This window comes from Carettochelys insculpta, chromosome 2 (genome assembly GCF_033958435.1).
Source record: "Carettochelys insculpta isolate YL-2023 chromosome 2, ASM3395843v1, whole genome shotgun sequence".
NCBI lineage: Eukaryota > Metazoa > Chordata > Testudines > Carettochelyidae > Carettochelys > Carettochelys insculpta.
The window spans coordinates 275,098,414-275,208,196 of record NC_134138.1 but is presented as its reverse complement, the minus strand read 5'-3'; the positions used below and the strand labels follow the sequence as shown (position 1 = coordinate 275,208,196).

The following is a 109,783-nucleotide window of genomic DNA, read 5'->3' as shown; positions in this document are numbered from 1 at the left end:
ATAAATCTATGGTACGCCCACAGCTTGAATACTGTGTACAGATGTGGTCTCCTCACTCAAAAAAAGATATCCTGGCACTGGAAAAGGTTCAGAAAAGGGCAACTAAAATGATTGGGGGCTTTGTGCAGGTCCTGTATGAGGAGAGGCTAAAAAGATTGGGACTTTTCAGTTTAGAAAAGAGGAGGCTGAGGGGGGACGTTATAGAGGGATATAAAATTATGACCTGTGTGGAGAGGGTGAATAAGGAGGAGTTATTTACTTGTGCCCATCATACAAGAACTAGGAGACACCAAATGAAATTAATGGGTAGCAGGTTTAAAACTAATAAAAGAAAGTTCTTCACTCACCGCATAGTTAACCTGTGGAACTCCTTGCCAGAGGAGACTGTGAAGGCTAGGACTATAACAGAATTTAAGAAACAGCTAGATAAGTTCATGGAGGTTAGGTCCATAAAAGGCTATTAGCCAGGGGGTAGGAATGGTGTCCCTGGCCTCTGATTGTCAGAGGCTGGAGATGGTTGGCAGGAGACAAATCGCTTGATCATTGTCATCGGTCCACCCCCTCTGGGGCACCTGGCACTGGCCACTGTCAGCAGACGGGATGCAGGGCTGTATGGACCTTTGGTCTGACCCAGTATGGCCATTCTTATGTTCTTATATAAGTACCAGATGCTCTGTCACAGTAATTTGACACACTGTTTGCATGCTGCTGGTTTCCTCTGTTGTCATTGCGCATTTGATTATTTTTGTAGTAGTAGCAACCTATGATACAAATACAGATTGGGGCTCCTTTAATATTGGAAGGTTTTTCAGGGCATTGGTGAAAGAGCTAAATCAGGGCAAATTGCTTAAAACAGGGCTACATACAGCCCAAGACTAGGGGGTCCTCTGCTAGAAGGCACCAAACCAGTCACAAAGGGAACTTCCGTCGCCAAACTGACAAGCAAGAAGTCACACAAGCAATTCCCTTGCATCTTCCAGCTTCCTCTGTGCCACACCTACTATCCTTCCTTTCACAGATGAGAGGTTATGTCAACCAATCTGACGAAATCCTTACAGGTTCTTTCAGTCCCAAAGGACCAGCTGGAGTTACCATATTTGAACTTGTACTTGTTTTGAAGTGATATTAGCTCTTGGCAAATAAGGCACAATATCCCACCAAAATATTCAAGGACAAAAGTCATCTTTCCAAGAAGTTATGAAAAGTCAACCTTTGGTGTCAGTTGTTTTTTTTAATAACGCTCACAGATGCTGCCATTTTCTCTATTTACTTTACAAAATTTAAATTCACCCAACCGTCCGTCTAAAAAGCTAAGAACAGACCATGCACCCGGCTCCCATGCAGCTGGAAGTGGACGTGGGGCCTCAGAAGCAGGCCAAGAGCAGAGCTCCTAGGTCAGCCGTAGGACCTGAGCAGCAGCGGAGCCTCCAAAGCTGGTGGACTGGACCCCGGGGACGGCAGGAGGCCAGGTCAGGATATCACTGGGGCCAGCGGGTGTAAAAAGCATATGAGCGTCCAAGTATGTAGACGGCATTACCTTCTCTTCCAGACGTTCTGCAGCTTGGTGAGGTGATGTACAAAGTGACCAGAAGGCCCCTTCTGTCCCAGCTGTGCTGCTGCAGCTTTACTAGCATGAACAAACCTCTCTGGAGCGCCAGCATGCTGTAGGCCTGAATGCCACTTCTAATCAGGCAGGTGCCTCCAGGGGAGTGCCCTCTTAGCTCACCCAGGCTGCGTCTACATGAGAGCGCTACTCTGAAGTAGCGTATTTTGAAGTAGCGACGTCAAAATATGCCATTTCAACAGACAGTGTGTACACATGTGCCGGGACTGCGCTGTCGACGTGCAACGTCGAAATACCAAAGCGGCACGTCGAAAGGATGTCAAACGAGAGCGTCGACACACACAAGCGGCCCCTTTCGAAGTGAGAGGCCATGAAAGACTGTGGACGGGATCACAGGATGAAGAAGCACATCCGGGCCAACAGCAAGCGGCTCCTTTAAAAGGCTCCTCCCAAACACACACTGTCTGCACAGCATGAGGCCTGTGGAGCTGCCACAAGCCCTGCAGACAGAGTGCCTGCAGACATGGACCCAGAGCAGCAGCTCAACGTCCTGCATGCTGCCACCAGTGGAGCAGACGCCCTGCTAGGTGCTGCACAGGTGGCCACGCAGCAGCGTCTGGCAGGGGAGCACTCCCCAGGGGCAGAAGGGGATGCCCCAGACCACCAGGCCCTCCTGCCTTCCCCACAGCCGGGTGCTCCTCTGGCTCTGGAACCACCCCACCAGTTCCGAATGGTGGGAGCACCTAGTCCTGGGGGAATGGGACAACAACATGAAGCTCCAGAATTTCAGGATGTGCCAACAGACATTCCTGGAGCTCCGCCAATGGCTGACCACTGCCCTGAGGCACCAGGATACCCAGATATGGCGCGCCTTCCTGCTGAGAAGAGGATTGCGATAGCTGTCTGGAAGCTGAGATCCCACTGGGGGACACCACTGTGCCCCTATGCCTGGTGGCAGATGCAGAATACCCACTCCAGCCCTGGCTCACACACCCCTTCACAGGCCACCTCACCGCCAGCCAGGAGCACTTTAATGCCCAGCTGAACCATGCCTGGCAGGTGGTTGACCAGATCTCTGCGCGGCTCAAGGCCCAGTGGCGCTGCCTCCTGACCTGCCTGGACTTGGGCGCACTCAATGTCCTCCAGCAACATTGTGGAGAGTAAGGGGGAGGCCTTCGCACAGTGGGAGGCAGTCGAGACTGGCATGGGCTATGCCCAGCCAGCTGCCACCCCTAGTCGCCAGGCCTACAAGGAGGGGGTCTGGGTCCAGGAGGCCCTGTGGCGATATTTTGACGAGGATCCCCAATGAGCGTCGCCCCAGCCACTCTCCTACATGCTGCCCCCACCACCTGCACACTGCCTCCCCAGCAAGCACATATTACACAGGGGTTTGGGAAAAATAAAACAGGAAATATATTGTAAACTACTGAAACTGTGCATAGTACGTATATAATACCCAGAGGCACTGAGACCTCATACCAGGGTGATTGAAGTCTCTGCTCTAAAGCCTTGGCTGCGAGGCAGTGGGCTTTTAGCTCATGCGGTAGAGCACAGGACTTTAGCCCCTACGATCACAGGTTCAATCGCTGGTGCCAGTGACCCGGGTCTGTTGGCATTACAACTGGGGGCTCGTCCAGGATCCTAGGCCAGTACCCCTCGCAAGCACATGTTGAGGAAATAATTGTGTTTTGTAATTTGAGGAAGTCACTGTTTGTATCGTGGCTAATCCATTGGTCTATTGGGCCTTGGCTCAGAAGCCTCTGGTGGCAGCCTCAGGTGATGCCTGGGCAAAAGCCCTGGGGCAGACATTGGAAAAGTGTGTGCTATGGCAAGCTGCTATGGTAAGCTAAGATTATTTCCTGAGGAAGAGGAGTTTGAACCCTGGCTAAAACACACCACTGAAATGCTACAGAAGTGGGCTGTATCAGAGAGAAGCGAAGATGCTTAATAGAGAGTCTCAGAAGCACAGTATTAGATGTGATTCGCACCTTGAAGCTCACTAAGCCTGAGATCAGCGTAAACGACTGCCTAGAAGCCCCCACTCATGCCTTTGGGAGCGTAGAGAGCCCTGAAGATAGTTACTTTAACTTCCTTAATGCTAAGCAGCACCAGGGAGAGAAGGTTTCAGCCTATATACACAGGCTGGAGAGAATGCTACAGAAAGCTGTCATTTGGGGAGCAGTTACTGTGGAGCAGATGGACCAGGCCAGATTGGCTCAACAGTAAGAGGAACTCATTATTACAACCCAATTCTACTTCATCTCCAGTTATGAGAATGACAAGAACACCTACCAAGCTACTCCCAGCTGATTAAAGAGGTCAGAGAGGAGGAAGCGAGGGAGGCTGCCAGTAAGTTTTGGGAAGCTCAGATGCCTGAGCCAGCCAGAACAGCACCCCAACAACCAACCAGTGTACTGATGATAACACCAGAGAAGACCTTGCTCAACAAATTCAGGTCCTGACAGGACAGATGGCTGAGTTGCAAAGTGTCATTGACCAAGCTAGGATTTGCAGGGATTAGGAGCCTCAGGCTGTGGTGATGGAGGCATCAGCATCTGGAGCCACCACCTACCCAGGTGGAGGAGGAGAGGACAGTTCTGCTACCGGTGTGGTCAAGATGGGCACAGTGCTACCAATTGCCAAAATGAGGAAAATCTTGGTTTAGTTTATGGAAAGCTGAGGATTAGTTGGGAAAAAGTTGGGAAATGGAGACAGTTTGGGAATGGAGCTGCCTAAGCTCCCAGGAACTGAAGGCTCCCCTAGAAGGGCCAAACCCACTGCAATCCCACAAGGACTGACAGGGCCACAAGCGGAGGTCACTGTGAAGGTAGAAGGGATGGAATGTAGAGCTGTGCTGGATACAGGATATCAAGTGACTATTATATTCCAGTCATTCTACCAACGAATGCTTGGGCACCTGCCTATTCAACCACTGATGGGTCTTGGTCTGTGTGGACTCAGCATGAATGAATACCCCTACGCGGGATATATCATAGTACACCTAGAGTTCCCGGAAGAAGTGGCGGGGTGAGAGAGGAGGTAGACACAGCCACCTTAATATGCCCTGACCCTAAGGGGATCTCTGATGTGTCTGTACTAATAGGGACCAACTCCAGTCTGTTCAAGGTACTGGTGGACTACTGCAGACGACAGGCTGGGGACCAATACCTGACCACCCTGATTGATGATTCATACGCTTTGTGCTGAAACCTACAAGAAAATTGAGGATGCTAAAACAGGAGTCACCTGAACTGCCAATGGGTGCTCTGCGGTATGTGGGCACAACTCCCTTAGTAGTGCCTGCAAGGACGGAGCAAGAGGTGCTTGCCAGGAGTACCTGACTAGAGAGCATTGGAGGAGCTCTAGCTATGGTAGAGGAGCCAGCTGAAGGAAGTCTCGCTGAAGGAATGCTGGTTCCCAGTGGAGTCATAGTCTTACCTGCTGAAGCCCAGGAAAAGGTGACTATACTTATTGCTAATGAAATGACTCATGATGTTGTGACGTGAGGGCAAAAGATAGCAGGCCTTTTGGAGCCCGAATCAGTGGTAAGGCCTCAGTGTGGCACTCAGGCCCCAACGATAGATCCAGGAAGATTTGACTTTGGAGATTCACCACTGTCCGATGAGTGTAAGACGCAGCTAAGGAAGAAGCTTTGCGAGAGATTGAAGGTATTCTCACAGCACGAGTGGGATGTGGGATGTACAAAAGGGGTCGAGCACAACATCAGACTGCATGATTCTCGATCTTTCCGGGAGAGATCTTTAAAGATCGCTCTATCCAAGAAGGAAGATGTGTGACAGCATCTTCAAGAGCTGGCTGCATCATGACAGAATCCCACAGCCCATATGCTTCATCCATTGTGGTGGTCTGTGATCTGTAAAAAGAATGGGAAAATGCAGATGTGTAGTGACTACCACAGTGGTCAACCAGTACACTATGCCTCGGACTCAAGATGCCTTAGACTGCCTGCTGGGAAGCCAGAGGTTTTCACTTTTAGACCTTCAAAGTGGATATTATCAGATTCCTCTGGGAGCAGAAGATAAGGAGAAGACAGCCTTCATTGGCCCATTAGGGTTCTACCAGCTTGAACGCATGCCTCAGTTTCTGGGGCACCAGCCACATTCCAGTGTCTTATGGAGAAAGTTGGGGGAGACATGAACTTACTGCAAGTCTTGGTTTATTTGGATGACCTGATCGTATTTGGAAGAACACTGGAGGAGCATGAAGAAAGACTTCTTAAGGTCCTCGACCGGTTGGAGGCCTATGGGCTGAAGCTTCTTCTCAACAAGTGCCAATTCTGCAGAACATCAGTGAAATATGTGGGTCACATTGTGTCCCAGGAAGGTGTAAGTACTAACCCAGATAAAACAGAGGCACTTATCACATGGCGACGTCCCAACAATTACACGGTGCTTAAAACCTTTCTAGGATTTAGTGTATACTGCCATAGATTTGTGGAGAATTATGCTACCATTGTCAACCCTTTGAATGACCTCACCCACTCAGCAAGACTAAGACCAGGGGTGAGTGGAAGCCTCTGAGGCTTCCAGAGCAGAAGCACCATGGTCCTCTAGAGCCTTTTGGATCACAATGGGATGGGAGGTATGAGAGACCTTTTTGAGAGATCATTAACTGCCTAACTCATGCTCCAGTCCTAGTGTTTGCTGACCCAAACAAAGCCTTTAGTTTACATACTGATGCCAGTTTGGAAGGTTTAGGAGTGGTTTTATACCAAGAAGGGGAGGGCAAACATAGACCTATGGCCTTTGCCAGCCAAGCATTGTCTGACAGTGAGCTCGTTACCCCATCCACAAGCTGGAGTTCTTGGCCTTGAAGTGAGCAATTACTGCAAAGTTTTGTGACTACCTGTATGGTGCTAAGTTCCAAGTATGGACAGACAACAATCCATTGACGTATGTACTGACAAGTGTTAAGCTGGACTCTACTGGGCAGAGATGGGTGGCTGCCTTGGCCAGCTATGAGTTCAGCATACAGTACCAATCTGGGAGAAGCAACATCAATGCAGAAATTGCTGAGATTCCTTTAGATGAGTGAGAGCCATTTGCAATGGAAGTTATCACAAGTCCGAGGTCCCTGAGAGTTGTATTGCTGAAACTGGGTTTATCACCCAATAGCGTGCCATCGGCCTCCGTAAACTGTATTGTGTTGCACCAATCTCCACTGCCCAGACTCAATGCTGTGGACTGGCAAAAAGTCGAACTGCAAGATGCTGACATCTGTGATACCTGACTTGCAAAAAGAGAGGGGCAAAACCCTATGACCATTGTTCCTTCCGCTCCTCAAAGTAAACTACTACTGAGAGAGTGGAACAAACCGAGACTGGTACAAGGCATGTTGCACCGGGTCACACTAGATCCATTGCAAAAATTGACGAACCCAAGTGGTACTACCAACAGAGTACAGGGCTCTGCACAATGATTTTGGGCACTTGGGTGTGGAAAGAACCTGTTAAGGGAAATCGGTTAATTTTATTTCTTTTCTTATTAAGGTTTATGAACAAGATGGCCACCATCTTAAATCCATTTTGTTTTATATGGAGGCCAGAGTGCTGAGTCATAGTTACCTCAGGTTTTTGGCAGAAAAACTTTTGGCGGGAGTTGCCAGGCAACCAAAAGACTATATAAGAAGGTTGCTTAGAACCTTCTGGGTCTGTCTCAGTTGATCCGTCTGTCTTAGTTGAAGCTGGTCACCTGACAGGGAAATTGGACAGTCCATTCAGGCTCTCTTCTAGCCAAAGAGAGACTGAGGATTTTACTATCTTTTGGCACCCTGTCTGGTGGCAAAGCGGAATAGTCTCCCAGAAGATAGTGAGACTCGGGCTTGGTTTTGAAGTTTTGTCATTAGGTTGAATAGTTAGACATACCCGCACGCACACAACATTTTGTTACACGCTGTCAGCACGCAGGACAACAAGATCAAGAATAAAGGATTGGAAGAAAGAAGGTAGAAGAACAAAGAAAGCAGAGGAACAGAATAGCAGAGCAAAGGCGTCGTCTTTACTAAGCAGAAATCCATCTTACCTGACACTCACCTAAATCCATCTGGGTAAGAGAGACTGTGCTAGGGGGAGGTCTTTATAGCTTCCTTTATTTAATTCCTAATGACAACCGGATATTAAGTTTAAGGTCAACAAAGTGTCTTGTTGTTTACCCTATTCTGTGTGACACACGCGATGATAGAAGTGCGTAGGGGGGTCTGAAACTGACCATCAAATTAATAATATATTTCACCCAGTTTTGGTGAACAGAACCCTTGAGCTTATCCGCAGTAGGTTCTACTGACCCTGAATGGCCGAGGACCTACGCAGGAAACGTGACTCATGCTTGATGTGTTCAACAGAAAACACTGTCCACGAGAGCAGCTTATCTGCAGAACATCACAACCAGCAAACCCTTGGAGCTGGTATGCACTGATTTCTCGTCTCTAGAACTGGATAGGAAGAATATTGGAAACATCTTAGTGGTGACTCACCACTATACCCTGTATACTCAGGCCTACGCCATGCTTGACCAGAAAGCCACCACCGTAGAACAAGTATTGTGGGAAAAGTACTTTTCAGTGTTTGAACTCTCAACTTGGATACATTCTGACCAGGGGCGAGACTTTGGCCGTGTCTACACGTGCACGCTACTTCAAAGTAGCGGCGCCAACTTCGAAATAGCGCCCGTCACGGCTACACATGTTGGGCGCTATTTCGAAGTTGAAATCGACGTTAGGCGGCGAGACGTCAAAGTCACTAAGCCCATGAGGGTATGGGAATAGCGCCCTACTTCGAAGTTGAACGTCGAAGTAGGGCACGTGTAGACGATCCGCGTCCCACAACATCAAAATAGCAGGGTCCGCCATAGCGGCCATCAGCTGAGGGGTTGAGAGACGCTCTCTCTCCAGCCCCTGCGGGGCTCTATGGTCACTGTGTGCAGCAGCCCTTAGCCCAGGGCTTCTGGCTGCTGCTGCTGCAGCTGGGGATCCATGCTGCATGCACAGGGTCTGCAACCAGTTGTCAGCTCTGTGGATCTTGTGTTGTTTAGTGCAACTGTGTCTGGGAGGGGCCCTTTAAGGGAGCGGCTTGCTGTTGAGTCCGCCCTGTGACCGTCTGCAGCTGTTCCTGGCACCCTTATTTTGATGTGTGCTACTTTGGCATGTAGATGTTCCCTTGCAGCACCTATTTCGATGTGGTGCTGCCCAATGTCAAAATTGAACGTCAACGTTGCCAGCCCTGGAGGACGTGTAGACGTTATTCATCGAAATAGACTATTTCGATGTTGCTACATCGAAATAAGCTATTTCGATATAGCGTGCACGTGTAGACGTAGCCTTTGAGAGTCACCTCCTGAACAAGGTGCTGAAGATGGCAGGAATAAAAGAGTCCAGGACAGCCCCTTGCCACCCACAAGGTGACCCTCAGCCAGAACGATTTAACCGACCTCTATTGAATATGCTGGGGATTCTGTGATTGCGCCCTCAGCAGAAGGCATCCTGGAGTCAATGGCCGTGTCTACACTAGCCCCAAACTTCAAAATGGCCATGCAAATGGCCATTTCGAAGTTTACTAATGAAGTGCTGAAATACATATTCAGCACTTCATTAGCATGCGGGCGGCCACGGCACTTCGAAATTGACGTGCTGAGCAGATGGGAATAAGGGGACTTCGAAGTAGGCGGGGTCCTTTCAAAAAGGAGCCCCGTCGGGACGAGCCGCGCAGTGGCGAGGCGCGTCAATTTCGAAGTGCCGTGGCCGCCCGCATGCTAATGAAATGCTGAGTATGTATTTCAGCACTTCATTAGTAAACTTCGAAATGGCCATTTGCATGGCCATTTTGAAGTTTGGGGCTAGTGTAGACACGGCCATTGACTCCAGGATGCCTTCTGCTGAGGGCGCAATCACAGAATCCCCAGCATATTCAATAGAGGTCGGTTAAATCGTTCTGGCTGAGGGTCACCTTGTGGGTGGCAAGGGGCTGTCCTGGACTCTTTTATTCCTGCCATCTTCAGCACCTTGTTCAGGAGGTGACTCTCAAAGGCTACGTCTACACGTGCACGCTACATCGAAATAGCTTATTTCGATTTCGATGAATAACGTCTACACGTCCTCCAGGGCTGGCAACGTCAACGTTCAACTTCGACGTTGCGCAGCACCACATCGAAATAGGCTTCTTGTCCTATTCTCAGAGGCCAAGGAGAACAATTTTTCTCCCTCCTCCTTGTAACACTTATGTACTTGAAAACTGCTATCATGTCCCTTCTATGTCTTCTAAGCTAAACAAGCCCATTTCTTTCAGTCTTCCCACATAGCTCGTGTTCTCTAGACCTTTAATTGTTCTTGTTCCTCTTCCCTGGACCTTCTCTAATTTTGCCATATTTTCCATGAAATGGGGTTCCCTAAACTGGACACAGTACTCCAATTGAGGCCTAATCAGTGCAGAGTAGAGTGGAAGAATCACTTCTCGTGTCTTGCTTACAACACTCCCATTAATGCATCTGGAACATTACTGGATTTTTAAACAGACTATGGAAGCCATTTATGTTACCATTGTATGTAAGTGGCACCAAGCCTTTTGCCAGGTGGTGCAAGTGAGGTGTCTAATGAAAGCTGGTAATGCCCTGAGTCTGTTTATGCCACTTGTATGTCTATGCCATGTTTGTATGTGATGTTATAGATATTGGTTCTACAGCTGTATTGGAAATGTTATAGAGCCAAGGGTATAAAAAAGGTGTAATAACCTCCCCCAGCCAGGACGGACCATACTGGTGGTGCGTAACCCATGGGTTGCAACCCCCTTGCAGGTCACGGATGTCTTCCTGGGGGTCACCATAGCAATCGGCCTATTTCAAAAAGGCCGCGGTCACATTAGCTCTGGTTTAGCTGAGTTGACTCTCGATAGTGCATCACCTTTCCAAACAGATTTAAGTGTAAAAAAAGCAAGGCAGATATTCAACAAATATGGCCTCCCATCTCCAGGCCCCTGATTTGTTGTAATATCACACACTCGCGCCCAATAGGGGTCAGCGGAACACAATTAATCAATCAAAATCACAATAAAGTCTTGTACACGTCCACAAATTAGTTGAGATCAAAATTAGGTTTATTTGTGGGAGTTTTGGAAAACCTGAGAGTTTACAGCTGAGTTGGCCTAACCTCAAATTCACAAGCGTCTCAAAATTCAGCTGTGATCATTTTTGTAAAATGAAATTTGTGTAACTGTCAACAAATACTACCAAAAACGCATACACACACATTTGTACGAGTGACTTTATGCGCATGTGCACCCTGTGTTCACGGGTGTAGGAGCAAGCACCGCATGTGGCCTTTGTTGTGTAGTCTGGTGTAGTCAGTCATTCGCAGAAGCGGTAGCGCGTGCGGCATGCCTCTTCAGCCCAACTGTACTTTTTTTGTGGTATGCGAGTTAATAAATTTAAAAAAAAATATTGACAATATGGATAAATGGTTAGTTCTTCAACCTTCAACTGGTGATAGTGCTAACAATGCAAGTCATAGTTAATTTAAAAAAAAAAAGCAGCTGTCAGAAGAATATTTGGAAGCTAATTTGAGCGAGATGCCATCAGGAGAGGTAGCCCCCACCTATTCAAAACAAAGCAAAAAGGAACACAAATACCAAGAGAGATACATCAAATATGGATTTAGTTTCACTGTCATAAATGGTGAGCAACCAGTCAAACGTTTAATTTGTTTAAAAAAAATATTAGCTAAGGAAAGCATGAAACCCACAAAATTAAGGCAACACTTAGAAACTGAACATCTGCAATACCTTAATAAAGATGAAAGTTTTTTTAAGAGGCATGAAAATGAATCTCAGAATCAAAAAACAGCTTTAGGACAGTCTGAAACTCCTACCAAAAGACTCTGGTAAAAAGCAACCACACTCCAACTCCTCTGTGGTCAAAACCCACCGACCCGAGTCAACTGTGAGTGCAAATGCCCATATTCACAAACCCGGAACACACGCTCTAAGGGTTGTGATTAAAAAACCAAGGACGCATAGCTCCTGCTATGCAGGGTTATTGCAACCACACAAACACCTCCAGTTTCTCAGCGGTCAACACCACACTGACCTGAGGCAACTGCAAGTGGAAACACCCACATTCACACTCCCTAGGGGAGGTGAATAAAAAACCAAAGATGGATAGTGCCAAACAAGAAGGGGTTACTCTTCACAAAGAAACTGATTTTTATCATGAATTGGCCTCCGGGCTTCATAAATTTAGCATGATTCATAACCATGAGAATATTTTGAAAAAATATTACGTTTCATATGCGGAGCTGGGGGGGGCCTGTAAGATCAGGGGGTGTAAGAAAATGGCTAGACAATACGTCAAAAGGGCAAAAACTCTTATGATTAACTCGGAAAAAGAAAGCTTTAGATTTCTAGAGGGTAGTTTTAAGCAGGCACAAGTCACAGAAATGGGCATCCTCAAGGGTCCCCAACAGCTAAAATATAAACAAAAGGGGGGAACAGCGTGTGGCAGATAAACGGATGCTGCCAAGAAGTTCCAAGCCAGAATTGCTGCAAAAGTTTTTAAAAAGCTAAAGAGGTAATGAGAAAAAAAGCCCCAAAAGAGATGCCCCTTACTGGAGGCTCTCAGACCGACTTCTCTGAAAACGAGGGGGCAGAATCTGACCTGCGGAGTGGTGACAAGTCGCTCACAGACTTAATTTAAGACTCCATAGATGAGTCCCTGGCTACTCCTGATGATCCCTCTGAGCCTAACTCTCCAACATCTGAAGCAGATGTCAGTAATGGGCCCATAGAGGAACCCTCAAGTAACCCTGAAAACGCAGAGGTGTATATGGAGAGAGTGGGAAGTTGGCAGCATGAACTACCCAGATGTGGACAGGCAACGTATCATGCGGAATTTCATTCTGTTAATCTTGGCCAAATAAATTCAGCTCAGCATGCTGTTGAAGCTGTACACAGGGGGATACAATTAGTTCTCGATGACATTAACAGAAGGGCAAGCCCCGAGGATTTTGTTCATTTACGTTTAATGAGCCTAAATTTAACTAACCCTTTGTGTTCAGTCAGAAGAGCTAAGGATGAGCAGTCTGCAGACGATTTCTTAAAATCAGGCCTCTAAGCTGTTACAGAACAATAAAGAGTCACACCTCCACGGGACATTGCGCCCCATTGCAAGGGTTGTAAAAAACAGGAGTGGGGGTGTTTGTAAAGTTTTAAAGTCTATCCTCAGCAGTCAAATCATCCATGAAGAGAAACATATTTAGTACGCCTGACTTACATTGCTACCAATCTCTGTTTTGCAGGCGGCCTCTTGGCTTTCATGTTTGACCATAAACCTACAACACAAAATTGCTAGTGGAAACAAGACAGTTTCACGTGAAACTGGGGTGGTCAGATCAAAAAAAGGTTATGCTCAATGACATAGCAGCATTTCAACAGCATTTAGGAGTCAGCATACAAGTGGTGCTTTATACGACAAAAGACAGGTAGGGCTTTTTAAAAACAGAGGTCCAGTGTACCCCATGACTTTTTTCATGCTGCTGAACGATGAGCATTATTACAGGGTTTTGGATGTGAAAAAACTATTTGGTGCAAAAAATTATGATAAGTTTTGCCACACTGTGTACCGTCATAACCACTCTTGCAGGTATTGTTGCTGCCTTGGCTCGAGCAGAATGTGTTCTGACAGCATGGGTGTGTAGGTGACGTGTCTTAACTATAGACTCTATTGTTGGTCTAAACAGCACTTAGGCACAAACTTTGCATCAAAAAACCAAATTGAATGCCTGTCTAAATGTCTATGTATTCTGTCAACCTCAAGTGGATAAGTGGCACAGGTGCAAAGGGAGGCACTGTAAGCAACATCAGAGCTTGATCACCATTGATGTAAATAATCACCTGTGTTTTAAGGATAGCATAAGAAAGTCTGAATCATCTGAAAGTATGCATTTTATGAGTCAATGCACTGAGGAGACAAAGTTGGACATTCCCAATTACACTTTTGCTATTTCCTTAAATCCAGAAAAGCCATGGGAATTTAAGGGCGATGAGTGTCCAGGTTTAAGACCTTTACTGGCAAAGAGTTCTGGAACTACCAATTCCTAGCACACAGTTCCAAAGGTTACAATGCATGCTTTGCTGTGAGACAGTTACTGAAGGAAAAGATGTGTGTAGAACTGATTATTTAGGATGGTTAACTAATGAGCATGTAAGTGAAGGCCCTGGATGTTGGTCTTTAAACTTCTTGCCTATGAAGCTTAGCAAGCTCCTAAAAAATGACGACATTTGAAGGGTGCAAAGGGAATTTTACATATTTTTTTAACATCTCAGGAAATCAAAATTACTTGGGACCTCTGCAATGTTTAACTACCCTGACAAGACATTTCCTAATGTCCAACCTAGACCTCCCTTGCTGAAGTTTAAGCCCGTTGCTTCTTGTTCCATTCCTCTGTGGTCAGAAAGAACAATTTTTCTCCCTTTTCCTTATAATAAAGTACTTGAAAAAAAGCTATCATTTCCCCTCAGTTTCTTTTTTTCTAAACTAAACAAGCCCAATTCTTTCAGTCTTCCCTCATAATTCATGTTTGCTAGACCTTTATTATTCTTGTTGACCTTCTCTGGACCTTCCCCAATTTATCCACATTTTCCTTGACACACAGTGCCCAAAACTGGACACACTACTCCAACCTAATCACAGAATCATGTTTGCTTTTTTTGCAACAGTGACTCATATTTAGCTTGTGGTCCTCTATAACACCTAGATCCCTTTCTACAGCACTCCTTGTTACACAGTTGCTTCCTATTCTGTATGTGTAAAACTGATTATTCCTTCCTAAGTGAAATGCTTTGCATTTGTCCTTATTAAGCTTCATCCTATTTACCTCAGATAATTTCTCCAAATCATTCTGAATTCTGACCCTACCCACCAAAGCAGTTGCAACCCCTCTCAGCTTAGTACCCGCTGCAATATTAATATACATATTCTCCATGCTAATGTATAAATAAGATATTGTATAGAATTGGTCCCAAAACAGAACCCTGCAGAACCCCACTTGTTATGCCCTTCCAGCATGATCATGAAGCACTAATAACTATTCTGAGAATGGTTATCCAGCCAGTTATGCACCCACCTTATAGTAGCGCCATGTAAGCTGTATTTGCCTAGTTTATTGATAAGATCATGCAAGGCTGTATCAAATGCCTTACTAAAGTCTACATAAACCATGCCTGGAACTTCTCCCTTATCCACAAGGCTTGGTGAACTGTCAAAGAAAGCTATCAGATTGGTTGGGCATGATTTGTTCTTTACAAATCCATGCTGACTGTTCCCTATCACCTTATATTGTTCCAGGTACTTGCAGATAAATTCCTTAATTACTTGCTCCATTATCTTCCCTGGCACAGAAATTAAACTGACTGATCTGTTATATTTTTATAGATAGGGTAAATACATTTTACACCTTTTTCAGTCTACTAGAATCTCCCCAGATGTCAATGACTTTCCAAAGATGACAGCTAAAGGCTCAAATACCTGCTCTATCAGCTCAAGTATCCTAACATGCATTTCATCAGGCCCTGATGACATACAGACATTTAACTGTCCTAAATAACTTTTAACTTGCCTTTTTTTTTTATTTTATCTTCCAAACCTACCCCTTCCCGCTAGAATTCATTATGTTAGGCGTTCCTTCATTTGACATATTGGTGAACACCAAAACAAAGAAGTCATTAAGCACCTATCATTTCCAAGTTCCCTGATATTCTCTCTCTCCCCTCACTGACCAGTGAGTCTACCCAGTCCTTGGTCTTCTTGTTGCTTCTAACATATTCATAGAATGTCTTGTTACCCTTTATTGCACTAACAGTTTGAGCTCATTTTGCTTTCCTAATTTTGCCCTGGCATGCTTGTATTGTTTGCTTATAGTCAGGCTTTGTAATTTATCCTAGCTTTTGCTTTTCATATTACTTTTCTAATTAGGACATCATGCAAAATCTCCTAGTTAAACCAAGGCAGACATTTGCCATACTTTCTTATCTTTCCAACACAGCAAAATTGATTGCGTTTGTGCCTTAATAAAGTTGCTTTGAAAAACTGCTCTTATGTTGTTTTTCTCCTCTGACTCTTGCTTCCCATGGGACCTCAGCTTCCATAGTTTTTTGAACTTTATTTTTGTGAACCTGCAGTAATTTTTGAATATTTAGAACACCTAAAAGTATTCCTTTCAGCAATTAGTGTCCATTCTAAACGAGCTCTACACAGACATGTCGTTACCTTCCCGCAGCACTCCACCTGAACGCCGGTCTATTCAAACAGAAGCTAGAAATAACATTCTCTCAAGCCTTTGAGCATAAAGAGCTATAACCTGAGCAGATATTCAGACCCGGGGGCAACCTAACCTTAGATGCAAAACTACAAGTTCCTGGGATAGTGTTTCTGTGCTCAGAGTTAATTAAGCATCTCCCCTCCCTCTGATGAGCTACAAGCTCCCACTCCCAAGGCTGGGCACGGGCGCTTTCCACCCACCCTGCAAAACCCCAGCGCTCCGGGTCAGCCACAACTAGGGCTAGTTTACCCCGACCCCCATCACGTCTCTCGACGCTCCCCAGCCACTGCCCATGCAAGAGCAGCCCCGGCCCGCACACGCACTCAGCAGAGGCCACTGCCGCTCGCCCTCAGTCCCTGCGGGGAAGTCCACCCCTGGAGCCCCCGCACAGGGTAAGTGCCCACCGCGCCCGCGCCGCGCCGCGCGCGCTTCCCGCACCCCGACCAAAATGGCGCCCACCCTGCGCGACTCTCGCACGCACAAACGCTAGCCGCCCCTCCCGCCCAGCGGAAATGCTCTCCCCAGCTTCCGGTTCCGCCCCTCTGCCGGAAGCGCCCGAGGAGCAGGCGCGTCTCCCGCCCTTGCCAGCAGCCAATGGGCGCTGCTGGAGCCGCGTCGCGGGGGTAGTGACGCATTCAGCCCGCGCCGCTCCCGCGCATCCTCTCTCTTTCTCTCTCCCCGGCGGCGCGCGGCAGAGGTCAGGTTGGCGGAACCGGCGTTGCTGGGTCGGGTGCGGAGTGACTCTGCCAGTGCTCTGGGCCGCGGAAACCCGCCTTCTGGGGCCCCGCGGGCTACGGAGGGGTGAGGGGTGGCCCTGGCTGCCGGGCGCGGCGGGAGCGGGAGGCCATTCGGCTCCCCGCGTGGGGCACAGCCCCGCCCCGCCCCGCGCTGGTCAACTCCCCGGCTCCCTCCCAACCGGGGCCCGTTCTCTGTAGCGGCTCCCTGACGTGAAGCGGTGTCGGGGGGCGGGTTGTGCCCGACGTCGCTGTGCCAGGAACAGGCCCCAGTGGGGACATCCGCTAGGCGGGGACACGCGGAGTTTCGCCGTTCTGGCGGGGTAGAAGTTGCGTGTAAAAGGCCTCGCGGCCTTCTAGGGCTGGCGGAGCGCTGCGTGTGGCCTCAGCTTATCAGCAGAGCCGGGAAAGCGGGGGGCTGGTCCTGACTTCCTGAAGTCCCTTTCAGCCCTCGCAGTCTGTGGTCCCGGTCCCTCTGAGGCGAGCACAAGGAGCAATGGGCTTCAGCTACAGCAAGGGAGGCTTAGATTAGACATCAGGAATCATTTGCTGACTGTCAGGGTGGTTAAACACGGGAGTAAGTTACTTAGGGAGGGTGTGGAATCTCCGTCGCTGGAGACATTTAAGAGCAGGTTAGACAGCCATCTATCCGGGATGATCTACGTGGTGTTTGGCCCTGCCAAGAGGGAACAGAACTGGACTTGATGACCTCTCGAGGTCCCTTCCCGTTCTTGTGTTCTGTGATTCTAATCCCACCGAAGTGCAGCAGGGGATGAAGGCTGTTAGTCCGTATGCTATGGCTGCCTCAGAGGAGCAGGTGGGGGTGTCGGGCAGATCTGCTAGGGCTGCTCCTAATGACTCCGCAACTAGCTTCAGGAGGACTAGTACCCAGAAATATCACCAGCATTTCTAGACGCCAGTGTGCAAGTGTATCCACCCACAGGCGGACTCAAACCTGGGACCTCTGGCACTTAGAGCGGGAACTTCTACACTTTGAGCAAAAAGCCAGCTTTCTCTCATCTAAAGCTATAGCAGAGTCTCATTCTATCTCTGTGTAAGTGGTCTAGGTGCCACTACATGGCGCAATGAACCACACCTAGGTGGATGGCTTACACAAGTGACAAAACACGGCACTTCCATGAGTATGCTCAGAGCCAAACTGTACAATAGTGCCCCGGCAGTGTTTAGGTACTGCAGCAGTCCATGGGAAATAGGTACAATCCTGAAGTGAATGGCAGTGGTCACAAATGGAAATTTATACCAGCTTTAGATTTTCATTGTAAATGCCAATGGTCAGTTTTAAATTTGCACAGCTTGTGTTTGCAGTTGCTCACAATTTACACTTAGGCTATGTTTATACTTGACCAAGAAAGTCAACCGCAGATATGCGGTTCTAGCTATGCCAGTTGTGTAGCTAAAATCATATCTGCACTCAGCTGACTTGTGTCTCTATGGAGGGGAAGGTTGACCGGAGAGTTTTTCCTGTCAACCTCCCTTATTCTTCACATCTTGCAAGGACTAAAGGGGTCGACTGTGACCCCAAGAGCTCGATTTTGCACATCCAGACTAGGTGCACAAAATCAAACCCTTGAAGATTGACCCTGAGCAGGTTGATCTTTGTGGTAGTGTAGATAAGTCCTTAGCTATTGATAACATGCTGGAGTCTTTGACTGACTGTTATTGATAAATGATAAGAAATTCCTGTTGCATTTTAATGGTTATTTACATGTTTTTTAAATGAGTGAAATAGGAAGGAATATTTCTTGAATGCTGATACCTTAGTAATGCTATATCAAAATCATAAATGAGGCTTAAACTAGCAGCACTGAAATTCATTGACAATTCTCAGCTTGAGATTACACTTTATTTTCTGGAACAGTTGAATGCCCCTATGGCCTCGTCTAAGCTTACGGCACCACGTGTGGTGCTTGTGCCACAGTGACAGACTGCTTCCACGCTGATTGTGAAAGTCTCTGGCAGCAAATATGCTACACTGACTAAAAATAGTGAGTGTGGATGAAGGGCATTGTTTGAGTGCATAGAGAACCGAGTAGGGTACAAACCCTCAGATTCTGGCATACTCTACCTAAGCAGTACTTCACTGTCTTCACTGCTGTTTATACCCATGCTAGTGGGATATATAGTTTCTCTACCCCATGCATCACTATAAATGTATATTTGCCTACGTGACATGATTTTCAGTCACTGTGGGTCAGGGCTAGATTCAGACGAGGTTATTGTTGGAAAACTCCTCACCCCTTTACTGGTGTCCAGAATCATCTGATGTCCTCATCTTTTTAAATTTTTATGTTTCTCTTACACTGTTTTTTTTTCGCTTTGTAGGGCCCCGAAATGTGGAGGTGACCCCAGTTCAGTTTGTCCTCCTCCCCTTCGCTCCCAATACATCTAGCTGCATCATGGCAGCTAGACTGGTGCAACACTGTTGTCGTCGGTTCCTGGGTGCCTCCACTTCTGCTCCCCTGGCAACCCCAGCTTCTCTGCTAGCACCAGCACCCAAGACAGTGATAGCAAGAGCTCTGCCTCAGGCAGCTCTTACTTCTTTACACACTTCAAGCCTTTGCTGGCAAACAGACAAACTCTCGTTCCAGAATAAAGTGCGTAGCAGAGTTCCAAAACAAAGCGAGGTTCGTGAACTCATTGAATCAGCGTCTAGTCCTGAAGATCTCTTGTATGTGAGTCAACAGCGCTCTCTAAATGGGGACCAGGTAGCCACACTGATTATCCAACTCTCCCGACTTGCCGCGGAGAAAAAACTAGAAGTGGAGAGCATCCGGCAGGACAGTCGCTTCCAACAAATGCTTATTGTTCTCGATAGCGAGGTACGTTTCCATGATGTCACAGATGGGTGCCCCTGGAGGGAGGAGTATAATGGGAGAACGAGCAGAGAAAGTGCCCTTTTAGCCACAATTGATGATACACAATTTCCCAAAGATCCCTGGTTGGTGGCCTGTGTAGATTTGGCTGGTCACATGATATTGGTTCTGCAAGCTCCTAGCAAGGAGAGACGAAAGTGATGGACTGCTTTCAGAAAGAGCAGAACGCTTACTGCACTAGAAACAATTAAAACGTGACTTGGATGTTCTGTTTCTCTGTGTACAATGGCTGGGGTGGCCATGGTATTATGCATCCCAGTGGGTGGGTGCAGTCTCAGGCTAGGGTGATAGCCTAGTAGATGCTGCTTGCCCTTGCCTATCACAATTTGCAGTGTCTGTATTGAGATTAAGCTGCAGCCTCCGTGTTGATGGCCTGAGGCAAAGGTGCTTCAGAGAGCCCTGCTATGAATTCTTATGCTCTTACAGGGGCTGTTGTAAACCATAGCACAAGGGTTAATAAAGTTTGAAGTGGACTTATCGTTGACGAATTCTGCTGCCAGCAGCAGCATTGTACCTGTGTTAATAATGTTAATTCCCCGCTTTGGGCACTTCAGTGAATCCCCACTCAGCTCTCAACAGCCAAGTTGAATCCTGAATTAGTCTAATGAAATCTTGGTAAAAGGATGGGGCATCTAAACGAGAGTAAAAGTGGGTTTCACACAGTACAATATGTTCTCCACTACCTTACCTTAAACCACAGCAGCCTTGTCAAATTCAGTGTTGTCTTCCTTTGTGCTCAGCACTGGCCCAGCTGGCTGCTACAGCAGCATCTGTAGTTCATGGGCCCCATGTTTCTATTACTGGATCTTGGGGATAAAAGAATGCTACAGACACCTGGTAGTATAAGTTGTTAGAAATATTCAAAATAATTTATTATTTTGTTATTTTATTTTTAAATTATTTTTATTATTTATTTTATTTAAATTTATGTTTAATTTTAAATTTTAAATTATTTATTTAAATTATTTGTTAGTCTTTAAAGTGCTACTTGACTGCTTTTTTGTTTTGAGAGTATATAAACTAGCACGGCTCCCTCTCTGTTACTAGAAATATTCAAGCATCTCACCCCAAGAGCCTGCCTACCCAGAGTTGGTAAATGGGATTGGTTTGTTTAGACTAAGTATGTCAAATTAATGGAGGCCAGCTCTACAGTTTTTGGGCATCTTTGCAGAATGAACGACGAACGAAAAATCAAGACCCTAGTATTCGGCATAATGGATGGTTCGAATAGGAGAGGCAGACCCCACAGAGAATGGATAGATGATGTAGTAGATTGGTGCGGAGCTATTCTACAGAAACTAAGCCACTCCGCACTGAATAGGGAAAGATGGAAGAAAATAGTGAGAGAGGCATCAGACACCAACGGGCACTGAGCCCACGGTTATTGATGATGATGATGGTGAGGTCTACAGTAGGAATTAAAGTGTACTGTAGGTACAGAATTCTATCTGTGGCACCCTCCCTTACTCCTCATGATATTGAGGAGTACAGTCATGGGCTGGCGACCCCAGATAGTTTGATTTTGCACTTCCCTCCTAGCCACACGAAATCGAGCCCTGGAGGATCAACCCTGACCAAGCAGGGGTGGGCAAACTTTTTACGTCAGGCCCACTTTTCATCCCTGCAATTAGCAGGCACTCACCTCCCCATCCCCCAACCTGTCTAATGTCATCCCAATTGATGGAAATTTCTGTTACGTTCATATGGGGAACCTCTTCAGGCACCTCTAAGAAAAAGTCTGTAGAATGTAAAAACTTTATTAATCGGTATATAAATGTGAATACAGACGGAACAAACAGTTACGTATTTCAGTGTTTTTAATGAGATGGATGAGCGTGAGACCCAGCTATGTCCCATTATGAAATTTCACAGCCTCCTGAAGGGGCCCGCCCCCCATTTTGTGTACCCCTCCCCCCCCAAGGGATAGTCACACCACTTTGTTAATCCCCATTGTGCTGCCCACTACCTGGTTTCAAAAAGTGCCATTCCTGGCTGCCTGCCAGCGTTTAAATGGGGTCTGGTTCCACGGAGCAGTGGAAGATGCACGAACAGATCTGCAGGTGGGTGCACCCAGGTGTGAAGCAGTACTCTCTGGGATGGCAAAAGGATTGTCAGAAGCTGAATAATTAAGAGTTTGTCCACATCAAAATTAGCACCAATAAGGTCACTGCACTGAGAAATTACGCTTCTTCCAAAGAGGACTAATTGCTGTAATATAAGATACCAAATAATTTGCTGTTTTTTTAAAAAAATTGAATGTGGGCACAAGACGTTTCACAAACAAACTAAACTTAATCTGATGTAAGACCCTGTGTAGAAAAGCCCTGAGATCGCAAAGGATGGCAGGTTGGACCCAACCAGCCTCAGTGGGATTCAGTACCAAGATGCTGCTGGAAATGGTTTTAGTGATTTGTATGGAAAGAGTGAATGGGGTAATGAGATAGAATGAGAATATGAAAGTTCTGTTCCTGACTTGGTAATGCCCCATGTGATCTTCAGTAAGTCATGGTATGTTTCTTCAGCTGCTTAATGGGTGATTCTTATTAAAGGAACCTTTGCAAACCACTGTGAGGTCTCTAAGCATTACTGTCTTCCCGTGGTGAGCGTCACCTGGAGGCATTGATTCGGTGTCCAGACGTGGCTCTGAGAGGCTGCTAGGCCTCTGGACATGCCAAGTTTCTGACAAGTCAGAAGACTGAGGCCTTGACTATTAAAATGCCCGTGATACCATTTGCCAGAGCACTAGTAAAGCACCCTGGCCAAATTCTATCTGAGCCTTTGCATTCTGCCTTCCTTGATTCTTTCTGCAGCTACAAGCCAAGAAGTTATGCTCTCCCTTCCTTAAATTGTTTAGTAATGACATTGAATAACAGCCATGTTTCATCCCATAGCTGGCAGCAATTTGGTGATATTTCTTTCATTTTCTGTGTAGCCTGTTGGAGTTCTTCAGCATGGGAAAATGCTTTAGAATCTAGATTACCAGCCATGGAACTTTTGGCTTCTGATTTTTTTCAGCTGCCTATTTGAGAACAACTGAGTAGATCCCATAGTCCAGCACTATAGTCCTATGCTGCCATGTGGATGACCTAGGATATTTGATCTTGCCCCTGTAGTCAAGATCTGGGAGCATAAGAATGACAGTCTTTTGGCCACTTCATCAGTTTCTCCTGAGAGAAGAGCAACAAGTCCCCTGTGCCTTTGGACTCCTGACACAGTTGCAAAATGTACATGGTGGGGTGTTCGGTTTGAGCGTAGGGGAAGACGAGAGAGAAATGTTGACTGAGACTGAAGGTGATGAAGGCTCAGCCCTGAGAAGACTAGAGCCCCAGTGATTTGTCTCCAGACCTGGTCTGGACAGAGCAGCTACTCATGTTGCAGGCCATGGCTGAAGTTAAAGGAGCAGTGAACGTGGAGTGGAGGCAGGAAACTCTAAAACCACTCATGGGCTGGGGCGGGAGGCCTTCCTCTGGAGCATTTGATATTTGTCAATGCTGGTTGAGTGATCCCAGGTCATAAATCCTCTATTCCCTGACTCCACTTCTCACTCTTTTTCAGGCTCCCTTGTGCCTAATGACCTCCCCATATTTTTCTTTGTTGTCCAGCTTTCCCAGGTCTGGAATGGCTCTTTTCTGCCTCTCTTGAAGAGCCTCTCCTTCCTGGGGCTGCATAGGAATGATAAGGTAGTGAGATTGGTGAAGCATGAGCTGCGCTGGAGGTTGAGACGCCTGAACTTCAGACATGTTGCTTCCCTGGCAGAGTTTGTGGCGGTCAGCGAGAAGGAGGAAAAGCAGAATGAGTTGCTGAGCGACTTGGTGAAGCAGTTAGAGCTGCGCTGGACAGAGATTGAGGACACAAAAACTGTGGTGGCACTGATGATGATGGTCGGGCACCTGTCAGAGACCCTGATGGACCGGCTGGAGGATAAGGTATAGGCAACAGCTCAGGCATGCTGGAGTCTCCTAGAGTGAATTGATTGAAGTAAATCCACTTAAGTCTCCAATTTTAATCATGATTTAAATAATCACTTTTAATTGCGCTTTGCATTGGTGCTTTCTAGTTATTTTTCTGAAGAATGATAGATTCTCATTGGCTGGCAGCTGTTAAAATGAGTTCATTTGCAAGAAAATACAGCCTCTGTGCTAAATCTAGTGCTGGTTTTTGTTTAGCAGAAAGGTAGACTGTGTTCATACAAAGGATTTATATCAATTGTATAGCTTAACGTGTATATAGATTCTTAATTTCGTACATTTCTTATACGATGATGATGCATTTCTGCCTTCCTAGATGACCATTTTTTATTCCATTTGTCTCAGGGTGCATTTGGATGGAAATTCAAATTCAGTTACAAATGTAAAAACCAAAACTTTAAGCTACCTTGAATGTGCTGAGTACCTAAGGAAAAAGTTTTTAAAAACATGTTTTGCATTTCAGACTGATTCGCTGAACAAAGGAAATAGCTGTAGTTAGTGAATGGAACTGATATTTTTATGAATAACATGTCGTTTGAGACTTTAGAACTAGTGTATTTGGTTTTTCCATCTAGTATTTGTCATAGTTTGGAAGAGGAAAACAAGCTTTCCTGCTTTTCCAGCTTCCAGTTGTTGGTTTTTTGAATTTTTTTTTTTTTTTTATTCGAATGAACTAGTGCAGGGGTCTCCAACCGAAATAGCGAGAAGAGCCGTTTTTTCAAATTCAGTTACAAAATCAATAATGCAGGAGCCGCAGTGCATGGGAATATGAGGCCGTCCTTAAAAAATAACATCAAACTGTACTTACTGTGACCCCTGTTTTAAGAACAGCAGACACACAACGTTTTATACCAATTAGAAAGTTGTTACCCCCATCTCCAGACGTTACCCATCCCCGCCCCCAAAACCACCCTCCTATCTGCAAGCTTTATGTCCCATCCCCAGGATTAAGCCCTATCAGCCCTACCTCCACATCGCCACTCTTAACCCTTATCAGCCCCACGCCGCCCTGCTCCCCCCCGCCGGTTCCTCCAGGAATTACCTGCCTCAGATGACGAGCTTTGTGCACTGCTCTTCCACGGCCACCACACGCAGACATCCCCAATGGCTCCTTAGTGCAAATCTGGCAGGGGCAGGCTCAGCTGCCTCCGCCCCCAGCTCTCCTGCAGCCTTAGAGTTCTCCCCCATGCAGAGTGCAGGCAGCTCCTTGCCCTGCTGGCTTCCTCTCCTGGGGCTCCCTGCCACCACTGACTCCACTTGCGGCTATGGAGGCTGCCACCACCTAAATAAAAGAACTCAATCCAGTTTTAATGGTGGGCTTTGTTTAAGCAGCAAGGAGGTGCAAGTGGAGTCAGCTGCGGTAGCACTGGGAGCCACAAGTGGCTCCTGAGAGAGCTGCAAGTGGCTCCTGAGCTAAAGGTTGCTGACCCCTGAATTAGTTGTTGACTAAACTTATATGAGGAAGATATTCTGTCCGCACATGCTGAAGAGGCCAGCGCTGTCAAGAGGTGGCTTAGTATTTCAATAACACCTGGTTTCAGGTGCTTACTTAACAACTTTCACCAGTGGTTAGAATTTGTTTAAAATTTGTCTACAGACATGGTCTGATTAATATTAGTTTTGTATTTAAATTTATAAACTAGACCTTAACATAGGCTATCGGTGGCCCACTTAATTTTAAATAGGTTTATTTAAACAAAAAATCTGTGTTTAAATAGAAAAATTGGTTTTGTTTTTAATTCTAAAAAAAATGTATTTTTATCTCCCAGCCTCTTCTGTCCTTCCGTCTCACTAAGATGGCTCATCCCATGCAGCTAGGAGGAGATAAAGGAGGGTCCTTAATGATCTGTATTAGGGACACCACTCCTTTAATTCTACTGGAGGGGTTGCTGGGATGACAAAAGGAGGCCACTCCACAGAGGGTAGGGTGACCATTGCACTAGGGTGTTACTGTGTCTCTTTGCAGGTTCCTATTTAAGAGGCTTCTCACAAATATGTGCACTCATGTAGCAGGTCAGGACTGCATGGCAGTGTATGCCCTCCAGAACCTCCGGGGTCATTTCTGATAAGTAATGTGTTTTCCCGCCCACAACTCTTAGTGGGTGGGTGGGTGGGGTGTTGTTTCAGCAGTGATCCTGGATATGACAAGCCAAAAGAACCACAGCTCCAATCTGAGGTCAGCAAGAGGATTGTTGTGGTTTTCTTTACATTTTATTGAAGTGGTCCTGTGTGAGACTCCATAGAGAGGCTGCCTGACCTCCAGGGCCAGACTTCACTGAGATCTGAGTACAGGATATCAGAATCTGATGACTGGGGGCAGGCTGCCTGGAGACTCCCCCTTTAAATCATCACAGAAGGGAGAGAGCTCTCTTTCCATACCTCCGTCTCCTTCCACTTCAGCAGCCTGGTTCTCAATCGGGTGGCCTGTGAATCAAAACTCTACAGGACTGGGCCTGTGGATTATCTCCTTGCCCCAGTGCTTACTAGACATCCTTCAGGCATGTGATCCAAGCGGAGGAAATGCTCCCCTGTTGAAACCACCAGCAAGGTCTCTAAGTAGTGGTTTCCCTGCAGCTGTGTCAAATTCAGTACTCACCTTCTTCATGGTGGGTACTGGCCCAAAGAGCTGCCACAGAAACATCTGTAGTTCATGGGCCCCATGTGTCTGTCTTTTTGGACCCTGGGGATAAATATTTGCTACAAGACATTGGTACACACTAATAACAATACCACAATTTAGATGGGGTGGGTGGGATCTTGCCAGGTGGCAAACTAAACACAGTGGGGTAAGGTTAGTAATGGACGAGATTCCAAGTGAGACACCAGAGAATGGTGTCAGTTATTCTGTGTCTCTACTCACCTCGGAGGTGCATTGGTTTGGACACTCAGATCCCATGGCATAAACCCGTAGAGCACTCCTGTCTTTGGATGAAATGTAAACTGTGATGCTCAGTGTTTAAGGCCAGAAGGTACCATTAGATCATCTTGTGTCCCCTCCTGCGTAAGACGGGTCACTTAGGGGAGAAGAAAAAAAGGTCTTATGTGTAGAATAAATATAGGCACATAAGCCTAACTTACGTCCCAGGCAAATTGGTTGAAACTGTACTAAAGAAGAGAACTATCATAGAAAATTAGGGTCGGAAGAGATCCGAGTCTTATCCTGCTCAAAGCAGAACCAGTGCCAATTAAATCATTTGTCAAGCTTGGCCATAGGAAGCAGAGGAGATTCCACCGTCTCACTTGGTAACCCATTTCTGTCCTTCGCTACCCTCCTAGTGAAGAACATCTTGAACCTCTCTCATCCGGTACCCTCGGGACCCGTCCGGTGCTGGACGAGAGAATTTGCCAGACCGCGGGAGGTCAATATTGTCTAGCACATTGCCAATACTTCCACTGCTTGCTGGGTTCTTAGAAGACATGTTGGGGTAAATTAGAGCTAAATAACAGCCCAGAACACTGAGAGTCAGGACTGGCGGCTAGAAACAAACTTTATGTAGCCACGCCCATGGCAATGGTCCTCTGGCTAACTAAAATCATGCCAGATTACGGATGTTGCCTGATGAGAGAGTTCCAGGTTAGAGAGGTGCAACCTGTAGTTTTTTCTTCATTTCCAGTCTAGAGCTTCTCCCTAAGCAACCCATTCCAGCGCTTCACCACCCTCCCAGTGAAGTAATTTTTCTTAATATCCAACCTAGACCTCCCCCATTGTAATGTCAATCCATAGATGAATGTGGTTTGCTGGGGAGGAGTCAAAATAGCTTTTGTAAAGGGAAATCATTCCTCACCAATCTACGAGAATTCCTTGAGGGGGTTGACAAGCTTGGACAATGGGGATGCTCTAACTATAGCATACATAGGTTTTCAGAAGGCCTTTGGGAAGGTCCCTCACTAAAGGCTCTTAAGCAAACTAAGTAGTCAGAGGGAAGGTCCTCTCAGGGATCATTAGCTAGTTAAAATACTGAAAACAAAGGGTAAGAATATGTGGTCAGGGTCCCCTGGGGATTAGCCAAGATGGTCAGGGATACAAGCCTATGCCATGGGTGTCCCTAAGCCTCTGCCTGCTGGGACTTGGCGACAGGATGGATCAGTGGATAACACTATCCTTCTGAGGCATCTGGCATTGGCTGCCGTCAGAAGAAAGTAGAAAGTGTTTGGCTAAACGGACCTTTCATCTGATCCATTGTGTCTGATTCTACAGTCTTAAATTTTATCCAGTTACTCCTGTGTTGAGCCCATACTGGCCACTTGCAGTTGTAACCAATCCCATTGTACTTTTTGCTATAGCAAGCAGTGGAGGCTGATGATACCCTGACCAAGTTTCATCAGAAGTAATTACATTCGGTGGTCTTTAATTTGCCCTATTGGGTGCAGTAGTTTTCACATCATGTCACATGTTTATTTCTCTGCTCTGCTTTGTTCTGCCCCAGAGGTGGCCGCATTTCAGGGCTGCAGGTTCTTTGGGAGGGTCTGATTTGTAAGATGCTTTGAATCACACCAGATATGTAAGCGATTAACCACGTAATTTGTGTTAACCCGCCTTTGCTATCTGTGTTTGTTTGTTTGGCAGGCTTTGGAATTAGCTGAGCAATTCAGCATTGAGGACATTCGGAAAGTGGCGTTGGCTTTAGCACTCCAGAACCGGCGCTCTGTCCCCCTCCTCCGGGCCATTTCCTATCACCTGGTTCAGAAGCACTTTGTCCTCACCACTAGCATTCTGGTGGACCTGGCCTTTGCCTATGGTGAGTGAAGCCAGCTGTCCCCTGAACTGCTCAGTCAAGTGGCCCACCAGCAGAATCCAGCGTGGCACAGTCTTTGCATTGAAATAGGACTTTAGCGCAGGGGTGGCCAACCTACAGCTCTTTGAGCCATTAAATGCGGCTCCTCGGAGCCGTGTACGAGGAGTTCTGTCCACCGCTCTGCACACGTAGCCCACCACTTGTTGGGAGAAGCACGCGGCGGTGGTGGCTCTGGTGAGTTGAGTTAGAGTTGTGTGGGGAGGCTGGGGCATTGGGTTATAGCAAGGAGCTGAGGGTGCCTGGCTCTGGGGGAGAGAAGGGGGATTAGGTCAGAGTGAGGGCTGGGGGTGCCTGCTCTGGAGGAGGGCATTAAGCTACATATTATATATTCCTTATTTGTCTGTTTATAGGTATATATCTGTATAGATAGATGATAAATATATAATATGTGGTTCTTTGCATTCTCTCCACATGGCGCTTTGCATCTGTGGCTCTTTGTCCCTTTAGTGCAGTGATGTTGAAAGAAATGCGAAAGATCACCACAGAACGCTGTCTTCCTCCCCGGTCCCTGCCCCCCGCCCCCCAGCCAGGCACGCACGCACGCACCCCAGATTAGTCACCAGAGCCCACTGGGGCGGGGAAGCCGCCGCTGCCGCCACACACTTTTGCCACCATGTGGTGAGGCAAGTGGCCGGAGGGGTGCCCCACATATTTCGCCACACTGCGCTGCCCCATTCGCCAGATGTGGTGAACAGGGAGTGTGTTGGACACCGTGGCTTTAGCGCGTTCCTGCCATGGTGATGCACTCCTGTAGGACCTTGAGTTCTCAGCTCATCCATTCCCATGCAAAGAACTTTCCGCAGTAGGTTGACATCTCTCTTCACCCTGTTTTGAGGAGTTGAGTTATTTAGTAACTGACATGCACCAGCAATAGAACTGTTACAACATGGACCTTACCAGTGCATTCCTGTCCACATCACCCTCGTATTGAAGCGCCTTCCCATAGGGCGTTAAACATCCCTCTCCGAACCTACCACAGATATACAGCTTTCAAGGAAAACTACTTAAACCGCCGTTTGAAAGAGACCTTCTCTGAGTGCACACGGAGGAACCAGAAATTCCTAAATTCTTATCCCAGCTCTGCAGCAGATTCCCTCTGTCACCCTGGGCAACTCTTTTACCTCTTGTGCCTCAGTTTCCCCAGCTGAAAAATATTGGTGTTTCAACAGGTCAGTGCTGTGGTTGTAGGACTGGCATTGAATTGGATTGCCCTCTGGAAATAGGTGCAAAGGGAGGGATGTCACCAAATTTGATCTCTGTCCATCAGATTATGGATTCAGGAATATTTGTTAAGTGATACTATTTTGTTCGGTGGCTAATATACAACACAGCACAGTAGCTCTCTACATGTGTGCTTGGATGTGGAGGGCCAGCGTATTTCAGTCTTAACTTGGATAGGTTTCTGTTTGCAAGCTACAGAGTGAATCAGAGTCTTGATCCATCACAACAACGGACTTGGTTAAACAGGTTGGACATCTCTAAGCTGGCGCTCTCTCATCTGGCAATATCCATAACCTGGCATGATTTTAGTTAGCTGGATGCCCACTTACCAGGGCTGCAGCAAAGTTTCCTGTGGTCCCATAAAGTTTGTTTACAGCCACCAGTCCTGGCTCTCAGTGTTCTGTGCTGTTATTTCGCTGTAATTTACTTTATATATGTTCTCAGAGCAGTGGGAGTGTTGGTAATGCTGCTGCACAGTACTGACCTTCCATGGTTTGGCAAATTCTCTCATTCAGCACCAGTCAGGTCCCAAGGGTGCCGGATGAAAGAGGTTCAGCCTGTAGCATGCGCAGACATAAATAATACTCATTTGAACAGAAATAACACACCCATTGATATAATAATGGCTTTCTGAGCTCTCTGGTCCCTCCTTCCTGGCTAGTGGTTTCTGCATACATTTTTCTTCTTGTCCTCTACCGGATCACCTTTCTTGTTGATAACACTGAATCAGTCTAGACAAATTGGCAGTGTATCCTAGCAGGTAAAACTGATGCAAGCCCCTCTGTAAACAGGCTGGTTCCTACTGAACTGTGTTCTCCCTGTCCTTCACCAGCTGGCTGAACTAAGGCTGACCTATCAAGGTAGCCCTATTATAAAGTGACAGTAGAAAGGGCTTTCAGGACATTCCATGCTTCTCTCGATGAGCCTAGTCATCTCGCCTGTAATTTGGATGATGAGCCATTGGAACGACCTTCCCCAAGGAAGTGGTGGAATCTCCCTCTCTTGTTGCCTTCAGATCTAGACTGGAGGCCTTTCTGGACGATACGTTAGTCCAGCACAGGTTGTTCGGCTCCATACAGGGGAAAGGGGTGAAATTCTCTGGTGGTCAGACTGGGTGATTGAGCAGTCCCTTCTGGCCTCAAATCTGTGAGGAAATGAACAAGTGTGATACCTCTGTTGCTTGCCAGCCCCAGAACGCCGAGAGTCTTAGCATCTTTTTGGGCTCCTGCTGCTTTGTGCGTGACCATGGAAATTTTGCCATTATTAGAACGTAGTCCAATAGCAGTTCTGTTGGCATGAGCCAGAACAGAGTCTGCTCACCATCCTCTAGCTATGATGGGTGTGCAGAGATAACAAACGTGGCTTAAGTATGACTCGAACCCCTCAGTAAGAAGGAGCTGATTTGCCATGGGTTTGACACCCTGACCATAACTGAACTTCTTTACCAAATGCTTTAACTCAGCAGGATTCAGCAATACAATATTGCTCCGATGGACTTGAGTTTTTCTCCTCCCCACTTTTCTCAGGAGTACTCTCCTGGCCCGTCTAACCCTGGTTCACATCCCTTGGGATTGTCTGTTTCTAGGCATTTTTGCCTACCAAACTCACCGAGGATGATGATGCTTTAGTTCCCTGTCTTCTGTAGCATCCATCGCTCTAATACAAGTGCTGATTTTGGTTTTCTGATGACACAGCTTACTGTAAACTTCAGTCTTTCTTCCTTAACTAAGACAAGCAGCTTTGTGTGGTGGAAGTTGTTCGGATGCAACGAAGACTCAAAATGAGTACTGCCCCCGGCATGGTGCTGCAGGGACTTGCACCCACTGGAAGGGAATTATCCCGCACTCTGCATTCTGAAATGGTGCACATGGATTTGTTTATAGGATTAGGAGGGCGAACGAACATGCCAGCACTTCCTTCTCAAATTGTTTTCATCTTGCAGGTGCTTTAAGTACATTGACCAGTGACTCTTCACTACAGCCTTGGGGGAAATAGACTGTTATCTCCATGATGCAGTTTGTGGAACTGAAGCCCAGAAGTTAAGTGAGGTGTCCTGAGGGAAATCAATGAAGCTGAGTTAGCAACTGCAGAGTTTTGGTCCTTTTCTCTAGGCCACACCTTTTCCCACTAGTATTTTCATTTGATTGTGTGTTGGCAGCAGTGTTACAGTGCTGCTTGGTCGTTTGAAACACAAGGGCCCCTTGCGCGATCTGGAATTGTCTGACTCTCCCCTTGTAAGTTTCATCTACTGGGCTGGCACAGTATTAATGTGGGGAACAGAAATGATGAGGGGTTTGAAACGGCTGCCAGAGGAGGAGAGATGAAAAAGCCTGAGACTTTTCAACTAAGAAAAGAGGAGACTCAGGGGAGATAAGATAACAGTCTATAAAATTATGGCTGGTGCGGGGAAAAGTAAATAAGGAAGTTATTTACTTTTTCCCATAACGCAAGACCTAAGGGGAGGGGTCACCAAATGAAATGAATAGGCAGCAAGTTTTAAGCAAACAGAAGGAAGTATTTCTTCACACAAGGCACAGTCAACCTGGGGTACTGCTGGCCAGAGAATGTTGTGAAGACCAGGACTTTAACAGGGTTCAAAAAAGAGCTAAGTAAATTCATGGAGGGCAGGTCAATCAGTGGCTTTTAGCCAGGATGGAAAGGGATATGGGTGGTATCCCTCACCTCTGTTTGACAGAAGCTGGGAACGGGCAATAGGGAAGGATCATTTAATGTTGACCTGTTCTGGTCATTCCCTCTGGGGCACCTGGCATTGACCACTGTCAGAAGGCAGGACACTGGGCTTGATGGACCTTTGGTCTGACCCAGTGTGGCCATTCTTCTGTGGTTATCATGAGTGCCTCTGTGGGAGATAGTCAGCCTGCAGTCAGGCTAGCATCAAGCATGAGCACTCGATAGCCTGTCAGATGCATTGATCTGCTCCTCAGTGATGGCCCAGATAGCTGTACATGGGCCCCACATCTCTCGAAAGATGGGGAATAAAAATCTGCTCACGACACCCACAGCACAGGCCCACTCTTTTAGTCTGCATCCCTTCTCAGCACTGCCTGGTGATGGGCTGCAAGGCAGAGACCTGTCCCAGGTCTCTGGATGGGTGTGGTTACGATCCGATTTGGAGATGGGGAGGCAATCGTGCTCACCCAGAGCCTCTTCCTCTCCAGGAATAGGGCCTGAGGCTTTTGCTTGTTCCCCCCATGCCTTGCCTCCTCCCTCCAGCTGTCCCTCTTTCCCCTTGCACTGCTTGTCCTTGGGCCTGGGCTCCAGGCTGACTCCTAAGTAGCTGCTGATTTTTTCTGCCTCTTTAAGGAAAGCTGAATTTCCACCAGACCCAGGTCTTCCAGAAGATCGCGTCGGACCTGCAGACTGGCATGTCGAAGATGACTTCCGGTGACGTGGTGCGGTGCGTCAAGTCCTTCTCTTACCTCAAGTGGCTCAGCCTGCCTCTCTTTGAGGCCGTCTCGCTGGTGAGGAGGCTTCTGCAGGGGAAACAGCCATTGCTGGTCCCTCCCTGCTTCAGTTTCCCCATTTAGAAGATAGGGGTAACGATATCTAGCAAGGGTGGTAATATAAGCCAGTATCTTGCTCAGTGGCCATGTGGGCAGTGATTTGATGTGGCTAAATGCAAGGCCAATGTTGGTAAAAATGGCTTAAATGTCTCTAGGGGGGCTGCGGTGTGGCTGGCTCCTTAGCTGACTCGCTGCAGAGGACTGCCTGGTGTGGCAGCAGCTAAGGCTGAGAGAGAAGGCATAGGCTGATGATTGTAGGGCCCTGGGCTGCTGGGCAGCCAATCCCAGCTCTGCCTCAAGCCACCAGTCTGCCTGTTTCCTCATCAGACAGCTGGAGCGTTCTGCCGATGTCCCCCGATTTCCCCTCCCAGCCCCTTTGGACTCTTGACTCTAACAATGGACATTAACATAAAACCCTTGCCGGGTTGATAAGGACAGTGTGGTAGCACTGGGGCAGTGCTGTGCTCGGGCTGGATCACATGAGTGTCGGAGTGTACTTTGGAGCAGGTCAGGGCTCTCTGTCTCATTTTCCCTCTCTGGTTTCCAGTACACCCTGGACAACGCTGACAAATTCTCCCTGGTGCAGTTGTGTAACATCATTCTTTCTTTCGCCCGCCTCAACTTCCAGCCCAGCCAAGGCGAGAGCTTCTATAGCATGGTAAGCGTCTCGCCCTTTTCCTCTCCCCCACGTCCACACACTGTGGAACCCACAGCGTGGGCAGACCTGGCTTTGATCTGCTCAGGGCATCAAAGTTTGCCAACTTACGGGTGTCCTGAAGTCTTCAGTTCTGAGTTCTGTAAGGCAGCCGTGCTGCATGCCCACCTCCCAGAACACATGCACGATCTGCAGCCTGTCCAGTCCCCAGAGGGCACCGTAGAGCACCCTGAAGAAGTGACAGCGGTAGCTCTGTGAAGACCTTGGGTTGGAGTTCGTGGGAACAGGAAGCAGGACATTCCCAGCACTGGCTCCCTGCTGCTGCATGTGGCCATGTGCCAGGTCCGGTGCTCTCAGTGCAGCAGAGGCTTGGAGGCCCACACTGAGGATGATGAGATATGGTAAAACAGTTGCCAGGCGGGTTGTCTGTATCCCTTTCCTGTCATACGCCCGGGCCGGGTGAGTTCAAGGAAGGACGTGTCTGTCTGAGGACTGAGAGACGAGGGAAAACCCCAGACCGGCTCCAAGGCCACAGCCCTCTCCTGGCTGTCTCGTCCTGGGAGGGCGAACGGCTCTCCTTGCTGCCTGTGCTGGTGACCGGTGCATGCGACAAAGGCAATAGGCACGTCATCGCTTAATGCCAGGGGGATGTGCCAGCCCTCCGGAGGTGCACGTCTGGGTCGTGGGGAGCTAGAGCCTTTAGTGTCTTCCTACCCTACCGTGCTAAGGAGGGCAAAGACCAGACCCAGTGCCTGTGTGCTCACCTGCCAGTCTCTGGCACGCCACGCCTTGCCTGTTAGACTGCCTGTGCCTCCGAGCCAGGCTGTGGGGGCAGCACAGGACCCAAGCCCCTTTGCTAGCTAGGCATGGATGGTCTTAGTAGCATTCTGAGCAGGAGGTGAAAGCAGCCCAGGGCTAATCTAAACCCAGCCCTCTGGGCCAGTGTAACCCAGGGCTCATCTACACCCAGCTTTCAGATGTGCCATTGATAGCTGCTGGCTGGGCAGAGGTACACGTTATAGCCCACGTGGTCTCTAAGTGGTCACACAGAGCAGGACGAAGCTTGGCTACCTAACGGTCCCATCACCTCTGCAGCAAGCAGCATGACAGGGAGCCTCTAATAGCCGGGCCGAGTTGGCGTTGCTGGGGTTTGAGACTGAGGCTTTAGTAGTCTTGGCATTTCTGACCTGTTGCTTAGATCTTTAAGCCACCTTGGGGCAAAGCTGCTCCTCAGCACAGTCCTTCCTGGCTGGCTGTAGCATTGCAGCCCCTTCGCCTCAGTTTCCCGGACTAGCTTTCAGCCTGCTGTGGCCATAGGGTGTGTTTGTACCCCCTGCTGCGTGGCCCGGTACCAGAGCAACCAGGTCCCTGTATCCTTGGGCGCCAAAGGCAGGGATGCTTTGAGGTCCCTGGGCAGCTTTCCAGAAGTCCATCTCTGCTATGTTCCTGCTCCTCATTCCCTTCCACATTCACTTACCAGCAGGGGAGGCCTCTGCCTTGATCAGGGGTTGCCACTTAGTGGCCATTGTGGCAGGAGCTGCTGTGGAGACGTTTGTCAAGTGCCTTATCAAGGAAGGAGCCACCCCCATAAGTGGCCCTGGGAAGGCAGGTTGGTCCCCATGGGGGTCAATCAGCCTTATGGGTCTCTCTGGGAAGGCAAGGGTGAGGCACAGGGCAGGGCCTTGCCTGGGGCATTTTGCCCTGCCCCCCTGTTGCGTGCATTGACCAAGGGCCCCGGTCTCCAGGGCTGTCACCAGCCGCAGAATTAGAAGCCCTCTGACTCTGGGGGGAAGAGTCTGTTCAGCCATAAAAAGTAGGGCCAAGAGCCAGTCCTGGGACAAGGTGTGGCAGGAGGGGAGCTGGCTCTGTGCCACCAGAAAGGGGCGCGGCAGCACTGCCCTGACTGTGCCAGTGCCCCCTCCCCACCCTCTGAGCTGCATGCCATGGCGTGCCAGCAGCATGTCAGAGGGGCCGGGAATGTGGTGCCCCTTTGAGTCAAAAGGCCCTGGGGCAGCGGCCCCCTTTGCGCTCCCCCTCCCTCCCGTTGTTGGGCCTGGCCATAAGCTGCCAACTTTGGCCTGTTACAGTACATTCTGGTCTGTTATAAAGGGGATGCTGAGCACTGAAGGCAGGACAAGATGTAAAGGGCTTAATCTGTGGCCAGGCAGGGTTATTTCCTAGCTCTAAAGCTGGCGGGTTGAACACTGCACCCAGCCTCCCAGGGCAGTTATGGAGCCCTCGTAACGAGGGGTTCTTTCGACAGGCCGAACAAAGGTGCATTTGCTCCTGTCTCAGCACAGGGGGCTACACCCAGTGGCCCCTCAAGGCCCCTTCCCGCCCGGCATTTCTGCCAGGCTGCGAAAGCCTCTGCCCATCAGACCTCTGTGGGTGGGAAAGAGACCCTGCAGGGTGGAGCTGCCTAGCCGCTTGCTGTGGTTCCCCCATGGGGCAACCCGCTGACAGCACCCAGTAGCCCACTGCAGCGGGGGAGGGCATGCCAGCCCTCTCATTCCTGGGCAAAGACCACATTCATCCCACTTGTGACTGAAAAGCCAACCCGCAGCCCGGGCGCTGTCGGACCGTTAAAAGCAGAGCGAGCCAGCTGTAGTGAGCCTGGGGCCCTTCGGAAAGCACCAAGTATCCGGTGAGTTTGGTGCCTGCTGCCTGTGTAGTAGCAACCCTACAATAACAACCTCGTGAGCAGTAACTGTCCAGAAAGAGTCTAGCTGGGCTACCAGCTTTCACGTTGCTGGAAACCCAACATGGTAAAAATCCCTTGACTGCAAGTAGCCCCTCAGCTGGGAGAAGCGTTTCGCTAGCCAAGATGGCCCATGCTAGCTCTGCTCAGGCCAGGGCCGCTGGGGTTCCATCCCTGGCCGAGCCAGAAAGACCCCTTCAGGAATCCGGCGTGACAGCCTGTGACTTTCCTTCCCCAGGTCCATGAGAAGCTTGGGGGAAAGCTGGACAGCCTGGACCTGCACCTTCTGGTGGACCTGGTGTGGTCCCTGTGTGTGCTGCAGCAGGCGAAGCCGCCCTACCTGCAAAGCGTGCTGGCCCCACAGTTCTGTAGCCATTTTCTAGGTAAATGCAGGTGTGCCGCAGCGTTCCCAGGGGAAAGTGGGGCGTGGAGGTGGGCGCGAGCTTCTGAGAAGTAGGGGGAGCTGACAGCTCAAGGGATTGGAGTGGGGATATTGCACCTCTCACCTTTAGGTTGTGCGGGCCCATCCCCTGCTGGGTGAGATCACTGCACTGTGTGCTGTTACCATTGGGTGCCGTGTCAGAAATCCACCACTGGGCGGCCCCCTTGGAGTGGGAGCTGGAGCCTGAGCACAGCTGGGTAGCACGGAAGAGCCAGGTGGCTGCCCTGCCCTCGCCCGTCCCCCTGCCACCGTGGCACCGAGCCTGCATGAGCAGCAGCCTTGTCAAATTCAGTACTCGCCTTCCCCGTGGCGGGTACTGGCCCAGCTGGCTGCCACAGCAACACCTGTAGTTCATGGGCCCCACGGCCCACTCCCTGGCCCCTGGGGATAAAAGCACGCTACAGACAGCCAGGCTCTGTGAGGTGGGCAGAGCTGCCCTCGTGGGTTCTGCCGGCTCGGTGATTGGAGAAGCCCCAAGCATGTCGCTGGGGGGCTGACAGCAGCCGCTAGTTAGACGAGCCATTTCCTGAGCCTGCCTCAGGGCAAACCTCCAGCAGGGTGACGTCCTTTGTGGCGCTGGCTCCTTTGCTAATGAGAATCGCCGGGCTCGCTCCCTGCAGTGGCCGGGTCCTGCTGTGGAAGTTCCCAGTGCAGGGATGATGCTCGCCCGTCCGGTGCCACTCCAGGCCCCCGGTCCCACACCTCCAGCACTGCTCTGCGGGCAGAACACACGAGCTTTCCTTGTGCTAGTGCAGGGTCTTGAGTCCGTCTCTTGGGCGTGGTGCTGCCAGCGCTGCAGCAGGAGCCAGTCGCTGGAGACTGGCGCTAGGTGCAGCGGGGGTTGGTTCCTGCCACAAGGTGCTGAGGGGTCCTTGCAGTCTGCGGCGGGAGAGCTGTTCTGCACCTACCCGAATCATCCCGACAGGACGTAGGGCGGACGCGCCTGCTGGGGGCAGTCCTGCTGTGGCACGCAAGCCTCGGTGTGTAATCCCACGCGCCGCTGTGGGTCCTGCAGGACTGGCGCCTGAGCGGCAGGTGTGGGGCTGGAGCCAGCGTTCCCTCTGGTTTCCATACGTGGGAGGTTGTTCACAAGCTGCCGGCTGCGGGCGCTCTGCTGATCAGCTGGGTGGTACGTGAATCTCTGCTGAGCCCTGGGCCCGGGCCCCTCCCTTGGGTCAGGTCTTCACTGCTGCCCCTCTTGCCCCACAGGTGACCAGTTGCCCAGAGCACACAACTACAGGCTCAAACTGGTGCATATCAATGCTGCTGCCAGGCTGGAGTGCCCGGGCTACCCGGGGCCCTTTCTTCTCCCAGAGGCCCTGAGTGCCGCAGAGCCGCCAGGCGACCAGAAGGCCACTCCGCTGCAGAGCAGCCTGCAGGAGGCACTGAACGAGGTGGCCGGGGACAAGGCTAACAGGCGGTTCGGCGTGCATACTGTGTATGGCTTGCAGCTGGGTGAGTGTTCCCAGGGACCCGAGCCCAGGGCTGCCCTTTGTCGGCGGCGGTGACTTCCGTGCCTAAGAACTGGGGAGCGGATGCATTGGGTAGAGGACACGGGGCACATAAATTCCTCCCTCCCAATGTTCACCCAGTGCATGGCAGTCATCTGCAGCCCCCCATTAGCCCACAGGTCCATCCCCCGGGTCCCACCGCAGCTGTACTAGGGCACCTCGCTCCTGGAGTGTGCATCAGTCCGAGGTGCCCCTTCAACCCCCATCCTGCCAAGCACCTTCCTCCCGATCCTCAGCAGTCTCTCTCTCTCTCTCTCTAGCTCTCACACACACACACCCACAGAGAGAGAGAGAGAGAGAGCATGAGCACGAGCACGAGCACAGGATTTGTTCTGTCCCCCGGCTGCAGGTGAAAGCCTCTGTCCTGCTCGGGGCTGTGGCTCGTGGGTGGTTGGTTCCCAGGGGCTTCTAGGCAGGCCTCAGGAGGGAAAGCTCACATCCCCCCGCCGCCCCCGCATGAGTGTCACCCTCTCACAGCTCTTGCTTCTGAGCTGATGGGCCTGAGTCAAGGCCACACACCTGTCAGGTCCACCCACAACTCTGCAGCTTCCCCCTCCCTCTGCAGCCATGTCAAATTCGGTACTTGCCTTCTTCCCCATGGCGAGTACTGGCCCAGCCGGCTGCCACAGCAACACCTGTAGTTCATGGGCCCCACAGCCCGTTCGTTGGACCCTGGGGATAAAAGCACGCTACAGACACCTGCCAGGAGTGGGCTCTGCTCTGCGTGCAGCTGCACACAGAGCGGGGGGCGGGGAGCGCCTCTGAGGGTCCAGGGTCACTGACCCACAGGAAAATCAGCCGAGGGCCACACGCCCTGTGGGAAAAGGGGCACCGAAGCTCAGGGCTTCCCCCCACAACAAGGCAGGCCAGTGCTCCAGTCCCATGGGGCACTAGTGTTTGTGGCTTCCCCATAGCAGTGGGGCGAGCCAGTGTTTATTCTCCAGCCCCACGTGGGGGATGGGATGCTGGTGCTCCGAGAGCTCCACCTCACCCTGCTGCATCGGGAAGCCCCAAGCCTGGCCACAGGCTGTAGGTTCCCCACCCCAGCACAGGGCATAAGACACAGTGGAGTGGCCCTGCTTTACCCGCTGCCATTGGCTAGCACATCAAACCGAAATGCAGCCCATCCAGGGGTGGGATGGGAGTAGGGCAGGGGGGCAGTACAGCTGGCTGGCCAGTCAGTGTCACCTCTCGCAAGTGAGCTGATGGGCCTCGGCCAGGCTTTGCATCATCAGCCCTCCCTGGGGAGCGGGCCTGATAGCACCATTGATGTGAGCCAGCAGCCAGCCTGGCCTCAGGAATCCTGTGGTTCCCCTCTCTCCTGTGCAGCTGCTGAGGTGGTGCTGAACAGCGAGGGCCAGCTTCTCCCCATAGAGGACTTCACTGCCCCCTACCTGCTCCAGGCAGAAGGGACAAAGCCCCTGCCACCTGGCAGCTGGAGGTGAGTCTGCCTAGCCATGCTGCTGCCATGGAGGCCAGGACAGAGGGGCCTGGGTCTGTCCCACCCTGGAGGGAGGGGTTTCTCAGCGCTGTGTTTGCAGGCGTGGACGTGAAACTGCTGCATTAACTCCCAGGCAGCTCATCACAGACCCGCAGCCAACAATGGCTGCGTCGTGGCCACTGAAACGCCAGCAAAGGGTGGTGAGTGTTGTGAGCAGAGTCTGGGGTAGGCACAGACTCAGGGAATGGGTAACCTCCAAGCGGCTGGTGCAGAAGGCTCCCTTGGGCAGCTTAGCTCCCCTGAGTACTCTCCAGCCTCCCTGGTGGTCCCCAGCACGGACAGGGTAACCAGCCTCTATCCGAAAGCTCTTCCACCCCAGCACTGGGGAGGAAGTTTCGCTGGGCTGCTGGGAGGACCGATAACCCTTTCCCTGCTCTGGCTGGGCCCACGGCTCACGTCCAGACTCCACCCCGCTAGCCCCCCCTTGCTTGGGAAGAGGGGCAGCGTGGGGAGATGCTGATGCTCCCTGGCCAGCAAGGCCCCTTTCTTCCTCCTCCTTTACACGCTTGGGCCTCTGAGCTTCAGCCACGCTCTTTGCTCAGCAGCCGCTCAGCTGTAACTTACAACGCGCCGCTCTGGTCAGCGCTGACCGACTCGATCACAGGGCGGACTCCGCATCAGTCCGTCGCTGTGAGTGGCCCCTCCTCAGCCGCCGCGGAGTCGTGGGGAGAAACCCGCCCTCCCACTTTGTCGCCGGGCCTGTGCTGTGGTTAAACTCTTCTAGCCCCTTCCCCCGTTTTCCTGGTCTCACCCGGCAGACAAATCCCGGAGCTGAGTGATCTGAACGGAGCGCTCGTGGCTAGCCGTGCTCACAAGACCTGACCTCATCTCTGGGACCCCGGCACTGCTGCTCCTGGCCCCAGCCAGGCAGCACTGCGCAGCTCAGCCAGCTCCCTGGGGTGCTCCTCATACTGCCCGCAGACGCATTAGATATCGGCGGCCTCTCGAGGCAGGATGATGGAGGCCAGCTGATGGGCTGGGGGTCTGTGCAGCATCCCCCGCTGGCTCATGGGGCTGTGCCCTGGCAGCTCCAGAGCAGCCAGCGGTCGCAGCATTAGCAAGTGTAGGTGTTCTTGGAGCTCGGGCAGCCGCCCCGAGCCAGCGGTGTCCTGCCCACAAAGCCCCAGGAGCACCGTGCTCCAGACTGTGGTACACGGGAGTGTGCGCCCGCTCCCGAGTCACGCGGCCCCCCGCCCCTCTGTGTGCCTGTCCCGCAGGATCGCCTTCTTGACGTGGGAGTTCCCAAACTTCAGCAGCAGAAGCAAGGACCTGCTGGGCCGCTTCGCCTTGGCCCGACGACACGTGCAAGCCGCCGGCTTCTTGGTCGTGGACGTGAGTAGCCAGCGAGGGCTAATGCCTTCCGCCCCGCGTCGATGCTAGAGTGAAGGCGGGGGCGTGGCCGTGGCCGTGTCACAGGACAGCTGCCGGGCAGCACAGCACGCTCCTTAGAGGAGCAAGGGCCCAATAAACACAGCCAGCAGGGCTCCCACTAACTTTTACCATCCGTGGGTGGAATAAATTTTATGCGCACGGGGCATGTGCAGATGTGCACCTCCATAGAAACCCAGGCTGCCGGCTGTCAAGGGCTGTGGCTGCTCTGCTAATCAGCTGGGCAGCACCTGAATGTCTCCTGGGTGGCACCCCCGAGCATTCAGCCTACAGGGAGCCCTGAGGGCTGGTAACCCTTCCAGTCGCCCTCCCCTCTTGGGAGGAGACGGGGTCTTGCTCTGGGACCTGCACTCGTTAACCTGTGAGACAGCAGCCGAAGCCATCGCTGGGCATGAAGGACTGATCTGGGGAAGATGGTGAGCTGGATAGGGACGAGGCCTTGCCTCGGAGATGAGTAAGGGGCAGAGGGAGCACAAAAAAGAGGAGAATTATGTGGGGGAAGGGTCAGTCCAGGGCTGCTGGAGAGACCTGGGTTATAGCTTTCCCAGGCAAATAGGGAGGAGCCCCACCGGGAAGCAGCCGAGCCCAGTGACTCGGCTCTAGGGAGTCACCCTGCACATGGTGATTCAGGGGGAGGACGGCTAGATGGCCTATGGGTCTCTTCCTGTCCTGGGTATTGAAGTGGTTCCCAGATCTGCAGCTGGGACTGCCATCCACCTGGGGGAAGCCCCACAGTTTAGCCTTGCTGCGTCTCTGGGCCATGTGGTTTTACAGGGCCCAGTCACGCTTTGCCAAGGTGCTTGGTCAGTTTTCTTCAAATGCCCTGTTCAAGGGGCCTTCTCCCAGGAAGCTCTGAGCCTCTGCTGAATGCAGCCCCTGCACGGAGCTGGCACTGGGCACTCAGAAATCACTGTCCCCTGACAGCTGCCCCCCAGGTCGAAGCTGTAGGTGGTTCTGAGGCTCTGGTTCCTACATGCGAGGGTTGAGGGAGGTGCTTCGGCCAGTGTGAGGGGACAAGCTGTTAAACGGACCCTCTGGGGACCCATGCGGAGGAGCAGCTGGCGCAAGGGTCTGGGTGCGTCCCACGTGCAGGGAGTTCTGCAGCCGCCGTTGGTTAGAACAGACTTCAGTTATCCTAGTCCGGAGAGGAGCTGCCTCTGGCCCCAGCCACTGAGACGACGCCGTTACCTTCCAGAGCAGCGAGCGTGGCCCATGTGTACAGCCTGAACGTAGCCTGCCGTGGCAGCCAGCAGGAGGGGTCACCTGCACAGGGCACACAGCACCCGTCCTGCTCTTGCGTGCACAGAGAGATGGTCAGTGGACATGTGCAGGTTTCCCCGAGATCTGTGCCAGCCCTCTCCAGGCCAGCCTGGTGCTCTAGGCCCCAAAGACGGCGGCGGGAGGGGGAGAGACAACAGTAAAGGGAAAGGTCAGCCTCTGCGCTGAGCCCCCTTGTCCGTGAGGCAGGACCCCTGCCTGTGGAAACCCCCAGCCCACACTGGAGCTGTCGTTAATTGACATCGTGAGGGTAACTGTAGCTCCAGCCAGCCTCAGGTAGGCTGTCAGCACCAGCCGCAGTAGCTGTCTCTTTAGAGGCCAGGCGTCAGCTTCCCACAAGGAGGTTCAGAGCAGAGAGGTGCTGCTCCGTGTGCGAGTGAGGCGACCTGCTGGGGCCGTGGCCTGTGAACTCTGGCAAGCAGGGGGTGCTGTGCACCAGCTGGGGGCCTGCAAGCAGGGAAGCCACTGGATTGGGGCCCAGCGGGGGGAAGGACATCTATTTATTGATTGGGCTCAGCAGGGATCTCCAAGTGCCAGGCACCTTAGCACCGGGGTCCTGGCCCTGGCTAGAAAACCTAGTGTATAAGACAGCAATAAAGTAGCACTTTAACAAAATAATTTAGTAGGTGGTGAGCTTTCGTGGGACTGACCCACTTCAGCCCATCGCCAGACTAGCACAGACTCAATATTTAAGGCGCAGAGAACCAAAATTAGTAATCAAGGTTGACAAATCAGAAGAAAAATGATCAAGGTGAGCAAATCAGGGAGTAGGCGGGGGGGAGTCAAGAATTAGATTAAGCCAACTATGCAAAATGCCCCTATAATGACCCAGGGGCTCTTTTGCATACTTGGCTTAATCTAATTCTTGACCTCCCACCCTTCTACTCCCTGATTTTCTCACCTTGATCATTTCCTTTCTGATTTGTCAACCTTGATTACTAATTTTGGTTCTCTTTGCCTTAACTATTGAGTCTGGTCTGGTCTGGCGATGGGCTGAAGTGGGTCTGTCCCACGAAAGCTCACCAACTAATAAATTATGTTGTTAGTCTTTAAAGTGCTACTTTACTGCTTTTTTGTTTTGATAGTATACAGACTAGCACGGCTTTCTCTCTGTTACTAGTGTATAAGCTACACTTAACTGACAGCCCAGTGAAGTGCTAAACACTGATCATGTCCGGGAGCCAGGAACACTGAGGGTCTAACCCCAGGTCTGACCTTCCCCCCCTCGTGCGGTCAGTCAATGGCTTGTTCTCTCTGCCTCGTCTCCACTGGGGTTTGCAGCTGCCCTACTCATGCAGGCCCCAGTGTAGACAGGGTGCTGCATCTGTTCAAGATGGGTCAGGCATCTGAAGCCCCACCGCCCCCAGGAATTGGCACCCCTGTACAATGGAACTGGCCCTCTCTGCTCAGGCTGTTGTGTGGCTTTGCGAGCGAGGGGTTCGCCACCTCCCACACTCTGAATACAGTGTGTTTCTGGCTGTGGGGGGGGTGGAGGTTAGCCTGTTCCCTCATTCCCTCCTGACACCCCTTCCCCCACCCTGGTTTCTAGGCACAGTGCGGGCACACCTAACAGAGGCACAGGGAGATGCTCACAACCAAACCCCCCTCCCAACGAGTCGCTGTTCTCTTCCTCCTGCCCGCGCCCTATCACTCGGGCCTTGCAAGGGCTTGCCAGCTGTTGGCTGAGCTATATTTAGAGGGGAGTCCTACCACCCTGTACTGTTTTCTCCTGGTTTAAATGACTAGATCCCTTTCCTGGAGGTGGATCTAGGCCACACACTTCCAGTGCAGCTGGAGGGGAAAGCTGCTGAGTCATCGCCAGGGAGAAGATGGGTTTTTAATAGCTTTCTGTCCTGGTGCGTGTCTGGCCCCAGCGCTCTGGTGTCCCAGGGCTTGCAGTCCTTTACCCTCACAGCCCCTATGGGGCAGCCGAGCATCCCCTTGTCTTATAGAGGCAGTGACTTGCCGCCAGAAGGGACTGCTCTGATCGGCGAGTTTCAGCTGCCAGGCCAGGGAGTCTTGCCTCGGTGGGCAGCTGAGGCACGCAGCCTAAGGGACGTGCCCAGGGTTTGCAAAACATGGGTGGCAGAAAGTCTCTGGAGACCCCGTCCAGTGCCCTGCCCACGAGGCTGATCTTCCCCTGCTGCTACTCTGCAGGCCTGCACCTGGGGAAGCAGCAGGCACTGGGAACCTGCACCCTGAGGCTGGTTTGCAACTGCATGGGGACAGTGGCTCCGGGGAGCGAGATGCAGGTCGCCCCTTCTCCGCCCTCCCAGGGCCACTTGCTGCTACAGCCAGTATCTCAGAGCACACCCAGCTTCGTTCCAGTTTGCCCAGTAGCAACAGCCTGAGGCAGCACTTGGCCCTGTTCCGGGAAGCTAGTGCCAAAATCCCCACAGACGGTAGCGCTGGTGCTTTGTGGCCTTGATAGAGCCATAGACGGACAGACATTCTGGTGGTATGCGGGACGTCCACGTGGCCTAGGCACCCCTCTTTTGGCTGTACCTTCCTCCCTCCGCACGGCGGCAAGCTTAAATCTCTCCGTTCAGCAGGCGTCTCCCCTTCATTCCTAAGTCCGTGTTTTGTCTGTCCCCCATACCCTGCCGTGTGAAGCGACGAGGTGAGGAGAAGGAAAGGGAGCATGGGACATTTGAAATGCTGACCTGGTTCAGAGGGGCAGCCATGTTAGTCTGTTTCAGCAAAAGCAGCCAGGAGTCTGGTGCCCCCTTAAAGACCGTTATAACGGAGTTACTGCGGCCCACGCTTGCTGTGCGTCTTGTAAAAATTAAGCTGCTCCGGCCTGTGCTCGTGAAAGCTGCCTTGACTTTCCCTGTAGAGTCAGCCCCTTAGCGCCTCTGCTGTAGCTCGTTGCCTTTCGGAGGCTAATTTGAGTGGCTGGGGGGTAGCAGCCTACTGACGCTGGGCTCCATTTTACCACTGTTGCGTTCCACCCCAGAAGCGGCTGCAGTGATTCCTGTGACGGTTTGCCTGTCCGTTTAATAAGCGTTAGCATTTGGTGGTAGCACTTCGTGCCTCCCAGGCGCTGAAGATTTATAAAGGCCTAATGCAAGTTAACATTCATGTAACTACTTCAGCACCTTCACCAGCCATGACCTTAAGATGCTGCCCCCGCCTGGTGTGGAGAGCTATAGGCAAGGCTCCAGTCTGTCCAAATTGGCAGAGGCTGGCAGCTTTTTAACATGCATCAGAGCTACTGGCAGTTGCCAAGGCCCTCCTACCAAATTACCCCATTGTTATCAGGCAGGCAGCTGCCTGCTTTCTCGGCACGCTTCCTAGGCCTCTCTCCCACCTGTTTGCTTGGACACCAGCTTGCTACAGTGACAGCGGAACATAAAACCTACAGGGGAGTAGCCAGCGAGTCACTTTCAGTTAGGGTGCTCGTCCTGCAGCCTTGTCCAGTTCAATACTCCCCTCCGTCCTGGTGGCTGCTGGTCCGGTCGGCTGCCACAGTAACATCTGTAGTTCATGGGCCCCCGCGTCTCTGCCGCTAGATGCTGCGGATAAAAACGTGCGACAGCCGCCCAGGCATGTGAGGAAGACGGCATTATCTTGCTTTCAAAGAAGGAAAGGTTCCTTCAGGTGCCACTGACCCACGCAGACTAATGGCTGCCTGCATCGTACACAAGCTGTTTCAGCTCTCTGGCGGCCTGCGTAAAAGGAGGTTTGGAGTCTGAGACCCATGTCCCCATCATAGAGACTGCTGGGGCACCAGCGCCCTTGTGGCAGAAGGGCCGAGCTCGCCCAGCGGCCACCTCTGCAGCTCCAGCCAGCACTATTATTTCTGAGCCCTTTTAAATCCCTGTGCTGAATGAACCGTGTGGTGTTGGCGGGTGCTGCTCCCGCACGCTGACGGGGCACTGGGGTGGGTTTATCAGTCTTCCTGCTCTGATTACGTGGATGCTGTTGGGGCAGGAGAGTGCAGAGCTGCTGAGGGCTCTAGCTATCGGCAGCCCAGGCCAGCCACACACAAGGTGGCTCCCAGCGGGAGCTGTGCGGCGAGGCAGCGAGGGAGTTTGCCCTCCCCGCCGCAGGCTGGAGACACTGGCTGGGTGTAACTGCCTCCCCTGGCTAGTTAGGTCCCAGCAGATTCTCCTGAGCTGTTTCTTTGCCCCACGTGGTTCTGGGGGGAGCCTGGTTTCGGGGTGACGGTGCCTCCTGCTGCTCTCCCTTGTGTTATGAGCACTCCCGGGGGAGAGCCAGGCAGCCTCAGGCTGCAGTGCTGTGCTAAGGGCCATTCTGCGTCCCTGGCTATGACTGGAGGGTCCCCTGGCGGTCTTGGGAGACTGACCTCTTTTGTTGCCCCACCACAGCACCTTCTTCCTTTTGGGGGCCTGCTCGGTATCCTCAGACTGATGTGCTGCACCTCTGCCACTCTCCACCAGCACAGAGCAAGCTGCCTCTGCAGTCCCCCTAGAGCAGCCTGGGTGCCCCCGCGCATGTCCTGACCCCCTCCCCTCCATCTTCTTCTGCTGCAGGTTCCCTACTATGAGTTTCTGGAGCTGAAGTCGAGTTGGCAGAGGGCCGCCTACCTCAGGGACAAAATGAACAAAGCTGTGGGGGAAGAGATGGCGAAATAAACCCCCACCCTCTCGCTGGAGCATCGGCGAGGGAGAGGATTGTCTCAGCCGGCTGGAGGGCGCGTGGTGCTGCTGTGAAGGGGCACTGAGCTGCCCAGGGGCGGGAAGGAGGCCGACAGGGTGGGTAGCTTAAGGGCTGTAAATGCGCATTGAAATAAACAGCCTCCTGTGTAGCCCAGCATTACCGCCGTCCCAGCCGGTGGGCTGTTCCCCTGCGTGCTGTGTGCTCCTGCAGGGGGCTGCCCAGTCCCTGCACATCAGCACAGTGGGAGCTCTGGGAAAGCTGTTTGCTGGGCTCTGACCAGAGGGGCCCAGCTCTGTGGGAGCTCATTAAAGTCTGGTGTGGCTGCAGGAGGTGAATGGGGTTGGTGAGATCCAGCCATGGGGAGGGGTGTGTCAGTGAAGAGCCACTCTCTACCTTCTGGCTCTTGATTTCCTGCTCAGCTGGCTGGCAGAGGTGGCCTGGAGCCATCTGCCCTCCCTGGCTGCTCCCTGGGTGGTGGGGAACGCACGGGCTTACGCAGGCTCTCAGCAGAAGTGAACCAGAGGCCATTGAAACGGTGGCCTGTCACCTAAAGGCCGGAGCAATGCCCCCGACTCCCCGCACAGGTTCCAGGAGGGCCATGCTGAATCTGCCTTAACCCTTGTAGCTGCTCAGGAGTAGCAGGACCACAGGGCCTCTTCTTCAGGGGTAGGGCAGCAAGTGGGGGAGGGGGTTACTCTTAGCTAGCGAGAGGGATGGGGAAAGTGCAGGGCCACGCAGTGGGCAAAGGAGCTGATGTGAGTCAGGGACATGGAGCTGCAGCCCCTTCACAGCCTGCCTGACGAGCCAGGGGCTGAGCTCATTGAGCTGCGCTGGATGAAGGAAGGGAGAGGCTAACATGGGTGTGTGTTCCACATGGGGATCCCCGCGAGCCCAGCTAAGGCAGGGGGTGAGATGCAGCAAGGAATCCGCCTCCTTCAAACCAGCCTGGTGCCCCAATTCCCTAGGGCTTCGGCAGGCCTAGGCTTTGGATTGCCACCCACAGAGATCGTCGGTCTGGCCCAGAACTTCCCAGGTGCACGTGACTCCTCTGCTCCGCTCGGTGGAAACCTGGGCCCGGCCTGCTTTGGAAAGCCTACAGGCGCAGGAGTCAACATTCAAACAACCATTTCACTGCCCTGTTTGCCCTCCAAAGAGCGCCGCATCCGCAAAAAAGACCAGGCCGAGGCAAAGCCCGGAGCCAGCCAGCCTGCTGTGTACTCCCCAGCACACTGCAGCACCACCGCCGCGGCAGCAGCGTGACACCAGGGTCACTGGCTGCTGGGCAGTACAGTAATGCCTCAGTTTACACAAAGGTTCCCGTCCTGTGCACGCCCCCAGCCCCACATAACCCGAATGTCGTGTAAGTCACAGGCGGCTTTTTTCCCCAGCAGAACACGTGTTCTGCAGCGGGGGAAGCAGCAGGAGCACCTGGAGCTCCTTTTGGAAGGTAAGTCCTGGGGTTGCGGGGGTGGACAGATGGGGAGGGTTAAGCCTGGGGGGGTGGGTTGAGGGTGGGGGCTGGGGAGGCTAAGCCTGGGGTGGGTTAGGGCTGCAGGGGGGATGCGGGGTGGAGTTGGCTGGGGGCGGGGGGGTTGTTGAAGTGGAGCAGTGAGTGGGAGGTTTGAACCAGGGCAGCGGGTGGTGAGCAGGTCTAGGGGGTTGAGCCAGGCAGGGGTGAGCTGGAGCCAGAGCTGGGCACGGGTGAGGGGGAGCGGGGTCTGATGTGCATTTCAAGTGTTCACTGTATCAGAAAGCTGGGTCCTAGCACTTGTCAGGCAGGGCGAATCCCATCAGCCAGTCGCACTTGGGCCCCAGCCCACGTCAGGGATCCGCTCAGAAGAGCCTTTTACAACTAAAAATGGCCCCGTTGCTTCTGCGAGGAGTCACAGAGGCACTTTGTTACCTGGGAGACAGTGGCGCCAAGCGCTGGTCTGGCACCTGCAGGTACGGCAGGGAACTGGCCGCCTGCTGCACCCGCCTTTTGGCCCCGATCCTGGGCTGTGTGACTGCTAAGGGAGATGATGCACAATGGTGGCTGGCGTGTTGGGGCTCACCAGCTGCGCTCCAGGGACACGCGCTCTGGCCAGCAATGCTGAGGTTGTGCCGTTCCAGCGCGGGTACAAGTCCCTTCACTTCCAAACCGCTGGGGGCTGTAGCCAGCCCTGATGGGTGTCAGCTCCTCAGCTCACTGCCCCCATGTGAAATAGACTCTCTGCTCCCTGCCAAGGCTTACATAGGACAGCTGCTGGCCCAGCTCCACCGGGCCATTTGCACGGTAAAGTTGTAACTGAGTTGCCCACCTGTGCGGCAGTTGGCCCCGCGGTGCATTGGCTTTGACCAAGGAAGGAACAGAGACGTTACAACCTGTCCCTTCAGTGCTCTCTGGCTGAATGCTAAAGAGGCTGTCAGGGCCCAGCTCTGCCTTCCTGCTCTAGGGATAGCTCAGTGGTTTGCACATCAGCCTGGTGAATGTAGGGTTGTGAGCCCAGCCCTTGAGGGGGCTATTTAGGGGTCTGGGGCAAATAGATTTAAAAAAAAGAAAATCTGAGGGATGGTGCTTGGCTCTGCCATGAGCACAGGGGACTGGACTTGATGACCTCCCAAGCTCCTGTCCAGCTCTAGGAGATGTGTGCCTGTGTTTTAGGCCACTGGGGTGTGCAGCCATGGGATGACTCCCAGCTCCAGCCCAGTCTACCCTGCCTCATGAGCGCCCCAGAGTCTGGGACACCAAAGCACCAGGCCCCGTGTGGAGGGTCCAATTTCTGTGCAGCTGCAACCTTGTCACATCCCAGGGGCAGCTCCCAGGCTGGCTGGGAAGGGAGCAGGAGAGGGGAAATCCTGCCTCGTTGCCTCCCTTGGGCAGAGCTTTGGGCTGGGGTCCTGCACAGCGGGTAACTGCACAGAGGCTCTGGGCCTGGCCTTTTGCAGCGGGCATCCCTGAGACAGATCAGCTGCTTTCAAGGTGGTGGGGAAATCCCTACTGCTGCACCAGCCTCCCCTGGGCTCCTGAGCACAAGGCTGATAATTGGGGGGGGGGAGATCCCCCCCATTACCACCCCCATGGTTTGGACACCCCCCCCCAGAGGCGCTTTTGATGGGGGAAGATGGGCCTGTGGGGGAGGGGTGGCAAACCATAAAGATTTTTCATCTGCCCTGGTTGCTATGTTACCGGCCTGTTGGAAGCCTGACTTCCCTCACTGTTGCCATGGAGACGCAGGGAAGGTCTGTTTCTATGGTTACAGGCTGGGCTGTCCCTGGGCCAAGCCGGTTATGTTCCTGCTTGTGGGACACGCCTGCTCCCGGCCGCAAGGAACACCTCGGGGTGGGGTGGGGTGGCGGGGGCTGACCTGCCCGGTGGGTCTCCCAGGGCTGTGCGGTGGCACCAGGGGCCCTCAGGCGCTCACAGCGCACGGCCCAGGCCCTAGAACTAAAGGCGGATCACCACGAGCGGTGCAGGGCCTTGGACACACAGCGGCGCGATCCTAAATCTGTCCCCAGCGGGAAGCAAGGCCTTGCAGGCAGCACCTGCCTGTGTTGCGTCTCCACTGCCCGGCAAGCCCTTTGCTAGTGCAAGAGCAGCTGCCCCACCTCCCACACACACACACAGGCGCCAGCCCCTCCCCCGAGGTGGGAAAGTGCCCCCAAATTTACTTGAGTAAGTGTGCAGCAGCCGTCACGGCTGGGTACTTGAGTGCAATAAAGCTGGAGGTGGGGGGAGTGCTTTGACTCAGGTAGTTTGCCAGTGGGACACCGGTGACTTGTAATTAAGCATCACCCCCCCCCGGCAGCTGTACTTTTACTCAAGGAAATGTTGGGGTACTTGTCCCACCTCTGACCGCCACTCGGACGCACGCCTGGCCCTGCCATGGCAGGCAGCCCGGATGGCGACTGGGAGCAGGTGGTTTTTGTATAATCGGCACCTGAGGCCACCAGGGTTATGGTCCACGAAAGCCACTGAGCTGCTGCTCCCGTAGCGGGCTGGGTGGCAGGGCCCCATGCCGTGGTACCAATCGGTAGAGCGGGCTGCGGCCAGAGCCCCTCTCTTGTCAGCAATCCGGGAGGGGCACCCTGCTTCCCCTGCCGCTCCTTTGCCTTCCCCAGGCCCTGGGCGGCTGCAGGTGGGGTCGAACCAGCCCCTTAGTGCTGACAAGCCGCGTGCTCCCTGCACGCCCCCCTTACCAGTGTGCAGGGCTGGTAGGAGCCAGCAGCCAATGCTCTGCATCCCCCCGGGGCCCATCCCCAAGCATCACTGGACCACAGTCCCGCCCGTAGGCACTGCAAGCTGTCAGCCTGATCCCAGCGCCCAGCTGGCACCACTTTCCTCGTGCGATGCCCCCGGGCGGCAGGCCTCTGCCTCCCTGACCCGGGCTTCTGGGGGGGGTAGAAATGCTTGGCCCCGGGGAAGCAGAGAGGTACCATGGCACAGAGGGGCAGGTTCCCACCCTGGGTGCAATGGCACGTGGCTGGAGCGATTTATAAATAAACCAGGGGGTGGGGCTCCTGCTGCCCCAACAACAGCCCCAAGCACCCCCACCCAGCCGCCCGGGAAGCCAAAAGGAAGTCAGTCACTTCTGTCCCCATGCGCAGCTGGCCTCTGCGTGGTTCACAAACCCCATGCACCTGGTCTTTGCCCACGAAAGCTCATGCTCCAAAATATCTGTTAGTCTATAAGGCGCCCCAGGACTTCTTGTTTTGAAGATACAGATGAACTCAGCCACCGCGCTGATACTTCTCTCCAAGAATGTGGGACAGGCCCAGGGCCGCACCCTTCCCTGATAGTCATAGGGAAAGTGCGAGGTCTGGGATGCAAGCTGGGTGCAGAAACCTAAGCTAACCTGGGTCTGCTGGGCGCCAGGGGGTGGGGCTTCTGCTGCTGCCACTTGGCGAGGTCCATAAAAGGCTATTAGCCAAGGGTAGGCTATTAGCCCTGGCCTCTGATTGTCAGGGGCTGGAGATGGATGGGAGGAGACAAATTGCTTGATCATTGTCTTTGGCCTGCCCTGTCTGGGGCACCTGGCACTGGCCTCTGTTGGCAGACGGGCTACTGGGCTGGATGGACCTTTGGTCTGACCCAGTGTGGCCGTTCTTGTGTTCTAAAAGAGCCGTAAACCCCCCAGTGGGAGCTGAGCTATTTTGCAAGGGCTCAGCAGCAGCCCATGCAGGCTGCCCTGCTTCTGCGCAGAGAACTACAGGGAGCTGCTTAAAGCAGCAGCTGGCTGCTGTGTGCCTGAGGCAGTCCATGGGCCGGATTTTGGCCACCCCTGCCCTGAGCCATGGGGATTTCAGTGCTCGAAGGAGGCACACCCTTGCCAGGAGTAAGGGCTGAATGGAGGAGCTGAACCTACAGCTGCAGCGGCAAACCTGGTGCAGTGTGGGGAGGAGACACTTGGGAAGCTAATAACCTGAGGGAGGGATGCTCTGGGGGTCAGGGACCAGTTATTCCCCAGATGGGAGGTAGAATGAGACCTAACAGGCTTGGCTTGGGCTGCAGGCTCGAGATGACAGAAGACCGTGTGGGCCAGCATGTTGAACCATGGGGCTGTGGGTGCCCAACCAGAACATGGTTCATTAACTTCACAGGTAGTCAGAGGGCGCTGATGGTATTGCTACGCTCTGAGCCAGTCGGTGGCAAGTGTGAAGGAGGAGCTAGTTTGATTGTGGTGGGTGCTGGAGAGCCAGGCCTCTGGGAGAACCAGGTTCAGATCCCAACTCAGGAAAGTCCCTTAGGAGCCTGACTATCTCTGGAGATCTGGGGCTAAGATCTGGTCCCTGTAGCACCTTAGCCCAGAGCAGAGGGTATGAATTCTCTGTTGGACTAACTGGAGTCAGTGTGTGCTAGCAGGCCCCAGCACCTGGTAACATGGAACTAGGACTTCCAGTCCATGCCAGCTGGGACCAGTTGGTGCACCTGAGGATTTACGCTGTCCTGATGCAGACAGTCCCAGGTAGGCAAGTGTTACTTTCTGTACTGCCCATCTGGGGATTCTGCATCCTCTGTCATGGCCCCTGGGACTCTCCCAAGCCAGCAAGCAGCTCCTAACTGAGGGGCATGGGGCGTCTTGTGTGCATTCCCGTCTGGTTCACAGGCTTAGGTGTCCCTCTCACGTTGGGTGCATCTCGTTAGATGGTGACCCACAGCTTTGAAAGGCCGGGGGGGGCCTCAAAGCAGCCAACACACCTGGGACGTGGGGCAGCACTGCCAATGGCTAAGAAGTCCAACTCTCGAGCCGCTCCTGGCTCCCAGTAGACATGTGGATGCCCTGGAGCAGCCCAGCTCTCCGCTGTGGCCCATTCCCAGCCTGCTGGGCCCATGTTGAAATGTCAGAGCCCTCGTGCAAAGGGCCCTGCCCCTCACCCACTGGCCTGCGAGCACGCAGGAGGTCTCCATCCTGGAGAGCCTTTAGAATGCAGCCGCCATCTGCCCAAGGCAAACGACCAAGCCAGCTGGGTGGGGGAGCAGTGACGAGGCTCAGTGACTTTGCGTCCTTGGGTGCTTTGGTGGCAGCGACTTTGTTTACCGCCTTCGGGTTTAGCCTGAGGGGAAGACAGGAGCCGTGGGAGATGTTCAGCCGTCTCCCAGGCCGCCGTCGAGCAGAAGGCTCAGCAGGCTCTGCGGGTCAGCCCGTCGCTGGGCGTTTCCTGGTCTCCCAGACGTGCGGGGTCCGTCGGGAGAAGGTGGGCACTGCCCCGCCCTTGCGAGAATTGAACTCGTCATCTAGAGAGAAGTTATCCAAGAGCAGAACTGGTGCACTCCTCAGTGAGCGGGGTGGGGGTTTGCAGTGCTGCCCAGCCAACCGAGGGAGGGGAACAATTCCCGTGGGCCCCTTTGAAACACTGAGGCAGCACCGTTCCATGCAGCTCTAGAGCTGGGGGAAGGGCCCAGCGCCATGCTCCAGGCAGCGCTAAGGGCTGACTGCCCTTGGCCCCGCCCCTTGCACCCAAGGCTCCGCCCATTCCAGGGACTCGGAGCAGGCCCCGCCCATACCTTGCCCCGGGGGCCCACTGGGTGTAGCCCTGTCACTCCCAGGCCAAGACGTGGGGTGAGCTTGGGCTCTTAGCGCTTCGCAGGGGCTGAAGTTGGCGCTGGCCATCAACCAAGGGGAACATTCCCCAGTGCAACCCCAACCCCACAGTCCCCTGTCCTGCCAGTGGGAGGGGGTGAACCTGCCCGTGAAACTGACTAGGCAGGGACAATGAAAGTGACCCCCTTAGAAAAGTGAAACTGACAAATCTTCACGCTGGCTGAAACTCAGTGTAAAGCTGCAGGGAAACCAGAGCCCAGCCCACACGACTAGCCGGACGAGCTAACACCGGCGAGGGTGCTGGGATGTGTACCATACAGTCACTGCCACTTGGCACGGGCCCTTTCCAGCTAATTCCTCATCCATGTCACTGGACCCAGGACTTCCTGGGTAAGGACAAAACCGGCCCCAGAGAGCTGCTGGCACAGAGGCAGCTGCTCCTCCACCCCAGGGAAATTCTTCCTGAGGCTATTTTTTTCCCTCTGCTGCAGCGGTGGGGAGGCAGCAGAGAGCAAGTCCGCCCCATGGCTACCAGACGGCCTGGGTCGAAAGCACTGCAGTGCATTAGGCCAAAGCCAGGCCCTAGGCTCAGGGGAATAGAGTGCAGAAAAACCCAAGCCGGGCTGGAGAACCTGCAGCGGCTGCAGGGCCTGGCTGATGCAAACGATGAGCGAGCCGATGAAAGAGCAATTCCCAAGCGCTGAGCTGAGGCAGCAGCGTGGAGACAGATGCAGCCAGGGTCATGGTACCAATTAACAGCCCCAGCGACTCTCACCCCAGACACAGCCCAAAGAGGGAAGGTGGGGCCCCTTCCTCCAGCAAAGTTCTGACCCCCCAGCCAGAGCCAACCCAGAGCTGCTGCAGTGCCAGGGTGGGTGTGGGCTCGAGCTTGGAGCGCCTGCTCCAGTGGGCCCCCGGCTTTGGGTCAGGCCTCTAGGGCGGGATGGAGACACCCCTGCTCGTTAAGTGACAGCAATGGAACAGCCTTTACGTGGTAACGCCTGGGCCTGGCTCTTCGGGGCTGGGCTTGACCTGGTGAGCTCCCTGCCTGTCCCATTAAATCCTACTGCGGAGAAGGAGGCCACAGTCTGGAAATGGATCAGAGTCACAGTCCTAGAGGTTACCGCTTCCAGAGCCCTTTCCCTCCCCACATTACTGCAGGCTGGACAGACCAGGGGAGAAGGTTCCAGTCCCTCATGCAAACAGCCCGTGTGATTGTCTGGGGAGAATCTGCCCCACCCACCTCTCCCTCCTCGGTTCCCTGACACCAGGGTAGGGCCTGGCCAGCCCCTGGTCACCCCACGATGGCTGCAGCAGACTCTGCAGGGCCTGGGAGGAGTGAAGGGCCAGTCCCCGCACTGCTGCAGAGCGCCGAGCTTGTGCCCCGTCCACCTGGGGGCCTCGCAGGCGCTCTGGAGCAGGACGGCATCGGGCCTTGTGCAGCTGAGTTGGGCCTTCCTCGGAACAACCAGGGGCCGTGTCTCCCCCAGCTCCTCGCGGCCCAGAGAACAACCGCCAGGCAACGGGCTCGCACCACACCCTCAAGACCTCCTGCAGGCAGGGGGCTGGCAGTGCAGGCAGCATCAAGCCCCGCCAGGGCTGAGCCCCCTGCACAGGGGGGTCTTCTGAGGAGCTGGTTGAAGGCCCCCTCTGCACACCAGAGTGCAAGGAACAGCCCCGGCCTAACGGAGAACCAGCCTCTCCTCCCCCTGCCCTCGGCCTACCCAGAGTCAGCCGCATCTCCGCACCCACAGCTAGAGGGCCTGGTTCTCTGCCGCTGAGCGTAGCCTCCTGCGCTCTCTGCCCCACCTGCATCCCAGTCTCCCCCCACCTCTGCCCTGCTCCTTCATGTCCTCCTCTCGGGGCACTTTCTTAAAGGGACCCCCTCAGCCTCAAACAGCCCCAGCTCTCTGGTTCCAAGCACCGAGAGCTCCCGCGCTCAGAGCAGGGGAGAAGAGCCGGGAGGGGTGATGCATATTTTTTTGGTTGAGCATCTTTACTCTGGCTGGAGTGTCTCTGCCCCCTGCGCAAGCCAGTGGCTTGGCGGGTATTTGATTGTCTTGCACATGGCAACGGGGACGAGGGGACAGTCCAGCCAAACACCACTGTGAAGCCTCAACAATTGGCTGAGCGAAGCCGGGGCCAGGCAGAGGGCTGGCTAACGGGAATTCGTTTTTTAACAAGCTAACGACATTTTTGCAGAGCAGTGCGCAGCAAGGCGGCAGTGCTGCCTACTGGGTAGGGACCCAGGAGAGCTTGGGTCTGTTCTTAGCTCAGCCGTCAGCCTGCTGCGGGAGCCTGGGCAAGTCACGGCAAAGCCCCCTGCCTCAGTTTCCCCAGCTGTGACCACGGGGAGACCCATGCTTTGCAAAGCATTCGGACAGCTGATGCTCAACCGCGCTGCGTAAGAGCTACAGCTCATCCTGTAACCACAGGCAGGCACTGTTCTTACCCTCAGTCTCCCTCCTCTGCTTACCCCCTACCGCTGCCATCTGCTCTCCTCGTGTCCCAGCAGAGGCCCGGAGCCTGCAACAAGATCCATGAGCTCTTGCCTTTCAGGGACGTAGCAGCTGCCAAGTCCGTGGGGCACGGACCAGAATTCCCGCTAATTATTTCCATGGTTGGGAATCAATTTTATTCAGCGCACCAACGTGCGTGCGCATGTGCACCACCGGTCAAAACACAAGCTGCCGGCTGAGGGTGCTCTGCTAATCAGCTGGGCAGCCACCCCCGCGCTCAGCTTCCAGGGAACCCCCAGCAAGGCCGCCGATTTCCTGGGTGGGCTTAAGGCCCTGCCACAGGGCTCCGCTCGGCACCACAAAACCAAACCTTTGCCCCTCACAGGCCTGTGGGCTGGGAAATCAGGGCCCAAACCCGCCACTACCTGCAGTGCTAGACCGGGGCTTGATCGCCTCTGCGGGCGAGGCCTGGCTGCTTTAGTCACCAGTCACCCACAGGAAGCAGAGGACGGCAGAACCTCTCCAGCTCCTAAGACCCTGGTCATCCAGTTAACCCCACAATGCCCAGGCTCCTGCAGCCCCCGTCCTGCTAGTCCTGATCCATGTGACTGGCGCAGGTCAGCTCCTTAATGGGTGTCAATCGGCACAAAAGTCGGTGAAGTGACACCGATTTCCCCCCGCCAGGAGTTTGCCCTGAGACGCTGTTGAAAGGAGGTGAGCGCAGCTTTGCAATGGATTGTGGCAGCCCGAAGTCTCTTTCCAGTTGTGCCACCAACTTACTGTGTGACCCTGGCCCTGTCTCTTTGAGGCCGCGTGCCTCAGTTTCCCCCGGTAACATAAGAACACTGCCCCACCTTCGGGAAGCACTTTGAAAGGTGCCGTATGGCATGAGCGCCGCGTTCCAGAGCTGGTAGCTAGCGGCTTGTCCAAATCGCTACTCCCTTCTGCTCCAGGAGCTTCAGAAACAGCTATTCCACCCTCAGCTGGGCCAGAGAAGGCAGATGCGAACAGGACTACAGAATCCACAGAACTGGCAAGAGCCTCTGACGATTCACAGCCAGGGAGAAGTCCACCTGAAAGAGTACCAGAGTGGCTGAAGCTGCCAGGTGTCATCTGGGATCAGAGGGAGAGCTTTCCCGCCTCACTCTGTGAAAACTACCTGTGCAGAGCCTCACTGCAGGAGTCAACTGCCAGGACATGGGATCTCAAAAGTGTTCAGTTTCATTGCTGAGGAGCAGGATGTGGTTCGTCTGTCCCAGGCGTGACAGGAAAGGCCCTGGACCTCTGCAAAAGCTGCTGTTTGGATTGTTTCTGTCTGCTGCCACCCTCAATCTCCGAGCCATCCCATTTGCCTCGATTGTGTTGACTTGCCTAATTTCTATCATTAATGCTTCATTGTTGGTGCTAATTGCCAAAAAGCAGTGGCTATTGCGCCGTAATTAAGGTACTGGGCTTCTAGCAAAATACCCATGGTATCAATTAGTCTGAAAGTTTTAGGTTAGGGCATGACGTGGAAGAGAGGCTCCTGAATAGTCCTGGCTGGGATGATTTAGTTGGGGTTGGTCCTGCTTTGGGCAGGGGGCTGGACTTGATGACCTCCTGAGGTCCCTTCCAGCCTTCAGATTCTAGGAGGCTGTGATGGTATGATGTGTCTGATAAAGGTGATTTAGCCACCAAGCACGTGCCTTTTGGTGAGGAAGGGCCAATACTGCAAATGAACCACTGGCAGCGTGAAAGAGCCCAAACTGCCACTATGTGCCGGCAGCGGCAGCCCTATCAGTTCAGCTGCTGGCATCACCCCCCGCATGGGGACGGTTCTTGCGTTGCAGCCTCCAGGTGAGCCACAGCAGGGTGGAGCCTGAACAAAGGTACGGCTGCTCCAGCAGAACTGGGTCATAAATCACGCACCGCCCCTTTAGCTGTCCGGCTTCCAGCTCTGGATTGCAGGAGCGGCTGCTGCAGAAGTGGGTAGCTGGGCTGCAGCAGGCGGCTGGGAATTGCAGTGCGAACAGCTTTAGTGAATGCAGCCGGCGGAAACACAGCCCCCGACCCCGCATGCCCGGGGGCGGGGATGTCAGCAGTGGAGACAGAATCTGGGGCCACTGAGCATCCCCAGTCCGGTGGCCCTGTGGGGGTTAGTAGGAATGAAGCCCCGGCAGGGCCTAGCAAAGCGGCCAGAGAACTCACTCCACGAAACCGGTGGGGGATTAACACATGGGCCCAGAGGGTCCTAGCTAATCTGCGGGGTCCTGATGCAGCTTAATCTGCCTCTGTCCAAACCTAGCTGGGGAAGTCGTGGCCCTACTGAAGTCAGTGGGAGTTTCGCTTTTGATTCCAAACGGGGCCAGGACTTCACTTGTACAGGTTGAATCTCTCTCGTCTGGCACCCTTGGGAGCTGACCAGTGCCAAGCGAGAGAATTTTCTGGACCACAGGAGGTCAATATTGTCTAGCTCATCACCAGCACTTTTCCCCTGCTTGCTGAGCTCTGAGAAGATGTTTAGGGGTAAAATACAGCTAAAAAACAGCACAGAACGCGGAGAGCCAGGACTGGTGTCTGGAAACAAACTTTAAGGGACCACAGGAAACTTGGCCACACCCAGGATGAGTGGTCGTCCAGGCTGACTCAAATCATGCTGGACCATGGATGGTGCTGGACAAGAGAGTTCCGGATTAGGGAGGTTCAACCTGTAGCATTTCGCAGTTAGAAATCCCCTTGCTCTGGAGACATGAGGGCTGGCTTGGCCCTTCTCAGTTCAGTTCTATGGGGCCTTTCCATTGAGGCAGGGGGCTAGACATGGGCCCAGTGCCCTCTGGAGAAGCCCATGAGAAGGCTTTGCACCGCCGAAGACAATGAGTTGTTCAAATAACAAGGGGAGTTCACTGGGAACGACAAACCCTTCGCCTGGGGTAAGCTCCTGGGTAAGGAACTGGTGTGGAACACACAAAATCTGGGTTCAGGTCCCTGCTTGGCCACCACTTTTCCTGTGTGACCCTAGACAAGGCTCTGTGCCTCATTCCACACCAGCACAATGGGGCGCAGATGCGATTCAACTCCCCGCAGGAGTGGGTGACAGTCTCCTACAATGGGCTGGATGAGGAGCACAGGGCGAGAGAGGGTGGGAAGCAGGTTGCTGCTGATGATGAGAGCTGGGAAAAGCCATGGAGTAATTAGGCATTTTCAGCGACATGTGACAGCAGGGAAATGGATTATTAACATACAAATTGTCATATGGCTCACACCAAAGGTCCATCGGGCCCAGTGTCCTGTCTTCCAACAGTGGTCAGTGCCAGCTGCCCCCGAGGGAGTGAACCAAACAAGTAATCCCCAAGTGATCCATTCCCAGGCCCAACAAGTAGAATCTAGGGACACCATCCCTACCCATCCTGGCTAACAGCCATATATGGTCCTGTCCTCCATGACTTTACCTAGCTCTTTTCTGAACCCTGTAAATGTTCTGGTCTCCGCAACATCCTCTGGCAAGGAGTTCCACAGGTTAACGGTGCGCCGGGCAAAAGAATCTTTCCCTTTGTTTGCTTTAAACCTGCCGCCTATTCATTTCATCGGGTGACCCCTAGTTGTGCTCTGGGAAGGAGCAAATAAATTTTCCTTAGCTACTTTCTCCACAGCAGTCAGGACTGAATAGGTCTTTGTCCTCTCCCACCTTAGTCGTTTCTCTTCCAAGCCAAAAAGTTCCAGTCTTATTAATCTGTCCCCAGACAGACGCCATTCCAAATGCCCCATCATTTTTGTTCCCCTTTTATGAACTTTCCATTTCAAAGGTATCTTTTTTGAGATGAGGTGCCCACCTCAGCCCTGGCATTCCAGAGGTGGGCGTCCCATGGATTTATATAGAAGCAATATGATATTTTCCCTCTTAGTCTCAATCCCATTCTTAATGATCCCCAACTGTCCGTTTGCTTTTTTTTGACTGGCGCTGCACACGGCACAGCTGTTCTCAGAGAACTATCCACGACTCCAATGAATCTCTTGAGTGGTAACAGCTAATTTAGTCCCTGTCGCTGTAGACATAGAGCTGGGTTTATGTTTCCCGATGTGCCTTACTTTGCCTTTATCAACCTTAAATGTCAAGTGCTATTTTATTGCCCACTCACCCAGTTTTGAGAGATCCTTTTGCGAGCATTGCAGTCGGCCTGGGACTTAACTATCTTGAGCAATTTTGTGTCTGCAAATTTTGTCACCTCGCTGATTACCCCTTTCCCCACATCATTTATTAATAGGTTGAATAGGACTGGTCCTAGTACAGACCCCTGCAAGGCACCGCTAACCTCTCTCCATTCTGAAAACTGACCATTTATTTTTACTCTTTGTTTCCTATCTTTTAACCAGTTATCATGAGAGGACCTTCCATCCTATCCCATGATGGCTTACTTTGCTAAAGAGCCGTTGGGGACGGATCCTGTTAAAGGCTTTCTGAAAATCTAAGTACATTATACCCACTGGATCCTCCCTGTCCACATACTTGTTGACCTCCGTCAAAGAATTCTAGTAGATTAGTGAGGCATGATTTCCCTTTACAAAAAAAAATGTGGATTCCTCCCTATAAGATTATGGATATCTCTGTGGCTGACAGCTCCATTCTTTGCTATATAATTTCAACCACTGTGTATAGTTCAGAAGCATCTGGAGGCCTGTTACACTAGGAATATCCCATGCACCTGCTCAGCTCAGACAGAGCCACCCCAAAGGGCAGCTCACTGGGTCTGAGTCAATGGACAATACTGTAATCCACACTGCAGTGGGTGGGTGGGTTTCCTCACAAAGAGCATACAGAGGGAGAAAAATTATTCTCCTTGACCTCTGAGGGTAGGACAAGAAGCAATGGGCTTAAATTGCGGCAAGGGAGGTTTAGGTTGGACGTTAGGAGAAATTTAATTGTCAGGGTGGTTAAGCATGGGAATAAATTGCCTAGGGAGGTAGGAGATTGGAGATACATAAGGGCAGGTTAGATATATCTACCAGGGATGATGCAGATGGTGCTTGGTCCTGCCATGAGGGCAGGAGACTGGACTTCATGACCTCTTGAGGTCTCTCCCTGTTCTCATGTTCTGTGATTCTGCGATGTTGCAGAGCAGAGGTAGCTGGGGGATCGGAGTCCTGGGGTCAGTCAGCTGCCAAAGACCAGGTTGCGACTTGTGCTGGTGGGCACCCAAACAAGGTCTGCTGGAAGGCAGTGAAAGGGCCCCACCCCTGCTCCTCTACAGTGAAGGCTAGCGGAGCCAGGCACAGCAGATCCTGAATTCCAGGAGAGCCTCTGGACTCATTTGTGCCACCAGAGTCCCACTGCATTCAATGGGGTACACGCAGGGTTTGGTGAGGGGGCGGGGGGAGGTTACGGGGGATGGGCCCCGGCAGAGTGATGGGCTCCAGGGAGGGGCTCAGAACTGCACCAGCAAGGCGGTGTCAGACTGGAGTACCTTGGGGTCACTCTGCTGCAATCAGCAACACAATGTTGATGGACGCCAGAGAAGGATCTGGCCCCACTGGCTTTAGGGGAGCCTTGCTGGCCGACCCCAGCAGAGGATCTGGCCCCACTGTTTGCTCGACTGTGACTGGGCCATTAATGCTGTACAGCCCGTCTGCTGTCAGCTCGCTTCATGGCCGGCTTTTCCTTTTATTCCACTACAGAGGAAGCCGGGCTAGTGACCAGGATTGGCTTATGGCCCCCAGCCCCCAGCGTGTTGGCTGGGCTGGCCGCACACCGGATCCATGCTCGACCTGGGAATGTGCCCCACATGTTACCCCAGCCCTGCCACGAGCTACAGCCCCAGAAACCCCCCAAGAGAGCCAAGGGGAGCCGGGCCTGCCCGGGTAACTCCCCAGCTGATTGCTCCACTTAGCCTCAGCCTGTGATGGGGGTGGGGGGAAGGGGGCTGTAGGTTTGATACCCCACAACCTTACAGCACCCCTCCCCTGCATTTGTCCAGGGGATTTAGCCTCACAGCCAGTGTTATTAGGCCCAGCACACTGACGAGGAAACTGAGGCACAGCCAACCGGCCCATGCACTTGCCAGGCCGTAACCTAACCCTGGAGGCGGGGGCGGGGTGGTGTACAGACAATGGGCCCCAGGCAGGGCCATCAGCTCCAGGGAGGGCCTCTCTGTGGCTGCCACAGGCCCGTCATTCACAACGGCTGGGCCCCCCTTGGAGCGCCCTGCAGGGCTGCCCTGGCCTGGCTGGAGGACGCCCCCCCCCACACACACACACACCCCCAACCTGCTCCTCCTTGCACTTCTGCCGCACGCCTCGGCCCGGGGTGCCCGCGTGCAGGCCTGTGACCAGGCGTGCGTGTCCGAGGGCGTGATGGGGCACCGGTGCCTGCCTACACAGGGCAGCTTCGGGAGCGGCGTGCACAGGGGGCACCTTCCAGCATCTCCCCCCCCCACACACCCCCCCCTTCCACGCAGGCCCCTCGCCTGCACCCGGGCTAGGACGCCTGCCACACCGGGGGCGGGGGAGGGGCGGACGAGCCCCTCCCCCTCCTCCCCATATCAGGGAGCTGCTGTGGTCCAGGCTGATGTAATTACCCGGGAGAAAGGCAGCGGCTTGGCACGGTGCAGCCCGCGCATCCCAGCCGCTCGCTCGCTCTCCTCCGCCCCCCCGCCGGCTCTGCAGTGGCTGGCACACACCCTGCTGTCTCCACCGCGCCGAGAGGGGAAGGGAGCGGGGCTGGGGGGGAGGGGGGGGGATAAAAAAAAAAACACCCGGCTGACATCATCCGGCATGACAGCGCCCTCGGAGCAGCAGCAGCCCCAGGCGCCCCCGCCCGCCCGGCGCTCCGGCACTGCCTCCTGAGCGCGGCCGCGGCGCAGCCTCCGTCCCCAGCGCGGGGCTGCGGGCAGGGGTGGGGGCGCTACCGACGCGCCGGCCTCTCGGATTAGCCCAGGGATTCCTGCGCGGCGCGGGCGGTCCGGGGCCTGGCCGCTGGATGACACGCCATGCCGGGGGAAGCCACCAAGGCGGAGGGGGCCGGGCTGCACCAGGACCCCGGCCGGCTGCGCCCCGCCGAGGCAGGTGAGTGCCCAGGGGAGCCCCTGGCCTCCCTCCGGGAGCTGGCAAAGTTGCCCCCCCCCACACTCCTCCCGCACCCCGAGGGGCTCAGAGGAGCGGGGCTGGGAGGCGGAGGGAGGGGGGCAGAGAGAGAATGGCCCCAGCAGGGCAGTGACAGAGGGGGAGGCGGGGGGGGGCTGTCGCATGGCAGGGACCGGGGGTCTTGAGCTGGCTTGGGGGCGGGGGGCCAGCGGGGCTCGTGTGTGCGGCTGGGGGGGGGTCTGTGGCTCCAGGCTCCAAGGCAGCGGAGGTGGGTGGCAGCCACCAGCCGAGAGCGCGGCCTGTTCCCCTCCCGCTGCCCTTTCTGGCGGGGGGGGGGGCGGCCCTGGGGGAGCTCGCCAGGCGCCCCGCGAAGTCAGACCGCAGCGTGCGCCCAGCTGTTCGGTGTGACTCGCCTCCCCCCCCCACGCCCGGCCCAGCTGCTGGCTGCAGTGACCTTCCTGCCGGGCGAAGAACGTGGGCAGCCGGCTCACGGGGCAGCTCCCCGCTCCGAGCCCTCAGTGGGCCTGGCCTCGTGGCACAGAGAGGGAGACTGAGGCCCGGGGCAATGGCAAGGGCAGGATGGTGACAGGGCTAGGTGGCTCCTGCAGCCCCAGCCCAGTGGATGCCCAGGCGCAGCGTAGGCCTGAGGCCTGCAGGGTGTTTCCTTGTCATGGGGGATTGAGCATTGGTCACCATCGGGCCCCTGGAATACACCCAAGGAATCTCCCAGACCCCCAGGCTGCCTCTGTCCCTACCACCCAGTCCCACCTCATTCGGTAACACACAGGTCTGGCTTCCTGCTGGGGCCAAGCGGCCGCTGAACAGCCAGGGACATTAATTCCCACTGGGGTTTGCTCAGAAACTGGAAGTGTGACTTTTCCTGCATGATCCCTCCCCAGTCCAGTGAGTCTGCAAGTCCCTTCCCGCCCTGCTGACTCAGCTGGTATGTGCAGGGCCCCTTCCATTCACCGATCGCAGAACCCCTCCAGGTGCCTGGGACAGTAGACACAATCACTAGATCCATTTTACAGATAGGAAAACTGAGGCACCAGTGATGCGGTCACATTCAGTGACAAGAGATTCTCTGGATAAGTCTGAGGTCAGTTCTTGAACCACTAGGTGCCACTTCCTCATGACAGGGCAGCCGTCAGGGACACTTACCAGCCCTGCACATGGACCTGGGGTGGGCGGTGCCTTTCCTCACCCCCGGCAAGGCCTCACTGAGCCAAGCCAGGCAGGGGCAGCCCCAGAGACCTGAGCAGTACCTCTCTGCCTGGACCGGGCAGGTCCCTCCCTTCCTGTGCTCTAGGCCTGGCCCAGCCTGGGGTGTCCTGGCTGCCAGGACAGATACTGCAGTGTCAGGGAAGTGGGGCCCAGCCAGATTGGCTTGTCCAGCCCTGGAAGGGTGACATGAGAGGGGCTTTTTCTTTTACCAGGCAGGCAAAGGTCAAAGTGCTGGCTAGAACCTGGCTCCATAGCCCTCAGCACAGCTCTGGGGGGGCTGTGCTCCCCGCTCCCCAATGGGGTGGCTCAGGGACAGTGTGATCTAGTGGTGAAAGCAAAGGATATGGAGTGAGGCGCCGTATGTTCAGCCCAGTGTGGAAGGCAGAGGACCAGACGATCCCTGGCCCCAGGGGAGCTGGGTCTAAACTTGCCAGGCAGAGCCCAAAATCCAGCCCAGACCAAAAGAATCAGACTCCAAAATCCAGCCCAGACCAGGGCTTGCTTTTCCCAGCTCTGGCACCAAGAAGGTGTCCGCCTGCAGACTTGTATTTCCCTGTGCCTCAGTTTCCCCATCTGTTAAAGGGACAGAACTGACCGACTGCAGCACACAGGGATCTGGGTTAACTAATACAGGCTCGTAAAGCACGTTGAGACCCCCAGCAGAAAGGCACTTGAGAGAGGCACTGGGTTATTATTGATAACGTGCAGGCGTGTGCCCCCCCTCTGTGTTGTGGGTATATACAGAACTCTGTGTGTGTGTGCTTCTCTGCTTGTGTGGTGGATGTGTACAGAGCTGTGGGGGTGTGTTGGTCTCTGCCTGGGCAGTGAATGTGTACAGATCTTTATGTGCGTGTAGATTCATAGAATCCTAGAGCTGGAAGGGACCTCAGGAGGTCATCGCGTCCAGCTCCCTGCCTAAATCTGCGTGTGGCTGGGTGTCGCTGTCTCTGCCTGGGTGGTGGGTGGGCATGTGTTTTGTCTCTGTGTGGTAGGTGTGTACAGCTCTCTGGGGGCGTGTTTTTGTCCCTGTATGATGGGTCTGCACAGATCTTTGTGTGTGTCTGCCTGTGTGGTGAGTGTGCACAGATCTGTGTGTTTGTGTCTCTGCCTTTGTGTGTGTGTGTTGCTCTGGTGGGTGTGTACAGATCTCTGTGTGTGTGTGTCTATGTGTTTGCCTGTCTGGGGTGTGGGTGTGGGTGTGGGTGTGGGTGTGCGCGCGTGCTTGCACAGGGGAAATATGTGCACCCCTCTGTTGTGGCCAGGGCTGCTTTGGAGGCACCCATGTGTTTATTTCATTTGTCAGGGTTATCTGACACAGCATTTAAAACGTCCACAAACCCACCACTGCGGAAAGCAGGCAAGCCTCACTATGACCAGGGTGCGCGTGGGGAGGGAGCGCGAGATGGAGAAAAGCGAGGCAGGCAAGCAGCCGCCCAAGAACAAAAGCAGCTCGGAGAGGAGAGCATTAAAAAGCCATTGGCACTGGCCTGAGAAAGCCCATCTCCCTCTGGGACAGCTGCTCCTATGCCCTTTTTTGCCTGCCTTGGTGGGGCACAAGAGAGGCCTTCAGACTTTAAATACCCTCAAGTAAGCCAGCTTACAACTGATGCAGCATCCCTTCCCTCTCCGGGAATCCCTGTCCCAGAGCACTGGGCAGGCAGCCTGCCTCTGGGTACCAGTCCCAGCTTTAAGGCCTGACCTCCCACACCCCCGAAATCAATAGAAAAGGCTGGCTTTGACCTCAGGGGGCTTAAAATCAGGCCCCAAGGAGTTCGTCAGTAACCTGTGCAGGATGAACTGGCACGAGTGCACGGAGCAGCCCTGAGGGGGTTACGTGGCCGACCTCCGGCAGAGGGCTCTGGAGATTGTGGCCCCGGTGTGTCCTGCTCTAAAACGATCCCAGCCGGATGTGGGCAGGGGGTCTCAGGGATCTAGTTGAAAGGGCATCCTCAGGTCTGACCAGGCTCGTGGTGTAGATTAGGACAGCGCTCTGCAGCCTCTCTCACCTCACAACACCCTTCAGCGCATGTTATTTCAGGGCACACCCAATATATATAACCCAATCCCCTCCCCCTCCCCCAGAGCCAGCTCCACACCCCACCCCAGCCGCTACAACCCAGTTCCCCACCCCTCCTCCAGATCCAGGCACCCCAGGCCCTCCACTCTAACTCAATGCTGGCACTCTAAGCACCACTCCGCAGCACACTGGATTAGGGGACAGTTCCCAAGCTGGAGAAAGATCCTGGCTGACAAGCCCAGGAGCTCGGGCTCTGTTTTAGAAGGGGCTGCAGTCTCCTGTTACTTGAAATGTTCCCGCGATTGTTTTTAAAACTAAGATTTCCAGGAACAAAGCAGTAACAGGAGCAGCTGGAACAAACCTCCCGCTAACTAACTGGGACAAGGCACCACTGCAGGAGGATGCAAGAGCCCTGAAGTGAAACTGACAAGAAACACACATGAAACTGACTGGCCTAGTTGTATTGGCCCAGCTGGGAGAAATTCCCTTTTGATTCAACAATCTCATGTTCCCAGATAAAGAAATGGACTTTTAAACTACATAGAGCCTGACGCTGCAGTCTTACCTCACCAGACTAATACCCCCAGCCACAGGAGGGACCTGCCCCTCAGAATTATTTGCAAGAGAAAAGGTTTGCGGGGCCAGGAGTTCTAACCTGGCTGCACCCCTTTAAAAGAGAAGGGGAAAAAAAAGAACCAAAACCCAGACCTGCTGCTTCTGCTGAAAAATAATATCATTTTAAACAGCCAGCAACATAATAGCTTCTATTTTCTGTGCAGCCTAGAGAAAAAAAAGTCGTGTTTTGTTTGCTGGTTTTGCAAAAGCGGCAGCTGAGTAAAATCACAGCACCCATCCAGCCCAAGTCCAACATCAGGCAGCACAACTGGATGCCGCAGAGACAAAGCCTGGCCGTTGCATAGTCACTGCTTTTAAGGCCAGGGAGCTGATTCCAATCATCTGTCCTGATCTTCTGTGTCCTACAGACCTTCACCCCAGTCCTTGGTGTTAGGCTACAGTGTATCTTCAAAGATCCTTGATTTAAAGACCCCTCAACCTTACTGCATGCCAAGATACACACCACATACACACCTGGAAGGGACCCCTCAGGAGGTCATCAAGCCCAATCCCCTGCCCTCTTAACAGAACCAAGCACCATCTCAGTATTTATTTTAAATCTATTTGCCCCAGATCCCTAAATGGCGCCCTCAAGGACTGGGCTCACAAACCAGGGGTTAGCAGGCGAATGCTCAAACCACTGAGCCTTCCCTCCTGAAAGTGGAAAAGGCTTTCCAATCCCCCCAGTTGTGTTCGGATTGAAATGGTCTCACCTCAGGAGCGACCCTTGTCCCACCTTTTCCAGCTCCAACGAGAATAAAAACAGCATTAGACAAAGAATAAAGCGTAACCTACTGGTCAGAGTATGTTACATTTTGCCCACTCTCTGCACAAGCCACCCAGAATGTGAGAACGTTTTTATCTCACAACCCATGGTCCCTAGCTTTGCAGGTCCCCATTTCAACCCCTGAAGGTCACCAGCCTCCAAAATCGGCCTGGTTATGGCTGTCGTCAAGTTTGACAAAAATCCACGGAAGATTTTTCAAAACAAACAGCTTCTAACATTGTCAGTAGTAGTTATCGTTGGTTGTTTTCTCCTTGGCAGAGGAGGCTCAAAAAGCCCAAGGACACTCAGTATAGGTACATGTATCACTCTTCATTCCCTGCTATATTACAGGCAACAGATAGAATAGGCTGCAATTCTTTCACACCTCACTGAGATGCAGCCACCTCTGGGGTGGTGCAGACCATTCAGAACAGTATTTGCATCAAGAAGGGGAGCTTACCAGCAGAATTACTTGTTTTGCTCAGGCAGCGCCAGCTCACCTGCTCAGCCCTGCCAAGGCCAGCTTCTAGCCCCGCAGATGGCTGAAGCAGGATCAGCTGTATTTATAGAAGCATGTTACAGCAAATCCCTGGTGTGTTGTGACAGGCGTCGAGGGCTCAGCCATGACCAGGCGCAGCCTGGGGATCCTGCTCGTACGGGCTCAGCTGAAAGATCTAGTAACCGTTCCACAGTAGAAGCTGAGTTCATGGCTGTGAGCAGGTGCAGAGCTCAGGACCTTCTGCACCAGAGCCACAGGCAAAAGCCTGACTCTGTGGGTGCACCCAGGCTTGAGCACCCATGAAAAAAATACTGGGTGCTGAGCACGCACTGGCCACAGCGGTGGGGTGGGGCCACTGATCAGCTGTTTGGCAGTAGGGGGAGGATGGAGAGCAACCAGCACTGGAGCCTATAGGAAGTGGGGAAGAGAGAGGGCAGGGCCTCAGGGCAGGGGTGGAGCAGCCACAGAGAAACAAACCCAGTGTGGAGCTAAAGAGCAACCTCCTTTAGCTGCCCCATCGTCATTATCTGTGTAGCCAGCAGGAGGCAGCCTGCTCACGACCAGCTAGGAGAGAGCAGCCGGTACAATGACCCTAGAATAGTCGTGGGCGCGCGAGGCTTCATTGCCTTCCACCAGTGCCTAAAAAATCCCACACCCACCACCACACAGGACTGGAGACCCAGAGTCTGGCCTGTAAGGAATTTCAGCCAGGCCTGACCCGCATCAGCCTCCCTACGTTCACCTTCCAAAAGAAACCAGTGAATTCGATAGCTTTATAAATCTTATGACAAAAGGAATAATGTAACTCTTACAAGAGCACACGGCTAATTTATAACCCAGGCATCATGTCCAGGGTGACAGCAAACAGAAAACTCAGAGCGCAAGTTGAACAGTTCACTCCACACAAGCACCGTAAGAGGAGACTGAGAGTCCCAGAAGCTGCGCTTTAGCTCACCAAAGCCTCAGCTGGTGCCTCAGATCATCCCATCTGCACTAAGGGCTGAGTCTGAACCATCTCTCCACTTGTTCGTAGGGAAGCCCCAGCAGCCTCTTCCTCTGCTGTGGCAAGTGCTAGGCAGCCAGCGCCCCGATTAAACTAGTCAGTTAACTCACAAGTGAACAGCCTTAAAGAAACCCTGTTACAAGACAACACCAGACCCCTGAGAATGACTCAGTCCGAAGGACTCTCTCTCCATCGCGACATTTATGGAGAAGCTGAAGAATCAGCCTGAGAAAAGTAACTAAAACAGTGTGGCCGAAATCAAACCGCACCTAAAGCAGACAACTAACAGAGAAGAAGGCATGTGCCTGCCCAGGTTCTCCTGGCTCTAAGCAGGATTGCCCATGATCCCTATGTAGTACCTAGAGGTACTGAGAGCTCATCTAGGGTGAGTGAAGTCTCTGCTCTACAGCCTCAGCTGAGAGCCAGCTGGCCCTTAGCTCATGTGGTAGAGTACAGGGCTTTAAACTCTATGCTTGCAGGTTCTATCCCTAGTGCCAGCAACCTGGGTCTGCTGGTTTACAGCTGGTAGAGGGTTAACAACATCCCTACCTGCTGCAGAATGAGGGACGATGCTCTGCTGGTCTTCTCCCAGCTCCTGCAGGCCTTAGAGCAGCGCGACCGCCCATCCCAGTTGTGGCAGGACAGCCCCATACTTTGTTTCATCAAAGGGGCTAATTGCCCTGTGGTTTCAGGCAGCTGCCTGGCTACAGCTGCCCCTTCCCCTGCCACAGCTTGGCTGCCCCCCAGCTTTCCCTGGCTGGGACAGCCTGTGCCATGGCTGCCCCCAACCTTCCCTCAGCTGGGGGAGCCAGAGTGGCAAGCATGGTGGCCCCCCAGCTGGTGGGAGCTGGGAACCACACTGGCAGGGTGACACACCCCCCACAGGGCAGCCAGCTCCTGACTCCCAGAGAGGGTGACTAGCTGTCCTGTTTTGGCCAGGACACCATCACTCCCCTTGTCCCATATTTTGGCAGTGGAGATATCATCCCCCTGCCTGCTTGCTCATGAAGTCTGACCCCAAACTACCAGGCCCAACTCCAGAAACTTCTGGGTGAAGGGGTAAATCTGCCCAGCAATGGTAACACTCAGCTCCCCCTTACCTCCTGCACAGGGGTCTCTTAGAGAGCTAGCTCCCTATTAGTACCTGGGTTACACCGACAGACCCCCGTCATCCGTGGGTGGAACCAAGCCTGGGACTGCTGGAACTTACCGCCCACGCCTCCCCGGGGTGAGCGCCAAGCCAGCTGGCTCCCAGCCAAGGCTGCATGGGAGTGGTGTGAGTGTACTAGGGGGGCCCACCAGGGAGTTCTCTGCCTCGGTGTGACTCCCTCGCGCCCGCTCCTGGGAGGGTGTCCCCTTCTGCCCAGCCTCGTCTGCATGGAGCCTCAGCTACGCTCCACAGAGAGCTAGTCGCATTGGTAGGAGGAGGTGGGGCAGTTTTGGGAGCCCACCCTGTGGATGGGACAGGACGGGGGAGGATTACCTGGAGCAGGGCAGGGCAGGGGTGGCAGACGGCAGCAGCAGTAGCAAGGGGTTTCCTTCCCCAGACCTCCCCGCTCACCACTCCCGCGGCAGGGAGCTCCACTTCTCTCTGCTGCGCTGCCCCCGCAGCTCCCTGCCTTCCGTGGAGAAGTGGGACTCAGCAGGCCAGCTGCGTGCTGAATGTGGGGGTGGGGGAGGCGACCCCCAGCAGCCACTGCCCTGCCCCAGGTAATCCCCAGCCCAGTTAGTCAGGGAGAGGGCAGGGGAGGGGCACGGTCAGGGGGGGTGTCCTGAGGCAGTGGGGGTTGCTGGGGGCCCCCATGCCTGGGGCACTGGAGGGGTGCACTTGGATTCCCCTACTGGGACAGCCCTGGCTACTGATGGACACGAAGCAGGACTCCTGATCTCACCCCCACCTTGGTGGAATTCCAAAGCTCCCCCCATTTGCAGCACAGCCCCATCACGACTGGGTGCCAGCATCAGGGAGAGGCGCCCAGGCAGGCCTGGCTACCTGTGCAGCAGGAGAATGGCCATGCCGCAGCCAGGAGAAGGCGCTAGCGGCCAGGCTGCTTTTCACCACAGAGGACGGGCTGAGGGGAGGAGCAGGGAGTCTCCTGGGTACTCGCCACGTGGCCTGAGAGCTTCACGAGAGATGCTTGGACCCTGGCGAGGGCGCCAGGCGTTGGAAACAGCTCCTCAGCTCAGCAACGAACCCGCCCGGGCTTTCCCCACCTTGGCCAATGCGGAGGGGGTCCCAGCCCGTCTTCACCTGCGCACACACAAGAGGCATACAAAGGGCCCTGGGGCAGCTCTTCCATTCCTCTCCAGCCTTTTCACTTGGCAGCTGGGGCCCTGGAGGGGAACTGGGCTCCTCTGGCCTCCAAGCCTTTGCCTCCTGTCTGGATTTCCCTCCCTCTCTCGCTGCAACGAGTAACCGCCCTGGGGGTGGATTCACAATCACAGAATCACAGGCCTGGCAGGGACCTCAGGAGGTCATCTAGTCCAGCCCCCTGCTTCAAGCAGGATCAACCCCCACTAAGTCATCCCAGCCAGGACCTTGTCCAGCCGGGACTTAAAAACCTCTAGGGATGGAGAAACCACCACCGCTCTAGGCAACACATTCCAGTGCTTCACCACCCGCCTGGGGAAGTAGTTTTTCCTAATATCCAACCTACTCCTCTCCCTCTGTAACTTCAGACCATTGCTCCTTGTTCTGCCGTCTGACACCACTGAGAACAGTTTCTCACCCTCCTCTTTAGAGCTCCCCGTCAGGAAGTTGAAGGCTGCTATTAAACCACCCCTCAGTCTTCTCCTCTGCAAACTAAACAAGCCCAAATCCCTCAGCCTCTCCTCATAGGTCTTATGGCAGGTGATAGTGCCAGGTGGCCGGTCCTGGAGCTCTCCCTTTAGCTACAGAGCCTACCTGCACCCCCTGCCCCAGTGCCTCAATATGGAGCCCATCTCGGAGGAGAGTGGGGTTCAGTCGCCCCGGCCCAGCCCAGCTGGGGCCATTTTGCTGAGGCAGCCAGAAAAGAGGCCAGTTTGGTGCTATCGCAACTGCCCAGGTGAATACGGAGGTTCTCCTAATGCTGCTCACAATGCAATGTCAAGCTGAGGTCGGCCGCCTCCCCTGGGGTTGTGCCCTTACCCAAAATGGCCTCCATCTCCCTCTGCCCTCAACAGGACTGAAGCAACACTTTGCCCTCAGCCAAGATGGCCACCATTCTATCCTCTCCCCCTGGGAAAAAATGGCCGCCGTCTCTCATTGTCCTCAGCGGGCAGGAAGCCCAGCTGCCCTCACGGAGCTGGGGCCGGCCAACGGCCTTGCGCGACAGAGGCAGGAGGCCGCGAGGCCACAGGAGCAAGGGCGATGGGGTGCTGAGGACAGGGTGGGAGCAGTCGGGCGAGCAAGCGAGGCGCAGGGCGGACACAGGGGAAGTGGAGAGCTGGACGGAGGGATGGGGAGAGGGCCCTGGGGCATGGGAGGCAGCCAGGCCTGGGCTGTGACCCAAGAAAAGGGTGAGCCAGCCGGCGGGGAGGGAGCAGAGCCACCCCCTTGCAGCTCTGCTCGGGGGCTGCGTGGCCACCAAACGGCCAGAAGGTCGCTGCCGTCAGGCCGGGGCTGGACTAGCCCCGAGCGTCGAATGGGAGAAGCTCTGCAGCCTGTTCCCAAGCACAGGCTGCCCGGCATCTCACTGCCCCTTGCCTCTCCTCAGCTTCCAAGGCAGGGTCCTTCCTCCCGCTGCCCCGGGCTCGGGGAGTCAGGCTGGGCTCAGCTTTTGTTGCCTCCCATCCACAAGCCGCCATCCAACCTCCACTTGGGCTGCCAGAGGCCGTGATGGGCCTGGGTGTCCCCCCCGCCAACTGGAGTGAAGGGGACCCAAACCAAGCAGGAAGAGGGTGGGGGTGCGGAGGGAGGAACAGGTGAACAGGAACTGGGGCTCGCCCGCTGTGATGGAGTGGGGGGATACCTGTGTGTGAGTGTGTGTGTGTGTGTGTGTGTATGTGTGTGGGGGGGCTCACAGAGGGTGGGGGGCTCCTGCTGGGGTAACCTGGCGCCCAGGTGACACCTCTGGGCTGCAGACAAAGGGGCAGGTGGAGCCTGAGGGGTTTGAATTGGAACTGGGAGTTGGAAGCAGTGAGTCTGGGCTGGGCTGGGAGAGAGAGAGACCAAGGAGGGGGCCAGGCCCCGGCTCCGGGGGCTCCTCGGGGCCTCCTCTCCCCAGCATGGATTGGACTGGCCGTCTCTGCCAGCTGCACTGACTCTTCTGTACGACGCTGTATCCTGTCGGCTAATAAACCCGCTGTTCTGCTGCTGAGCGAGAGTCTCTCCTGCCTGCGGATGGGTGCAGAGCCTGGGGAACCCCGAACCCCATCACACCCCCCTCGTAGCAGCCAGCCTTGGGCTAGGCAAGCTGAGAATTGCAGTGGACAGCCTGTGCCCCACTCACCCTGCAGGGAGCTCTGGCCTCCAGCCCCACAGGCAGGGGATTAGGAGAGCCCGCTCTTCCTAGAAGAGTTGGGCACAACGGAGCCAGGCTGCTTAGCCCAGAGGACAGCTGCGCGGTGGGCCTCAGACCTGGGGAATGGGCATCAGGCCAGGCCTCCTCCTGCTTTTACACCACTGCTGGCTGCAGAGTTACACCAGCGGAGGGCTTATTTGACCAACAGACCGACGGGCGAGAGAAGCGGGGGCAGACAGCCGAGGAAGCCGGGTGATGGGTCGAAAGGCAGGCTAGCCATGCGGCTACGCTACCAGGCTGGGACACAGGCAACCGGGGGGTCACTTCCTGGCTGCGGCGCTGCGGGTGGGGCGCTCTGTGCCTCAGTTTCCCCTCCCCGAGAAGGGACTTGGTTCAGCCTGGCTGTGCCTTGGGGCTGTCTCTCACTAGGTGTAGTGCAAGGCTGAGGGCTCAGGGGACCTGACCTCAGCTGGCATCTTAGAGGCTAAGGCAGGAGCTGATCTTGCTGAAGAGGGAGTCAGGCTGTCAGTGAGAATGTGGAGCTGGGGCTCAGGTATGCTCACCTGTAAGAGACGTAACACACTAAACTAAAGCACCCTCCTGCCCTGGCATCTCCCCTTGCCCCTCCTCCTGCAGCCCCTGTCCTCAGCCCCTCTGAGGGCCAGGTGCCGTCATGGGGCCAGGAGGTTCAGCAGCCGCCTCAGTCCATCCGGCCTTTTCCTGACGCTCACGACCGAGGCAGTTGGGCTGAAGCCCAGGGCACAGCTGGGGCCTGCAGCCTGGCTGCTCCCAGTGCCAACGGGTCTAGCAGTGTCCCTATGGCTTTGCAGCCTAGCTTGCCTGGTGAAGCAGGGGTGTAACCTAATCACCCCCTCGTCCTCTGAGCAGCCTGTTCCCTCTGGGACAAACCCAGGGGAGGCTGGTTGCCTGGCCAGTGAAACTCGAGCTCCAGGCAGAGCAGTCTGCAGTCCTGGCCTGAGGTGTGCGTACAAAGTGATCCACCCGCATCCTCGTGCGACAGGGGGACGAGCCCCCCCGAGCTGCCCCTGGGGAAGCGAGCCCGGCCAGACGCCCTTGAAAAGATAATCAGCACAGGTCTCCCTAAGGCTTGGGGAACATTAGCTAATTAATCCTCCCACCCTGCCTGCTTCAGACTAGCCACCTCCTCCTTGACCAGGTGGGGAGACCGAGGCACCCAGAGCAGCTGAATGACTGGTTGGAGGAGGCTCATTTACCAGCTGCTTCCTGGGGTGAAAGCAAACTCCTGGCCTGGTGGAGTCCCCAGCACGGGGAGCCGTGATCGCTCGTGCGAGGACATGGCCTCACGGGTCCCTGCAGTGCTGCAGCCGTGCTCCCAGTGCTCCGGCCACATGTGCATCCCGGCCTCTCCCGGCTCCGTCCAGTCTGCAAGTGGCTGCTTCCAGCTGGAGGAGGGGAAAGCAGGCCAGGTTTAGCTGAGACCTACTAGCTTAAACTGGCAGTAGGTGGTGCCCAGGGCAGGGTGCTGCCTTGAGTGGCTCTGAGAACATGGGCCCAGCAGGAGAGCTTGGGTTAGCTCAGCCCTAGAGATGGTCTCCTCTTGCGCAGGGCGGGGTCTAGCTACTTCCCCGAATGGTTTAGGTTGAGGGTAGTGAGCGATGCCCTGGACTACGAACGGTGCTCTAGTCTGAGTTCTGCCGTGGACAAGCACCGCCCCATTCCCTGCCTCAGTTTCCCCATCCGTCCAATGGGGAGTCTGACGCTGACCTCCTCCGTAAAGCCCTTTGAGCGCCAGTAATACAGATAATCCAGGTGACGCCAGCTGGGATTATTGCTCTTCCTGTGAGGCGGCACCAGCCCCGGCTTTCCTACGGCCGAACCACTGGCTCCCGTTTCTCCAGCGAGCGTCCTGTGGGAAGGGAAATGCAGGGCTGTCTGGTTTCTGTGTTCTGGGACCCCTGGAATCGTGGCGAGGCCATCAGCCCAGCCTGGGCTCTGAGAGGGGCCCCCTGATTTCCTAACCTACCCTCCAAACCACCCAGGGATCCTGGCACCTCTTTTCCTACCGATCCCAGAGGGAGAGACGTGATCTTCAGGCCCCACTGCCTGGCTCCAGCCCAGCTGTAGCTGGCCCAAAGCTGCGCCTGCTTCTTCCCCACTTCCTGGGCAAGGTACAGAGTGCCTGAGTAGACAGCCGTGCCCCGGCAGCAGGCGCAGCTCAGGTGGAGACCAGCACAGCTCGGATATGTGACCAGGTGCAGGCTGGAGCCATGCTTGTTTGCTTGGCAGAATCAAGGTGACCTCCCAGGCTGTCAGAGGGAGGAGAGGAGCAGGGAGCCTGGGTTTGGCCCTGCAGTAGCAGGACAGGTGGCAGCTTACAGCTAGTCACTGCCAGGCCTGGAGAAATGAGCATGAGCCTGGGAACTAGGAATCCCCAGCTCTAGCCCCACCTCCGGCTCACGCCGCCCCCATACCGTGTATTTCTGTAGCACCTCAGCATTTAATTCTGACCCCTGCCGAAGGGACAGGGTCGAGCTAGGTCAGATTCAGGGAGGTGAGGTTCCCATTAATGGGTGGAGTCGCCGCACCTGTGTTGGCAGGGCCCCTCTTTGGTGTGAGAGGAGTTTTGTGGTTACAGCAGAGGAATAGAATGCAGAGCGCTTGATTTTAGTCCTTCCTCTGCCACTAACTCACTGGGTGACCTTGGGCAACTCACCGCCTCACCGCCCCTCAGTTTTTCCATCTGTAAAATGGGGCTAATATTACTGGCCAGGGCTTGTGAGGCTGAGTTGACTAAGGCATGTCACCTCCCCCAGTTCTTGCGTGATGGTTGCTATAGTGACATCTGTGGATGGAAGGTGTGATGGAAATGCAAAGTCAGGCTTAGCCATCTGCGCTGCTACTTTCCTAATAGGTCTTCCTGGGCTGGAAAGTCTGCAGCCTGTTTAACTCTTTGCCTTCCACAACCTTGCTAGGGCCAGAAGACAGCATAAGCCCCTGATTCCCCACAGCTCAGACTCTGTCCATGCTGCTGGGGACATCAGAGGCCAGGTGGTTTGAAATGTTGCATCGTCGGATGCGACACCATAGTTACAGGTTCTAAGAAATACTTAGCAGCCCAGATACCCGCCAGAACTGCAGTTCTCACCTGGCCAACATGCAGGCCATAGACCCCTCCCCCTGTCACATGGAGGATGGCAGGGATCTGAGGGCAGAGTTAAGCTGATGTGGGGATCTTTGCTCTGCAGTCGCACCTGCCCGTCTTTAAAACGGCACAGCTCGCTTTGAACGGTCCAGCTTTCTGCTTGTTTCTTTAAATCCCAGTCACGTTTTCCCTGTAGATCGCTGCAATAAATTTACTGCCCTTGTTCCGGCCTATGCATTTTGCCTGGCAACATACACTACATAAGGGGCTGTATAAACCTGCTCCAAAGAGATCCCTGGGCTTCAGCCCCATCTGATATTTCAGTCAGAGGCATGGTACAAAAATCAGAGAGGTAGCCACTCTAGTCTAGAAGGTGCCACAGGACTTCTTGCTGTTTATGGTACAAAAAGGATCTAAGCAGCATGTCCCATGCTGCCAAGACCCATTCTGGGGTCACCTTGGGCAGGTCACACCCCCGCCTTGTGCCTCAGTTTCCCCATATTTGCAACAGGGATAACAATGTTGCCCTCCTGTGCAAAGCACTTTGAGATCTCTGGCTGCAATGCTCTACAGAAGAGTTGGGTATTGTTTTTTCAGCCAGTGGTTTTTGGCACAAAGCAGCCCCACAAGTGCTACAGAAACTATGCTCAAGAATTGCTTCAGTTGCCACCGGTGTGCAGCTACCTCTGAGGAGGAAGGCGGTAGCTGAATAACAGCACACCACAACCGCCTGGTCCCATCAGGCCAGAACCATTGAGCCGCTAACAACCACAGAGGAATTTAGGGAGGTAGGGGCTCAGATCGGAACAGAAAAGACACGCTGGGCAAACCCCCTTTAGCTCCTCTGGTCTGGTAACTGTTCCTGGCAAGTGTAAACCTGCCCCTTGCAGTTGGTGGCATAAACCCCTCAGCTCCAGGAGGGAGCTCTGATGGGGGTAGGGCAGATAAAGGCAGGTGAGGGGCAGCGCTGGGGGATTGCCCAAGCTGCACAGCCAGGTCATTGGCTCAGGTGCAGCAGCTAACTCAGAGTTTAAGCAAAGCCGTAAGCTGGGGCCAGCCTTGCCACAGCAAAGGGAGGTTGGGTTCCTTGGAGAAGGCTGCTAGGTTGGAAAGGGGCTGTGTGTAGGGCCTCACCAGTAAGTGATTTTATATAGGGAAAGATCATCCCAGTTACCACTGAACTGCAGCCACCTCTGGGGTGGAATGGGGCAGCTAACAACCCCATGGGGAATGTAATGGTGTAGGGGAACACTGTATCCAAGGGAAACTGCATGTCCGTGGGGGGGAACTTTCCAAGGGAAAATGGAGTTACCTACATCAAGTTTAGGGAAGACACTGAAGCAGTGCTTACAAGGGGCATCATGGGACTGTCAATATAACAGGCCAGAACCTTATTTCAGGCTGGCTGCCTGTCCACCTCCCACCCAGCCCAAGCCTGCTTAGGTCTGGGAAGCTCACAGGGCCCCTGTAACCCGCACCTCCAACAGCCTGTGGAGGCAGGAGCCAGGCCACATTCCTGCATGCTCTGTAACCACCTCAGACAAAGGACACATGCAGGGGAGCAATGCACGAAGGAGATACAGCACAGATTCAGCCCCTGGGATGGGCAAGGACAGCCACCTACTCCATACAGTAACTCAGCCTCCTGCCCCAGCCATCCTCCTGAGATGACTCAGTAAACCAGCAAGCACAGCTCCCTCCATTGCAGCTTTCTGCCCACCCCATCTCCTCTACAACAAGCTGTGGTTACCTCCCTCAACCCTAGAATGCCCCTAGGGAGCGGACCCCAGCAGCTCAGAGAAAAGAAGTCCCACCAAGCCCTAAGGAACTAAAGACAAGCAAAGCCACCATCATGGCTTATATAAGGCAGGATTTTAAGCCCCGCCCCTTGGCTCCCAGAAGTCATTGCAGTGCTCAGGCTCCACCCCTTCTCCTATCTGATAAAAGGCGCTGTTGTGGTGGGTCCTGTAGGCTGTAGTGGCTTTTTTTGGGAGTGTTCCTGGGGCTGAGTGAAGTAAAGCAGCTGCCCAGCTCAGGTCTGTGACCTCCTGCTGGAGGTGGACTGTGCTTGGTTCCTTTCCTCCAGACTGATGAAGATTAAGGCTCTCAGAGTGCCTGGCTGCTAGGCTCAGCTCCACAATGTACTCAGGAGACAGCCTGCAGCAGGCAGTGACAGGTAATGCTGAAGCAGTTGGGGTTAGCCTGGTAACTGGAGCAGCCCTGGGGAGGGGGTGACTGGGCTGTGAGACCCCAGTTGCTGGGGGTGGCTGATTGGGCTCTGGAATGAGTTGCTGGACCCAGTTCTTACTCTGTGGAAGTGTTGCTCATACCTGCTGGCAGCTGTGGGTCTGGCTGGCCCTGTAGCCCTGGCTGGGGGGTCTCACAGCATGTTGGGGGGTGGGGGGGCTGTCTGTTTGCTGCCCCTGTGCTGTGGCTGAGCTGGTGTTAAGACAGCAGTGGCTTGTGATGCTCTGCCCCTGCTGCTCTTGGTTGGAGGTCCTGAGCACCTTTCTGTTCTCAGCCCCATAGCCATGCTGTAGTCAAGGGGGGGAGACAATGGGATTGCCCTGGGCAGCCCTGGGAGCTGCATGGGTGACAATCTGGTTGAGCTCAGCTGGTGGTCGGTGTGTTGCTGAGAGTGGCTGGCAACTCCTCTGCTGGCCTGTAGCCAGTGCTGTGGGTGGGGGGGTGGGGGGCAGTTCAGGGTAAGGCTCTGCCCCAGAGCCTGGTGGAAGGACCCACAGTCTCTCTTAAGTGTGGGGCTTCCTTGGGTCCCTCTAATTCACCCCCATGGATGGAATAAATTTTATGTGCACTGAGGTATGTTCAGGGTGCACCGCCCATAGAACACCCTGTGGCTGTGCGGGCGCTGCTAATCAGCTGGGCAGCACCTGACTCTCTCCTGGGTGGTGCCTGTGGGCCCTGCTCCCAGGGGCTGCTGGTGGTGACTAGGCATCTTAGCTGGGCCGTGCTCATCAGCGCTCCATTACGTGGGCTGTCAGGTGTTCCCACCTGGTCCCTCTGCCCTGGGCAGGGGTAATCCTGGCTGTGACTCACCGCAGCAAGGCCAAAAGCCGAGGATTAGACTCCTGTACGTCCTGGGGATGTCTGGCTCTCTGAGCTGCCTCCCTTTTCCCCTTGGTGTGTCCTACATGGCCAGCTGCTCCAGAGCAGCCCAGGGCAGGGATCTCCAGGGGGTGCTGCTTGCTGCCAGACCTGCTGGTGCTGTGAACAGTGCTGGGGCTGGCTGGGCCCTGCTTGCTGTAGCCTGTCTAGCATGCAGGTAGCTGAGGTGCCAGAGAATCGCATGAGCAGCTCAGGGAGAAATCAGGAGGGTGGCACCCTCTGTAAGCATCCCAGACTGGCTGGGGCTAGTCCTGGCAGCCTGCTGCTGAGCTGCCCTCTGGCAGAGTGCTCGCCATCCAGGTGTGCAAAGCCTGGCTGGAGGCAGGGTGAGAGCATCTTGACCCTGGCGGACTGCAGTGGGGCTCCTGGCTGGGGTGCCTTGGCCAGAAGCCCTGGCGCCTCCAGGATATGGACCCTTAGGGATGCTCCCTCTTGGTGAGTGGGGCCTGGGGACTCTCCTCAGGGTGCCTCAAGCGTGGCAAGGGGAGTTCGAGAATACCCCAGGGTTATTCTGCCCTGAGCTGAGGTCGTCAGCTCTGGAGTGAAGCGGGGATGGGTTCGGCACCAGGCTGGGAACCCTCTGTGCCGGCTGCAGGTGCTGGCAGGGGGCGGTGATGCTGGAGACTCTGGATAGTCTTTCCCTCGGTCGGGTCAGAGCTGCTGAGTGAGCTTGTGATAGTGAGGGATTCTGTCATACCGGAAAGCCCCGAATATCTGACAGCTTGGAATGTGCACAGCTGGGTTTGTCCCCAGTGCCTGGGGCAGACTGCCGCAATCCCCAGCTAGTTCAGCCAGGGGCTTCTGAGTACAGCCCCTAGCACAGCCACTGCAAAGGCTGAAGGGTTCTAATGCTGGACAGCTGTGGTGCACCACCCCAGATGTGGTTGCATATTGGGGAGAGGATGGGTGGCGTGGGTCTATCTGGAACTCTGCAAAGTGTTCTGAGCAGTGTCCTCCTGGAAGGAGCTGTGAGGTGTTATCTAGTCGAGCCCCTTTGAGGCAAGGACGCAGTGACTGTAAACCAGCTAACAGGTGTTCCTCTGACCTGTTCTTCAGAACCTCCTGGAAGGGGATTTCACAGCCTCCTGTGGAAGCCCAACAGCCAGCCTAAGCTTCTGTCCTTGTGGAGAAAGCCCATTCCTCCTCCTCTGACCTTCAGTGGCCATGAAAGCATGGGACTAGAAAGGACCTTGACTTGAGCATTTAGAGCAGAGCTGGAGAAGTGGGCGGTTCCCCTCTATTTGGCACTGATGAGGCCGTGTCTGGAATATTGTGTCCAGTTTTGGGTCTCTCAGTATAAGAAGGATGGGGATGTTGCCCTCAGCTGAACCTGCTCCAGCACAAAAATGATTAAGGGGCTGGAGCACATGACCTATGAGGAGAGAAGCTGAGGGATTTGGGTTTTAGTTTACAGATGAGAAGACTGAGGAGTGATTTATCAACCTGAAGGGGAGCGCTAAAGAGGAGGGTGAGAAACTGTTCTCAGTGGTGTCAGATGGCAGAACAAGAAGCAATGGTCTGAAGTTACAGAAGGAGAGGTGTAGGTTGGATATTAGGAAAAACTACTTCCCCAGGAGGGTGGTGAAGCACTGGAATGTGTTGCCTGGAGAGGTGGTGGATTCTCCATCCCTTGAGGTTTTATGTCCCAGCTTGACAAGGCCCTGGCTGGGATGACTTAGTGGGGGGTTGATCCTGCTTGAAGCAGGGGGCTGGACTAGATGACCTCCTGAGGTCCTTTCCAGCCCCAGGATTCTATGACTTCAGTAGATCATGTAGTGCATGGTTCTCAGCGGGGGTCCTCATCCCTGGGTGTAGATGGGGGTATGTCAAATCTTCTAGAGATCTGCTAGCTCTGCAACAGGCTACAGGAAAAGCAAAGTCCGGGCAAAGTAACACTTTAGTCCAGTATCAGCTGGGTCATTGTCTAAGTCTAATATGGATGCTCCAGGTGACTTACTTTATAACTCTAGTGAAAATCAGGAAGCCAGCAATCTTTCAGTAGTAGTGAGCTGACACTCTGCTTACGATGTCAGATAAAGCTGCAGAAAGTAGCTTGAGTGAGGAGAAAGTTGGGATACACAAGACAAATCAGACCCTGGAAAAGGGTACAGTAGTCAAGTTGAGAGCCACTGTTCTAGCCTAGTCCACCTGCAGTCACGGCAGGACAAGGGATGATCTAGACATGAAGAACAATTGATCCTGTCCCCTTTATAACCGGTCATTTGACAGCTCTTGGGTTCCCCTCAGAGGTCTCTTCATGAGACCGAACCTTCCTGTTTCCCTGACCCTCTCTTCCTAGAAAGGTTGGGTTTTCTAACCCTGCACTTTGTAGCTCTCCTGGATTGTCTCTGGCACCTTTTTTCCTCAGGCGGGGTGCACAATCAGAGCTGGGCACCATATGCAGCTGAGGATGAGCCAGTGCAGAGTAACATGGGACAATGACCTCCTGCGTCTCTCCTGTGGCTCTCGCATTAGCATACCCTGGGATATTCATGGGTCTTTTGCAACTGCATCACATTATTGACTCATCCAATGTGTGATCCTCTGTAATCCCCAGATCCTTTCTAAGCCAGGTGACTGTCTGGCCAATTATTCCCCACTTGTTAGTTGTGCAGCTGCTTGTCCCTTCTGAGGGGAAGTGTTATCAGGGTGTGAGGTCTGTCAGCTTGATGCCATCCAACATGTCTTGGAGCTTTGCAGGCAGGCAAGGTGCATTGCCCCTGCCCCAGTGGGCTTAGCAGGGAAGTTCGTCTCAACAGCAACTAGACTTGTACCTGCTCTCAGAGTGGGAGGTGAGTTAGCATGAAGCTTCACGACTAACAAGCAGTTAGTGGCACCTGGAAGACCAACAGATTGATTAGGTAAAACCCACTTCCTCTGATGCAAATGGAAAGGAAAACCAGAATCTGGGGTTTATATAGTGGAGGGGCAGGGGAGAAAAGGGTTACCTGTGGCTAGCAGGGCCAGTTAATGAAGCACATTAAGGAGGCTGTGTCTCAGTTCTGCAGTTATCAAAGGTGGGGAATCTCTCTTCAGGCCCAGGTTAAAGGTGGCAGTTTTGTAAATGAATTGCAGTTCAGATGTCTCCCTGTATAATGTCGTGGTAGAAGTGCTTTGCAGAAGAATGGCCCCGTTCGTCTCCCTGGGCAGGAATGATGGATTTAAGCATTCCCTATTGGTCTGGGCACATTGAAATCCTGATAAGTATTAGAGGGAACTGTTAGTCTGTAGCTTCGAGAGCAATAAGAAGTCCTGTGGCACCTTATAGACTAACAGGTATTTTGGAGCATGAGCTTTTGTGGGCAAAGACCCGCTTCATCAGATGCATGAGTGGTGGGGGGGGGGCGGGTTTCACAGGGGTATTTAAAGAGTGGGGTCTTGGTAAGAGGGAGGGCCAGAGCTGACAAGGTCTGTGTGCAGCAAGGTGGAAATGGCCCAGTATCAACAGTACTTGTCAAAAGAGGGGGAAAAAACCAAGAGTGGGTCTTTGCCCACGAAAGCTTCTGTTCCAAAATACCTGTTAGTCTATAAGGTGCCACAGGACTTCTTGTTCTCAAAGCTACAGACTAACAGGCATTTTGGAGCAGAAGCTTTCGTGGGCAGAGACCTGCTCTTGGCTTTTTCCTCTTGATAAGTACTGTTGATACTGGGCCATTTCCACCTTGCTGAATAGACCTTGTCAGCTCTGGCCCCACTCTTACCAAGACCCCTCTGAAACCACCACCCCCCGCTCATGCATCTGACAAAGCAGGTCTTTGCCCACAGAAGCTTATGCTCCAAAATATCTGTCTATAAGGTGCCACAGGACTACTTGTTATCAAATCCTGATGTCACTTATGTTGGTTCATCCTTGGGTGCAGGCTGTCCGGTTGGCCATCATACATGGCAGAGGGGCATTTCTGGCCCATGATGGCACATTGTATGTGTGGCTGTGCAGGTGTGCGAGCCCCTGATGGTGAGGCTGATGTGGTGAGGTCAGTGATGGTGTTGCCTGTATAGCTGTGTGGACGTGGTGCATGGAACCAGGATGTGGTCCTGGAAAGCTGGCTGGTTCCAGCCTTGCATTGTGGGCATTAAGCACCTGATGGGTCTGGGAATGGGGAAAACTCTGTACTACGTGCTGCTGCTCGCTCCTTCTGGGTCAGCTAATATTGACCCCTGACAGAGATGGGATACTGCTCTAGCAGGGTCATCAGCCTAATAACCAGGGGATTGCTGTACCCTGCAATCGCCCCATCGGGGTGGGGGGTGGGACAGCTTTGCAAACACTCCTAAAAACAGCCCGAGGGCGTCTCCGCTTAGCCGGCGAGCCAGGAGGAAGAAAAGACTAAAATTTTACTGTGACCCAGATCTGTCCCTGGGGCCGGGGCTAGTGACGTCCACTCTGCTGCAGCCAACTGGGAAATGTCGAGTGGCAGTTCAGTGCTGCTCCTCCTGGCTTGGGATGGCTGCAGTGACGTAGGACCTGGTTACCAGGGATGGGATTGTGGGAGCAGGCCGGCCTCAGGCACACGGAACCCGGGGCAGGGGAAGCCCCGGGGTGGGCAGCCTGGAGTAGAGTCTAAACGCTTACCTGCCTCCAAACCCACTTTCTCCTCTGCCCCCTTCCTGCTGCGGAACAGCCAGTCTGGGCGCTGGACTCGGGCTGGCCAGGCTTCCTCAGCACAGACCTGCTAGCACCAGAGCCCTAGTGGGCCAGACAAGGGAGGGAGATGGGGCTGTAGCCCCAGGCCTGGTGCACATGATAGAACTGCAGCTTTCCACCCCAGGAGGGCTGAACTGCTCTTCCCCCCCCCCCCCCCCCCGCCACCCCAACACTCCCCCCTGGGGGGAAGCTGAGCAACCAGGAAGGGCACAGAGGTGCCTGGCTGCAGGGCGTGGAGGTACGCGCAGATGGGTTTTTTCTTCCCCCCTTGGGTGCTTTCAGTTGCATTGCCGTGCCGGGAGTGCAGCTGGGGGGGGCTCGGTGGGGGAGACCCCAGCCAGGCGATGGAGGCAGCAGGCTGGGCTGTGCGAAAGTGATTTGAGAGGTGTGGGGGAGGGGGCTGCTGCACCCCCTGGCTTGAAGTGGCTGCTGTTCTATATGGGGTTTCCAAGTAAATAGGTCACCTCCCACCTGCTGGGGAGTGAGGCCAGCAATCCAGCAGTAGCTAGGGCCCTAGCCTGGGGCTTAAGTGCCTTCCAGTCCCTGCTCTGCCCTATGCTCCCACTTGACCTTTGGCTCTGCCTCAGTTTCCCCTCTGTGCAGAGGGGATAACAGCCCAGCCCTGCCTAGCAGGGGGTTGTGAGGATAAAAGCGTTGGCCATTATAGCGATGGGGAGCGGGGGATGGCAGGCAAGCACCTTGGATTAAATCGGTGACCAAAGGCCTGACAGCAGGCGCTGGCTGTAATGAGCTAATAGCCACCCACTGGCAGTGGGCAGCTGGCTGGAAGCTGCTTTCCTGCTGCAGGCTGCCAGCCCAGTTCAGGCGAGCTACTCCCCAGCAAACGGCTCTGGAGAGCTGCCTCCCAGTGGGGTTCTCCAGCAGGGTGGAGGGGCTGCTGTCTTCTCTAGCATGGTCACGTGTCAGTCAGGCCGCCTGCAGCCCCGGCTTGCAAGCAGCTGCTCCTGATCCTGGGCAGTCTCTGGTGATGAGTGGCTGAGAAGAGGCCAGCTCAGCTCAGGGCTCACTGGGCACTTTGCCCCACCGGAGGTGCCACCAGCCTCTGAGCTGGCAAACCAGCTCTTCCCTCATCTCCTTGGCGCATTCAAGGCGCTGTGTCGCAGCTCTGTCTCTAATCAGTTGCCCTTCAGGCTTGCCAGCTCCTCCTGGCCCCTCCTCTGCAAGGGTCTGGGCATCTCAGCAGGAAACTTCAGTGGGTGTTACGCTGCACGCTGATTTAAGGCCCGGTAAAAACAGCGGCTAGTACTTGGATGTCAGGACGCAGCAGCCATAGTGAAGGTGGAAGCGATGGTTTGTCCCTGGTATAGACGTTTTCCTGTAGCACCAATGACGCTCCCACGTCATGCTCAGCATTTTGCAGGCTCCCTGGAGGAGGCTGGCTGGTAGCACCACGTCCTGCTTGGGAATATAAAGCAGATGTCAGACTCCCGCTGTATTTTGAGCAGCAGGATTTGAGCATGGCCGGGCGTGGTGTAAAAGCAAACAGGGCAGGGGAAGCTTCCCCTGCTGCTCACATCAGCGCGTGAGGGGCGCTGAGTCTGGGCAGAGCTGACCTGGGTGTAGCTCCAACCTCACCCCCACCCCAGCCCACTTCCCAGAGAGCTGTGGAGTTCTGAGTGACAGGAGCTGAGCTGGGGGTAATTGGGATTTCAGGGCTCAGCCCTGGCTGTTGGGGAGTGTAGGGCAGGGAGGTGGAAGAAATCAATATACTCTTTGTGGCTCAGTGAAAGGCCTGTTCTCTGCTCCCTGGTAGAGGTTAGCTGCTCCAGATCCACTGCCCCTTGCCTGGGAGAGCAGCTGAACGTAAGCAGTGAAATCTTGGCCAGAACAACACTGTTACAGGACAACAGGCTGGGCAGGGTCCCTAGCTAGCATGTCCATTCCCTGCAGTTGCATTAGGGGACCTCAACCAGTGGAACCTGACAGAGGGACAGTGCGGCACTGGACATGGGGGTGGGGGGGCAAACCAAACTCCCTTCCCCATGGGAGGGGGAAGGAGCCAGAACTGCCCCATTGTCCTCAGCAGAGTCTGGGCTCCAGGCTGGATCCAGTCACTGGTGTAGCAAGGGAGCTGTGAAGCTGCTGGCCATTCAGCACAGGGCTGGAGCGCCTGGCAGCCATCTTCCCCCTTGGCAAGCTGGGTCCGTGTTGGCAGGGCCGAGAAGGGAACTCTGCGGCCTGACTTTCCTGAGCAAGCTGGGTCTGCGCCGGAGCTCAGACCCCCCTTGGGGGGGAGCTCCTTTGTGTGTCAGTCAGAGCAGCTAGCAGGGCAAAGACCCTCGCTGGACATGTGCTCGGCACAACAGTGGCTCTGATCTCGGGGCGGGGGGAGCTGCTGTCACTAACAGTGGGGCTTTTAGGCAGGTCTTACCATGGGGGCCCAAGCTGGGCTTTCGTGCAGGGTCTCTGGGGAGATCTGGCCCCCACATGCCTCCCCGTTGAGTGATGGGAGCAAAAGGTGCTGCTGCATGAACCAGACACTCGCCCTCCCGGGAGCAGAAGGTGATGGCTTCCAGTTGGACAGACAGCACCGATGACCCCCCCACCCCACCCCCTTCCTCAGGCTGACTTCATGGGAAGGCCTGTAGCTAGATCCCCAGCCCCTCGCCTCTCCTGTCTGAGCGCCTGCGAGCGGCTCTCAGCAGCACGTTGCTGTGCCGGGTGGGATTCAGGAAAGCGACATCTAGGTTTGGCGACAGTCTGCCTGGCCGGCCCAATAAAACCAGAGAAGCGGCTGGAGAAGAGAAGGTCTTGGCCAGACTTTCCCGTGAGTGGCAATCCAGGCGGGTCTCCTGGGGCCTGCCGAAGTGGTGTTTAAGGGTGGAATAATTGTCGGATCCGTGTTCGCTCCACCCCAGAGGTGGCTGCACTGTGGTGAACTCAGCTGTCTGAGTCATAGTGCAGGCTCCTGCTGCGTGAAAGGGGCTGAATCTAAACAGTGACCCTGCTGCCGCCCCTCCCTCTGATTCCTTTCACTTAACTACCTTCCAAATATCAAAGCGTTGGCTCAAATGGGCATAGCCACAGGGGCTCCCTGTGGTCAGAGCTTTGTGGTCCTGCTGCCTGTCTTGTAATCCCTGGGCTTATCTTGTGTCTTGCCTTCTGACCCACTTAGCCACCCCACAGCTGGACGGGGGAAAGGATGTGGGTGTGCTGCATCCTCCCTCTAGGGCAATGCCTCCCGTCAGCGCTTCGCTTTCGGGGTGTGGCTGGAGCGGAACTTGCACCATCCCATTTGTCGCCCCCAGACCCAGCTTTGTGTGCTTGGGTGCTTCAGCCCGGCTCACACCAGGATGCTCTGCTGCTGGGCTGCACATGCACACAGCACCTCTTAGCCAGGGAACTGGAGGTTCAGGGCGGCTTGGTCTGACTATGGAAGCAAGGGCCCCTCTTCCAAACAGCACTGTGTGTTCAGAGGGCTTCCATCCCCCAGAGCTCGGACTTCCAGCTACTGCCTCTCAGCATTGCTGAGACAGAAGCATTGAGGACGTAGGTAAACTGAGGCAGGGAGCAGCTGGCTTGCCCAAGGTGTCTCCGACTACAGGCCTGCAAGGCCTTAACCTTGAGCTTGTGTAGAGAGGCAGAAACATCTCGTTTTGCTGCCTTACAAGTGGCCTGTTCCACTCCCTGGGCAATGTGGGTCAATGGGAACAGACAAATTCTTAGGCCAGGACCCAGGCTGGAAACAAAGTTCCACCCCCAGTTCATCTCTGGCCCTTAACCCCTCTGACTTGGCTAACCGGAGCTGCCTGCTGAGGATGGGATAAGGCTGAGTAGGGTCCTGTCTGAGCTTCCTAGCACCTATTGGCCTGTCGCTGGCCAGCCCTGTGCTGGTGATTGGCTGTACTTCCCCCTCTGATGCTCCAGAGATGGCTGTAGGTGCACTGGGTGGTGGGACTTCAGCCAGGCCTTGATGGGTGCAGACAGAAGCAGGACTAGATGGCTTGAGGGGGGACCTGGAAGAGGTATTTTGAGACTCCAGGTCTGGGGGTCCTCTGATCTCTTGATTTGGCTGTCACTGACTAGGCTGAGCCAGGGCGAGTGGGCATGGGCATGGGCCTGGGCATGGGACAGACAGTCCCTGCCTCGCAGAACTGCCTGAGTGACCTGGATAAACTGGAGGATTGGGCCAAAAGAAATCTGCTTCAACAAGAAGCGCAGAGTCCTGCACTTGGGATGGAAGAGTCCCAAACATTGTTACAGGCTGGGGACTGACGGGCTCAGCAGCAGTGCAGCGGAAGGGGACCTGGGGCTATGGTGGATGAACGGCTGGATATGAGTAAACACTGTGCCCTTGTGTGCTGTTAGCCTTCTTAGCTACTAGGGTGCATTAGGAGGAGCATTTCAAGCAGATCTTGAAGTGGTGGTTCCCCTCTATTTGGCACTGGTGAGGCCACATCTGGAATATTGTGGCCAGTTTTGGGCCCCCAGTATAAAAAGGATGTGGCTGTGCTGGAGCAGGTTCAGTGGATGGCAATAAAAATGATTAAGGGTCTGGAGCACAAAAGCTATGAGGAGAGGCTGATGGATTTGGGCTTGTTTAGTTTTCAGAAAAGGCTGAGGGGTGTTTTAATAGCAGCCTGCAGCTTCCTGAAGGGGAGCTCTAGAGAGGATGGAGAGAAACCACAAAACAAGGAGCAACGGTCTGACGTTTCAGAGGGAGAGGAGTAGGTCAGATATTAGGAAAAACTACTTCCCCAGGTGGGCGGTGAAGCACTGGAATGTGTTGCCTAGACAGGTGGTGGAGTCTCCATCCCTAGAGGTTTTTAAACCCTGGCTTGACAAGGTCCTGGCTGGGATGACTTAGTGGGGGTTGATCCTGCTTTAGGCAGGGGGCTGGACTTGATGACCTCCTGAGGTCCCTTCCAGCCCTCAGATTCCATTATTCTAAGCAAAAGGTGAGTGGAAGCTGGGATACTGTGTTCCCTTTCTCTGCCTTAAAGGTGAACTGCACATGAGTAGCAGAGTTGAGAAGGGAGCCATGTCCAGAGCTCTCCCCACTAGGCCACACTACCTCCCCGCAAGCTGGAATGCCTTCTACCTCCAAAGGGAGCTGAATTTGCTAATGATACTCTACCATGCAAGTGACTCTACTGATGTAGTAATGAAGCTGTGACTGACTCCCTCTCACTTCTCCCTGGAGAGGGAGCTGCTGTAGAGACCAGGAAATGACCAAGTCTCTTTCTGCTCAGTCCCGACGCTCGGCCTCCCAGACGCCAGCTAAGTGGGATGGGGGAGGTCAGCAGTCTGATGGGAAACCTTGAGAGCATCCAGGATGCTGCAGCCTGGGGTCTGATCCAGTAAGTGCTCATCTGCACCAGCACTGAGTCAGCGGCCTGGCTTCACGCCAGGATCTGCGCTGCAGGCTGCACTCAGTGGGCGAGATCAAAAGCAGAGCTCCTGGTGGCGTCGTCCAAGACTTCTGGCTCATCCGAGGGGCTAGAACTTGGCCAGGACACCTGAGAGTGATGGTGCAACTGGGGCAGATGCTGCCTTTGTCCTGGTCCTGTTGGACCTGTTGTGCACTGGGTAGTGGGAGGGCATTGGGCTGTGGCACCAAAGGGTCTGGTAGCTAATAGCTGCAGCTCTGCCATCAATGGAGGGGACTGCATAGGCCTCCCCAGACACAGGGGTGGGGGGGGGCATCATTCTGGCTCTGCTCCCCTTCCTGCCTTGCCCAAGGAGCTGCTGAGACCTGGCACACCCTCTGCCAGCAAAACTGGGCTGGGGTGTGTGATGGAAGCACATGGGGGGTGGAGGAAGGGGCAGGAGACAGGATGGAGATACCTTCATCCCACAGTGCTTTGGCCTCTAGCCGTAGTGACCGACAGCTGCTCCTGTTGGGTTGTCAGCACAAGAAACTGGGGCTCTCTGCCCTGTTCCTGGCCTCCAAAGGGAGGCAGCAGCCAAGGGGTTTGTCGGCAGAGTCCATTGGAACAGCCCCCAGCTGCCCTCATGTGGCACCCCAGGCGGAGGTTAGAGCTGCAGGGAGTCCATCCCACTCCTTACAGCTCACAAGCTGTTGGGTAGCCCAGTGGGGACCTGGGCGTGTGTGAGCACCCGCGCCTGGCGTATCCCAAGGCTGGCATTTGCCCAGAGGTGTCCGGGGCGCACACTTGTTTGCTGCCAATGACAGGTTAGCAGATGCCGCGAGGTGCACAGGTCTGGAGATCTGCAGTGGTTGATCCAGTTGGTATAAATCCAAAAGCCAAACTGCCAGCTAACTCCGCAGACCCCAGATAACTTGACTCCCTGTTAATCAAAGGGCTGAGACATTTGCTCCCCCAAAAAAATCTGGTGGTTTCTCTCAGACACCATTGACTTTCTCCAGCATCTCGGCTGATCACACTCACCAGCAAATCCATTACACACTCCTTGCCTGGTATTTACACACCTGTTTCTCACTTACACTCGTGTTATCACACTGAGATGCTGCCGTGTGTTCATGTAGAACCTCAAAGGCTGTCCATGATAGTGACCAAACCAAGCTAAAATATGGCGGTGCAGTTGCTGGGGTTGAATCTCTCTGTACCCCCATCTGATTTCTGATCAACGCACCCGGTTACAATCGGACGCTAGAACTAACCAGGTCGAAACTGCAGCGAAAGCTCTCTGAAGGAAGCACTAAGCTGCAGCCCCACGTGCTATTTGTGCAGCAGCTGGTAGCTGGCAGAGACCACAGACCTCATCCCGGATGAGCGGAGGGGTACGTGGAAGAGTAGCTCTGGGGATGGCGTTGGTTTTGGTTGCATTCAGACAGGTGAACAGTGCCCAAGGGGGACGTGGTTATCCAAAGAATGCCCAGTATGGCAGATGCCTTCTGTGATCTGACCACCCTGCAGGCGTTGCTTGTTCTGTGCTGTCGCACCTGCTCACGGGGCGGGGGAGGCCCCCTTGTGTAAAGCTGCTGAACGCAGGGGTTGCATGAGTGTAACTGATCGGAACTGGGGGAAGGAGGCTTGTGCCCAAAGGAGAACAGAAGGGAGCTGGCTTGGGGTTCCTGAGCTGGGCAGGCTCTGCAGAAGGGAGTGGGCTGCTAGCCATGTCTTGTGGCTGTGACTGGAGATGAAAGGGGATGGACCTCTGATCCAGTCACTCTGCAGAGTGAAACCACTTGAGACAGGCGGCCGGGGGGGAGGGCTCCTCCAGCGAGATGCCCGTCTCCCCATGGCTGAAGCGGGTGCATGGGAACCAGAAAACCGAGCTGAGCTGCTGCCAAGCCCAGACACCATAAGTGGTGAACAGTAAATCTGGGTTTTAGTGGTCTGACCCAAGGGCTCTAGTGCCCAGGCTGTAGCTGAGCCCTGGGTGGTAATTAGTGATGCTGGGGTGGGGGGCACTCCAAGACTAAGTGAGCAAGGGCTGTGCTGTTCTATGGAGGGGGGTGGGGTGCAGAAGGGAGCTTGGAGTGGGGGGCTGGGGTGCAGGAGAGGGTGTCTGCATGCTGCTGCAGCTCCCCAGCAACATCTGAACTCCTATTGGCTGGAAATGAGAAACCAGCCAATGGGAGCCGTGACTTTTTGCTTGGGGATGGGTCAGTGTGCAAAGCCCCCCCGTGGGATCCAGAGCAGGGAACAGCTGAAAGCTGCCTGGGGCTGGGTGCCTGAGGGTCCCAGCAGGGTGGGCTGCATCCAGCCTGCAGGCTGTCTCCCCCCAGCCCTGCTGGAGCTCCAGGTCCCAGCAGGCTGAGGGCTGCTGTGCCCTGGGGTTTCGCGGCAGAGTCCTGGAGCCGGTGCCAGATTGTCTTTCTGCTCTCTCCCCAGAGGGCTCTCGGAATGCCTCCAACGCGTCCACCCCCAGCGGCGACTCTCCGCCCCCCTCGGGCCTGACTCCGCCGCAGACCCCCCCAGTGGCAGACCCCGCCGCAATGGAGGCCTCGCTCGCCAGTCCGGTGCCCCTGGCCTTCCTGCCAGCCAAGAAAGAGGACCGGCCCCAGCCCGAAGGCGCCAGCTGCGACACCAGCACTAGCAGCTCCCCGGCGGGGCTGGTGGCGCTGAGCGAGTGTGGCCAGGTCCTGCTGGAAACGCCGCCCCAGGGGTGCCCAGCCCCCAAAGGCCTGCAGGAAGTGCTGAGCGTGGATACGCTGGATGCCAGGATCGTGATGGGGGAGGAGACCCGCTGTGGCAGTGACAAGGAGGGGGCTGGGGGGGAGCTGCCTGGCTCACTCCTGGCAGCGGAGGCTCCGGAGGCCCCTCCAGCCGGCGCCGAAGGCCACGTGGCCGATGCCAGAGAGGAGCTGAGTGATGAGGAAGATCCACTCCCCGAGGGCAGCTCGGCCGCTGCTGGGAAGAGGTTTGCCCAGGTCGCCCCAGGGGAATCTCCTTGCCCAAAGCCAAGAGACGCTGGGCAAATGTGTGTCTCTCCGCCTCCCCGGTGGCTGCCCGGGGAGCCCAACGAGCCTCCCGTGGCGCTAACGGAGACGTCGCTACCTCAGGGTGAAACCATGGCCGACGTGCCTTCCCCATCTCCCGTGCCTGCCAAAGACCCCCACCACGAGCTGGCTGAGGTGGAGGCCTCGCTGCTCCAACAGGCCAAACCTCTCCTGGACCCGGACCTGTACTTCACGGCCCCGTCGACGCCCATCAAAACAGTCTATTCCCACCTCCAGCACCACCCCTACGCCAAGGACAGCCTGAGTGAGGAGCAGAGCGATGTGGACAATGAAGGGCTCTGCTCCCCGCCCACCTCTCCATCAGGGTCCTACATCACAGCTGAGGGGGGCAGCTGGGCCTCCTCGGGCACCTCCAGCGCCTCCCCCTCCTGTTCTCCAAACCTGATGGCCGAGTCGGAGGCCATGGAGGCCTCGGCGGCTGATGGGGAACACCTGTCGGAGTTGGAGCTTCCTGAGGAGCCCGCTAGGTTTTCCAGGAGCTCTGGCCTGTCTGCTGAGCAGTTGGAGGAGGACGAGGTGGAGGAAGGTGATGACGTGTCTTTAGACAGATGCTCCTCTAGAAACGCCACTCTGCCTCCAGTGCCAACAGAGGAGGAGATGGATGGTCAGACCACGCCAGAAGAGTGGGATTCGGATATTGCTACCTCCGTTGTTCAGGTCCCTCAAACCACAGAGCTAGAGGCTCCAGAGGAGGGCCTGGCCCAGCCGAGAGAAGACTCTGGGGTTGAAACAGAGCCACTGCTAAGCACCTTGGGCCGGCAGCTCCTGAAGATGGACATCTTCACCTTGGACAAAGTCGGTGCTGACCTGGGCTCCAGGGATGCAGTGATGGAGCCTCTGGAGTCCAGCCTGTCTTCCTGCTCCCCCACCCCCTTGCCAGGCCTCCAGTCGGAGTCCAGCAGTGTGTCCGGGACAAGCTGCTCCTCAGATGCAGAGACGCCCAGCAGCCTGCAAGCGGAGGCTCCCGCCTCCTTGGCACAACTCCCGTCAGACTTCGCAGAGGGCTCGGACAATGACCAGATGATCCCAGCCACACTGCTGCCCTTCCGGGGTAGCCTGATCTTTGAGGCTGAGTCGCTGGAGATAACGCTGTTTCCTCAGGGGGAGTCTGTGGAGAACGACCTCTATGGGGTGGAAGAAGATGACAGCACCTCAGCCTCCTTCCAGCACTCCCTGTCGGAGAACTCCATCAACGAGGGCGTGGACGAGTCCTTTGCCTACCAAGATGACACTTCCCCATCCTCCGACTCGGCCTCGTACGATGGCGAGGAGGATGAACGGCTGTACAGCACCGAGCAGTACGCAGTGGTGACCCCCTCAGCTCAAGAAGGGGAGAAACCGGCTGCGGAGGAGTCAGAGCCAGGGGTCTCCCGCTCAGGGAGCGAGATGGAGACGTCGTCCGACGCCTCGGACACGGATGAGGAAGATGCAGCTTTCTCCGCTCTGGAGGCGGAGCTGGACAGAGGCCCCCTCACTGAGGTGGAGGTTGGGTTAGAGCCAGAGGCCAACCAGGATGAGCTGGAAGGAGCCCCAGAGGAAGAGAGGCATCCACCAGCCCAGAGTGAGGAGAGGCTGGAATCTACGCCATGTGCCACGCCACAGGTGGGGCCGACGGAGGAGCTCAGGGACTCTGAAGAGAGTCCAGGAACCAGCAGCTCTTCATCGCCTGGCCGCAGCCGGAGCCCCTCTCCGGAACCTGACCGAGCGTCCCCTGGGGATTCCGCTCTGCGGGCAGACCACTCACCGGTGGATACTGGCCCCTCTTCAGAGGGCTCCCCCAGGCACCAGGCCTCGCTGCTGGACATGCAGGAGGCCCTGGAGGAAGGGCTCCCCGGCTCAGGAGAGTGCCTGATTGCCTGCTTTGACTCCGAGGCGGCAGAGGTGTTCCCTGGGCTGGAGCTGGCCGTGGCAAATACGGAGCCAGAATGCCAGTCAGCTGCTGCTGAGGTGTGTGCAGCACTGTGGGGAGGCTGGAAGGGAGCTGCCATACCCTTGCCCTGGGAGGAGAAGCCAGCTCCCATTGAGCCCCCCACTGGGCAAGGCAGCAAGGCCTCCATGCTGGAGATCGGCACCAGGCTGAAGGAGTCTGAAGCTCACCTCTTGGCGCTCCTGGACCAGGACGGCGCTTCTTCGGGAGCGGAGAAGGAGGGTTGCTTTGAGGCCCGGCTGGGAGCTGATGAAGCCAGCCTGGAGCAGCCTGAAGTGGCCCGTGCAGACCACGAGCTGGCGGAGGAATGCCTGATCGCCTGCTTCTCCTCCGAGGAGGAGCTGGAGGAGGCCTCTCTGGATCAAGTCAACAACAACGAGGAGCAAGGAGAGCTGTCCCTGGAAGTCAGCCTGGATCCCCAGCCCCCTCCAGGACCAAGGGACGCGCAGCCAACTGCACTTCCAGACACAGACAGCCAAGACAAACCCACATTGGAGATGCTTCCAGATCAGCAGGGAGAGCCCCCTTTCCCTCCTGGGGAGGCAGAGTCCCCACACCTGGACCTCTGCGCCTTGCAGAAGGGCCTGCAGGAACTCCAGAGGACAGTGGACAGAAGCAGCGAGCTGTTCTGGCAGCCAGTCGTGGAGCCGAGCGTAAGCCCAGAGTCCGAGATCGAGATCTCTGCAGACAAGGGCTTCAGCCCAGAAGAGTCCTTGCTGCACCCTCCAGCCACGGCCGTGCCAGTGAGCACTGACCCAACAGAGGGCTGGGGAGCCCTAACCAAGGAGCCAACCCTAGCAAACAGCAGCATCCCTGAGCCAGTCTGCCTATCCCCACACGTAGGAGAGACCAAAGATTCCCACTCAGGAGAACCTCAACTGGACGAGAGCAGCCCTGGCCGATGGACACCGGCAGAACCACCCAGCAGCACAGACCTGACTCCAGAGATGCTGGGGGTAAGGGCACAAGAGAAGCCGCTAATGGCTGAGGCAGCAGAACCGGACCAGGAACCCAAGTTTGATGCCCTGCCCATCGCTGTGGTGGGGGAGACCCTGCCAAAGGCAGCTGCCCAGGCGCTGGAGAGCCTGGGGGTTCCTCAGCAAGGAGCCGGGGCTACCAGCAGTGACTTGCAAAGCAGACCCCCAGAGGAAGCTGCCCAGGTGTTGCGCTCAGGAAGCGAGGAACGCAGCCAAACGGATTCTGCCTTGGCTCCGGTTTGTCCCCCAGGAGACCACCATGAAACAGAACTGCCCCCTGCACTGGGACAAGCCCAGCCGGACCCAGGGGCATCTCCGGTCCAGGCCCTGCATGTCTGCAGCTTGGTGTCCAGCCAGCCTGAGCTGAGGGACGACAACATGAATCTCCTAAACGCTGCAGGCTCCGAGCTGCTGTGGGAGCCTGTGTGTGGGGCTGCAGAGGATGGAGCCTCGGCAAGTGGCAGCGAGAACATGGAGCCGGTAAGCGCAATGGAGAGCGCTGACGCCGGAGACGCAGACGAGATGGCTGGAGACCAGCCCAGCTGCCAAGAGCTGCCTGGTGGGAGGGAGGCTGCTGTCCCGGAGCAGTGGGGGGCTAGCCCCCAGCTTCCTCAGGAAGGGAAGGCAGCTGCGAGCGACGCACCAGCCGCACTGCAGGAGTGGGAGAGTCTTAGCAGCCTGCAGGAGGAAGAAACGCCCACCTCTGAGGCCACGTCGGAGGAAGGGGTCTGCCTCACCGACGAGGAGGAGGCCGAGTCCCAGCCTGAGGAGCATCCCCCAGGAACTCCCCCGCCCCAAGGCGAGATGCTCGCCGAGCTGGAGGCGAGGATGGAGGCTGCTTCGGAAGGCAGCTCTTCTGCTTTCAGCGACGACCTGCCCAGCGGCGAGTCCCTGGGAGGCAGGCAGGCGCTCGGTCCAGACAGCCCTACCTGGGAAAAACCTGACAGGTCGGCTTCCTCCAGAGAACCCTCCCCGGAGCCCCCGGCCGCCTCACAGTCCTTCCTGTCCCTGGGCTCCAGCAGCTTCGCAGCCTCTGAGGAGAGCGCAGCAGAGCTCACCACGCTGGCGGAGCTCGAACCCTCCAGGGTGGAGAGAGATGAGGGGGCTCCTGAACAGCCGGAGAGCCACCTGCCCAAGCAGACAGAGGGTGGCCCAAGTGAGCTGCAGGCAGCTGCCGCACCTCAGGAACATGCCCCTGTGGGCGGCAACCAAGACTCTCCCTCGAGAGCTGTGCACAGCTCAGCCCCGAAGCAGAGCCTGGCTTTGTGTTTGCACCACTCCGCTCTCCAAGAAGCTCCCCGCTCCTCTCGCTCAGAACGCGCCAGGCTAAGGGCCCCCCGGCCAGCGCCAAGCCAGCAGCAGCGGGTCTTCATGGCGTCCGAGGAGATGATCTACCTAGAGGAACCCGCTGGTCCAAGCCAGCCCGCTGCAGACGCTGGGGACAGCCTGGCACCTGAGGCTCCTGCTGGCGATTCAGGCTCCAGTTCCAGGGAGTCCAAAGCGACGGGCCCTCTGCAGCCACAGGTCGACTCACCGCCAGCAGCAGCTTGTGAGTGGCAGCAAATCGCAGCCATGTTACAAGGCTCCTTTGGGAACCTCCAGGCCCCCCAGCTTGGAGAGGGGCCTCCGTGTCCAGCAGGCAGCAAGCTAGTGACAGACGCCCAAAGTGTCCTTGCCAGCCCCCAGGAGAGGGTCTTGGAGAGCTCCTCAGGAGAGGCCACCCCGGACTCCTTGGAGGCCAGTGAAGCACAAGAGACGGCAGAAGTTCCACCTGTCCTTGAAACATCCACTCGAGAGCTCGCTGCCGGCAGCCCCACCCTGCGCACCGAGGACCAGGCGGCGAGCCAGCCCTCCCCAGCAGAGCCCGCTTCGGAGCAAGCCCAAGCAGAGAGCATCTGGGAGATGCTGCACACGGAGGAGGTGGTGGCCAGCCCTGTGCCGCCTGCTTCTTCGGCAGACAGCAGCGAGGCTGTGACCCCACTGCTTGAGGACCAGGATCTCGCTGCAGATGAAGACTCTGGGCCGCCCAGCGAAGAGCCTGTGGAGGGTGAGGCAATCCAGGCTTCCTCGGGGCCACCAGCCAAAGAGCAGGACAGGAGGCCACTGAGTCTAGAGGGGACTGCAGCGCTGGGTGTCTCACCTGGGGAGGCAGAGACCTGGAAGGGCCCTGGGGAGGCAGAGGTAGCTGGCGCCGTGCCAGAGCCCAGCCAAGCAGGACATCTGCAGCAACCGGCAGACCAGGGTAGCCTGCAAAGCTGGATCCCGTTGGGAGGGACTGAAGGTGGAGCAGAGAAGGAAACTCTCGCACTGAGTGAAGCCACCAGTCCATTGACACAGAGTTCCCCTCCTTCCCCTGAGCCATCGCCCACGTCCCTCACTAAGGATTCCCAACCCACTGAATCTCCTCCACCGGAGCCTTGCTCCAGCCCTGCACCGGAGCCTCCTCACCCAGCTCGGCCTGCCTCTCCTGAAGCTGCTATGGAGGAGGCGCCGCCTTCTCCTTGCTCTGAACTCCTAGAAGTGCCTCCTGCTTTACCGTTCCCAACACCTTCTGCAGATGCTCCTATCCCAGGCCAAAAAGACACCTCAGGGCCCCCTGCCTGTGAAGCGCTCGCCGATGCCCCGGCTGAGAACCAGCCTTCTCTCCTGCTGGATTCCAGGACGTACTTAGAAGGTAACATCTCTTCTGCCTCATCCCGCTTCTGTGTTGGGGTGGGACACGGCCAGGAGCGACTTGTCCTGCCCAGGCCAAGGAGGGTAGGAGGCAGGTGCTGCTTTGGCCACCTTTGTTACAGGACGGACTAAGACAGCATAGGGCTGGATTGAGTGCCCCTAGTTTTTAGGGGAACCTTGGCTTCTCCATGGTGAACATCCACCCCCAGTTCTAGCATGGTCCCATGGAGAAGTGCTTCTCTGTAGCTCTTGGCAGCAGACCCGTTTTCCTTGGGAGGGCTTCATGAGTCAGAGCAGGGAGAAGCTCACAGGACACTTGGCCAAATGTCCAGCTCCTGGGGCTGGGCAAGAGCTTTCCAGTGCTGGTGTCCGCCAGCCCTTAGCCTTCACCCACACAAAGGGACTAAACCCAAACCTGGGCCCTATGGCACCATGAAAGCCCCCCGTTCTGCATGGACATGATTGGCAAGACCCTTAGAGGCATTTGTGTGAAGGTCCTGTGTTGGGAATCCCTTGAGCAAACAGGAACCCGATGGCATCCTGTAGGCTTCTTGTGCCAGGAACCAGCTGCCATGATTAATGAGGCCTTCCCGAGAGGGCAGGCCTGGGGCCGTGCATGGCAGGGAAAGGTCCTCGGGCTCAGGGCCAGATCGCCAGCTGGCAACTGGCCTGTCGCTGGTCTTGGTGGAACTTGGCCACCTTGCACCAGCTCAGCTGTCTGCTCCCCAAACAGGCAGTGCGAATTCCAGTCCCCGGCTGACCCATGCAGAGAGGAGGTGCTCAAACTGTGGCCACAGCACTGCCCTTGTTACCAAAGTCCTAGGGCCAGCTTTGGCCTTCCATGGGCTCCAGGCAGAACCTGCTCCTACGACTTGGGTCACAGCTCTAGTGCTAGAAGGGCCTTCACAGGAGTCCCCAGATCTAACGGCAGTTCCCAGACAGAACATACACAATGCTCACTGCCCCCGATGAGGCAGAGATGCTTTCCCTGGTGGCCAGGCAAGATCAAGTCATCCAGGGCTCCTCCATCAGCACAATGGACTGCTGGCGCTTACCTAGCTCGGCTGGAGTCCTGGCTAGCTGTAGCACTTCAAAACAGCTGGTCAGCTAAGCAGCAGTACTACCACAGCTGCTCTGAACACTGGCATCCCAAGAGTCCCCACCTGGCCTGAAAACTTCTTGTGGGTCCCCCACCCCAAAATTGGCTTTGAACTCCCCCCTGCCCCCCACACACACCGTCCCTCAGCCCCTTGGATGCTTCAGCTATGCAGCTGCTGCAGTGGGGTGGAGTTGATTTGGGGGGGGCAGCACCCCTGGCCATGACTCACCAAGGAGCATTGGGGGGGGGTGTCTGTGGGCCCCCATTTCAGAACTGTCCTATTTAAAAGTCCTTTCTCCAATCCCAGCAGATTTCAACCAATTTTTCCAAGTTGTTACTCGCCCACCTTAGCTGACTTAAATCCCACAGAATTGTTCAAGTAACAAACCGACAGCCGCGATCCCCAGGGGGCGGACAGGTAAAACAGGAGGGCCAATTCCCGCTCTGGCAGGCGGAAGGGTCTCAAGCAGTGTTCTTTGCACACCCGACGTTCAGTTTCTCCATCGGACGGCGGCACCTCTCGGCAGCCTCATCTGTCGTGTTGCTGCTGTACCATGGAGGGACTGGGGAGAGGGGACTCTGCTGCTTAGCCCAGGGCCGCCGCTGGCGGCTAAAGACAGGCCTCCGGCCCAAGTAGGTACCTAAGAGGCTCCATAGGAGACATTCAGACTGGCTCATGCCTTTGGCCAACGCTAGCCAGGGCCCACCGCCTGGGGCAGGGATCTCTCTCCTCCCGCTTGAGAAGTGGGCACGTCTGGCTGCCTCCTGGAGCCTGGCTGAAGCAGGGGATGAGGAACAGGACCTAGCACCGCCACTGGCGGGAGAAACGTGGCCCCTGGTGGATGGGTGGGGTGCTCTGTGGGTTCCATGGGGGGCGCTGGGAACCCACCCAAGCGTGACTCTGTCTCCCTGCAGCTCTGGAGAGCTCTGCCTCCCCCACCCAGCACACAGCCCCCTTCCCCAGGGGCAGAGATCCCCGTGGGAGACCCCAGCTCCCAGGAAACAAAGACCCCAGAGGGCGGGGCTCCCTGTCTGCGGAGGAGAGACGAGCTCCCCGGGGCTCCATCCAGTCGGAGTCGAGCTCGTCCAGCGACAGCGAGCTGCCCTACCGCTGCCCGGAGATGGAGAGCCTGCGGGAGGCAGCCGGTGTGACACGGCTGGAGGACCAGCCCCTGGCGGGGCAGAGGAGCTGTGAGGTTAACCATAAAGGTGGGTGTGCTGGTTCCTCTCCCTGGCCTATGCAGCACCAAGGGCCAGGCCAGGAGAGGGCCGTGTGAACAGCCCCAGTGGGCTGCCTTGGTATGGGTGGGGGGCCCTGAGCTGAACCTCTGCAGATCCTCCATGGGTTGGTCAGTGAGGACCTGCCTGCACCCGCCAGGCCCCAGCCACAGGGAGTGCTGGGAACCAGCCAGCCTCTAGCACTAGCTGGGCCATGCTCCAGCCCAGCCACTGGGTGCGGGGCAATGGACCAGAGGTGGGGCTGGACTAGGTGCAGGTGGCTGCCTCCTCTCTGGGCTCTAGGACACCCCCCTGCATGGATCTCTAGTGGGGCTGCAGGCCCAGCCTGCTGGCATTGTGCCGCCAAGAGCCCAGTGGGGCAGGGGGGCTCCAGCGGGGCAGGTGCAGGAAACAACCCCCATGAGCGCAGCTAACATGGGCTGGTGGTGCTTCCTCAGCCCGGCACCGGTTCCTGCTGGGTGTGGCGCACAGGGAGGGGACCCCTGCCACGGCCTCCATGGCCCAGATAAAACCTGGCTCTGCCTCAGCCTGCGCATCGCAGGCCCTTGCCTGGCTGGTTACCAAGGGCACCCGGGCGGCCTGGCCGGCAGGTGGGATCTCTGCCCAGGGCCAAGGTGCTGTGCAGGGGGCTGAGGCCCGAGATCCAGTTCAGGATGGAGCAAAGGAAGTGGTGGGCCGATGTGACAGCCGGGGTGGTGGCCTGCTCTGCTTGTCCTGAGCAGCAGGAGCCATCCAGCCCCCAGGAGGAGCCATCCAGTGCGATTCCCCGGCTGGGAGCAGGGTGGGAAGCCCCCCTTGCCCTGAGCAGTGGCTCCTACCCAGCCCACTGGATAGCCCCAGGGCTTGGCAGGAGCCCTCTGGACCAGGGCAGAACAGAGGCAGTGCCTTGGGGGTCAGTCCAAAGGAGCTGGGCCCTGGGTGACTGAGCAGTAGGCCCAGCTACCCCTGTGCAGGAGGCACTGGGGCCCTTGACTTGGAGCTGGTTAAATCAGTCTGTCTGCCAGTCACAGGGCCTCCCTGAGCTGGACTCCAGGCAAGGCCAGCAGCACGCTGGGTCCTAGAGCTCCAGGAGCGGGGAGGTGCCCATCTGCCCCACGTGAGGATCAGGAGATGAGCAGTGGGGAGCATCTCGGCCAGAAGCAGGAGCCAGTGTGGGGTGACGCTGCTGGTCCAAGTCGCCCCTTCCACCGCAGAGGCGGCTGCTCTAACCCCGCCAGGCTCCCCTGCTAGCAGGAAGGGCTGTATAAACTCCAGCCATCACAACCCAGGGCAGGGCACTGACTGGCTTTGAGCTGTGCACCCTTTCTGCCTCTACCACTGACTTACTGGGGCACCTTGGGTGCATCTCTTTGCCTCCTGTCACTGTCTGGCTTGACTGCATGGCCAGTGGAGGCCAGGGCTGCATATGTACAGCACCTAGGGACAGGTTTCTGCCCCTCGGTCCTGCAGCACAAGGCTTAGGGCTGCTGTTGAAAGGGGAGTGGTTCCCTGGCCTGGCCCAGGGGACAACCGGCCTGGTGGGTGAGGGGTAAGGGACTGCGTGGCTTTGCCCTGGCTGATAGGGCAGGTGAAGGGGCCCAGCCATCGCTCTGACCCTCTCCTCTCTTCCAGGCTCTTGTAACGATTCGGAGAGCAACGACGAGTCCATTCCGGAGCTGGAGGAGCCGGAGGGCTCAGAAGCTCGTGCGGCTCAGACTCCGGTACGGGCTGCCTAGGGAGGCACCTGCAGGCCCCAGGGCAGCAGCTGGAGGATTGACCTAGCCTAACTAGCCAGCTCACTTGGGGCCCTCCACTATGACCCCTCCACTGTCCAGGAACTAGAGGCCTGGGGCAGAGGCCAGCAGTGTTTCAGCCAGCTGTGCCCTGGAACGAGCAGGCCCTGGGAGGTGGGATGGTAGAGCTGAAGTTTGTGGCACCCAAGAAAACCCTGGAGGCAGCCTGAGCAGGCCCCTGCCCAGCCCACTGGGGCTTTATAACTAGATGGGAGAGGCAGCGGGGTCCCTGCATGCTGAGGGCTAGCGCAGCTCCCACAGCCATCTGCAGCTGTTTCCAGCAGTGGTGCACATTTGTGCAGGCCTCTGCAAGTAACAAAGCTCATTCCACCTGTGGATGGAAAATTAGAGCCATGCCGGGGGAGGGGGCGGTGTTGCTCCATCTTCCCGACAGGTGCAGTGGGGGAGCAGGCCAGGGCGTCCTCTGGCATTGGAGCATCTGTACAGGGGCTTCCATAGCCCTGGAAGTCCCCCGCAGCACTCGGTGTGGCCGGGTGTCCTGGGCAGGGGGTGGTTCCTTGCTGTCTTGGTGACCTGGCTGCAGTACAGCCATTGTCCAAGGCTGCCTTGATCTCTGCCTGGGAAACCCTATGGGATGACCGGCTTCCCCCGCCCTCTAGTGCTGTCGTGCTCCAGGAGCTGCTGCCTGCTGGGCGCTTCTCCCTGTGACTCGCCCATGGCGGGAGGCCCTGGCTTGGGGTTGAGCTGCCCAGGGAGCAGGCCCTGGGGTGGCTCTCCAGGGGGCAGGACTAGGGATGCAAAGCAGCTGCTCTCCTGGAGGCAGGTGCTGCTCCAGGGCTGCATGTGGTGGTACCTCTGGGGTGGGCTCACCTGGCGGGGGGTTGGTGGTGTGAAGGAGATGCTGGCGGGGGCGGCAGCTGCTTCTCCCAGTGGCAGCTGGAAGGGCCGGCCTGGGGGAGCAGCATTGGTCCCCGGCCTATGCTGAGCAGCTGAGCTCTCCCCAGGGGCAGATCCCACCCAGGGGTGTGGGGGTGGGGCAGTGTCTGAGGAATGCTCTCTTGCTGGCTGGTGCTGGAGGGTGGCTCTGAGGAGCTGCTGAACAGCCAGCCAAAGGCCCCAGCGCACAGCTGTGCTTTAGAGAGCCCACAGCTGCGGCCAGCAGCCCTGCCCGGAGCTCCCTGGCTGGCAGCCCTGGCACTGGGGCAGGGCCTTCCCCACTTTCTCATGCACGCTGGGCTCCGGCACTGACTCGGGCTTGGGCCCAACTGAGCCATTTGCCTCAGTTTCCCCTGCTAGGCAACATGGGAGAGTCATGGGCATCCCTCCGCTTTCCATCCGTGGGCAGGAACACAGGAGACGGGGGCGGGGGGTGTATCCCCCCAGATAAATCTTCCGGGGCGGGGGGGAAGAATTGTGCCCCTGCATGGGGCTGTTCTTCCCTCCAGGTCCCAGGAGCTGAGGGGGAGCTTGTCTTGCAGGCGCAGCTCACGCACTCGCTGGGCACAGGCGAGGAGGCCATCAGCAAAGCCAAGCAGAGCCGGAGTGAGAAGAAGGCCAGGAAGGTGAGCAGTGGAGCCTGGAGGGGAGGGGCCGTGGGACCCAGCCCCTGGCAGACAGCCCCCCTCCCCCCAGGCCTGGCCCAGCGGCTGTCACTTGGAGCAGCCTCCTGGGGCTGGAGTGGGCACCCCCCCGTCAATGCCTGTCCAGTCTCAGGGCAGAGTGCGCCAGGGCTGGGGTCTGGCCTTGCTGGGAGAGCAGGTGGTAGATCTGCCCCCACCTGTGTCCCACAGCCAGTGCAGCGGCTCTGGCAGGGGCTGCTCCATGGCTGAAGTCGGCTTACACCCACCTGAACCTGGGACCACCCAGTGCAGCCCTGCCCCAAGCCCACAGGCACTGCTGTGCCTCAGCTCCCCCCAGGGCTGCACTAGTGGGGCCGGGGGGGGTGCAGCTTCCTGACAGCAGCCCACCTCGGCAGAGATGCAGGGGTGGGAGGGCTGGGGGCCCTTAGACACAAGGCCAGGCCTCTGCTGGTGCTGGATGGTGAGCCGGGGCACTTAGAGGACGTGGTCCCGCTGATGTGTGAGGGCACCTGGGCAGGGCTGTCGCTCTGGGGAGCCTCTTGTGGCTGATGGGGGAACTGGCCAGGCTGGCTGAGTTGCCGCAGGTGGGGGAAGAGGGTGAGGGTAGCTTAGCGTCTGGCTGTGTTCGTCACCGGCTCCAGCCATCAGCCCTGATCAAAGCCCCTCTGACCTGGAGGCAGCTGGCAGGTCTCTGCGTTTGGGGCTTTGCTGTGGCTGCCCAGGGATTGTCTGGGACGCCTCTGGGCTGTTCCCCCAGGGGCAGGACCGCTCAGGGCACAGCAGCCTTGGCATGCAGGGCCAGGCCCTGCCTAGGGGCCCCCGTGGCAGGAGGGGGGCAGTGCTCCCTCATGGCGTGGCCAGCTGCAGCGCCAGCCCCTCTGTGCAGAGGCTGGGCTCCCAGCCCTCCTGCTGGTCTCTGGCAGACCCCTGGGCCAATCCCCCGGAGGGGCTGGTGTGTGCCCTGGGGGCTGCTTGGTTCACAGCAGTTGCTAACCCACCTCCTTCGCCCTGGCCCCAGAGCACACATCCAGGTAGCCCAGGTCTGCTAGCCCTAGACTCCAGGGCCAGGTAGGGGCCAGGCCTAGCCGCCTCCTGCAGACAGGCTGGGGCCTTCAGGATGGGCAGTGAGGCCCACCAGGGGCTTTCCAAAGCAACACCACAGTTTCTAGGCCCGGGGAAGACTCACCGGCCTGCCCAGCCCACTCCCTGCCAGGGCAGGGTCACATCAGTCTCTCCAGCCTCTGCTTCCAGCACTGGCACCTGGCGTGATGTGAGCCAGGGTGGGAGACGGGCGCCGTCCTGCATGCCTGGTCTGCAGAGCTCTGGGGCGCCAGACATGGGCCTCTCCAAGCAGCAGCACCAGGCACAGTCCAGCAGGCGCCACCCCAGATGCTGCGGCTGTACGCCGAGGAAGCCGGGCAGCATTCCTGATCTGTGGCTGCCAAAGGGCCAGCCTGCCGCAGTGAACGTCCCTGAAGGAGCCTTTCCCCTGCCTCAGACGGGCGCTGCACAAAAGCTGCAGCTGCTCCCAGGCCTCTGGCCACCAGGCTGTGGCTCTGTCTGTGCTTGGCAGAGTCGTAACTAGATACGTCAGTTCTAGCTGTGCGATGGCCATAGGCCGGCTAACTCGTCCGAGTCCGTCCCACTGCCCTCCTTACTCTGCGTCTCCTGAGCCGTGCAGGGGTCGACCGTGCCCCCGGGAGGCCGAGTTTTGCATGTCCCACCAGAAGTGCAAAGTTGGACCCCAGAAGATCGACCCCAAGCAAGCGTAGACACAGCCCTTGTTCCCGGGTCCAGCATAACAGGTCGGTCCGTCTCCCCGCAGGCCATGTCCAAGCTGGGGCTGCGTCAGATTCATGGCGTCACCAGGATCACCATCCGGAAGTCCAAGAACATCCTGTTTGTGATCACCAAGCCAGATGTGTTCAAGAGCCCAGCGTCTGACATCTACATTGTGTTTGGAGAAGCCAAGGTGAGGCTGGGCAGAGCTGGGGATGGAGACCCCTCAGTGCAAGGGTGCTGCTCAGCAGGGGGCTGACCATGGCCCAGAGCTAGCCCCTTACTGGGGCATCTGTCCCCGCTGGTGAGTGGTTCCATCTGCTGCTGCAGGGCTCCGGCTTGGGGCCTAGTCTGATTTTTTTGCTCTTGCGGCCCAGTCTGGTGCGGGGTGTAGAGGTGCCATGGGTGGCTCCCTCTCTGGGATCTGCACCGATCTGGTGAGGACCTGCTCGCTCCCGCCCCAGCCACAGGCAGAACCGGTCTGGTACTATTGCACTGAGGCTTATGTGGATGTGCACCCAACAGGCCCAGGCTGCTGGCTGTGGGGGTCCTGCCAATCAGCTGGGCAGCACCTGACTCACTCCAGGCAGCTGCCCAGGGAGCACTGGGCCCCAGCTGTGATATGGGGGGGGGCTGCCCTCTGAACAGGCTCTATGGGATGCCAGGGCTGAGCTGTGCAAAGCAGAGGGAGAACACTGGCTCAGCCAGTCCCCAGCACCTCCAGGGCAGGGTTGCTCACTGGTGTCAGGCATTACTCAGCCCCTCCCGGAGCAGGGACTAGCCCAGGCACAGGCGTCATCCTGCTGCAACTGTCCTTGATGGCTCTGGCCCATGGAGTCCTGCCCACCCTCAGTGGGTGGCTCTGCTGTCACCACAGGACCACCGGCCAATCACTCCAGCAGGCAGGGCCCCGCGCCGACCTCCCCCGGGAGCACTGGGCCTCCTGACGCAGCTCTGTCCCCACAGATCGAGGACCTGTCGCAGCAGGTGCACAAGGCGGCTGCGGAGAAGTTCAAGGTGCCCATGGAGCACTCGCCTCTGATCACGGAAACCGCCCCGGCCCTGGCTATCAAGGAGGAGAGCGAGGAAGAGGAGGAGGTAAGGCCTAGAGTGAGGAAGGAAGCAGGGGGGCAGGGGCTGTCCAGGGCTGCCAGTTTGGGGCACCGCTGGCTGTTGGGTGCCAGCTCCTGGACTCTGCTCTGAACCTCGTCCAGAGCTGCTGGAGGCCAGGCTGGCCCAGGCTGCCTGCTGGTGAGCTGGCCCCTGCTGGGAGGGTGCACGAGGCCGGGGGATGCAGGTGGCCATGCAGGGGTTACAAGTGGTGCTAGTTAGGCTGGGATGCTGTCTGCACTGCAGCCTGGGGAGGCGGGGGGGGCATGACCAATGGGGAGAAGGTGGGAGGCTGCACCAGCCACTGGGGGCAGAGCCGGTGCTGTAGTGCAGCCCTTGGGCTGGGATAGGTTCCCACCCACAGTCTGCCCCACTGAGCTCCTTTGGATCCCTTGGTGAGCCCCAGCTGCCTCCAGCACAGCAGGGCACTGCCCCAAGGAGCTGACTGCAGCGGTGCTGGCTGGTGGGGAGCCAGCGGCTGGCCAGGGCTCTCTGGCTTGAGGACGCTCTGGACAGCGGCCAGGCTGCATCAGGGCAGATCCATGCACGTGGCCAGCAGGATGAAGGGGGAAGGCTCCTGCCTGGGAGCAACCCCTCTGGTCCCCCTCCAAGTGCTGGGTGTCTGAGCAGGGCCTGGGTGGCTCAGGGCAGGTCACCCCAGAAGCTGGACACCCAGCAGGGTGCCCCTCCCATCAGGTGCAGCATAACAACTCCCCCCTCCCCGCCCCTCCCCAGGTTGACGAGACCGGGCTGGAGGTGCGCGACATCGAGCTGGTGATGGCTCAGGCCAACGTGTCCCGTCCCAAAGCCGTGCGGGCGCTGAGACACAACAACAACGATATCGTCAACGCCATCATGGTAAGAGCCCAGGTCTCATGACCACCACCCCCCACCCCAAACACACACCCGGCAGGAGAGCCTGCCCTGCTGGTGGCAACATGGCTTGAGTGTCCCGCCAGCAGGGGAAGCCGAGGCAGTGGAGCACCTCTCCCAAGAAGGGAGCAGCTGGATGACAACTTGGGGCTCCCTGTGCTGCACCTGCAGTACTAGGCCACCCTGCCTAGAGCCACCCCACTTGGAGCAGAAGGCCTGGAGGAGGAGGTGCCCCCCAGGCAATGCTGCAGTCCAGTGAGGCTACGTCCCTGCTGGATACCCCTCCCCAGGGCATGCAGCGGGGAGACGCTGGCTGGAACAGGGCTGCCATGAGTACGTGGCAGGCCCGTCCCCGTGGGGCTCCTGGCGCTCTTCCCTCTGCTCTAACCATCGGCTCTCTCTCCCCCAGGAGCTGACCATGTAGCTGCTGGCCCGGCCGTGCAAACAACCGCCCCACCCCTCTGTATAGATGCACAGTTCCTCCTATACAGTTCAGCTGGTGTTACATACTGTAGAACTGCAACGCTGCCTCCTAGTCTGCGTCTCCACTGCTGCTCAATAAAACGGCCTCGTGTATTCACTCGAAACACAGCCTGGTTCTGCCTCCGTCCTTCTGCCCCCGCGAGGTCAGGCAGGAGCAGGCCCTGCCTAGCTCCGGTAGGGTGGGGGACAGCCCTGTGGCCAGAGCTCCAGTGCAGCAGGCTGGAAGCTGCAAAGGCCTGGCCAGACTGTGGCTGGGCAGCAGCTCACTCTGCTCAAGCTGAGATGGGAGGGTGATGCGGGCAGAGTTTAGCTGCTTGAACTGGAACTGAAGGGCACCAGCCAGTGCAGCTACCCCACTCTGTGCTCCCCAGGCGTCAGGGCAGAGGCACCTAGCCAGCTCTGCTGGGCTGGAGCGCTGGGAGAACAGGCCTGGGTTTGTATACCACCTCCTCCAGCTCAGAGGGGTACACGTGGCACCTATGGGGCAGGGGCTGACTTCAGCACAGCCCTGTGGGCTCTGCTTTAAGGCAGCTCAGTGCCTGCAGAGGAAGGGGAAGGACAAAGCTAGCGGACAGCAGAGCTTAAGCCGGGGCTCGCTGCCTTACGGAGCAGGGGATCCCTGCATTGTGCCATGGCCACCTTAGCCAGGCCTTCCTCCAGGGGCCAGCGGGGTGGAAGCAGCCCTAGGAAGGGCAAGTCAGAGCACATGATTCCTGGCCAGCAGGGGCTAGGATGAGCCCTCTGCCCAGGGGCTTCCTAGCTGCAGTAGCTGAACTGGGCAA

General features: G+C 55.6%; 2 protein-coding genes and 5 non-coding genes across 7 annotated transcripts; all 7 read left to right on the top strand.

Moving 5' to 3' along the window:
* The first annotated feature begins 16,455 nt into the window (after positions 1–16,455).
* Positions 16,456–47,141, top strand: TBRG4 (transforming growth factor beta regulator 4). The gene is made up of 11 exons (XM_074986345.1): positions 16,456–16,580; positions 18,961–19,457; positions 23,114–23,437; positions 28,047–28,218; positions 32,821–32,978; positions 33,568–33,678; positions 36,612–36,756; positions 38,025–38,270; positions 39,656–39,767; positions 41,045–41,159; positions 46,991–47,141. The coding sequence occupies exons 2-11, from the start codon at positions 19,035–19,037 to the stop codon at positions 47,090–47,092; spliced, it is 1,908 nt and encodes a 635-aa protein (XP_074842446.1). The 5' UTR covers positions 16,456–16,580; positions 18,961–19,034; the 3' UTR covers positions 47,093–47,141.
* On the top strand, positions 20,210–20,347 carry LOC142009869 (small nucleolar RNA SNORA5). The gene has a single exon (XR_012644632.1). It is a non-coding gene; the product is annotated as a small nucleolar RNA SNORA5 (small nucleolar RNA).
* Positions 26,049–26,189, top strand: LOC142009866 (small nucleolar RNA SNORA5). The gene has a single exon (XR_012644629.1). It is a non-coding gene; the product is annotated as a small nucleolar RNA SNORA5 (small nucleolar RNA).
* On the top strand, positions 37,088–37,225 carry LOC142009867 (small nucleolar RNA SNORA5). Its single transcript, XR_012644630.1, has one exon. It is a non-coding gene; the product is annotated as a small nucleolar RNA SNORA5 (small nucleolar RNA).
* LOC142009868 (small nucleolar RNA SNORA5) lies at positions 38,887–39,027 on the top strand. The gene has a single exon (XR_012644631.1). It is a non-coding gene; the product is annotated as a small nucleolar RNA SNORA5 (small nucleolar RNA).
* On the top strand, positions 45,900–46,038 carry LOC142009870 (small nucleolar RNA SNORA5). Its single transcript, XR_012644633.1, has one exon. It is a non-coding gene; the product is annotated as a small nucleolar RNA SNORA5 (small nucleolar RNA).
* A 16,182-nt stretch (positions 47,142–63,323) lies between the features above and the next one.
* On the top strand, positions 63,324–109,099 carry LOC142008179 (uncharacterized). Its single transcript, XM_074985250.1, has 9 exons — positions 63,324–63,633; positions 92,900–99,106; positions 101,120–101,413; positions 103,055–103,143; positions 104,655–104,738; positions 106,582–106,728; positions 107,502–107,633; positions 108,381–108,503; positions 108,928–109,099. Exons 1-9 carry the CDS (start codon positions 63,558–63,560, stop codon positions 108,940–108,942), a joined length of 7,167 nt encoding a protein of 2,388 aa, XP_074841351.1. The 5' UTR covers positions 63,324–63,557; the 3' UTR covers positions 108,943–109,099.
* The last annotated feature ends 684 nt before the right edge of the window (positions 109,100–109,783 follow it).

Excerpts from the sequence above, each read along its gene's own strand:
- TBRG4 (XM_074986345.1), top strand. The coding sequence starts at position 19,035 with ATGGCAGCTAGACTGGTGCAACACTGTTGTCGTCGGTTCCTGGGTGCC. Across the intron at positions 19,458-23,113 it reads TTATTGTTCTCGATAGCGAG|CTTTCCCAGGTCTGGAATGG; the intron begins GTACGTTTCCAT and ends TTTGTTGTCCAG. Across the intron at positions 41,160-46,990 it reads CCGGCTTCTTGGTCGTGGAC|GTTCCCTACTATGAGTTTCT; the intron begins GTGAGTAGCCAG and ends CTTCTGCTGCAG.
- LOC142008179 (XM_074985250.1), top strand. The coding sequence starts at position 63,558 with ATGCCGGGGGAAGCCACCAAGGCGGAGGGGGCCGGGCTGCACCAGGAC. Across the intron at positions 101,414-103,054 it reads CTGTGAGGTTAACCATAAAG|GCTCTTGTAACGATTCGGAG; the intron begins GTGGGTGTGCTG and ends CCTCTCTTCCAG. Across the intron at positions 103,144-104,654 it reads CTCGTGCGGCTCAGACTCCG|GCGCAGCTCACGCACTCGCT; the intron begins GTACGGGCTGCC and ends CTTGTCTTGCAG.